Source organism: Chlorocebus sabaeus, chromosome 14 (genome assembly GCF_047675955.1).
Source record: "Chlorocebus sabaeus isolate Y175 chromosome 14, mChlSab1.0.hap1, whole genome shotgun sequence".
Lineage (NCBI taxonomy): Eukaryota > Metazoa > Chordata > Mammalia > Primates > Cercopithecidae > Chlorocebus > Chlorocebus sabaeus.
Window position 1 is genome coordinate 60489313 of NC_132917.1, and position 142929 is coordinate 60632241.

At 43.1% G+C, this 142929-nt stretch overlaps 1 protein-coding gene, 1 non-coding gene and 3 pseudogenes across 5 annotated transcripts; 4 read left to right on the top strand and 1 right to left on the bottom strand.

Moving 5' to 3' along the window:
* The first annotated feature begins 21682 nt into the window (after positions 1-21682).
* Positions 21683-22479, top strand: LOC119627113 (large ribosomal subunit protein uL24-like; annotated as a pseudogene).
* Positions 22480-28763: 6284 nt separating this feature from the next.
* Positions 28764-29250, top strand: LOC103220209 (activated RNA polymerase II transcriptional coactivator p15 pseudogene; annotated as a pseudogene).
* A 6205-nt stretch (positions 29251-35455) lies between these two features.
* Positions 35456-35558, top strand: LOC119627390 (U6 spliceosomal RNA). The gene has a single exon (XR_005243589.1). It is a non-coding gene; the product is annotated as a U6 spliceosomal RNA (small nuclear RNA).
* Positions 35559-50928: 15370 nt separating this feature from the next.
* Positions 50929-72590, bottom strand: LOC103221003 (sodium/potassium-transporting ATPase subunit beta-3 pseudogene; annotated as a pseudogene).
* PAPOLG (poly(A) polymerase gamma) lies at positions 72557-115230 on the top strand. 4 transcript variants are annotated; one of them, XM_007970529.3, is made up of 22 exons: positions 72558-72818; positions 76429-76590; positions 78331-78397; positions 85378-85459; positions 85691-85800; positions 87284-87337; positions 88364-88475; positions 92093-92182; positions 96543-96681; positions 97631-97703; positions 98807-98927; positions 99619-99703; positions 100085-100138; positions 103877-103996; positions 104439-104548; positions 108314-108435; positions 108699-108859; positions 110194-110282; positions 110531-110751; positions 111270-111335; positions 111829-111885; positions 113839-115230. In XM_007970529.3, exons 1-22 carry the CDS (start codon positions 72802-72804, stop codon positions 113935-113937), a joined length of 2211 nt encoding a protein of 736 aa, XP_007968720.1. In that variant the 5' UTR covers positions 72558-72801; the 3' UTR covers positions 113938-115230. The 4 variants fall into 4 exon arrangements, 3 of the variants coding, with proteins under 3 accessions (XP_037862909.1, XP_037862910.1, XP_007968720.1); XR_012095295.1 differs by lacking the exons at positions 103877-103996; positions 104439-104548; positions 108314-108435; ... (4 more) ...; positions 111829-111885; positions 113839-115230 and adding exons at positions 100931-102199; positions 102467-102629 and having other exon boundaries at positions 72557-72818; XM_038006981.2 differs by lacking the exons at positions 104439-104548; positions 108314-108435; positions 108699-108859; ... (3 more) ...; positions 111829-111885; positions 113839-115230 and adding an exon at positions 104090-104413 and having other exon boundaries at positions 72557-72818.
* Positions 115231-142929: the final 27699 nt, after the last annotated feature.

A 142929-nucleotide genomic window follows, 5' to 3' on the forward strand; every position in this document is an offset into this window, starting at 1 on the left:
CTTCCATGATAGCCTTCCCATCCAACAATGCGTTTGCCTAGGTAATGTTTTCAGAGCTCTCCTGAGCCAGAGACTCAAGTCACTGCAAAGTGTCTTGGGTAGGTAAAAGGGACCACCAACAAGTGAAGACTTTGCCTAAAACTCCCCTTGAATGCATCTATCATTACATACCCTTATGCCTATTTTATTTTATTTTATTTTATTTTGTTTTTTGTGTTAGGGTCTCACTCTGTTACCCAAGTTGGAGTGCAGTGGCATGATCTCGGCTCACTGCAACCTCTGCCTCACGGGTTCAAGTGATTCTCCTGCCTCAGCTTCCCTAGTAGCTAGGATTACTGGTGTGCACCACCACATCCAGCTAATTTTTGTATTTTTAGTAGAGATGGGGTTTCACCATGTAGAGCAGGCTGGTCTAGAACTCCTGACTTCAAGTTATCTGCCTGCCTCGGCCTCCCAAAGTGCTGGGATTGCAGGCATGAGCCATGGTGCCTGGTCCTTTATGCCTTTTTTAACCTTACAGATTAAAAAACCACAAGTATGACTGGGCTTGGTGGCTCACTTCTATAATGTCAGCACTTTGCGAAGGGCGCAGATTGCCTGAGTCCAGGAGTTCCAGACCAGCCTGGGCAACATGGCGAAACCCCGCATCTAAAAAAAAATACAAAAATTACCCGCCTGTAGTTCCAGCTGCTCGGGAGGCTGAGGTGGGAGGATCACTTGAGCCTGGGAAGTCAAGGCTGCAGTGAGCTGTGATCATGCCGCTGTACTCCAACATGGCTGACAGAGTGAGACCCTGTCTCTAAATAAATAAATAAATAAAATGAAAATGAAAAACCACAAGTGGCTGGGCCCGGTGGCTCAAGCCTGTAATCCCAGCACTTTGGGAGGCCGAGACGGGTGGATCACGAGGTCAGGAGATCGAGACCATCCTGGCTAACATGGTGAAACCCCATCTCTACTGAAAAATACAAAAATCTAGCCAGGCGAGGTGGCGGGCGCCTGTAGTCCCAGCTACTCGGGAGGCTGAGGCAGGAGAATGGCGTGAACCCGGGAGGCGGAGCTTGCAGTGAGCTGAGATCCGGCCACTGCACTCCAACCTGGGCGAGAGAGCAAGACTCCGTCTCAAAAAAAAAAAAAAAAGAAAAGAAAAGAAAAACCACAAGTAATATGACAGTTTGATGCTTTCACAGATTACTCCCATAGAGAAGTATCAGCTAAGGTCCAGAAGATTTAACCAAGCACAGGCTCCCCAGCTATCAATGCTTTTGAGAAGTGTTTTGATACCTTTTGATAATGTTTGGAGCAAACATTAACTTATGATAGATCACAATCTCGAGGAGCAGGAAATGAGGCTATTATTTTAGCCCCTTTTCTGTTTAACCTATACTTTAATAGATGGATATGACTTTTAGGTTACCTGAATGCATGTCTATATGTCACACTAGATAAAGAGGGGATGATAATGCGGCTTCTGTATCAAAACTAGGATGACCCCAAAGAGCAATTGGTCTAAATGTCTACGACCAGAAGAAAATGTATTCCCTTTAATGAAGTGAGATGATAGTTGAGATAAATTAAGGCACGGCTTTTAAAACATGTTAGCAGCATATGATGACTTTTAAAAGAAAAAACCCATTCCTTAAAGACCTAGCATGAAATATACATAAAGTGACTTGACACTTGCCAAAAACATAGCTTGCAACTATGCCCAAAATACGTACATATTTAAGTAAGGACCAACAGGCAACATTCAAAAACAAAAAGAGTAACCACTATGCTCAGGCAACATGATTATGAGTGGCATATTTTCTCCTTTTAATATTTTCTCTAATATTTTTACATCTTACTGTTAACCATTTGTTTCCAATTTATTGCAAAAGAACAAAGTAAAAGAAGAATTCTTTCCTGTTCTTAACACAGGTGTAAGAAGCCTTCCATTCTTCAGTAGGAGACAGTCACCATTTTCATCGAGACTGGCAGAGTAAGCAGTTCTAAAGTGAAGTGTAGAATTTTTTAAAATTATAGTCCCCTGATCAAAACTGGGGGAAATTAATTTTTTAAAGCATGAGAAAAGAACACTTTCCTAGAGGATACACAAGCACTGGTCAGTCTTTTCCTAACACTGAGGATGCCCAAAATCTGCTACTCTGACCAGCACTTTCATTATTAAGAAGCTGAGAGGTGAGGCTACTCTTTGACTTAGAGAATATTTTATTGGCAGAAGCTCCGAAGAGATCCTTTCTTTAAATATTCACTGTGTTCAGCGTACCCTATTACCTCAGGGATTTACTGAGAAATCCAAGAAAGTCTGTTTTGCATCCTTAGGCAAAGGTTAGCTATTTCAGGGGGTTGGTGTATGTGATCTGTTTTCTTATGGAAACCATAATTCTGTCCCTGAAAACCCCTTTTTTCTACAAGGTCTTTTAAACTTCCTGAGTATCTTTGAGATTCTTAAGCTCATCAGTGAGTATCAAAAAGTGCCACCTGCGTCCAAACCCACAATTTCTCACCTTCATTAAAATATCTGCCTTCATTGCTATATTAGATCCCAGAGAATCTTTATCTACTTGGATATCACTTAAAAATCCAAGAAGATGTAGGGACATTTGAAGCTTCCCTGAGAAGTCAAGTTAGAAATTCAGGGCTCTCGGCCGGGCGCGGTGGCTCAAGCCTGTAATCCCAGCACTTTGGGAGACCGAGATGGGTGGATCACGAGGTCAGGAGATCGAGACCATCCTGGCTAACACGGTGAAACCCCATCTCTACTAAAAATACAAAAAAATTAGCCGGGCGTGGTGGCAGGCGCCTGTAGTCCCAGCTACTCGGGAGGCTGAGGCAGGAGAATGGCGTGAACCCAGGAGGCGGAGCTTGCAGTGAGCCGAGATAGTGCCACTGCACTCCAGCCTGGGCGACAGAGCAAGACTCCGCCTCAAAAAAAAAAAAAAAGAAAAAAGAAATTCAGGGCTCTCTCCTTTCTTTCTTTATTTACTTACTTACTTACTTTTATTTTTATTTTTATTTTTATTTATTTATTTGTTTATTTTGAGACAAAGTCTTGCTCTGTTGCCCAGGCTGGAGTTCAGTGGCATGATCTCTGCTCACTGCAACCTCTGCCTCCCAGATTCAAGCGATTCTCCTGCCTCAGCCTCCTGAGTAGCTGGGATTACAGGTGTGCACCACTACACCCAGCTAATTTTTGTATTTTTGGTAGAGATAGGGTTTCATCATGTTGGCCAGGCTGGTGAAATCTGCCTGCGTCAGCCTCCCAAAGTGCTAGGATTACAGGCATGAGCCACTGCACCAGGCCTGAATGTCTCTAGCAAATGTAACACCACAATAAACATCAACTGTGTGGCCAGGCTATGCACGCACTTACTTTTGAATAGAGCTTTCCCAGGAGGGAGCTGTTTTGTTCTCATTGAATAGAACAGAGTTCTTCCAGGAAGAAGACAGAGTTTAGAGAACGAAAGCTGAAAAATGTTAAAAAATTTCTACTAAATCAAATAATCTTCAACTAGGAAACAATAAAATATACAAAAGTCATATGCAGATACCTCAGTTATAAAGTGAACCATCAATATTTTGCCAGCTATACCTAATGACGTATTTTGATTATCAGTTACTTTCCATTCAAACTGTAAATCTTTTTCTAAGAATGAAAGAACTAAAAACATGAGAGAATCTGGCCATCTCTAACAGTAACAGATTATGATACTTAACTCCAAACTTGTGTTAGATAACTTTGATCTACACTGGACACCTGGGATGTAGAATGTATTTCATATTTTGTTATTAATGATCATCCAGAGATAGTCTAGAAATCGTTTTCTAGTATCTATGCCTTGTTTTTCAGACTAATACAATCCAAGATTGTTCTAAAGATGCTTAATTGCAGTAAACCAGAGATTTATACAAAATTTTCCTCATTCAATCCAAATATGTATATGATATTTCTACTGTAAACTGGGATAAAAGCAGGTTTAACCACTTTAGTTTGAACTTTACTCTTTGCTTTTCACTAAAATGATAGAGCTGTATAGTAAAATTGTACTACTTCTCATCAGTATTATCATTTGTTACTAGTGAGAAGTTCTTGAATATCAAATGTGTTTTAGAAGAAGAGGGGCCAGTATTTTAAAGATAACTTTTCAAAGGGACATTGAATCTAACTCAAATTGAAATTTCTAAACTTATTCTTTACCTTACTTTCCCCACCCAGCAATATCCCCTAGAGATCAAACCCATTCATAAAAAGAAAAATGCAAATTACAATCACACTGCAATGCTGAAATATATATTTTTATCTATAAAATGTACAAAGATAAACAGATTTGGTCATATACTGTGTTACAAGTATGGGAAACCAGGCACTGTTATATTTTACTTAACAGGAGACGAAATTGATATAACCTCTATAAAGAACAATTAGACAATAGATAAGTATTTTAAATGCAGAAACCATTTGGCTGAGAAATTGAACTTCCAGGAACTTAATATACAGATATGCTTGCACACATGCAAAATGACGTATGCACAAAGCTATTCATTGAAGCACTGTTTGAAATAGCAAAGGATTGGAACAACCCAAGCACAATGGAATACTGTGCCACCACTAAAAAAAAAAAAAGCATAAATCTATATATAAAAATTTGGGCCGGGCGTGGTGGCTCACGTCTGTAATCCCAACACTTTGGGAGGCCAAGGCAGGTGGATCACCTGAGGTCAGGAGTTCAAGACCAGCCTGACCGATGTGGCAAAACCCTGTCTCTACTAAAAATACAAAATTAGCCAGGCGCGGTGGTGCGTGCCTGTAATCCCAGCAACTCCAGAGGCTGAGGAAGGAGAACTGCTGGAACCCAGGAGGCACAAGTTGCAGTAAGCTGAGATTGCTCCATTGCACTCCAGCCGTTGCAGCAAGAGCAAAACTCGGTCTCAAAAAACAAAAGAAAAGAAAAAGAAAAAAGAATTTGGTAGGACCTCTAAGCAAGGTGCAAAAGAATGTATACAGTATGGTAGCGTTTGTGTAAGAGACAAAAATGGTATGTATGTAGTGCCTCTGTAATGCATCAACTTGACTAGCCTGAACTACATTTCCCAGAATTCCTTTCCCAATTTGTTTCCAGTTACAGTGGGCCTCAGGAGACACTTCTGCATGAGGTTTCAGAAGCAGAAGTGAAACAAAGCCATTTTAATTTTTTGCAGAAAAGGTGGAAGCAGGCACTTTTGTAGTTCACACACAATGTTGTGTATCTGTTGGCTCATCTCATGGGCGTGGAGAGCATCAGCTGGCTTTCAACCACTTCACCTTCCCCTGGATTCTTCTTCAGCAAGCGTCTCCAACTCCGGGCTCAGATGTGTGCTTTGTTTTTTTGTTTTGTTTTGTTTTGTTTTGTTTTTTGTTTTTGAGATGCAGTCTCGCTCTGTCACCCAGGCTGGAGTGCAGTGGCACAATCTCGGCTCACTACAACCTCCACCTCCCAGGTTCAAGCAATTCTCCTGCCTCAGCCTCCCGAGTAGCTGGGATTACCAGTGCCCACCACCATGCCCGGCTAATTTTTGTATTTTTAGTAGAGATGGGGTTTCACCATGTTGGCCAGGCTGGTCTTGAACTCCTGACCTCAAGTGATCCGCCCGCCTCAGCCTCCCAAAGTGATGGGATTACAGGAGTGAGCCACTGCCCCTGGGCCAGATAGAGGTTTTATATGAGGGATTGGCTCACTTGAGTATGGAGCAGTCCCTTGATCCGCAGTCTGCAAGCTGGAGGGCCCGGGAAAGTTGGTGGTGTAGTTTCAGTCCAAGCTCCAAAGCCTGAGAAGCAGGGGCCAATAGTGTAAGCCCCAGTCTGAGTTTTATAAATATACAGATAGAGATAGATTGATGATTGGTAGGTAGGTAGGTAGATAGATAGATAGATAGATAGATAGATAGATAGATAGATAGATCTTATTGGTTCTGTTTTTCTGAAGAACCCTAACTAATACTTAGGGTTTCTCTGTCTATAATCAGCCTAGGCAAATATAAAAGAGAACAAAGCTCATACACTGGTTCTCATGTGTCCTTTGTCCTTTGCTCTTTCTACCACTCTCTGTCAAAGTACCTCATTTGTTGGGACACTTAAGATGTATAGCACTAAAAGGCATTGGGATGCCCTAAGAGAACGAGTCCCTCTTAAGGCCTTTATGTAATCAGCATACATAACCAGCTGTGTAATCAGCATCAAGTAGACCCTATCAAAGGTAGCTCATCTCTCAATGGTTTGTTCAGTCCAACTGAGATCAAGCATCCTGCATATAATCAGAGTTCCTTGAGGGTTCGGGACTTTGGAAATAATACAATCACTTTCAAGAACCAACATAAGACTTGTGGTAAAGATGATCATCATTAATAACTGTATAACACTTTACAATTTTCAAAGTACTTATATATACATTGTCTCATTTCTGATTTATATATTAACAGAAAATATTAATTGCTGTATATCCTCATTGTGCAAAATTTTCAACATACTCTAGTCACTCCTGAGGGACCATCATTAATCCCATTCTACAAATGAAGATATTGAGGTTTAAAGACATTGAGACTTACTCAATATATTCAAGTAAGTATCACGATTAAGACTCGAGCCTAGCTGGGCATAGTGGCTCACACCTGTAATCCCAGCATTTTGGGAGGCCAAGGCGGGTGGATCACTTGAAATCAGGAGTTCGAGACCAGCCTGACCAACATGGTGAAACCCCATCTCTACTAAAAATACAAAAAAAAAAAAAAAATTAGCTATGCTTGGTGGCACATGCCTGTAATCCCAGCTACTTGGGAGGCTGAGACAGGAGAATCACTTGAACCCGGGAGATGGAGGTTGCAGTGAGCCAAAATCACGCCATTGTACTCTAGCCTGGGCAACAAAAGGCAAACCCTGTCTCAAAAAAAAAAAAAAAAAAAAGACGAGCCCCGACCCGCCTGAGTCCATGCTCTTCACTAGTTCACAGTACTCTTTCTCACTATAGTCCTGTGAAGGTGGTAGGGTTGATTTTTTTTATCACACTCATTTCACAAAAAGTAAGGCCCCAGAAAGAATATGACTTGCCAAGGCCATGTAGCTATGACAAAGTAGAAATCAATAAGAATGTCTGACTTTATATCTCACACTGGTTTACTTAACCCCAGCTGCTTGTTATAAGTATATATAAATGCATTCTAGTTTGATATGTATTACTTGCAGAGGATTGATAAATTTTTCCATGAGTAGCTGGAAGCAAAATCTATAAGCTGTTTTGATCTTCAATAGCTCGTGTGTGTGTGTGTGTGTGTGTGTGTGTGTGTGTGTGTGTCAAGTTCTCACTATGTTGTCCAGGCTGATTTCAAACTCCTGAGCTCAAGGGATCCTCCCGCCTCAGCCTCCCAAAGTGCTAAGGTTATAGGTGTGAGCCACCATGTCCAGCCTTTTTGTTTTTTGTTTTTTGTTTTTTTACTGAAACCATAACACCTGCATTTTAAAACACAACCGGATGGCAACAGTGTAAATATTTTCAGAATATAAGAAAAACCCAAATATAACAATGATACCAAGTACTGATCTAGGAAGATACATTTATTTATATAACATTTGACAGAGCAGGGGAGTCCCACCCTTAGCTGAGCTATTAAATAATTCTTCCTGTTTGAGAAAATAAGAACATTTACTTATTCCACGTACCTTACCTCCCATTTCTTACTTTGGGAAACATGGCCCACTGCAGTTTCTGCAGCATTGTTTTCCAGGTAGGCTAAAAGTTACTTCGTGCTGACTGTATTCCTAGAATATCTAGAATAATACTTCCCTTGTACCTTTAGCACTAGATGAAGCTTTTTATGTAATTTAGAGGGTAATATGCCCAGTTAGTCTCTGCTTACTTTGTGACATTTTTTACTGGCACCAAATACTCAAATGCAGATCCACCTTTCCAGCCCAGCAAGAAACCTCCTAATATGCAAAGCAGCACATTGGCGGGATTTGGAGAATTTCATTCAATTCAAATCAAGGACTTATACTGGACCTTTGAAATCATTTCACTTGCTGAAGGACAAGCCCTTTCTAGCTCATAATTGTGCAGTGGAGGCTTCCAAATAGGAGCTTCATATTAACAAAAAAAGTATAAGCAGGTTTTAAAACCTATCAACAAACCCTCTCTTGATTAAAGCTGACTTTATACAAACCAGATTTTTATACAATATTTATGTGTGCCTAGAGAGTAGTAGGCATTATAAGCACAATGAATAAAATAAAATATATTTGTCCTTATACACTTTTGTGCTTAGGTCTCTCCCTGGGAAGTGAATGAAATGGTTAAGGCGGTGTATTAATGTTTTTAGGCTACTTAAGGCATAACTACTTGAAGAGGTTAGTACCTTAGTGGGCTCTCTAAACTTATAACTTACTCCTAAGGAGCGACTAACTGGGCATATTGTTTTTTTTTTTTTTTTTCTTTTGTACTGGACATATGTAGTTTATTTCCTAGGTATCTTGATGAGCCTTCAGGTTGGCAGAGAAGTTCTCAGACTCCTCTTGCAATATCCCTGAGTCTAATTATCATGTAGTTCCCTGCTCCCACTGATGTCCCTTAGACTAAGCTCTCATAGCAGCATCTTCTCTCCTTCTTACCTCTCGATCTTATCATCTTTGTCAAGGATTGCTTTCTTTTCAGCGCCCCTCTTTGTGCTACTTCTGCATTCGTGTTAGCTTCTAAAATACATTTCAAGCTTCTGAATTTTAGGCAGTAAGTCTCAGATTTGTTCACAGTCAGAACACTAGAAAACATTGCTATTAAGGAAGTAAATTAGGGAATCAAAATGGCAAGCCAGGAATTCAAGAGTAAGGAGCAATCTCTAAACAATGAAATGGGAGTAGAGTCCTACGTCAATAACTGAGGCAAGACCTGTCAGTTTGCTTTTTAAAACATTTTTTAAATATTTGATATGAATATTAAAGCACATAGAACAACATTCTGAACACCTGAGTGCCTACCCCTTCCCACAATTTTTCTAAAACTAATGAAAGCATCAATTTCAAGATTCAAGAACCACTACAGACTGTGCACAATGGTTCACGCCTATAACCCCAACACATAAGGCCAAGGAGGAAGAGTCACTTGAGCCCAGGGGTTCAACATCAGCCTGGGCAACATGGCAAGACTCATCATTACAAAATTTAAAAATTAAATAAATAATAAAACTGAACCCCTAGATGGGCCAAATAAAATAAATATTAATGGCCAGGTACAGTGGCTCAAACCTGTAATCCCAGCACTTTGGGAGGCCGAGGTGGACAGATCACCTGAGGTTGGGAGTTTGAGACCAGTCTGACCAACATGGAGAAACCCCGTCTCTACTATAAATACAAAATTAGCCGGGCATGGTGGTGCACACCTGTAATCCCAGCTACTTGGGAGGCTGAGGCAGGAGAATTGCTGGAACCCAGGAGACGGAGGTTGTGGTGAGCTGAGATCGCACCATTGCACTTCAGCCTGGGCAACAAGAGCGAAACTCTGTCTCAAAAAAACTAAATAAGTAAATAAGTAAATAAATAAATAAAAAATATTAAAACAGACATATTGGAACAGAATTTCTTAAAACTAAACAAAAAGGGGCCGGGCGCGGTGGCTCACGCCTGTAATCCCAGCACTTTGGGAGGCCGAGACGGGTGGATCACAAGGTCAGGAGATCGAGACCATACTGGCTAACACGGTGAAACCCCGTCTCTACTAAAAAAATACAAAAATTAGCCGGGCGCGGTGGCGGGCGCCTGTAGTCCCAGCTAACCGGAGGCTGAGGCAGGAGAATGGCTTGAACCTGGGAGGCGGAGCTTGCAGTGAGTGGAGATCGGGCCACTGCACTCCAGCCTGGGCGACAGAGCGAGAATCCATCTCAAACAACAACAACAAAAAAAAACACTAAACAAAAAGGATAATTTCTAACCCAAAGCACCCAGAGAGAAAAGAAATATTACTGTGGATCTCATAACAATAATACTCGCAGTTGACTTCTCAACAAAAACAATGAAAGACAGATGATGATAGAAAGATATATATATATATACACACACACACACACACACACGTATATATAGGCCGGGCGTGGTGGCTCACACCTATAATCCCAGCACTTTGGGAGGTCGAGGCGGGTGGATCACCTGATGCTGAGCCGAGATCCCGCCATTGCACTCCAGCCTGGGCAACAAGAGCGAAACTCTGTCTCAAAAAATAAATAAATAAAAAGGGGCCGGGCGCGGTGGCTCAAGCCTGTAATCCCAGCACTTTGGGAGGCCGAGGTGGGTGGATCACGAGGTCAGGAGATCGAGACCATCCTGGCTAACACGGTGAAACCCCATCTCTACTAAAAATACAAAAAAATTAGCCAGGCGTGGTGGCGGGCGCCTGTAGTCCCAGCTACTCGGGAGGCTGAGGCAGGAGAATGGCGTGAACCCAGGAGGCGGAGCTTGCAGTGAGCCGAGATAGTGCCACTGCACTCCAGCCTGGGCGACAGAGCAAGACTCCGCCTCAAAAAATAAATAAATAAATAAATAAAAAGGAAGGCATATATATGTGTGTGTGTGTGTGTGTATGTGTGTATATATATATAAAAACATGAGTAAATCTATCTATATGCTGTTTCTCCTTGTGCAATTTATAATAATGCAGTATAACATGTAGCTAAAATAACGAGGCTTTTTTTTTTTTTTTTTTTTGAGACAGACTCTTGCTCTGTGGCCCAGGCTGGACTGCAGTGGCCCCATCTCAGCTGTCTGCAACCTCCACCTCCCAGGTTCAAGCAATTCTCCTGCCTCAGCCTCCCGAGTAGCTGGGACTACAGGTGCCCACCACCACACCAGGCTAATTTTTGTATTTTCAGTAGAGACGGGGTTTCATCATTTCGGCCTGGCTGAGCTTAAACTCCTGACCTCAAGTGATCCACCCACCTCGGCCTCCCAAATTGCTGGGATTACAAGCGTGAGCCACCATGCCTAGCCAATAATGGGGCTTTTTAAAGCAAGAATTAGGAGAAAAAATGATTTTCTTTTAGTAAATATGTGCCTTTTACATGTGTTAAACTGTAGCACTTGGCTTTGGGGGATTTTTTTTTTAAACTAACCCTTTCCCACATTCAGGGAATATTTTTAAAAAATATACACAGCCTGGGCAACATAGTGAGACCCCATCTCTACAAAAAGTAAATTTTTTTTTTTTGAGGCAGGGTCTCGATTTGTCGCCCAGGCTGGAGTGCAGTGGCATGATCTCAGCTCACTGCAACCTCCACCTCCCAGGTTCAAGCAGTTCTGCCTCAGCCTGCCGAGTAGCTGGGACTACAGGTGTGCACCACCACACCTGGCTAATTTTTTGTATTTTTAGTTGAGATGGGGTTTCACCATGTTAGCCAGAGTGGTCTCAATCTCCTGACCTCATGATCCGCCCGCCTCAGCCTCCCAAAGTGCTGGGATTACAGGAGTGAGCCACCATGCCCAGCCAAAAAGTAAATTTTAATAACAATTAGCTGGGCACACTGGTGTGCACTTGGAGTCTGAAATACTCAAGAGGCTGATGTGGGAGGATCACTTTGTCCTTTCCACCTCTAAAAGCAAACAAAAATAAATAAATGTTGTAGAAAATTCAAAAATAATTCCATATATGTTATGAGCAAATTCAGTGTATTTAATAAAAAAAGTACTGTTGAGCAATTGAGGCAGTTTCAGTGGATGATTCTTATTCTATACATTGTAATGTAGTTTGGCACTACCAAATTTTTCAGATTACACTAAATAGCACTTGCAAGTAAAAATTCTTAATACTATATATGTGTGTGTGTGTGTGTGTATATATATATATATATATATATATATTTTTTTTTTTTTTTGAGACAGTCTCGCTCTATTGCCCAGGCTAGAGTGCAGTGGAGCAATCTCGGCTCACTGCAATATCCGCCTCCTGAATTCAAGTGATTCTCCTGCCTCAGCCTCCTGAGGAGCCAGGATTACAGGCACACGCCACCATGCCCGGCTAATTTTTATATTTTTACTAGAGATGGGGTTCCTCCATATTGGCCAAGCTAGTCTTGAACTCCTGACCTCAAGTGATCTGCCTGCCTCAGCCTCCCAAGGTGCTGGGATTACAGGTGTGAGCCACCACAGGCAGCCTTAATACTATATTTTTAAGCAGTTTTTGGCTCACAGCAAAATTGAGAGAAAGGTCTAGATTACAAGCATGAGCCACCATGCCTGGCCCAGGTTATGCTTTTCTTGAGTATTATTACCTTCCTTTAGTTTAAACCTTCCTATGTCATTCTGTTATAGATGTACCTATTGTAAGAAGCATAATCAAATCTGGTAGCCACTTGTCTTTCGATGTATGACTTTCATTTACTTATATTTGTTGTTTCAGTGATCTATATAGATTTATTTCTACCACCATGGTTGTTTTTTTTACTATTTGCAATTCTTTTTGTCAGTTTTTTCTCTTTTCTTCCTTGGACTTCTTTTCTTCTGTTGGACTGATAAATTTTTACAATGCCACTTCACTTTCAAAATCTGTCCATTATATTTCTATGTTTAGGCTCTTAAATATTTAGCATATATTCTTTGTTTTCTTTCTTTCTTTTTTTTTTTTTTTTTTGGAAGCAGAGTTTCACTCTATTGCCTGGGCTGGAGTGCAGTGCAATCTCCACCTCCAGGGGCTCAAGCAATCAGCCTACCTCAGCCTCCCAAGTACCAGGGATCACAGGCACTCACCACCATGCCCGGCTAATTTTTGTATCTTTTTATAGAGATGGAATTCTTCCATTTTGCCCAGGTTGGTCTTGAACTCCTGGGCTCAAGGGACCCTCCTGCCTTGGCCTCCCACAGTGCTGGGATTATAGGTGTGAGCCACGTCACCTGGCCAAATATTTAGCATATATTCTTCACCATAAGTTTTCAATAACATCTAAAATTACTTTCCATTTGCATCCTCTTCCTGATTATAAAAAGCACATAAAGTCGGGGCACAGTGGTTCACACCTGTAATCCTAGCACTTTAGGAGGCTGAGGCAGATGAGTCACCTGAGGTCAGGAGTTCAAGACCACCCGGACCAACATGGTGAAACCCCACCTCTACTAAAAATACAAAATTTGCCGAGCATGCTGGCAGGTGCTTGTAGTCTCAGCTAGACGGAAGGCTGAGGCAGGAGAATCACTTGAACCCGGGAGGCACAAGTTACAGTGAGCCAAAATCACACCACTACACCCCAGCCTGGGTGACAAGAGTGAAACTCTGTCTCAAAAAAAAAAAAAAAAAAAAGTTGGCAAAATGTTAATTATTACTAAAGCGGGGTAATGACTACAGTATTTTAAAGGACTTAGAATAAACTATCCATTGAACACACACACAATCTTTTGTTTTGTTTTGTTTTTGAGACGGAGTCTCCTTCTGTTGCCCAAGCTGGAGTGCAGTGGCGTGATCTTGACTCACTGCAACCTCCACCTCCCGAGTTCAAGCGATTCTTCTGCCTCAGCCTCCTGAGTAGCTGGGACTACAGGCACATGGCACCATGCCCGGCTAATTTTTATATTTTTGGTAGAGACGAGGTTTCACCATGTTGTTCAGGCTGGTCTCGAACTCCTGACCATGTGATCCACCTGCTCTGGCCTCCCAAAGTGCTGGGATTACAGGTGTGAGCCACCGCACCTGGCCCTTTTTTGTTATCTTTTGAGAGACTGGGTCTCTCTGTCGACCAGGCTGGAGCACACCAACACAATCATAGCTCACTGTAACCTGGCACTCCTGGCCTCAAGCAATCCTCCCCACTCAGCCTCCTAGAGTATTAGGATTACAGGCATGAGTCACCACAATCAGCCACAATCTTTTTATGGAGGGGAGTTATTGTTTTTATTGTTTTATAAAAACATACAAAAATGTGTTTTATGGGGGACTGTTCAGCCACATAAATACATATCCTGATATAGTTCATCTGCACCTGTGCCTAGTCTTTCGGTCAGTCGGTTACTTACGTTTGTATGCCATGCTTTCCCTCTGGGTGCACTTTTCTTCTTGAGGAGATTCTTAACCATCTCTTCAATGAGAGCCTGTGACAAGTTTTACTTTTATTTTTGAGTGACAGTTGAATGGGGCAGACAATTCTAGGTTGATGGTTGTTTTTTTTTCTCAGCAAACACTGTCATAATTTTACATCTTTGTCTTCTGGCGTCTATCATTGTTGATGAGAAGCCAGCCGTCAATGTAGTTGTCATTCCTTTGTAGATAATTGGTCTTCTTCCTCCTTCTGGTCAGTTCTAAGATTTTTCTTTTTCTTTTTTCTGAGACGGAGTTTCACTCTTGTTGCCCAGGCTAGAGTGCAATGGAGTGATCTCGGCTCACTGCAACCTCCACCTCCTGGGTTCAAGAGATTCTCCTGCCTCAGCCTCCCAAGTAGCTGGGATTACAGGCAAGTGCCACTACACCTGGCTAATTTTTTTTGTATTTTTAATAGAGATGGGGTTTTGCCATGTTAGCCAGGCTGGTCTCAAACTCCTGACCTCAGGTGATCTGCCTGCCTTGGCTTCCCAAAGTGCTGGGATTATAGGCGTGAGCCACCACTCCTGGCTAACTTTTCTATTTATTTCTGATGTAGTGTCACAATGTGGCCAGTGTGTGGACTTATTTTCATATATTCTGCTTGGTATTTGGGATGCACTTTCATTTCAGGATGCATATTATTTAATTCTAGATTTTTTTCAATCCTAGAATTTTAAAATATTTAAATTTCCTCAGTTCTCCTTTCCAATCTACTAATATTCTAATCCTTTCTGATCCAGCATTTGTCTCAGTTATTGACTTCTCTTTCAAGAACTGTATTTTTATTTCCATTTGTTTTTCTTATATGGATAGTGTCCTTGAATTTTTCCTTTTGAGAATGTGACATTGAAGTAGAGAAAGTAGAAGCCATGGGAACTGGCAGGTCTGGAGTATTCCTGGCAGAGAGGATACCTTTAGGACTGTCTGCTCCTTTACCAGCATTTACTTTCAACGTGACCTATAAGCACAGCTTGATTCGCCAGCACGTTGACCAAAGCTAGAGGCTTCTGGTGCCCTATGCACGCACTTATCACCTAGGTTCAGAGTTGTGAGTAATGTGATCCACAGACCCTCTGAGTAGCTGACTGGGTCTTGGTCTCATTAAATGAGCATATACTAACCGACAGAATCTCTACCTCTATTAGGCCAATTCCGCCATATTGTATCCCAGAGATAAACACAGCGTGAGCTGACTGAGCAAGACTGCATGGTTTTAGCTGGAATGAACAACAAAAGGCAAATTTTTATATTTACTTATTATTGTTCCTTTTTTTATTAACCTATAAATGTCCACGTGTTCCAGCACCATTTGTTTTGTTGTTGTTCTTGTTGTTTTGTTTTGTTTTGTTTTGTTTTGTTTTTAACAGATAGGTTCCATGATGTTGCCCAGGCTAGTCTGGAACTCTTGGCCTCAAATGACCCTCCACCTCAGCCCACCAAGTAGCTGGGACTATAGGGGCACACCACCACACCTGGCTTAAATTTTATTTTTAGTGTCAAATATGCACTTTACGGAAACCAATAAAATAATTCTATACGTATAAACAAAACAGTTAAATATCATCACTTAGCATGATCTTGATTATACATAAAAGTGCAAACTTGGGAATTAAAATCACATGCCAGTGCTCACAAAGGTATTATATGGATGATTTGGAAGCTCCAAACTGTACTAATGTTGATTTTTTGGGGTTTGTTTTGTTTTGTTTTGAGGCAGGGTCTTGCTCTATCACCCAGGTTGGAGTGCAGTGGCATTATCATAGCTCAACTGCAGCCTTGAACTCTTGGGCTCAAACCATCCTCTCACCTCAGCCACCCGAGTAGCTGGGACTACAAGTGCACGCCACCACAACCTGCTAAATAGTTTCTTTTTTTAGAATATTTAATTCGCAACCAAAAAAATTTTAATCTTGGCTAGAATTTGAAGATACCCAGTTGTAGAATTATTGCTCCCACTCCCTGTAGATGACTGAATAGCTGGCTGAGTCTTGGCCTCGTTAAGTGCATGTATACTGGCAGACAGAATCTTTACCTCCAGTTGGGTGGCAGTGGCAGTAGGCAATTCTAATGTTCTTTTCCTCATGCCACGTCACGTTCAATACCAGAGTCAATCCCACTGATGCCTCTTCTCTCCCTCTTCCCTTCCTCCTTCTCAACAGTTAACATTCTTACAATTGCCCATTTTGTGCCATAGGACAGTACTATACTTTCTGACTGAGAAATTAACATATCCACATATCTTGCATTGTCTGATAAAGTGAGCTTTACTATCAGTCTGTCAGACCACTCAGGTGCTGACACACAGCACAGGTAGGTAAGGCGATCCTCTTGGCACGACCACACAGTTTGCCTACACATAGCACAATGGGCCCACTGGCTGTATGCGTGCCATCCACCAACCTTGAAGTCATGCTGAATGTTTTTCTTTTATAAACTTAATAGTGTTGGCTCTGTCTAGCATTCATCATCCTCATTTCTCACAGTGCTTCTAAATTAAGAAACATTTAGATAAAAAGAGGCTGACTAATCTACATTGAGCTTTAAATTTTTAACCACTTCTGAAATTCCCTGACAAAGTAAAACAATGTTAAGTTTTTCACATTGCAGAAAAACTCTCATACTTTGGGGCTTGGCTAATTCTAGTAAGTCTCTTTTTGGACGAAGTAGTTCAAGCACAGAAGCTGTCGTCATGAAAACAGAAAACTCTCTCCAGTTCCTCCTTAGAAAGAGGTCAGTGCCTTGATGATGTTCTCTTCAAGAGAACAACGTCCTGTATTTTCCAACAAAGAACCTGCTGCTTCCAATTCAATAACCTGTCTAAATTCACTACCAAATGCTGGTACAGAAAGAATGTTTAGTACAAAAGAAATCTATGGTCTTAGAAACCAACAGATCAAATCAGTTAATATGAAATCAAATTCAAGTTTTTAAAAAATATTTCTTCCATTTAGAAGCAAAGTATGTCTACAGATAATTTCAACAAAATTAATTTTTAAGTGAATACAGGCTGGGCGCGGTGGCTCATGCCTGTAATCCCAGCACTTCGGCAAGCCGAGGCAGGTGGATCATTTGAGGCCGGGAGTTCAAGACCAGCCACTGCCAACATGGCAAAACCCCATCACTACTAAAAACACAAAAATAAGCCAGGTGTGGTGGTGTGCGCCGGTAGTCCCAGCTACTCGGGAGACCGAGGCAGGAGAATCAATCAGTTAAGCCTGGGAGGCAGAGGTTTCAGTGAGCAGAGATCGTGCCATTGCACTACAACCTGGGCGACAGAGTAAGACTCCGTCTCAAATAAATAAATAAACACAGTCTGTTAAGATGGGATGAAAGTTATCATAACTGAACTTCCCATGGCTTTTGACGTTTCCTATGGCCTTCAAAAACTGGTGTGATCTGGCCCTTGGGGTGTCTTCCAGCCACAACCCAGGCCTTATGCGATTTGCTAATTTCGTTTTCCAGGTATGTCAGCCTTCCCTCAGGTCCTAGATGAGCTGTTCCTACCACAGGTCCTTTGCATTTATTGTTTTCCCTGCCTGGAATATTCTTCTGCCTCTTCTCATTTAAAGGTCACCTCTTTTAAGAAACCTTCCCCGAGCGCCCTATGCAAGTAGGTCAGCCTCCTTAGTCCCTGTCACCACACTCTACCTATTTACTGCCATAACATTAATCAGAGCCTTACTTTCTTATTGACTGGTTATTTATTATCTGTTCCCCACACAAGAATGCAAACACCATGAAGACAGGAATCTGATTTGTTTTGCTCTCCTAGACTTTATGTGCCTGGTGCAGAAGTCTACCAGCCAACGACATCTTCCTGATACAGCTGCCTCCGATTTAGAAAAAAGTCATTAATATGATTTAAACAGTAAAGCCAAGACACTTCAATGGATTTCATGCAGAATTATCCACATAACAGAATTTAGGATATTCCCTAAAAGCCACAAACCCTAGCTAGTCTTAAGGTTTGAAATTTTGAATTCAGTTCTGAAATATCTGTATTATGGTTAATTCTGCACAATGGCCACTAGAGGGGGCCATGGCCAAATACTATACTCTGAAATTTAAGCTTTTTCAGAGAGAATTTTTTGAAGTTCTGCAGCCCAACCTTACTTCCAGCTTCCCTGACAGATGTCCATCCCACTTCTTTAAAAACAAGCAATATATGATGAAGTCACTACCTCGTGGGGCAGACTATTCTTCAGCAGGGCAGCACCATTACTTAGAAAGTCCTCTTTGTCCTTGACCTATCTGTAACTGCCTTGTTCAAAACCATTAAGACGCCAACACCAGGCCAGGAGCAATGGCTCATGCCTGTAGTCCCAGCACTTTGGGAGGCCAAGGTGGGTGGATCACTGGAGGCCAGGAGTTGGAGCCCAGCCTGGCCAACATGGCAAAACCCCATCTCTACTAAAAATACAAAAAAAAATTAGCCAGGTGTGTTGGCCCGAGCCTATGGCCGCAGCTACTTGGGAGGCTGAGGCACAAGAATCGCTTCAGCCTGGGAGATGAAGGTTGCAGTGAGCCAAGATCTCGTCACTGCACTCCAGCCTGTGGGACAGAGGGAGACTGTCTCAAAAATAAAAATAAAAGAAATCAACACTTAGAAGCAGATCTTAAAATGAGGGGGGAAAAGCCAGGCACGGTGGCTCACACCTGTAATCTCAACACTTTGGAAGACTGAGGCGGGCAGATCACTTGAGGCCAGGAGTTCGAGACCAGCCTGGCCAACGTGGTGAAACCCCGTCTCTAATAAAATACACAAATTCCCAGGCGCCTATAATTCCAGCTACACAGGAGGTTGAGGCAGGAGAATCGCTTGAACCTGGGAGGCGGTGGTTGTAGTGAGCCAAGATTGCACCACTGCACTCCAACCTGGGGGATAGAATGAGACTTCGTATCAAAAAAAGGAAAAGAAAAGAAGAGAAAAAAGAAAATAAACCAACGCTGCTTTGGGCTCTGGGCTGAGCCATATTGTCTGGAATATCATTTGGAGTCTTCGCCAGTCTATGCTAGCACGTCTCCCACCCTTCCCATCCTCAGCCACTGCTCCACATGGAAGGTCCCTGTGTTTTCTCTCCATTGACCCACTGGCCCACTGCTCGCACAGTAAGCCTACCCCCAACATTGTCAGCACCCCTCCCACAGGAAAATGCTTCATTTCTTGCTATGACTGAAAGCTGGCTGTCCTGAAGAAGGTCTGGCTCCCCTGCCTTTGTCTCTGGGAAAGGTGGCAGGTTCTCCCAAGGCCCCAATATCCTAAGCAGGATTGGCATTTGCCCAGCTGCCAGCACTGCTCTCAAGGCATCACTTCTGCTGGGAGATTTGTGTCATTCTGCTGCTCCACCGCCCCTTGTTTATCTACTGGTCAAGCCAGCATAGAAGACTTTGAGTTCTCATGTCGATCCAGTACTACCCTGTTCTGTGCGGATAACTTGTCCATTCCCCTCACTCCTTCATTGAGCCCACACCTGGGATCTCACATTGGCCTTCACATGGGCCCTAGTAATTGTGTCACCAGTTTACTCAGTCCCCACTCCCCATACTATCTCCTGCCTCTCACTAAGCTTCCACTACATTTGCTCCTCACAGCTCAGCCTTCCACTTATTTTCCTATCCAACCTACACTCCCACTACTATTTTTCTGTCCTCCTTAATATCCTTATCCACTTATCTTTCTTCCCCATTACCCTGTGTCAAAACCCCAACTGTATAAATCCAACCGTTGTTGGATTGTTCCTTTTTGTTGCTCCTACAGTAAACACTGCTAGTGAAGATAACAATAGCAAATATTTATTGATAGTTACTTCATGAAAGAGCACTGTTATTATCAGTAGATGATGAATGAGAAAAACAAGGTCGTGAGGGAATTAGTAAATCGCCCTAGGTTACACAGGGAGTAAGCCACACAATCTGCCTTAATCAAATGTATTTAAAACATGTAAAGGCATGGTGGCCCACACCTGTAATTCCAGAACTTTGGGAGGCCAAAGTGGGCAGATCACTTGAGGCCAGGAGTTCGAGACCAGCCTGGCCAACATGGCAAAACCCCATCACTACTGAAAATTCAAAAATTAGCCGGACATGGTAGCATGCACCTGTAATCCCAGCTACTCGGAAGGCTGAGGCAGGAGAGTCACTTGAACCCAGGAGGTGAAGGCTGCAGTGAGCCTGGGCAACAGAGCAAGACTCCGTCTCAAAAAAAAAAAAAAAAGACATAAATGATGAGAACACACTTAGCAAGCTCAATCTAGTGGACAATATAGAATACCATCTCCAATAAGTAGACAAGCACACACGCATTTACAAAGATTGACAATGAACTAGGTAAGTAGTACTCAAAATTTCTGGTCTCTGAACCCCTTAACAAATATTATATTTATAAGTTGTATTTACACACTTAAAATTACTGAGGACTCAATGAGCTGTGTTTATTCGGGTTATATTTACCAAGATTTATTATATCAGAAATTAAAATTGAAAGATGTTTTATCTATGAACATATTAACTAAATTTAAAAATAACAATAGGCCAGATGGCTCATGTCTATAATCCCAACACTTTGGGAGGATCATTTGAAGCCAGAAGTTCAACACCAGCCTGGGAACGTAGCAAGATGCTGTCTCTACAAAAAATATAAAATAAAATAACAATAATTAAAAACCCATTACATGTTCTCATAAATAACATTTTTGTGGGAAAAAAAAAAATGCCCTTTTAAAAAAAGGGGGGGAGGGGGAGAAAATGGCATTGTTTCACATTTTGGCAAATCTTTTTAACATCTGGCTGAATAAAAAAGAGCTGGATTCCGTCTGTTGGGATGTGTTGTTTTGGTTGAAGTCCATAAAGAACACCCAGTCTCACATATGAGAGAAAGAAAAGTAGCCCCTGATGCCCAACCAGGCCTTGGTTCTTCCAGGAGCTGGCCTGGCACATAGCTGGCCTTCATAGTCTCCTGCTGAACATAATGTCACAGAACATCCACATCAGACAAGGCCACCCTGTGACTGTGATGAACCGAAACAAAAACAGAACCAGGAACTTGTCTGAAATGACCAAACATCCTCCTTTTCCAGTCAATCTGAGTCACTGCTGACAGCTACAGCGTGGCTCCACTGAGCCCTTCTCTTCTCCTTTCCTGCAGCTGCTGTGGTGGAGTACCACAGACCTGATGGATTCAAACAGAATATAGCCTCTCTCAGTCCTGAAGTCTAGAAGTCCGAAGTGAAGGGATAGATGGGGCTGTGCTCCCTCTGAAGGCTCCAGGGAGAATCCTTCCCTGCAGCTTCCAGCTTCCGGTGGCTCCAGGCATTCCTTGGTTGGACAACTTCAATCTCTGCCTCCACCTTCCCATGGTCTTTCTCTGTACCTGTCTCAAATCTCGATTTTCTCTTCCTCTAGGTAATCTAGATAATCCAGAATGATCTCATCTTGAGAACCTTAATCACATCTACAAAGATCCTTTTCCAAATAAGCTCACATTTACAGGTTCTGGGGGTTGGGATGTAGACATACTTTTTGGGGGGCCACCATTCAACCCACTATACCTTCCCATAAATAAGATTTTTTAAACCTTTGCAGCCATCACCAAAGGTGGAGCGTCCAAAATGAAGTTCAATCCCTTTGTGACTTCTGATCAAAGCAAGAATTGCAAAAGGCATTTCAATGCACCTTCCCACACTCGCAGAAAGATTATGTCTTCCCCTCTTTCCAAAGAGCTGAGACAAAAGTACAATGTTCGATCCAAGACCATCCAAAAGGATGATGAAGTTCAGGTTGTGCGAGGACACTATAAGGGTCAGCAAATTGGCCAAATAATCCAGGTTTACAGGAAGAAATATGTCATCTACATTGAATGGGTGCAGTGGGAAAAGGCTAACAGCACAGGTGTCCCTGTGGGCATTCACCCAGCAAAGTGGTTATCACTAGGCTGAAACTGGACGAAGACCACAAAAAGATCCTTGAATGGAAAGCCAAATCTCACCAAGTAGGAAAGGAAAATGGCAAATACAAGAAAGAAACAATAGAAGATGCAGGAATAAAATAATCTTATTAAGCTTTTATTAAAACTTGAAGTGCAGCCAGGCACGGTGGCTGACATTTGTAATCTCAGCACTTTGAGAAGCTGAGGCGGTGGGATCACAAGGTCAGGAGTTCCAGACCAGCCTGGCCAACATGGTGAAACCCTGTCTCTAATAAAAATACAAAAAAAAGGCCGGGCGCGGTGGCTCAAGCCTGTAATCCCAGCACTTTGGGGGGCTGAGACGGGTGGATCATGAGGTCAGGAAATCGAGACCATCCTGGCTAACATGGTGAAACCCCATCTCTACTAAAAAATACAAAAAACTAGCTGGGCAAGGTGGCGGGCGCCTGTAGTCCCAGCTACTTGGGAGGCTGAGGCAGGAGAATGGCCTAAACCCGGGAGGCGGAGCTTGCAGTGAGCTGAGATCCAGCCACTGCACTCCAGCCTGGGCGACAGAGCGAGACTCCATCTCAAAAAAAAAAAAAATACAAAAAAAAAAAGTTAGCCAGACGTGGTGGTGCACGCCTGTAATCCCAGCTACTCAGGAGGCTGAGGCAGGAGAATTGCTTGAACCCGGGAGGCAGAGGTTGCAGTGAGCTGAGATCACGCCACTGCTCTCCAGCCTGGGCAGCAGAGCAAGACTCTGTCTCAGAAAAAAAAAAAAGAAAAAACTTGAAGTGAAAAAAAGATTACGATACCCAATTATAGAATTATCCCCATTTCCTAACAATCCAATTCAAAGCAAAATCCCATTTTCTTAAACTGTCCCCAAAATCACCTAACACAAGCCCAAATCTACAATTATTTTCTAAAACTATCTTACTAAGGTGCCCAACAGTTCCCTATTATGTATGTTCTCCCTCACTGCAATAATTTACAAATCCGTCGTTTCCAATTACAGCTGTGTTCCCCGTGGTCTTTGTCTGGAAGGCATTAGGCATTGACACATGGAAGGGAGGAAAGAGTGGTCAGGCGCAGTGGCTCACACCTGTAATCCCAGCACTCTGGGAGGCTGGGTGTGGTGGTGCATGCCTGGCACAGTTAGAAAAGGAAGGAGTGGGCCAGGAGCAGTGGTTCACGTCTATAATCCCAGTCCTTTGGAGGCTGAGGTGGGTGGATCACCTGAGATCAGGAGTTCGAGAGCATGGCCAACATGAAACCCTGCCTCTATTAAAAATACAAAAATTAGCCGGGGGTGGAGGTGCACGCCTGTAATCCCAGCTACTTGAGAGGCTGAGGCAGAAGAATTGCTTGAACCTGGGAGGTGGAGGTTGCAGTGAGCTGAGATCGCATCATTGTACTGCAGCCTGGGCAACAAGAGTGAAACTTCGTCTTAAAAAAAACAAACAACAACAACAACAAAAAGGTTATTATGGACGTTTTTCTCTGATACTATGCCAAAATTCAACAAGTTATGATTTTTCTTTTTTTTGTTGTTGTTGTTTTGAGATGGGGTCTCGCTCTGTTGCCCAGGCTATAGTACAGTGTTGCAACCTCGGCTCACTGCAACCTCCACCTCCTGGGTTTAAGTGATTCTCCTGCCTCAGCCTCCCAAGTAGCTGGGAATACAGGCATGCACCACCATGCCCAGCTAATTTTTCTATTTTTAGTGGAGACAGGGTTTCACCATGTTAGCCAGGATGGTCTCTATCTCCTGACCTTGTGATCCACCCGCCTCAGCCTCCCAAAGTGCTGGGATTACAGGCACGAGCCACCGTGCCCAGCCAACAAAGGATGATTTCTTAAAGGTTACTTGCAATGTGGAATCTGAAACCACATCAGTAAATATTCCATACTCTATTACATTAAAATTCATCAGTCTAGGCCAGGCACAGTGGCTCACGCCTATAATCCCAGCACTCTGGGAGGCCAAGGCAGGTGGATCACTTGAGGTCAGGAGTTTGAGACCAGCCTGGCCAACATGATGAAACCCCATCTCTACTAAAAATACAAAAAACAAGCAAACAAGCAAACAAAAAATCAGTCTATTTTGCACTTTGGATCATTTGTCCAGGCATAATTTTGAACATCATTCATTGGTCACTTGGGAAATATTGGTTCATTGAATTATGTAGACCTTTAGAATGTTCACACATTTCATTATACATTTTTTAACCACACTTTTTAATATCCCCACCAATCTCATCAGAAAAGTCATTATGCTTTAAAAGACGTCAAATTTACAGAAATGAACATAAGATTGTTTTGTTTTTGTTTTTGTTTTTTTTGAGACGGAATCTCCAGCCTGGGCAACAAGAGTGAAACTCCATCTTCAAAAAAAAAGGTTGGGGGGGGCAATTCTAGGTGACATAGCCATTCTAAATGTGTACACAGCAACCAACAGAACTGCAAAATACGTGAAGAAAAACTGATAGAGAGAATATTAGACAGAAAATAAGGAAGGGTAGAGAGGAATGCAACACTATCATTAACCAACAGGAGCTGTCGACATGTATAGAACACTCCACCCAACAACAGCAGAATACACATTCTATTTAGGTGTCCATAGAACATATATCAAGACACACCATAAATGTGCCGTAAAACAAACCTCAACAAATTTAAAAGAATTGAAATCATACAGTGTGTTTTCAACCACAATGGAATCAATCAAAAAGTATATCAATAAAAGTATATCAATAATACACTTTTCTTCTTTTTTGTTTTTGGGATGGAATCTCGCTCTGTTGCCCAGGCTAGAGTGCAGTGGCGCCATCTCGGCTCACTGCAAGCTCCACTTCCTGGGCTCAAGCAATTTTCCTGCCTCAGTCTCCCAAATAGCTGAGATTACAGGCACCCGCCACCATGTGTGGCTAATTTTTGTATTTTTAGTAGACAGGGTTTCCCCATGTTGGCCAGGCTGGTCTCAAACTCCTGACTTCAAGTGATCTGCCTGCCTTGGCCTCTCAAAGTGTTGGAATTACAGGCATGAGCCACCACGCCTGGCCCTACATAATCTCTTCTATAAAATAGAAGAAAACGTTTCCTAATTCATTTTATGGAGTTAGTGTTATCCTGATACAAAAACTAGACAAAGGTAATATGAAAAAGAAAACTACAGACCATTATCTCTCATGAACTTTGATGTGAAAATTCTCAACAAAACATTAACAAACCTATTCCAGCAATGTATAAAAAAAGTATATACACTATCATCAAGTGGGATTTATTTCAGGTAAGCAAGGCTGGTTCAACATTTTGGACACAGTATAATCCACCATATCAATAAGCTAAAGAAGAAACATTATATGATCAAATTAATTGATGCAGAAAAATCATTAGACAAAATTAAACATTCATTATAAAAATAGGAATAAAGGAAGATTTTCCCAACTTTATAATGAGCATCTGCAGACCTATAGTCGCATTATTCTTCATGGTGAAAGAATGAATGCTTTCCCCCTAAGAGCAAGAACAAAGCAAGATGTCCTTTCTCACTACTCTTATTCAGCACAGTGCTAGAGGTTTTCAATTAATGGTGGTCTTATGTTGATGTATCTTGGATGTGATTGGATGGCCATAGTTAAGATAGAACACTTGGAAATTGTCCAATACAGAGGAACTGCACGTGGTGCATTTAGGGAACCCATGGAGGGAGAACCTTCCACAGAGCCCACATCTCCCGCCATTTGTCTGTTTTAAGGGAATTTGCCTGGAATGCAGGGTGCACCTGTAGCACCTGGAAACCCACAGGCTCCAAGAGCCCCAGGCTGATGTTCAGACTAATGGAAGCAGAGCTGAAATGACTTCCTGCCCCATGGGGTTATTGCAGCCATGATTGTGGCCATATATGGATATACTCATATCCAGCCCCTTAAAGGTAAGTGTTATTACTTTCCAGATTTACTATTTCCTTAATGATATAATATGTAATCTATTTCAAAGATGAAACATTCTAGATACCTCAAATCATTTTAAAAATCAGATTAGATTTAAATAAATTTCAAAAATTAACAAATAGGCCAGGTACAGTGGCTCCCAGCTGTAATCCCAGCACTTCGGAAGGCCAAGGTGGTCAGATCACTTGAGGTCATCTCGTAGCTCCCATAATTCCCACGTTGTGGGAGGGACCCAGTGGGACATAATTGAACCATGGGGGTGGGTCTTTCCAGTGCTGTTCTTCTGATAGTGAATAACTCTCATGAGATCTGATGGTTTCAAAAATGGGAGTTTCCCTGCACAAACTCTCTCTTTGCCTGCTGCCATCCATGTAAGATGTGGACTTGCTCCTCCTTGCCTTCCACCATGATTGTGAGGCCTCACCAGACATACAGAACTGTAAGGCCATTAAACCTCTTTCTTTTGTAAATTTCCCAGTCTCAGGTATGCCTTTATCAGTGGCATGAAAACAGACAAATACAATAAATTGGTACCAGGAATGGGGCATTGCTGAAAAGATATCCCAAAATTGGCTAGGCATGGTGGCTCACACCTGTAATCCCAGCACTTTGGGAAGCCAAGGCAGGCAGATCACCTGAGGTCGGGAGTTCAAGACCAGCCTGACCAACATGGAGAAACACCATCTCTACTACAAATACAAACTTAGCCAGGCATGGTGGCATATGCCTGTAATTCCAGCTACTTGGGAGGCTGAGACAAGAGAGTCACTTGAACCCAAGAGGCAGAGGTTGTGGTGAGCCGAGATCATGCCATTGCACTCCAGCCTGGGCAACAAGAGCCAAACTTCATCTCAAAAAAAAAAAAAAGATACCCCAAAATGTGGAAGCAACTTTGGAACTAGGTAACAGGCAGGGGTTGGAACAGTTTGGAGGGCTCAGAAGAAGACAGGAAAATGTTGGAAAGTTTGGAACTTCCTAGAGATTTGTTGACTGGCTTTGGCAAAAATGCTGATAGTGATATGAACAATAAGGTCCAGGCTGAGGTGGTCTCAGATGAAGATGAGGATGGGAACTGGAGCAAAGGTGACTCTAGTTATGTTTTAGCAGAGACTGGCAGCATTTTCCCCTGCCCTAGAGATTTGTGAAACTTTGAACTTGAGAGAGATGATTTAGGGTATCTGGAAAAATAAATTTCTAAGCAGCAAAGCATTCAAGTGATGACTTGGGCGCTCTTAAAAGCATTCAGTTTTAAAAGGGAAGTAGCATAAAAGTTTGGAAAATTTGCAGTCTGACAATGAGATAAAAAAGAAAGAACATTTTCTGAGGAGAAATTCAAGCTGGCTGCAGAAATTTGCCTAAGTAACGAGGAGCCAAATGTTAATCACCAAGACAATGGGGAAAATGTCTCCAGGGCATATCAGAGGTCTTCACCACAGGCCCTCCTATCACAGGCCCAGAGGCCTGGGAGAAAATGGTTTCGTGGGCTGGGCCCAGGGTCCCTGTGCTGTGCGCAGCCTAGGGACTTGGTGTCCTGCGTCCCAGCCACTCCAGCCATGACTAAAAGGGGCCAAGGTACAGCTCAGGCTGTTGCTTCCGACAGTGGAAGCCCCAAGCCTTGGCAGATTCCATGTGATGTTGAGCCTATGGGTGCACAGAAGTCAAGAATTAAGGTTTGGGAAACTTCACGTTGAGGTGTGTGTGTGTGTGTGTGTGTGTGTGTGTGTGTGTGTGTGTGTGTATTTTTTTTTTTTTTTGAGATGGAGTTTCCCTCTTGTTGCCCAGGCTGGATGGAGTGCAATAACTTGATTTCGGCTCACCGCAACCTCTGCCTCCCAGGTTCAAGTGATTCTCCTGCCTCAGCCTCCCGAGTAGCTGGGATTACAGGCGTGTGCCACCATGCCCGGCTAATTTTATATTTTTAGTAGAGACGGGGTTTCTCCATGTTGGTCAGGCTAGTCTCAAACTCCCGACCTCAGGTAATCCACCCGCCTTGGCCTCCCAAAGTGCTAGGATTACAGGTGTGAGCCATCACGCCTGGCCTTTTTTTTTTTTTTTTTTTTTTTTTTAAACCTTTGCCTAGATGTCAGAGGATGTATAAGAACGCCTGGGTGCTTAGGCAGAAGTTTGCTGCAGGGGCAGGGCCCTCATGGAGAACCTCTGCTGGGGTAGTGCAGAAGGGAAATGTGGGGTCAGAGCCCCCACACACAGTCCCTACTGGGGGCACCACCTAGTGGAGCTGTGAGAAGAGGGCCACCATCCTTCAGACCCCAGAATGGTAGATCCACTAACGGCTTGCACCGTGCACCTGGAAAAGCCGCAGACAATGCCAGCCCGTGAAAGCAGCCAGGGGAGGGGCTATACCTGCAAAGCCACAGGGGCGGAGCTGTCCAAGGCCATGGGAGCCCACCTCTTGCATCAGTGTGACCTGGATAGGAGACATGGAGTCAAAGGAGATCATTTTGGAATTTTAAGATTTGCCTGCTAAGGCCGGGCGCGGTGGCTCAAGCCTGTAATCCCAGCACTTTGGGAGGCCGAGACGGGCGGATCACGAGGTCAGGAGATCGAGACCATCCTGGCTAACACGGTGAAACCCCGTCTCTACTAAAAAATACAAAAAAAACTAGCCGGGCGTGGTGGCGGCGCCTGTAGTCCCAGCTACTCGGGAGGCTGAGGTAGGAGAATGGCGTAAACCCGGGAGGCGGAGCTTGCGGTGAGCTGAGATCCGGCCACTGCACTCCAGCCTGGGCGACAGAGCCAGACTCCGTCTCAAAAAAAAAAAAAAAAAAAAAAAAAAAAAAAAAAAAAAAAAAAAAGATTTGCCTGCCAGTCGCGAGCGAACGAGCAAGAGGGTGTTCGACTGCTAGAGCCCAGCGAAGCGATGCCTAAATCAAAAGAACTTGTTTCTTCAAGCTCTTCTGGCAATGATTCTGACAGTGAGGTTGACAAAAAGTTAAAGAGGAAAAAGCAAGTTGCTCCAGAAAAACCTGTAAAAAAGCAAAAGACAAGTGAAACTTCGAGAGCTCTGTCATCTTTTAAACAGAGTAGCAGCAACAGAGATGATAACATGTTTCAGATTGGGAAAATGAGGTACCTTAGCGTTCGAGATTTTAAAGGCAAAGTGCTAATTGATATTAGAGAATACTGGATGGATCCTGAAGGTGAAATGAAACCAGGAAGAAAAGGTATTTCTTTAAATCCAGAACAATGGAGCCAGCTGAAGGAACAGATTTCTGACATTGATGATGCAGTAAGAAAACTGTAAAATTCGAGCCGTATAAATAAAACCTGTACTGTTCTTTAAAAAAAAAAAAAAGATTTGCCTGCCCTGCTGGATTTCAGTCTTGCATGGGCCTGTAGCCCCTCTGTTTTGGCTAATTTATTCCATTCAGAATGGCTATATTTACCCAATTCATGTACCCCCGTTGTATCTAGGAAGTAACTAACTTGCTTTTGATTTTACAGCCTCATAGGTGGAAGGGACTTGCCTTGTGTCAGATGAGATTTTGTACTGTGGACTTTTGAGTTAATGCTGAAATAAGACTTTAGGGATGGCTGGGTGCAGTGGCTCAAGTCTGTAATCCCAGCACTTTGAGAGGCTGAGGTGGTGGATCACGAGGTCAGGAGATCGAGATCATCCTGGCTAACATGGTGGAACCCCGTCTCTGCTAAAAATACAAAAAATTAACCAGGCGTGGTGGCGGGTGTCTATAGTCCCAGCTACTCGGGAGGCTGAGGCAGGAGAATGGCGTGAACCCAGGAGGTGGAGCTTGCAGTGAGCAGAGACCATGCCACTGCACTCCAGCCTGGGAGACAGAGGGAGACTCTGTCTCAAAAAAAAAAAAAAAAAAGAAAGACTTTAGGGGACTGTTGGGAAGGCATGATTGGTTTTGAAATGTGAAGGCATGAGATTTGAGAGGGCCCAGGGGCAGAAAGATATGGTTTGGCTCTCTCTCACACCCATAGCTCCCATAATTCCCACGTGTTGTGGCAGGGATCTGGTGGGAGATAATTGAATCATGGGGGCGGGTCTTTCTTGTGCTGTTCTCGTGATACTGAATAAGTCTCACGAGATCTGATGGTTTTAAAAATAGGAGTTTCCCTGCACAAGCTCTCTGTTTCTCTTTGCCTGCTGCCATCCAAGTAAGATGTGACTTGCTCCTCCTTGCCTTCTGCCACGATTGTGAGGCCTCTCCAGTCATGTGGAACTATAAGTCCATTAAACCTCTTTCTTTTGTAAATTGTCCAGTTTCAGGTATGTCTTTATCAGCAGCGTGAAAACGGACTAATACAGATCAAGGGTTCAAGATCATTCTGGCCAATGTGGTGAAACCCTGTCTCTCCTAAAAAATACAAAATTCAGCCAGGCATGGTGGTGCGTGCCTGTAATCCCAGCTACTCAGGAGGTTGAGGCATGAGAATCACTTGAGCCTAAGAGGCAGAGGTTGCAATGAGACAAGATTGTATCACTGCACTCCAACCTGGGTGACAGAGCAAGGCTCTACTCAAAATGATAATAATAATAATAAATAATTAACAAATAGTCCCCTTGCCTCTCACAAATTAGACAGTACTGCCCAGAATGCCCTGCTGAAGAATTGTAACAGATAACCCTGTTCCTCCTTAACCTCTCTGTGCTTCATTTGCTCACCTGTAAAATAGTGATCATAGTAGTACCTATCTTGTGGTGATGCAGAGGATTAAAGAAACTAATTAGGGGGGCCAGGCACAGTGGCTCATGCCTGTAATCCCAGCACTTTGAGAGGCTGAGGTGGGCAGATTGCTTAAAGTCAGGAGTTCGAGACCAGCTTGGCCAACATGGTGAAACCCTGTCTCTACTTAAAAAAAAAAAAGACAAAAATTTGCCAGGCACCAGGCATTGTGGCAGGTGCCTGTAATCCCAGCTAGTCAGTTGGCTGAGGCAGGAGAATCGCTTGCACCCAGGAGGCGGATGTTATAGTGAGCTGAGAGCACACCACTGCACTCCAGTCTGGGTGACAAAGCAAGACTCTGTCTCAAAAAAAAAAAAAAAAAAAAAAGCCAATTAAGGTGGAAGCACTTAGAACAGTGTTTGCACATAGTAGGCCTTCAGAAGTGCCCTAGCCTGTGACTTGCAGTTATTAGGGAGATCAGCCTTTCAGCAGGGCATGAAAGAGAAGGCTTTCTACCAATCCCACCCAGAAACCAGAAACAATTTGCCAATAGAGTGTTTGCTCCTCACTATCAAAGACTGATGAAAGGGGGTGTATTAGTCTGTTCTCGTGCTGCTAATAAAGACATACCTGAGACTGGGTAATGTATAAAGGAAAGAGGCTTAATTGACTAGCAGTTAAGGCTGGGTGCAGAGGCTCATGCCTGTAATCCCAACACTTTGGGAGGCCAAGGCAGGTGGATCACCTGAGGTCAGGAGTTCAAGACCAGCGTGAATAATACAGTCAAACCCTGTCTCTACTAAAAACACAAAAATTAGCCAGGCATGGTAGTGGGCACATGTAGTCCTAGATACTCAGGAAGCTGGGACAGGAAAATTGATTGAACCTGGGAGGCGGAGGTTGCAGTAAGCAGAGATGGCACCACTACACTCCAGCCTGGGTGACAGAGCAAGACTCCATCTCAAAAATAATAATAATAGGCCGGCTGCTGTGGCTCACACCTGTAATCCCAGTACTTTGGGAGCCCGAGGTGGGCGATCACAAGGTCAGGAGTTCGAGACCAGCCTGGCCAACATGGTGAAACCCTGTCTCTACTAAAAAATACAAAAATTAGCCAGGTGTGGTGGCGCATGCCTGTAAACCCAGCTACTCAGGAGGCTGAGGCAGGAGAATTACTTGAACCGGGGAGGGGGAGTTGCAGTGAGCCGAGATGGCGCCACTGCACTCCAGCCTGGGTGACAGAGCAAGACTCTGTTTCAAAAAGAAAGAAATAATAATAATTGACTCACAGTTCAGCATGGCTGGCAAGGCCTCAGGAAACTTACAATTATGGTGGAAGGGGAAGCAAATATGTCTTTCTTCACATGGCGGCAGGAGAGAAAACAAATGCCCAGCAAAGGGAGAAGCCCCTTATGAAAACACCAGATTTTGTGAGAACTAACTCACTATGGCAAGAACAGGATGGGAGAAACTACCCCCATGATTCAATTACCTCCCAATGGGTCCCTCCCACGACTCACGGAGATTGTGGGAACTACAATTCAAAATGAGATGTGGGTGGAGACACAGCCAAACCGTATCAAGGGGTATCGGAAAGAAAGTGAGCCGGAGATCACCCACTGGCCTGCAACTGCATCCATCCATGTATCATTTGCTCTGATTTCCATCACCTGCCTGGCCCCCTGAGGCATTTGAGTTTGTGACATATGGTATTTTGCTAATCATCTTCATTATGGAATTCACCACCACTTCAGCCAGACAGTAATGGTTTAATGGCTGAGAGAGAGCAATCCTGTCAGACGTAAAGGAATAAAGAAAAGACTTTAGCATTTTCCATCACTGTATGATAAGTCACTTATTTAAAGGTTTCATATGTGAAACCTCAAGGCTAAGTGGACAGGGGGCTGGGAGTGGATTTTAGGGGTTTTCATAGATACTTTTGTTAGAGTAGACAGCGAGTCAGACATGAGCAGGGTAAGAGAGCCCCCCACACAGACACACACACACACCAGGAATGTCAGGCAACCATCAGGTGATGGTCAGGTGGTTGTTAAACAGTCTCTCTAAAATTATTCACAACCAGTACCAGGGAAAGGCAGTCTTCCAATAGATAAAAACACCTGAAACTGGTGATCAGCAGCTTCCCAATAAGATCTTAGGAGTTGGGTAAGTGGGCTCAAGCACAAGCATTAAGAGGCAAAATGATGGAGTTTAACATACGTGGCCACCCTCTAGGGACATTTGACTGGTAAGGGAAGGACACCTCAAGTAAGCATGGGCACGACTCCAGAAAACACACCGTGTGTGCTCACCTCCCAAGTGCTAGCAGGCCTCTGCACATAAGCACAGCCCACCCCAAGGGAAGAATCAGGGGAGAAAGGATACAAGCCCCCAGAAGTCTGCCAGCATATAAAACCCCAAGTCAACAGGTCAAACCACACACTTGCCTTTCAAGTTGTCTGCCCTCTTCCAAGTGTACTTTTCTTCCTTTCCTTCCTGCTCTAAAGCTTTTTAATAAACTTTCACTCCTGTTCTAAAACTTTTTAATAAACTTTCACTCCTGCTCTAAAACTTGTCTGTCTCTCCTTCTGCCTCTTACCCTTCAGTTACATTCTTTCTCCTAAGGAGCAAGAACTGAGGTTGCTGCAGACCTGTATGGATTTGCCACTGGTAACATATTTTAGTGCTGTGTGACTTGGACGCTTTCCACCGCTAACATACTTCCTTTACCAGTCTACCATTCCTAGAGGAAGGTCATATAGAAGGTCATATACCAGTTAAACTCCACCACTTTGTCTCTCTTATGTATTTATTTTTATGTATTTATTATTTATTTATTTATTTATTTTTTGAGACAATATCTTGCTTTGTTGCCCAGGTTGGAGTACAGTGGCACAATCTTGGCTCACTGCAACCTCCACCTCCTGGGTTCAAGCAATTCTCCTGCCTCAGCGTCCTGAGTAGCTGGGATTACACTACAGTAGATGCGCCACCACACCCAGCTAATGTTTTTTTGTATTTTTAGTAGAGACGGGGTTTCACCATATTGGCCAGGCTGGTCTTGAACCCCTTACCTTACCTTGTGATCCGCCCACCTCAGCCTCCGAAAGTGCTGGGATTACAGGCTTGAGCCACCGTGTCCGGCCCATTTTGTCTCTTAATAAGCATGCTTGAGCCCACTTGCCCAACTCCTGAGATCTGACTGGGGAGCTGCTGATCACCAGTTTCAGGTGCTTTTATCTATTGAGAGACTGCCTTTCCCTGGCTCTGGCTGTGACCAATTATTATGTTAGAGATACCATTTAATAACCACCTGACCATCACCTGATGGCTGCCTGACATTCCTAGTGGTGGTTTGAGGAGGGGGACTCTCCTACCCTGCTCACGTCTGACTCGATACCTACTGTGACGCTTAGGGTTATCTGTTGTGCTGGTGTCTTTGGTGTGCCCACTTGATGTTCTCTCCACCTTACCCACCATGCCCTGTGCCCGGGACTACATCAGCAACAGGCTGACTTGCTCTCTGCCTTCGAGTTGGGTTCAGTTCAAGGTGGGGGCCGCTGGTGGGAGATGGAAGAACAAGAGAACAAGGTCAGGGTGCTTGTTTCCTATCAGGGTCACTTCAAACATCTATACTCAGTCAGGTGACCTTGCCCACACAGCTTTCCCTGACTCTGCATTCCTGTAACCAGTTCCTCTCATGGCCTCTGCAGGTGTAGGAATGGAAACAGAACCTGCTATGACAAGTCTTGAGTGTTGCCCAATCCATTGTGGAGGTAAACCTCACAGCGATAGCTTTGTAGAGTCCCCTTTTAAACTCTCCTTAAATATCTTCATTTAGCAATGCCATCTATTTCCTAGCACTCTGCCTGATGAATGTATATGTGCTTTTCTCATAACTCCCTTTTGAACCAGCACCTGGGTAAAGTACAACTCTCTGTACCAAGAGCCAAGGTCAATAAGAATAGTAGTTTCAAACATCAGTCTGAAAACTCTCAAGTGTGCAAAAAATACAACTTTTTCTACTTTTCTTTTCCTTTTTTTTTTTTTTTTTTTTTTTTTTGAGACGGAGTCTCGCTCTGTTGCCCAGGCTGGAATGCAGAGGCACAATCTTGGCATCTTGGCTCACTGCAACCTCTACCTCCCAGGTTCAAACAATTATCCTGCCTTAGCCTCCCGAGAAGCTGGGAGCTTGACCCACCGCACCTGGGCCAACTGTTTCTACTTTTTTATACTCCGACTTAATTTCTCTTTCAGCCCCAATCCTCCAGGGTGATAGAAACATAAGTTAAATCAGCACAGGTTGCCCCCTAACAATTAAAATACAATTAATAGCCAGGCGCGGTGGCTCATGCCTGTAATCCCAGCACTTTGGGAGGCCGAGGCAGGCAGATCACCTGAGGTCAGGAATTCAAGACCAGCCTGACCCACATGGAGAAACCCTGTCTCTACCAAAAATAAGCTGGGCATGGTGACACATGCCTGTAATCCCAGCTACTTGGGAGACTGAGGCAGGAGAATCACTTGAACCCGGGAGGCAGAGGTTGCGGTGAGCCGAGATCGTGCAGTTGCACTCCAGCCTGGGCAACAAGAGTGAAACTCTGTCTCAAAATAAATAAATTAATTAATTAATTTAATTTAATACAATTAATAGGCATAAGAATAGAATGACACACTGGGAACTTAGGAACCAAGAGGAGGGACACCTAACCTAACCTCAGGGGAGAAAAAAAAGACATGTCAGGGAACTTCCCAGAGAGTGTGATGTGTTTGAGATGAGACAAAACAATGAATCAAGTTAGCCAGACTTGAAAGGAAATGGCATGCTAGCGCAGGGCACAGCCTGAGCAAAGTCATAGAGGCAAGAAATAGCACAACGTGTAGGAGACTTAAAATTGGAACAATACAGAGAAAATTAGCATGGCCCCTACACTAAGATGACATGTAAATTCGTGAAGCATTCCAAAGCAAACAAATAATAAAAATATTTTTTAAAAAATAAATTCAGGCCAGGTGCGGTGACTCACACCTGTAATCCCAACACTTAGGGAGGCTGAGATGGGCGGATCACTTGAGGCCAGGAGTTCGACAGCAGCCTGGCCAACATGGTGAAAGCCCACCTCTACTAAAAAGTACAAAAATTAGCCAGGCATGATGGCACATACCTGTAATCCCAGCTACTCGGGAGAATGAGGCAGGGAGAATTGCTTGAACCCAGGAGGCAGAGGCTGCAGTGAGCCAAGATCGTGCCACTGAACTCCAGTCTGGGCGACAGAACGAGACATTTCTCAAAAAATAAAAATAAATAATAAACAAATAAATAAATAAATACATTCAGGCTTGGCATGGTGGCTCACGCCTGTAATCCCAGCACTTTGGGAGGCCGAAGTGGGAGGATTACTTGAGGTCAGGAGTTCGAGACCAGCCTGGCCAACATGGCGACACTCCATCTCCACTAAAAATACAAAAATTAGCCAGGTGTGGTGGTGCGCACCTATAATCCCAGCTCCTCAGGAGGCTGAGACACAAGAATCACTTGAACTCAGGAGGCAGAGGTTGCAGTGAGCCGAGACCACACCACTGAACTCCAGCCTAGGCAACAGAGTGAGACTCCAAGTCAAAAAAAAAAAAAAAAAAAAAAAAAAAATCAATGTTGTGGGAGTATAATGTTCAAGGCAGGGAGAGGTGAGAGGCAAGGACTCTGTTTATAACAGGGGAAGGACTTTGAACTCTGTGTTATAGGTCAGTGGTCTACAAGGAGGGGTACACACAACCCATGTACAGAAGAAAGTTCACTGGAATACAGGAAGAAAATGTTACAGCTTCTATCTTGTGCTTTAACTTAAAAAAATTTTATGTATGTTTTGTAAGGTGTTTGTCCCCTCTAAAACTTGTGTTAGGATTTAATCCCTGCCGGAGATGGCAGCTCAGGCCTGTTATCCCAGCATTTTGGGAAGCCAAGGCAGGAGGACTGCTCGAGCCTAGGAGTTTAAGAATAGCCTGGGCAACATAGTGAGACCCCATCTTAGAAAAAATAACAAAAAGAAAAAGAAGAAATTTAATCCCCAGTGTGGCAATATTAAGAGATGGGCCTTTAAAAGGCGATGACTTACTGGGCTTGATGGCTCACGCCTGTAATCCTAGCACTTTGGGAGGCCGAGGTGGGTTGATCACCTGAGGTCAGGAGTTCAAGACCAGCCTGGTCAACACGGCAAAACCTCGTCTCTACTAAAAATACAAAAATTAGCTGGGCATGGTGGTGCACGCCTGTAATCCAAGCTACTTGGGAGGCTGAGGTAGGAGGATCACTTGAGCCTGGGAGGTGAAGGTTGCAGTGAACCGAGATTGTGCCACTGCACTCCAGCCTGGGTGACAGAGTGAGATCCTGTCTCAAAAAAAAAAAAAAAAAAAAAATCACTTTCTTTATAAATTACCCACCTTCAGGTATTCTGTTATAAGCAACATAAAACAGACTAAGATAATATATTAATAATACCCTACTGCAGATACATAATATATTACTGCATTAGGGTATTACTACAGTATATTATTTTATATTACATAATAAACAAATACATTAGGCATATACTAAAATGAGTTAAGCCAGAATCAGCCAATTGACTTTGGTTTTGACCAAGAACTTGCTATAAACATCATTTCTGATGTCCCTGAACCTGGGTAATTCTATGAAAGAGTAGCTTACTATCTTTTTTTTTTTTTCCTTTTTTTGAGACAGATTCTCACTCTGTCGCCCGGGGTAGAGTGCAGTGGCACGACCTCGGCTCACTGCAGCCTCCGTCTCCCCGGTTCAGCCAATTCTCCTGCCTCAACCTCCCGAGCAGCTGGGATTACAGGCGTGAGCCACCACACAGGCTAATTTTTTGTATTTTTAGTGGAGAAGGGGTTTCTCCATGTTGGCCAGGCTGGTCTCGAACTCGTGACCTCAAGTGATCCACCTGCCTCGGCCTCCCAAAAGTGCTGGGATTACAGGCGTGAACCACCTCAACCCAGCCGTGGCTTACTATCTAATCATGTAACAAGAACAATTATATAAAGTAGGCGTGTGATTTGGTCTCATTATTAGTATTAGAATATTTGTTTTCCAAAATGGTGAATATTCTTCAATGTAATTTGGAGTAAATGTTCTTTCTGTGTTTTTTATTTGTTCATTTGAGATGGAGTCTTGCTCCATAGCCCAGGCTGGAATGCAGCAGTATGATCTCAGCTCACTGCAAACTCCCATTCCAGGATTCAAGCAATTCTCCTGCCTCAGCCTCCCAAGTAGCTGCGACTACAGGCGCCCAACACCACTCCCAGCTGATATTTGTAGTTGTACTAGAGACGGGGTTGCACCACGTTGGCCAGGCTAGTCAGGAACTCCTGACCTCAAATGATCCGCTCACTTCAGCCTCCCAAAGTGCTGGGATTACAGGCTTGAGCCAAAGTACCAAGATGGCAAAAGAAAAAAATTAAAGACCAATATATTATAACAGATCACTTAGGCACAAAAAGCCTCAACAAAATGTTAGCAAATCTAATCAATGTATGAAAATGGTAATGGTTTGTTTATGGTATAAATAACCATAACCAAGTAGGATTTATTCTATATATGCAAGGCTGGTTCAGTATTTCAAAAAATAATCAGTATAATCCACCACATCAATAAGCTAAAGAAAAAATCACATAACCATATCAACTGAAAAAAAGATTTAGCAAAATGTTCCAGCTACCCCAGAGGCTAAGGCAGGAGGACTGCTTGAGCCTAGGAAATTGAAAGTTCAGTGAGCTATGATCACACCACTGCACTCCAGCCTGGGTGACAGAGTAAAAAGACCCTGTCTCAAAATAAAATAAGATAAAATAAAAAAGTCTCAGCACACCAGGAATGAAAGGAATTTCCCAACTTCAGAAAGAGCATTGTTCCATGGCTCACAGATCTATGTAAATCTGCCCCAAAGTCTGAGGAACCTGAGAGGCTGAAGAAAGAGGTGGATAAATCCAGCTTCTTAGACTCAGGGTTTTTTTTTTTTTTTTTTTTTTTTTTTTCCTGAGACGGAGTCTCGCTCTGTCACCCAGGCTGGAGTGCAGTGGCACGATCTCAGTTCACTGCAACTTCTGCCGCCCAGGTTCAAGCAATTCTCCTGCCTCAGCCTCCTGAGTAGCTGGGATCATAGGCATGCGCCACCACGCCTGGCTAATTTTCTTTTTTTCTTTTTTTTTTTTTTTTTGAGACGAAGTTCGCTCTTGTTGCCCAGGCTGAAGTGCAATGGGGTGATCTCGGCTCACCGCAACCTCCGCCTGCCGGGTTCAAGTGATTCTCCTGCCTCAGCCTTCTGAGTAGTTGGGATTACAGGCATGCACCACCACACCCAGCTAATTTTTTGTATTTTTAGTAGAGATGGGGTTTCTCCACATTGGTCAAGCTGGTCTCAAACTCCCGACCTCAGGTGATCCACCTGCCTCGGCCTCCCAAAGTGCTGGGATTACAGACGTGAACCACCGCACCTGGCAATTTTTGTATTTTTAGTAGAAACGGGGTTTCACCATTTTGGCCAGGCTGGTCTCAAATCCCTGACCTCAGGTGATCTGCCAGCCTCAGCCTCCCAAAGTGCTAAGATTACAGGGTGAGCCATCACGCCTGGCTGACTGAGGGCTTTTATATCATATGGGAGGGGTAGTTCAGAAGCGATGTGTATGACTTAAGGGCAGAATTTATGGTAAGTACCTGCTCTTACGAAAGGAACAGTATATAAACTGGAAATCATAGAGGCCTTTCCAGAACATGGATTAATCAAACGCCAACATAGTGGATTTGTTTCCAAAATGAATGTAGGCTTACAAAAAAAAACTTACAGCTAACATCATACTTTTAATGGTGAAAGACTGAATGTTTTCCCACTAAAATAGGATGTCCTCTCACGACTCTCATTCAACATAGTACTGAAAGTTTAATAAGAAAAAAAAGAAGAGAGAGAGAGAGAAAGAAAGAGAGAGAGAGAAAGAAAGAGAAAGAAAGAAAGAAAGAAAGAAAGAAAGAAAGAAAGAAAGAAAGAAAGAAAGAAAGAAAGAAAGAAAGAAAGAAAGAAAGAAAGAGAGAAAGAAAGAAAGAGAAAGAAAAGAGAAAAAGAGGAGGGAAGGAAGGAAGGAAGGAAGGAGATAAAACTGTCCCAATTTGCAGATGATATGATTGTCTATCTAGAAAATTCCAAGGAATCTGCCAAAGAAATTCCTAGAACCAATAAATGGGTACAGCAAGGTCACAGACACAAAGCCAACACAGAAAAATCAATTGCATTTCTATATGTTAATAATGAACATGTGGAAACTGAAATTAAAAGCACAATACTATGTACAATCACTCCAAAGAAAATTAAATACTTAGGTATAAACTTATAAAACATGTACAGTGCTGGGCTCAGTGGCTCACGCCTGTAATCTCAGCTCTTTTGGAGGCCAAGACGTGTGGATCACTTGAGATCATGAGTTCAAGACCAGTCTAGTAAAACTGGTAAAACTCCATCTCTACTAAAAATAAGCTGGGAGTGGTGGCACATGCCGTATTCCCAGCTACTTGGGTGGCTGAAGCAGAAGAATCACTTGAACCCAGGAAGCAGAGTAGCTGCAGTGAGCCAAGATCGTGCCACTGAACTCCAGCCTGGGCAACAGAGTGAGACTCTGTCCCAAAAAAGTATATACATAGATAAAATAAAACAGTACAGGATTTGTATCCTACAGATTACAAAATGCTGATGAAAGAAATTCTGAAAGACCTAAATAAATGGAGAGACATACCATGTTCATGGATTGGAAGACTCAAAATAACAAAGATGTTAATTCCCTCCAAAATTTATCTACAGGTTTTATGCAATTCCTATAAGAATCCTAAAAAGGTTTCTTGCAGACATAGAGAAGCTTGTTCTAACATTTATATGGAAAGGCACAGGTCCTAGAATAGCTCAAACAATCTTGAAAAAGAAGAAACAGAAAAGAATCACTCTACCAAATATTAAGTCTTACTATTTAGTTGCAGTAATCAAATGAGTGATATTGGTGAAGGAATAGAGAACCCAGAAATAGACCCACACAAATGTGGCAAATTGATTTTTGACAATGGTATGAAAGCAATTCAATGGAGGAAGGATAGCCTTTTTAACAAATGATGCTGGAGCATTGAACATGCATAGGCAAAAAAAAAAATGAACCTCAACCTAAACTTCATGCCTTCTACAAAATTTAACAAAAATAAATCATAGACTTAAATGTAAAATGTAAAACTATAAAACTTTTAGAAAAAAATAAGAGAAAGTCTTTGGAATCTCAGGCTAGACAAGGGATTCTTACACTTAGCATCAAAAGCATGATGGAAAAATTGACAACTTGGCCCTCATCAAAATTAAAATATTTATTGCTTCATAAAAGATGCTGTTAAGAGAATATAAGTAAAAGCTACAGACTGTAGGGGGAAATATTGGCAAAGGTTACATCAGACAAAGGACTAATATCTAAAATACTTAAAAAATAGCCCTCAAAACTCAACAGTAAAAATACAAACCAATTACATGGGCACAAGATATAAACAGACATTTCATCAAAGAGAATATTCAGAAGGCAAAAAGGCGCATGAATAGATGTCCAACACCACTGGCCATTAACCATATGCAAATTAAAACCACAGTGGAATACCACTACACATCTATTAGAGTGGCCAAAATAAAATATAGTGACATTGCCAAATGCTGGTAAGGATTTTGAGAAACTAGATCATTCATACACTGCTGGTGGGTATGTAAAATAATGCAACTACTCTGGAAAAAAGTCTGAAAAAAAATTTTTTTTAATTAGAGATGGAGGTCTCACTATCTTGACCAGGCTGGTCTTCAATTCCTGACCTCAAGCAATCCTCCCATCTTGGCCTCCCAAAATGCCAGGATTCGGCTAGGAGCAGTGGCTCACACCTGTAATCCCAGCACTTTGGGAGGCCAAGGCAGTTGGATCATGAGGTCAGGAGATCGAGACCAGCCTGGACAACATGTTGAAACCCCGTCTCTACTAAAAATACAATAAATTAGCTGGGTGTGGTGGCACGCACCTGTAGTCCCAGCTACTCAGGAGGCTGAGGCAGGAGAATTGCTTGAACCCAGGAGTCAGAGGTTGCAGTGAACTGAGATCACGCCACTCACACTCCAGCCTGCGTGACAGAGCAAGACTCTGTCTTAAAAAAAAAAAAAAAAAAAAAATGCCAGGATTACAGGCATGAGCCACTACACCAAACAAGTCGTTTTTTTTTTTTTTTCTTGAGATTAAGGCTCCCTCTATTGCCCAGGCTGGAGGGAAGTGGAGGGTTCTCGGCTCACTGCAACCTCCGCCTCCCTGGGTCAAGCGATTCTCCTGTCTCAGCCTCCCAAGTAGCTGGAATAACCTGCGTGTGCCACCATGCAATTTCTTGTCAGCCTATGACAAACAATTTTTTCTATAACAACATGCAATTACTATTTGACCCAGCAACTAACTGCCCTCCTGGATTTTTATTTTATTTTATTTTATTTTATTTTTTTTGGAGATGGAGTTTGGAGCGACTTCCTAGGCTCAAGTCCAGTGGCACGATCTCAGGTCACTGAGATCCAAAGTGCTGGGATTACAGGTGTGAACCACCACGCTGGCCCCTCCTGAAGTTTTATCCCAAAGAAAAGAAAACAAATGTTCTGGCGAGGTGGCTCATGCCTATAATCCTAGCACTTTGGGAGGCCGAGGCGGGAGGCGGCGGGATTGAACTCAGGAATTTAAGATCACCCTAGACAATATGGTGAAATCTTGTCTCTACAAAAAACAAAAACAATTAGCCCGGCATGGTGGTGTGTGCCTGGCTGAGGCAGGAAAGATTACTTGAGCCCAGGAGGTCGAGGCTGCAGTAAACTGTGATCATCCCACTGCACTCCAGCCTGGCAACCAGACCAAGACCCTGTCTCAAAAAAACAAAAGGACAGCACTTTGGGAGACTGAGGCAGCCAGATCACTTGAGGTCAGGAGTTTGAGACCAGCCTGGCCAACATGGTGAAACCCCGCCTCTACCAAAAATACAAAAATTAGCTGGGCATGGTGGTGGGCCCCTGTAATCCTAGCTACTCGAGAGGCTGAGACAAGAGGATGACTTGAGCCCAGGAGTTTGAGACCGGCCTGGGCATCATGGCAAAACCTCGTCTCTACAAAAAATACAAAAATCAGCTGGGGGTCATGGCCCGTGCCTGTAGTCTCGGCTATGTGGTAGCCTGAGGTGGGAGAATTGCTTTGAGCCCTGAAGGTTGAGTCTACAGTGAGCTATGATTGCACCACTGCACTCCGTCCTGGGCAATAAGAGTGAGACCCTGTCTCAAAAAATAAAATAAAATAAAGAAATGAAAAAGAAAAAATTAGGCCCGGCGCAGTGGCTCATGCCTGTAATCCAAGCACTTTGGGAGGCTGAGGTGGGTGGATTACTTGAGGCCAGGAGTTTGAGACCAGCCAGGCCAACATGGTGAAACCCTGTCTCTACTAGAAATATAAAAAATTATCTAGGCGTGGTAGTACACATCTGTAATCCCACCTACTTGGGAGGCTGAGATAAGACAATCACTTGTCCCAGGAGGTGGAGGCTGCAGTGAGCTGAGATCCTGCCACTGCACTCCAGCCTGGGTGACACAGCAAGACTCTGTCCCAAAAAAAAAAAATAAAGTTAAAGTTAATGGTTTGAGGAAAAACTATTCTTTTCACTACTCTTGCAACTTGTCTTATAAGCTTGAAATTATTTCCAAAAAAAGGAAAAAGAAAAAAGTAAGAGCAGAGCTTAAAAGTTTGAACTTGAGACAGGCAGTGTCAGAGGCATTTGAACCAGAGCGACTCCATCTTGAATTGTGTCTAGGTAAAATAAGGCTGAGTTGGCCAGGCATGGTGGCTCATGCCTGTAATCCCAGCACTATGCAAGGCCAAGGCAGGCAGCTGAGGCCAGGAGTTTGAGACAAGCCTGACCAAAATGGCAAAACTCCATCTCTGCTAAAAATACAAAAATCAGCCGGGCGTGGTGGTGGGCAGCTATAATCCCAACTACTCGGGAGGCTGAGGCAGGAGAATCCCTCGTACCCGGGAGGCAGAGGTTGCAGTGAGCTGAGATTGCACCATTGCACTCCAGCCTAGGTGACAGAGCAAGACTTCGTCTTGAAAAAAAATAAATAAATAAGGTTGAGACCTGCTGGACTGCATTCCCAGGCGGTTCACAGTCACAGGATGAGATAGGAGGTCAGCATAAGACACAGGTCACAAAGACCTTGCTGATAAAAGGATGCAGTAAAGAAGCCGGCCAAATCCCACCAAAGCCAAGATGGTGATGAAAGTGACCCCTGGTGGTCCTCACTGCTCATTATATTTAATTATAATTATAATGCATTAGCATGCTAAAAGACTCCCACCAGTGCCATGACAGTTTACAAATGCCTTGGCAACATCAGGAAGTTAGTCTATATGATCTAAAAGGGGAGGAACCCTCAGTTCCAGGAATTACCCACCCACTCCTTGAACACTCATGAATAATCCACCCCTTGTTTAGCATATGATCAAGAAATAACCATAAAAATAGTCAACAAGCAGGCCTCAGGGCTCCTCTAACTATGGAGTAGCCATTCTTTTGTTTATTTACTTCTCTAATAAACTTGCTTCCATTTTGCACTGTGGACTCACCCCAGTTCTTTCTTGCCCAAGAATCAAGAACCTTCTCTTGAAATCTGGGGTCTAGATTGGGACCCCTTTCTGGTAACAGGAGGAGTCAAGAATGACTTCCAGGGTCATGTGCAATGGGTCACACCTATAATCCCAATACTTTGGGAGGTCCAGGTGGGAGGATTGCTTGAGCCCAGGAGTTCAAGACCAACCTAGGCAACATGGTGTGGTGACGTGCACCTGTATTCCCAGCCATTTAGGAGACTGAGGTGGGAGAATCTCTTTAGCCTGGGAGGTCAAGGCCGCAGTGAGCTGAGATCGAGCCACTGCACTCCAGCCTGGGTGATAAGAGACAGACCCTGTTTTGAAGAAAAAGAATGACTCTCTTAAGTGACTAGGGATCTAGTCACCGAACGTGAGAATATAAAATTTCATATCTTAGAGCATATATTAAATATGATTTCTTTTTTTTTCTTTTTTCTTTTTTCTTTTTTTTTTTGAAGCAGAGTCTCAGTGTGTTGCCCAGGCTGGAAAAGCGATCTTGGCTCACTGCAAACTCCGCCTCCTAGGTTCAAGCGATTCTCCTGCCTCAGCCTCCAGAGTAGTTGCAACTAAAGGTGCACACCACCACGCCTGGCTAATTTTTGTACTTTTAGTAGAGACAGGGATTCACCATGTTGGCCAGGCTGGTCTCAAACTCCTGACCTCAAGTGATCTGCCCACCTTGGCCTCCCAAAGTGCTGGGATTACAGGTATGAGCCACCAGGCCCGGCATTAAATATGACTTCATAAATTTAATGTGAAAGAGATTGCATATTAATATTGCATAAATTTATTAAGGTTATCTTGACAATTTCCTTTATTCTTGGCTAAATTCTAAAAGTTGCCTATCTATAGTCAGATGGTTTGGTACAAGAACAAGAACCAGAAATACAGAGTCTCATTCCTGGCTCTAATTTCACAGAGAACCACAAAATGCTTGATTTCTTCAATGCTTGCTTTTTCATTTACAAAGTATGACTGATAATTATAATCTGCAAAGTACTTTCCTCAGGAGTCATGATTTGAGTGCAATTAACTGCTTCTAATTTTTCAAACATAAAATTCCATGGTTTTCACGTAGAAACACAGTGTCCAAACTAATTGTTTCCTAAAAGTGATTATTTTCTTAGAGTCATCAATTCATTTGTAGGTGACTTCATGAAATGGTGATTAAGTTGAAACTAATTCAGATAAATATAATATCATTTCACATTAGTCATCACAACAGCTCAACATTCTCATATTAGGAAGGCTGTACGTCGTGGAAGTGGGGAGAAATACAAACAACAAAAAGAAATGTCAATTCTTACATAAAACTCTGGTTTCGATAATTATTGGTACAGGCGGCTTATGCCTGTAATCCTAGCACTTTGGGAGGCCAAGGTGGGCGGATCGCCTGAGGTCAGGGCTTTGAGACCAGCCAGGTATGGTGGCGCATGCCTGTAATCCCAGCTACTCAGGAGGCTGAGGCAGGAGAACCGCTTGAACCCAGGAGGCAGAGGTTGCAGTGAGCCGAGATCACACCACTGCACTCTAGCCTGGGTGACAGATTGAGACTCCGTCTAAAAAAAAAAAAATTATTGGTATCCATTCCTTTGTAAGTTTTCTCAGAAAACAGCCAAGATAATTATATAATTATACGTAGTCTCACACCTCTACTATGCTCTGCAAAATAAAAAATAAAAAATAAAAAAATTATATATCGTCTCAGCATTAAACTAATGAATTCATGACAACGAATACCACTGGAAATAACAAGATTCTGCCTTGGGATGTTAGTGTCAGACTTTAACATTGAAGACAAGACTTGGAGCTATACTTTTATTTATTTATTAATTTATTTTATTTAGAGATGGAGTCTCACTCTGTTACCCAGGCTGGAGCGCAGTGGCGTCATCTTGGCTCACTGCAACCTCCATCCCCCAGGGTTCAAGCGATGCTCCTGCCTCAGCCACCCGAATAGCTGGGACTACAGTTGCACACCACCATGCCCAAGTAATTTTTGTATGTTTAGTAGAGATGGGGTTTCACTATGTTGGCCAGGTTAATCTCGAACTCCTGACCTCAGGTGATCCACCTACCTGGCCCAAAGTGCTGGGATTACAGGCATGAGCCACTGCACCCGGACAGAGACATATTTTAATCTAAATGGGACTGACTGGGAAATGGTGTCCAGGTAGACACTGTGTCCAAACAACTTGTTCTTATGTGCTCATTGGTAAGCCCCTTTCCCCACCTCTTCAGAATGTCTCTCAGATCTCAGATTGTTCTTTAGTAACTAGAAGCTGAGAGAGAAAAACAATTCATGTATTCATCACCTCTCCTCACAGAGAAACAATGACTTTTATAATATACTAATTTTTCAAATGTTATCCCCCTTCCTATTTTAATATGTCTTTAGTTTAAATAAGCAGACTCATAAAATGATAATAATCATAAAATCATTAAATATGCCTGTAGTCACAGAAATGAAAGAAGCTAATGCTTAGAACATACCTAGATTAAATTCTACAGTCACTGTGCTGAGGTGAGGAGCAATAGCTAATAAAATCTTTAGATTTTTTTGAGAAAAAATTTATTGGAGTGTAACATATATACAGAAAAGTATACAAATCCTAAATATAGAGATCAATAAATAATAAAAAGGTGACTACATCTACGGAAACAACAGTCAGGTCAAGAAATAGTAGAAATAGTAATCAGGCCAAAGCAGGATGATTACTTGAGCCCAGGATTTCAAGGCCAGCCTGGGCAACACAGGGAGACCCATATCTACAAAAGGTTTTTTTTTTTTTTAAATCAGGCATGGTGGTTTATGCCTGTAATCTCAACACTGGGAGGCTGAGGTGGGAGGATTGCTTGAGCTCAGGAGTTTGAGGCCACCCGGGGCAACAGAGTGAGACCCCATCCCTATAAAACATAAATTTAAAGGAATTAGCTGGTCATGGTGGCATGTGTCTGTAGTCTCAGCTACTCGGGAGGCTGCGGCAGGAGGCTCACTTGAACCAAGGAACTAGAGACTGCAGTAAGCTGTGTTCATGCCATTGCACTCCAGCCTGGGCAACGAAGCGAGACCTTGTTTCTAAATAAATAATACAAAATCATAAAGACAAAAAGTGAAACTGATTGCTAGGGGTTAGCGGGAAGGGGCAATGCTCATTATTATGTAATGGATGATAGAGTTCAGACTCTGTCTTTAAAAAAAAGAAGGAAAAAAAGAAAGAGTAGTCTATGAAAAATCTAATTCAAGGTACAAATAGATCAGAATAGTAGTTGAAGTTTGGAGTTATCATGTGGGAGGGGACATAGCTACTGGGGGATGAAATAGTCCATATCTGAATCTAGAATATTTAACATTATGAATGTTTTCCATATGTCAAAATGCTATAATGCTATACATTTAAGATTTGTACATTTTCTCTGGTTATAATTCAATTAAAAAGTAAAAAAAAAAAATTTTTTTTTTTTTTTGAGACGAAGTCTGGCTCTGTCCCCCAGGCTGGAGTGCAGTGGCGCGATCTGGGCTCACTGCAAGCTCTGTCTCCCGGGTTCACGCCATTCTCCTGCCTAGCTGGGACTACAGGTGCCCACCACAGCGCCTGGTTAATTTTTTGTATGTTTAGTAGAGACGGGATTTCACTGTGGTCTCGATCTCCTAACCTTGTGATCCGCCCGCCTTGGCCTCCCAAAGTGCTGGGACTACAGGCGTGAGCCACCGCGCCCGGCCGTAAAAATGTTTTAAGAATGAGTTTTGCCTGTTTTTGAACTATGTGTAAACGGACTCATACTGCCAGTGTTCTTTTGTGTCTTGCTCAACATTACATTTGAGAAATTCATCCGCGTGGTTGTATATAGTTGCAGTTCATTCATTTTTATTGCTCATAGTGTTCAGTTGTATAAATATGCCACGTTTTACTTATCTATTCTATTTTGGGGTTGTATCCAGTTTGGAGCTGATGTGAATAATATTCCTGTATATGTCTTTTGGTGCATCTGTCTTTTCTGCAGGACATATATTTAGTAGTAAAATTGCTGGGTCTTAGGGTATGTGCGTGTTCGATTGAGTATACTAACAGCTTTCCAGAGTGATCATACCAATTTATTTATTTATTTATTTTTACAGATGGGGTCTCCCTGTGTCACCCAGGCTGGAGTGCAGTGGCATGATCATCGCTTACTGCAACTTTAACCTCCTGGGTTCAAGCAGTCTGCGCACCTCAGCTGGAATCTCAGCTCACTGCAACTTTGGCCTCTGGGATTCAAATAATTCTTGTGCTTCAGCCTCCCAAGTAGCTGGGATTACAGGCATGCACCACTGCACCCAGCTAATTTTTGTATTTTTAGTACAGATGAGGTTTCACCATGTTGGTCAGGCTGGTCTTATACTTCTGACCTCAAGTGTCCGGCTGCCTTGGCCTCCCAATGTGCTGGGATTACAGGCATGGGCTACCCCACCTGGCCCTCTGTTTATACATTTGAGTAAACTGCAGACACAATGCCACTTTACCACTAAATAACTTTGCAAAAACAATGATATTCTCTTACATAATCACAATACAGTTATGAAAATCATGAAATTAACACTGATACAGTACTATAATTGGTGTACCTTATTTAAATTTCATCAGTTATCTCACTAATGTCCCCTGTAGCAAAATAATAAGTTTTTTAAAACCTTGGTCCAGAATTCAGTCCAGCATCACATATTACACTTAGTTGTCACGCGTAAAAAGAAAAACCAGGCTGGGTGCAGTGATGTGAGGTGGGAGGATTGCTCGAGGCCAGGAATTCAAGACCAGCCTGGACAACAGGTGGAGACCACATTTCTACAAAAAAGAAAAACCTTTTTTTTTCTTTTGGCCTTTAATCTCACCACCAAAATGTGTGGGGATTTTTATCCCACTAAGCCATGCTTCAGTGGATTCTCCATCGGGGTGTCCCATAATTCTGTTCAATTCTGATGCCACACATTGCATGCCTGTACCAAAATATCTCATGTACTCCAGAAATGCATACACCTACTATGTACTTACAAGAATGATAAGTAAATGAATGAATGAGTGAATGAAAACTCTGACACGATCCTTAGGCCACTGATACTTCTGACTGGCTAGAAATCAGGGTTCCTGCAACCTCTCCTTGGGTTTGACTAATTTGCTAGGACAGCTCACAGAACTCAGGCAAACACATTGCCAGTTTATTATAAAAGATATCATAGGCCGGGCGTGGTGGCTCAGGCCTGTAATCCTGTTACTGGTTGAGGGTGTCCAGGTTCTTGGCATCTTGAACAAAGAATTGGACAAAATGCACAAACAAATCAAGGACAGAATGAAGCAACAAAAGCAGAGATTTCTCGAAAACAAAAGTACACTCCAGAGGTTGAAAGTAGGCCTGAGCATAGGGGATCAAGAGCCCCGTTACAGAATTTTCTGGGGTTTAAATACCCTCCAGAGGTTTCCATTAGTTACTCGACGTACACCCTATGTAAATGAAGAGGATGAAGTAAAGTTACAAAATCATTTACTCACTGTACAGCCTAGGTAAATGAAAAGGATATTTCCTGTCATAGCTGAGATGTTTCCATTTGATTTAGTTTTCGGAAGTCCTTAGGTTCCCTGCCTCCAGGTCCTATTCTCCTGCCTAATCCTAGTACTTTGGGAGGCCAAGGCAGGCAGATTACTTGAGGCCAGGAGTTCGAGACCAGCCTGGCCAACATGGTGGCTACTAAAAATACAAAAGTTTTTTGTACGCCTGCCATGAAATGCGTGCGGTGGCTCACTCCTGTAATCCCAGCACTTTGGAAGGCTTGAACCAGGAAGGTAGAGGTTGCTGTGAGCCGAGATCGCACCATTGCACTCCAGCCTGGGCAACAAGAGTGAAACTCCATCTCAAAAAAAAAAAAAAAAAAGAGTCTTGCTGTCTTGCTCTGTTGCCTAGGCTGGAGTGCAGTGGCATGATCTTGGCTCACTGCAACCCCCACATCCCAGGTTCAAGTGATTCTCCCATCTCAGCCTCCCAAGTAGCTGGCCAACGTGGTGAAAGCTCATCTCTACTAAAAATACAAAAATTAGCTGGGCGTGGTGGCAAGCACCTGTAATCCCAGCTACTCATGAGGCTGAGGCAGGAGAATCGCTTGAACCTGCGAGGCAGAGGTTGCAGTGAGCTGAGATCGCGCCATTGCACTCCGGCCAGGACAACAGAGTGAGACTCAAAAAAAAAAAAGCAGGGTCTTGGCCGGTCACGGTGGCTCAGGCCTGTAATCCCAGCACTTTGGGAGGCCAAGGCAGGTGGATTACATGAGGTCAGGAGTTCAAGAACAGCCTAGCCATCATGGTAAAACCCCGTCTGTACTAAAAAATACAAAAATTAGGCGGGCCTGGTGGTATATGCCTGTAATCCCAGCTACTTGGGAGGCAGAGGTTGCAGGGAGCCATGATCATGCCTCTGCAAACCAGCCTGGGCGACAGAGTGAGATTGTCTCAAAAAAAAAAAATCATAAAAAGATACAGATGAACAACCAAATGAAGAGATGGATATGGCAAAGTAGAGAGGGAGGGTTATGGTGCTGCTGTGACCTATGGGTGTGCCACCCTCCCAGCACCTTCTGGTGTTCAGCAGAAAGGAAATTCATCAAATCTTAGTGTTTAAATTTTTAAAAAATATTTTTCAAATGCACTTTAATTTTCTTTTTTTCCTTCCTCACATACAGAACTTCTCCACATACCACATTTCTTGCAGCTATAAAGTCACTTGATGTTGGCCGGATACCATTTTATCTCTAAAACTCTGTTGACATCAAAATATGACAGTGTTATATCCATAAAATATTTACATAGCACAGCATATTAAGCTTTAGACACTTAACAATTAAACCACATAAAAAAAGGACAAGACCCCCATCCTACATGTTTGGAATCAGGTGTTCACCAGTCCCTATCTGGCGACTGTATACTGGTTCAAAGGGCAGCAGAGGCAACAGGCAGTTACTTCAGAGGACATTGAACACTACGATCTGGAAGCACGTTATGATGTAACCCAGAGTCATGTACCACACATCTTTCTCCAAGGTGGTCTCATAATTCTACAATGGAAGGTCCAGCTGATAACAAAATGAAGACAGACAACACAACATTTACTCTGTGGAGATATCCTACTTATACTATGCACTTGCTGTGATTTTGAACATAGCTCATCCCAAAAACTTGTCACCATCATCCTGACTTTTTAGGTTGGCTCATCCATCAATCTTGCCCTCAACTGTTACTTCTTTCCCAGTATTGTTAGGAGCAAAGCTGACCTGAACAGTAACCAATGGCTGTAGATATCCCACATGAAGTTTTTTTCCCATAATATGGGAAATATTTTAAGTCTATAATTCCATTATGAGGATAAAATGCTACATTTGGTATATTTTCGTTCTTTGAAACACACTTTATCCTTGGCACTCCTTCAGGCTTTAATCCAATTATTCTGTTCATTTTCACAAGAATACAAGGGTTTCCTTGAGAATAGCCAAAATCAGGATCATTCATACCACTGCATGCTTGAAGTAACGAAATAGGAAACTGACATGCAACATAAACTGGACCCTTCTGTTCGGAAAGTGCTCCATCAGGACAGACTGTGAGGTTCTTCTGTTCTTCTAAAGTATACGGTTTTAGAAACTTCTTAAGGTCTTCAATGTACCCTGCATACGAAGTTGGATCAGACCTACAGAATGTATATTCCAATGCAGTCACTGGTTTTGGAAAAACCGTAAGTCCTGGGCTAGGAATCTGGTCACGGTATTTTGGAACACGGTATTTGGTTGAGAGTCTGAAGCATAACCCACATCGTGAATGAGAAGAGTGCAGCCAGGAACCCATAAAAAACTAGGTAGAAGAGCAAGATCAAACCCCAGCTGTTGGCCGTGCGCCCCAGGAACTCTCCGGTGGTCAGGTTGCATATGAAGAGCTTCCACTGGGCGAGGCTCTGGTTGAGGGACTTCTCGTTCTTCGTCAAGTTGTGCGCGCGGACGGCGAGGGGAGCGGAGGCCGCGGGGTTGCAGGCGGCGAGGGCAGCGGGGATGGAGGCGGCGAAGGCAGCAGGAATGGAGGCGGCGAGGGCAGCGGGGGCGCGTCCGGGCTCCGGCGGCGCAGCCTGGCGACTGCAGAGGAGGGTGGGACGGCCGGGAACACCTCCTCGTTATTGGGAGTACTCGAGCCGACTACAGTGTTTACATTTTTAATAGAGCTAAATTTCTTGCACCCTCAGCCCTTCCAGATGTTGGTGGGTGGGGCTTAAGTTCCAACCCTCTAATCCTCTAATCACCTGGACTTTCTGGTGACCAGCACCATCCTGAAGCTATCTACGGGCCCGCCCTAAGCAGGTTCATTAGCATAAACTCAGGACTTATCAAAGGAATTAATTATGAATAACAAAAATCCTCCTAGCACTCAGGATATTTCTAGGATTTTAAGAGTTCTGGGGCAGAAACTAACCAAATACATTTTATACCACATCATGTCTCTTTAGTCTTCTTTACTCTAGAATAGTTTCTCAGTCTGTCTTTTTCTTTCTTTCATTTTTATTTACTTAAAAAGAATTTTTTTTTTTTTTTTTTTTTTTTGAGATGGAGTTTCACTGTTGTTGCCCAGTCTGGAGTGCAGTGGCGCAATCTCGGCTCACGACAACCTCCACCTCCAGGGTTCAAGCGGTTCTCCTGCCTCAGCCTCCCCAGTAGCTAGGATTACAGTTGTATACCACCACGCCTAGCTAATTTTGTATTTTTAGTAGAGACGGGGTTTCCCCATGTTGGTCAGGTCTTGAACCCCCAACCTCAGGTGATCCGCCAGCCTTGGCCTCCCAAACTGCTGAGATAACAGGTGTCAGCCACCATACCTGACCTTTAATGTTTTAATTCTTTTAAAATTCTTTTTATTCTAATAATTTTTCTGTAGATTATTCTGAATTTTCTTGACATGCAAGTATGTCAATTCCATATAATTGAGGAGACAGACAGAGAGACCCTCTCATATTGTTTTATATTGTTTTATACTCAGTACCTGTTTTAAGAAAAAAACAAGGAAGTAAAACCAAAGACAGGCAGCCCGGTGCCAGGCCCAAAACCAGGCCTGGGCCTGCCTGGCCTAAACCCAGTAGTTAAAAATCAACTAATAACTTAGAAACCGATGTTATTCATAGATTCCAGGCATTGTATAAAAGAACGTAGTGAAACTCCCGGCCCTGTTTTGCTTCTCTCTGACCACTGGTGCATGCGGCCCCTATCACGTACCCCCTGCTTGCTCAAATCAATCACGACGCTTTCATGTGAAATCTTTAGTGTTGTGAGCCCGTAAAAGGGACAGAAATTGTGCACTCGGGAAGCTTGGATTTTAAGGCAGTAGCTTGCCGATGCTCCCAGCTGGATAAAGCCCTTCCTTCTACAACTCGGTGTCTGAGAGGTTTTGTCTGCGGCTTGTCCTGCTACATAATGACAGTTTTTTCCTTCTGTTTTGAGCCTTATACGTTTTATTTTTTCTTGCCTTCTGTATTTGCTAGGACAATGTAGAGGTAGTGGATATCATTGTCTTGCTCCCAACTTCAAGAGGAAAAACTTTGATATTTTACTACTATTTTACTATTTAATATGATATTTGCTATAGTTTTTCATTGAGTCACTTATCAGATTAGGGAAGATCTTTTCTATCCATTGACATTAGAATTTTTTTTTTTTTTTTTGGAGAGAAAGTCTTGCTCCATCTCCCAGGCTGGAGTGCAGTGGCACAGCCTTGGCTCACTGCAACCTCTGCCTCCCAGGTTCAAGTGATTCTCCTTCCTCAGCCTCCTGAGTAACTAGGACTACAGACACGCACTGCCACACCCAGCTAATTTTGTGTTTTTAGTAGAGACAGGGTTTTGCCATTTTGGTCAGGCTGGTCTCAAACTCCTGACCTCAGGTGATCCACCTGCCTCGGCCTCCCAAAGTGCTGGGATTACAGGCATGAGCCACTGTGCCCGTGCGCCCGGCCTTTTCTTCTTTTTTGTTGTTTTGTTTTGTTTGAGATTGAGTATTGCTCTATTGCCCAGGCTGCAGTGCAGTGGAGCAATCTCAGCTCACTACAGCCTCCACCTCTCAGGTTCAAGGGATTCTCGTGCCTCAGTCACCTGAGTAGCTAGGATTACAGGCATGCGCTACCACACCTGGATACTTTTTCTATTTTTTGTAAAGATGGAGTTTCGCCATGTTGGCCAGGCTGGTCTCAAACTCCTGGCCTCAAGTGATCCACCCTCCTCAGCCTCCCAAAGTGCTGGGATTACAGGTGTGTGCCACCACATCTGGCTTGTTTTTGTATTTTTTAGTAGAGAGGGGGTTTTGCCATGGTCTCAAACTCCTTGCCTCAAGTGATTTGCTTGCCTGCCTCAGCCTCCCAAAATGCCAGGATGAGCCATGGCCTGAGCCACGGCAGTCAGCCTAGGTTCTTTCTTTTTCTTTTTTACTTTTTTTGAGATGGAGTCTGGCTCTGTTGCCCAGGCTGGAGTGCAGTGGCTCAGTCTCGGCTCACTGCAACCTCTGCCTCCTGGGTTCAAGCGATTCTCCTGCTTCAGCCTCCCAAGTAGCTGGAATTACAGGTGCCTGCCACTATACCTGGCTAATCTTTGAATTTTAGTAGAAATGGGGTTTCGCCATGAGGCTGGTCTCAAACTCCTGACCTCAGGCAATCCACCCCCCTTGGCCTCCTGAAGTGCTGGGATTATAGGCATGAGCCACTGCGTCCGGCCCCTAGGTTCTTATTTTTAAGAGTAAATTGCGGCCAGGGGTTCTTATTTTTAAGAGTAAATTGCGGCCGGGCATGGTGGCTCCCGCCTATAATCCCAGCACTTTGGGAGGCCGAGGAGGGTGGATCACCTGAGATAAGAAATTCGAGACCAGCCTGGGCAACGTGATGAAACCCAATCTCTACTAAAATACAAAAATTAGCCAGGCGTGGTGATGCACGCCTGTAATCCCAGCTACTGGGTAGGCTGAGGGAGGAGAATCACTTGAACCTGGGAGGCAGAGGTTGCAGTGAGCCTAGACTGAGCCACTGCACTCCAGCCTGGGCAAACAACAGTGAAACTCCATCTCAAAAGAAATAAATAAATAAACAAATAAAACTAAATTACAATTACCCCAAATGGTTTTTTTAATCCTAACTACAATTTGGCCCAGGTTATGGTCAATTTTGGTAAATGTGTCTAGTTCCCTTTCCCAAACACTATGACCATATAACAAATCGCCCATAAAATTAATTGTTTTGAACAACAATCATTTTTACCTCTCATGGTTTCTATGTGTCAAGAATTCTAGAGCAGCTCAAGGGCAGTTCTGCTCAAGTTCTCTCATGAGATTGCAGCCTGACTGGTTGGGGTTAGCTTATCTCAAAGGTTTCTTCATTTACATGCCTGGTGCTTATGCTAAGGAGACTCCAACAGCTAGGTACTGGAACACCTGGAGCTCCTCAGACATCCCTTTTAACCCTGTGTGGTGTCTCCTGCAAGGCAGCTTGAAGGTAGTTAGATTTACATAACAGCTCAGGGGTTCCCAAGGTAGGTGCCCTAATAGAGAGGCAGGGAGAAGCTGTTTTATGACCTAATCTTTGAAGTCACATGGCATCATTCCACCAGATTTTTTTGGTTGAAGTAGACACAAAAGGTTACTCAGGTCTAAGGGTAGGGAACATAGACCTATCTCTCAAAGGAGGAATATCCAGTCACATTGTAAGGAGAACATGTGGAATCAGATACGTACTGCCATGGCAGTCTTAGAAAATGCAGCTTGCCGTAGCAGCATCCCACAAGTCCCACAAGCAGCCTGATGGTCATCTTTGCCATCAGACCCAGCTCTAGCTTTTGTGTTAGGTCACATATGTCCCTTTTTTTCTCTGCCCCCAGCAGCATAGTGCCCACTTCATTGTCTTTCATGCACAGCCACACTCTGGAGTCCCACAGTCCTTGCGCTTAAAGGCAAGGTCTTTTCTTGTTTGTTTCTTATTTCTTTGGCTGGAGGGCAGTGGTGCAAACATGGCTCACTGCAGACTCAACCTCTTGGACTCAAGTGATCCTCCCACCTCAGCCCTGCCAAGTAGCTGGGAGCACAGGCACGTGCCACCACACCCAGCTGATTTTTGTATTTTTTGTAGAGATGGGGTTTCGCCATGTTGCCTGTTGCAGGTGAGTGGCAACTATCTAAGATTGCTATCATGCAGGCGGTAAAGGAATTTACCAAGACAGTTGTTGGTAAAGAAAGGCAGATTTATTACAGAAAGTATGAAAAAAGCCGGCGCGGTGGCTGTAATCCTGTAATCCCTGTAATCCCAGCACTTAGGGAGGCTGAGGTAGGCAGATCACGAGGTCAGGAGTTAGAGACCAGCCTGGCCAAGATGGTGAAACCCCATCTCTACTAAAAATACAAAATTTAGCCAGGTGTGGTGGCCCATGCCTGTAATCCCACCTACTCAGGAGGCTGAGACAGGAGAATCACTTGAGCATGGGAGGTTGAGGTTGCGGTGAGCCGAGATCCCTCCATCGCACTTCAGCCTGGGTGACAAGAGCCAGACTCCATCTCAAAAAAAAAAAAGAGAGAGAGAGAAAGTATGAAAATACATTGCAAGGATGCAAGGGGCAGGTCAGTGAGAGAGGGGCAGACTGCAAGGAGACAAAGGTTTGCTGGGGATTTTATAGGATGGTACTGTGTGCTGACAAGGGCTTACAGCAGTGCTGATAACACCAAGGTTGCAACAAGCTAATTAATCTGCAGGTGTCTTGTGATAAATTGGGTGCAGGAGAGCTACATATCCTGGACCATGAAGAAAGACAGACCCACAGGTTATGTGCTTTTGCTTTCTCTTAGTCTTGCCAGCCTGACTCCCTTTCCCTAGATAGGACTCCACATTGCCCAGGCTGGTCTCCAACTCCTGAGCTCAAGCAATCCTCCCCACTCAGCCTCCCAAACGCTGGTATTACAGGCAACAGCCCCTTACCCGGCTTTTTTTTTCTTTTTTTTTCTTTTTTAAGACATGGTCTCACTCTGTCACCCAGGCTGGAATGCAGTGGTGCAATCACTGCTTGCTGTAGCTTTGACCTCCCCCGGCTCAGGCTGTCCTCCTGCCTCAGCCTCCTGAGTAGCTGGGACTACAGGCACGTACCACCACATCTGGCTAATAGTTTATTTTCAGTAGAGACAAGGACTCACTATGTTGTCCAGGCTGGTCTCAAATTCCTGGCCTCAAGCGATCCTCCTGCCTCAGCCACCCGAAGTACTGAGATTATAAGCCTGAGCCACCGCACCTGGCCTAAAAGAGGTTCTTAAGCTTCTCTCAGATACTCTCCCTGGGATTTTGAAGGGTAAGGGAGAGCCCCTGTGGGCTTGAGAAATGAGTGTCACACATCACCCAGGCTAGATAGAGGTCCTGAGAAATGTCATTACACCCCTGGGACCCCTAAATGCATCTTCATGCCAAGGCATCAGGATGAAGTTCTTTCCTCAATGCCTTAAACATTTGTTCAGTGAGGGCCTCCTGTCCCCAGGACTGTTTTAGGAGCTGGCAGCACAATGATAAAGAAGCCACTGCTCCAGAAGGAACTCACAGTGGAGAGAGGCATGTATAAACTCATGGGAGTATCATCCAGAGGTCGCAGGGAACATTTAAAAACGTGAAAGCAAGAAGTATTATGATCGGGTTTGTAGCTCACTATGTGAAAGCAAAACTATTCGTGTCCTTTACTGCCAGGAACAAGGCATAGTCAGTTGCAATTTGTGTACAAAATCTCCATTACAATGTATTAGACCTGAAGGGGATTTATCTGATATGAGACCTCTTTGAGAATCATCCAGGCTAGGTTTGTTTCTGTGTATACCAGGAAGCATACACTGAAGAAAACCTGCAACAGAATGGAGTTCGTTTTCCTCAGTTAGGAAAACAGGATGAGGAGTTGGAGTAGCAAAAAACTCATCTTCTAATGAATTTACTTCAAATTCTTTTCTTTTTTTTTTTTTTTTTGAGACGGAGTTTCACTCTTGTTGCCCAGGCTGGAGTGCAATGGCGTGATCTCGGCTCACTGCAACCTCTGCCTCCTGGGTTCAAGTGATTCTCCTGCCTCAGCCTTCCGAGTAGCTGGGATTACAGGCATGTGCCACCACGCCTGGCTAATTTTTTGTATTTTTGGTAAAGATGGGGTTTCTCCATGTTGGCCAGGCTGGTCTCGAACTCCTGACATCAGGTGATCCACCAGCCTCAGCCTCCCAAAGTGCTGGGATTACAGGCGTGAGCCACCATGCCCGGCCTACTTCAAATTCTTAATTAACTTTCACCATTCCAACGGACAAGCTAATTTGATTCCCTAGCTTTGAGAAATGTCCATAGCAACATCCTTTGTTAAATGTTTAGAAAATGTCTGATTTCTTAAAAATGCAAGGAATAATCCAGTCCAGGTGGCACTTGCCTGTAATCCCACCTATCCTGGAGGCTGATAAAGGAGGATCATCTGGTGCAAGGCTCTTGTATCGGTTCAAACCCTGAAAGGGCACCAACAAACACAAGGTGGTGTGGAGCAACACGCTGTTTTATTGAGCGCCTGGATGCAGGCGGGCTGAGGCCTAATACGGCATCAGCACCAAAAGAGGATGGGGCAGGGGTTTTATAGTCCCCTGTAAACAGGAAGTGTCTCAGTCTGATGTAACTGCTACACAGTACCGGATAGCTTCTCTCTCCGTCTTCAGGGGATACGTGTCTTCCAGCCAGCTCTCTTCCTGCTTCTGCTATCTTGCTGACGCACACTGCTGGCGCAAGTGGCCTTGCGCCTTGGGACTGAGCCCGAAGAGGGAGGAGTTATTCATTCCCTTAAACTTTCATGCCCTGGAGAGAATCTTTCAATTTGAGGCCAGGAATTCGAGGCTGTAGTGAGCTATGATCATGCCTGTGAATAGCTACTGCACTCCCACCTGGGCAACATAGTAAGACCTTGTCTCCAAATAATATAAATCTAGGCCCTGCGCATGGCTCAAATCTGTAATCCCAGCACTTTGGGAGGCCAAAGTGTGTGGATCACTTGAGGTCAGGAGTTTGAGACCAGCCTGGTCAACATGGTGGAATCCTGTCTCTACTAAAAATACAAAAATTAGTTGGGTGTGGTGGTGCACACCTGTAATCCCAGCTACTCAGGAGGCTGAGGCAGGAGAATCACTTGAACCTGGGAGGTGGAGGTTGCAGTGAGTCGAGATCACACCACTGCCCTCCAGCCTGGGCAATAGAGCGATACTTTGTCTCAAAAGAAAAAACAGAAGTCCTACAACAGTGCTTAAGAATTTTCACAATAGGCCTTCCTGGAATCCAGAGCAACAGCAGTAATTCCTGGTAGGACTGTCTTTTCCTGCACCATAACCTACATTGGACATAGAAACTGTACACCTGATTGATTCAGGAAAGCAAAGTAATAAAACTGCCAGTGACAATGCAGCCAAGTGATTAGAAGAAGGCTGGTTGAAAATTTAAACACCCTTTTTACTCATTAATCTCCAACCGCTGAAGACAAACAAAAAGCAAAATTAACATGATTGTAAACTAAGCACTTGTGTCCTGTGGCTAGCGTTTTGGCCTGCTGAGAGAGAATGAGTTGATCAAAGCAAGTGAGTCGGCTAAGAACTGTGGGACCAGTGCTGCTTCGGGGAGCGCACAGCTAGGATCCATTAACCAGCATGTTTCAGAAACAGGTGAATACCGTAATTCATCTTGGCTTCAATTTGGAGGGAAGCAGAAAACCTACCTCCCCGTCCACTGAGTTTATACATTAATCCCCTGAGTTCTGGGGGAAAGTTTTAACATTGGAATAAAGACTTTTTCTGCCCTTCCTAATGTGTGGAGAACAAACGTTTGGGAAGGATGGCTGAGTTCCTTAACTTCAGCAGTTAAGATGCCTCCTAGGAAAGCTGTGGATCACTGCCTTGTTTGGTTTGACGCATCTAAGCTCACAGACCAAAGGCTCTTCCAATGAAGTTATCGGGTTTTTTAATGCAAGAAAACAGGGAGCCTCACCTTACAAACATAAATCATGAAAATCCAGAGACTTGGAATTGGGAAGTTTTTCTGAGGGCAAACTCATCTAATTAATGGATTCTTGAATTGCTTAAAGCATGTCCAGGACTTTATTGTTCTAGGTACGGGAAAATGAATAGATACCTGACTTTGCACCAAACTATTTTTAAGGAAAAAAAAAAAAGGCTACAAGTTATACAAATATCTGCACCAGCCATGGAAACTTCATATTAGAAACACAGGAAGCTGGGCGCGGTGGCTCACGCCTGTAATCCCAGCTCTCTGGGAGGCCAAGGCAGGCGGATCATGAGGTCAGGAGATCGAGACCATCCAGGCCAACATGGTGAAACCCTGTCTCTACTAAAAATACAAAAATTAGCTGGGCATGGTGATACGCGCCTGTAGTCCCAACTACTTGGGAGGCTGAGGCAGGAGAATTGCTTGAACCTGGAAAGCAGAGGTTGCAGTGAGCTGAGATAGCACCACTGCACTCCAGCCTGGGGACAGAGTGAGACCCGAGATAGCACCACTGCACTCCAGCCTGGGGACAGAGTGAGACTCCATCTCCAAAAAAAAAAAAAAAAAAAAAACCACAAAAAAAACCCCAGGAATTTATGCTAAAATTAAATGCTAAATGAACTGGGTAGCAAAATAAAAACCAAACCACGCAAGGCAATCTTTCCTCAGAGACAGCAAATTATAAGTGTAAACCAAAGACGCTACAAGGTGCCCTCTGACATCCATGTATACATATATGCACCAGCAGTCCAGGCAGCAATAGCACCCCAGCTAGACCTAGCTGTGTACCATGCCCTATTAGGAATGGAAGGATGCCCTTCCTAACGGTGAAGGCTCAGGGTCTAGGGGTGCCTCAGGCACCATGGCCTTAGGCGCATGGCCTTATCTTGCATTAGGACTACAGGTCCTAAGGCTTCTTGTATCTCTGCTGCTAAGGGACTTGCACTCAGCATACTCTGCTGTTCTAAGTAGGCATCCCACTTCACTAAAGTAGATGTCTGTGTTGTCCCAATCCAGAAGATCATTACCTATGAACACACCCATCCTGCTACCAGGTAAGTCATCTGCACAACAACTGTAACCCATCCTGCCATGTTCTTATGAGCCTGAAGGGCAGCATATGCAGTCACTAACTGCTTCTTTATTAATGAACGCCGGAGCTCAGCTCCCTTCGGCAGTTGGGACTAACAGCCCATTGGCGCTTCCAAGAGCTCCGTGCATTGCTATAGGCCCTATCCAAAACTATCTGTGCTTACATGTACATCTACATGAATGTGGTTACATGAAGGGGCACCCTTGGTTTACTACCCAGAAAAGCTGTCTCAGCCTCATTATCCCAATCTCAGGCAAGAAGGGTGCTACTGCTTCTAAACCTGCAAGAAAATCAGAGATTGGCATAATATCATTAATAAAATCATGACACATGGTGGGGCTGTACATATATCCATGTGGCAACACTGTAAAAGTCCATTGTTGCCCTCCCATGAAGGCAAATGTTCCAGAAACTGTTCCTGGCTCTCGGTGGACTGTCCCAGTTCCATTGTCAAATGGTCCATCAAGTCCGCGACAGACGGCACAGCTGCTAACCTGTGCAAAACATCCACTCCCAGAAAGTCTTCAGGTACGGAACAGACATACAGAGTGCATAAGCAGAGAGTCAAGTGGCTGATGCCAAGATATAGAGATACAGGTTTCACTTTCACTGACCACTCTTCATAGCCATCAATAAATGCAGCTCTGCCCAGAAACTTACCCAGGTTCAGGGACCAGTGGATTGCCAAGTCCACATGTGGCTCCAGTTGTCTGGTAACCCCTCAGTCAGGTATCTTGATCAGTCTCTTATCAAATAGAAAAGGCTTTACACTTCTGCCTGACTCCAGCAGGTACTCTCTAAATTGGAACGCTCAGGCAGGACCGGCTTGCACATCGGGGAGAAGCAATGTCCTTCTGAATGATTTGCTCTAAATCTGTATACGACTGCCGACATCACTTGCCTAACTCCCACAACTCAGCAGGGGCACAGGCACCACAGGAAATGTGCTTCCCCATGGTAGTGGGGTGTGTCTCTGGGCCCAGTCTTGGGGCCTAACAGCTGCTCATGCAGTATTTCCTGGCAGACCACTAGGTTAGCCTGCCACGGAGGTTCTTCCTCCTTCCTGTGCTGCATCCCACAGGGACTGGGCACACACTTCCTGCAGCACAGTCACAAATGCCCATCTGACTCTGCTGGTAAAGGCATGCTTCTTCGCAGTGCTGGGTGCTTCAGCACCTTCTCCACACTTGCAGGGGACCTGCAAACACATTCATGTACCTTACACTCCACTCCCCTGTCACAGGGGGCTAAAAGAAAAGTTTGTTGACAGTCCTTTTAGGAATTGCAACACTTGGGTGTCCTTTCCTCTTCTGACACCCTTAGTGGTGTCTGAGGTCTCAACGAGGCACAAATTCGCCATTTAAGTATAAAACCTTAAAGGGGAGAGTCCTTTTCTTAGCAATCCTACTTACATTAGAAATATGGCTTCAGTTGTCACTCTACTTTCCCCATTCAACTCTGCTCCTCCTTCACAATTTTATAAGAAATCTGCTATATTTCTGAAATTTCACTACTGCCAGCTTTATTCTTTTTTTATGGTATCTGGATCTGATGTCCTACCATTAAAATTTTGATTGGGAGGCCAGGTGCAGTGGCTCATGGCTATAATCCCAGCACTTTGGGAGGCTGAGGTGGGTGGATCACTTAAGCCCAGGAGTTAGAGACCAGCATGGACAACATAGGGTGACCCCATATCTACAAAAACTGAAGAAAAAAAAAAAATTAGCCTTGCATGGTTGCAGGCGTGTGGTTCCAGCTACCCTTGGAGGCTGAGGTGAGAGGATTACTTGAGCCGTGGAGGCAGAGGTTGCAGTGAGCCATAATCAAACCACTGCACTCCAGGGAGACCTTGTCTCAAAAATAAAAATTGGTTGGGGATCCACATCAATTTCTGACAACATCCAACTCAGCTCCTGTTTGTTCAAAATCAACCAAGTAAGACCAGACATGAATCCTCTTGGAGCCCATTCAACAACATGTCTTTTTCATTTCATTTGGGTTGTTCAAAGTGAGTGGGGATTCCCTTCATGGTTGCCACCCGTTGTGCAATAGGGCTTGGGATGAGTTTCACATGGTCATTCAGCTTGAGTTAAGGAACAGGCTTTAATGGAAAAACATACAAGCCAAGGGTCACCAAGAGATGACATCGTCACAGGGTCTCCCATCATCCCAGAGGGATGCTAAGGCTATGTGCTATATGTGTTCCAATGGAAGGACGTGTGTCCCCTGAGATGACACCCTCTTAAAATGTGTCAGAATGTGGACACAGAGACTATTTAGAGCCAGGGTGGCTGAGTTTAGGTGCCAGCTTTAGGAGTTGTCTGGGAAAGCCAGCAACCCAGCAAAAAGCCATCGTGGGAGAAGCTAAGTGCAGGCTCCCTCCTGTTTTTAGAAGGGGAGACCTTAGCCCCAACTGGCACAACATGCAGGCAACCCTAGCACTAGCTCCCAAGATTGTTTTTGGAGGATACTATTGTCAGGTAGGATCACCACACTTTTCTATTCATTCTTTAAAAAGGGCTCACAGCCCACCATATTGACCGGCTGATGACCAGTGCAAGCAATGCAAGCAGTGCATGCTACAATAATCTGCCAGAAAAAAAAGAAATTCTCCAAGTCAATGAAAGAGTCCAGAGATGAAAAGTTTCAATGGAGTAATTGTATAACATTCAGACACATCACAATATTTATTAAGTTAGTGAGGGAGAAGGCAAGGTTGACATAGTCTGTCAATTGGGGCAAAAGATGGAGAAATGATGAGATAAACGCAGATATAAGAAAATAATAGGCCGGGCGCGGTGGCTCAAGCCTGTAATCCCAGCACTTTGGGAGGCCGAGGTGGGTGGATCACGAGGTCAGGAGATCGAGACCATCCTGGCTAACACGGTGAAACCCCGTCTCTACTAAAAATACAAAAAAAAAAAACTAGCCGGGCGTGGTGGCGGGCGCCTGTAGTCCCAGCTACTCGGAGGCTGAGGCAGGAGAATGGCGTGAACCCAGGAGGTGGAGCTTGCAGTGAGCCGAGATCGGGCCACTGCACTCCAGCCTGGGCCACACAGCGAGACTCTGTCTCAAAAAAAAAAAAAAAGAAGAAAGAAAATAATAGTTGAAATGAATTCATTCAATGAATATTTATTGAGCACTTGTGCTAAGTTTTGAGGATGACCCAGCGTACAAGACTGAGATGGTCCCTGTCCTACAGTCAAGTAAATAACCCAGTAGTACATATTTACAAAAGTTAAAATAATATTTTATTTTATTGAGACGGAGTTTCACTCTTGTTGCCTGGACTGGAATGCAATGGCGCAATCTCAACTCACTGCAACCTCTACCTCCTGGGTTCAAGCAATTCTCCTGCCTCAGCCTCCCAAGTAGCTGGGATTACAGGCATATGCCACCATGCCCGGATAATTTTATATTTTTAGTAGAGATGAGGTTTTACCATGTTGATCAGGCTGGTCTCGAACTTCTGTCCTCAGGTGATTCCCCCACCTTGGCCTCCCAAAGTGCTGGGATTACAGGCATGAGCCACCACACCTGGCCAAGATAATCATTTTTAAAGATTTTTTCCCTATGAATTACTTATACTAACATTTTAACATTCTTCCAAGTTGCAATTCTGTTTATCTGAATGAAATTTAAAAAAAATAATAGAGCCAATGAATGGAATAGAAGCAATAATACTTTTTATAGCAGAACAACAAAAAAAGAATATATCTAATCTTTTAAAAAATACTCAGAAAAAAATAATGTTTAACTTGTTCTATATACATTTTTAGGAAAAAGGCCTAACTTGGAGGAATTTTTAAACTTCAAAAATAAGAATTTCACTGGGCACAGTGGCTAATGCCTGTAACCCCAGCATTTCAGGAGACTGAGGTTGGAGAATCACTTGAGGCCAGGAATTCGAAACCAGCCTGGGCAACATGGCAAGACTGATCCCTACTAAAAATGAAAAAAAAAATTAACCAGGCATGGTGGTGTGCACCTATAGTCTTAGCTACTCTGGAGGCTGAGGCAGGAGAATCTGAGGCAAGAGGATCGCTTGAGTCCAAGTGGTTAAGGCTGCAGTGGGCCATGATCATGCCACTGCACTCCAGCCTGGTCAGCAGAGCAAGATCCTGTCTCAAAAAAAGAAGAATCTTTACAATGTCTAAGATACAACAGCTAATAATAAAACATCTATCAAGCTCTGAAGAAAATGTTATCATGCAGTAGAAGGGTATTTTCAAATAAACCAGAAGAAAATGTATCCCTTTTCTGAATAAGCTGACATTCTAGAGCAGGGAATCATCAAAAGAAAAAATTCAAGCATAGGGAAGTTGTAGCTGGAAAAGACTGGCAGTAAGCACTGAAAACAGTTCATCTGTAGAGATGAGTGTTGATAATTAGTTACATATACATATACACAGTTATATCAATAGGACAATGGACAAAAGATATGAATAGGCAATCCACAGAGTAAGAAATAAAAATGGCTGATAAAATATGAAAGATATTCACCACTGGTAAAATATGAAAGATGCTCACCTTTCACCACTGATGAGGGATCTGCAAGTTAAAATCACAAAGAAATAGCACTTTCCAACCTACCAGATTGATTTTTTAAATTTCTAAAAAATACTGGCCAGGCTTGGTGGCTCATGCCTGTAATCCCAACACTTTGGGAGGCCGAGGCAGGAGAATCACCTGAGGTCAGGAGTTTGAGAACAGCCTGGCCAACATGGAGAAACCGAATCTCTACTAAAAATACAAAAATTAGCTGGACATGGTGGCTGGTGCCTGTAATCCCAGCTACTTGGGAGGTTGAAGTGGGAGAATCACTTGAACCTGGAAGGTGGAGGTTGCAGTGAGCCAGTATCATGCCACTACACTCCAGCCTGGGTGACAGAGCGAGACTCTACCTAAAAAAATAAAAATTTAAAAAAATAGAATAAATTTACAGAACCAGCAGCTTGGCAGAGGCATTTATTGGCCAAAGTTGGGACAATTTTAGCATCAAAAGAACAATGCCTGTAACAAATTGAAACACATTGACTATATAAAAATCCATGAGTCAGGCCAGGCATGATGATTCCCACCTGTAATCCCAGCACTTTGGGAGGCGGGTTGGGCAGATCACTTGAGGTCAGGAGTTTGAGACCAGCCTGGCCAACATGGCAAAAACCTATCTCTACTAAAAATACAAAACTTAGCCAGGCATGTTGACGCATGCCAGTAATCCCAGCTACTCAGGAGACTGAGGCGGGAGAGTAGCTTGAACCTGGGAGACGGAGGTTGCAGTGAGCCGATATTGCACCACTGTACTCCAGCCTGGGTAACAGCTAGACTCCATCTCAAATAAATAAATAAATATCCCTGCATCCATAGAATACTTAAAAAAAAAAAAAAAAGAGGAGGAGGAATAAAAGAAGTGAGCAAATAAACAAAAACTTTTCTACAGGTGGCCATTCCACCAAGTTCTTATCTGAAAGGGCAAAGAATTAGGTTATTTGCAGTAATCTATTGCAGAGTAACCTAATAGTCCCAGCTGATGAGCAAGAGCCCTTCTTTCTGAAAAAGGCTAGCTATCAATGTAGACAGAATTGAAAACAAACAAACAAAAAAAACAGAATTTGCAATCCCTAGGGAAATAATTTATTAAGCCACGAATTATCAATGGATGCTGAAACAATTAGGTGAAAGGCTGGGGAGCTGCATATTCATCTGGTGCTAAAGTTATCACCCTGCAGCTTCCTAACGAGTTCTAAGATGACTGTCACCACAAAGACCCAGTGATCAATCTTAATATCATTAATAATGGGATAAACAGAGCTTCACTATGTGCCTTCTGGTATGATGCAGTATTTAGCCTGAATCTCATCAAGCCTTTAAATCCAACTTCCATTAATAGAAAATACTGAGGTTATTGTTAAACAACACCACAAGGAAACAACCAGAAACATCTAGAAGTTGAAACATTCTAAGGAAATACTAGTCTACTCTCTACAAATCAATGTAACAGGAAAAATGAAAAGCTAGGGAGAAAGTCTGTTCTAGATCAAAATGTATTTCACGATGTTGATAATGGAGGAGACTATGCATATCTTGGGGGAGGCAGCACACGGGGAATCTTTGTATTTTTTTTTTTTTTCAATTTTGCTATGAACCTAAAACTGCTCTTAAAATATAAAGCCTTTTTTTTTTTTATTCTTTTGAGACAGAGTTTCACTCTGTTGCCCAGGCTGGAGTGCAGTGGTACAGTGATGCAATCTTGGCTCACTGCAACCTCCACTCAAGAATTGCTCAAGTTCAAGCAATTCTCCTGCCGAAGCCTCCCAAGTAGCTGGGATTACAGGCACCTGCCACCACGCCCAGCTAATTAAAAAATAAAGACTTTTAAGGAAAAAAAAAAGCCATTTCAGAGACCCAACAACTAAATGCAATCATACTTCTTGCTTGGATCACACTATAAACAAACTTGGTGCAAAAGATATTTGGGCAACAAAACTTGAGTGTGTTAATATTATTATGGTTGTACAGGAAAGTATTATCATTAGATATGTGTATCAAAATATTTAGGAGTAAAATTTTATGCATTTACTTAAAAAGATTTCAATGAAAAATGTGTGAAACATGACAAAATGCTAAAAAAATTCTACGTGATAGGTATATGGTGTTTATTATATTATTCTCTCTACTTTTTCTGTACATTTATTGTTCTTTTTTATAAGCATGAAAACATTTTTTTTTTAAATAGAGTTGGGGTTTCGTTGTTGCCCAGGCTGGTCTCAACTTCTGAGCTTAAGGGATCCTCCTGCCTCAGTCTCTAAAGTACTAGGATTGCAACCATAAGCCACCACACCTAGCCAAATTAAAAAGTTGTTTTTTGTTTTTTGTTTGTTTGTTTGTTTTCAAGATGGAGTTTCACTCTTGTTGCTCAGGCTAGAGTGCAATGGTGAGATCTCGGCTCACTGCAACCTCCACCTCCTGGGTTCAAGCAATTCTCCAGCCTCGGTTTCTATAGTAGCTGAGATTACAGTCACCCGCCACCACACCCAGCTAATTTTTTTGTATTTTTAGTAGAGACAGGGTTTCACCATGTTGGCCAGGCTGGTGTCGAACTCCTGACCTCAGGTGATAAACCCACCTGGGCCTCCCAAAGTGCTGGGATTACAGGTGTGAGCCATCGTGCCTGGCTAAAAGTTGTTTTTCTGGTCGGTTTTTTTTTTTTTTTGAGACAGAGTCTCCCTCTGTCACCCAGGCTGGAGTGTAGTGGCTCACTGCATCCTCCATATCCCAGGTTCAAGTGATTTTTGTGCCTCAGCCTCCCAAGGGGCTGGGATTACAGACGTGCACCACGACGATCAGCTAATTTTTATATTTTTAGTAGAGACGAGTTTTCACCCTGTTGGCCAGGATGGTCTGGAGCTCCTGGCCTCAAGTGATCCACGTGCCTCAGCCTCTCAAAATTCTGGGATTACAGGCCAGAGCCACCACACCCAGCCATAAAAAAAACCAAAAAACAAACAAACAAAAAACAAACAAAAAACCCCAGATATTTGGCCGGGCACAGTGTCTCATGCTTGTAATCCTAGCACTTTGGGAGGCCAAGGAGGGTGGATCACCTGAGGTCAGCAGTTTGAGACCAGCCTCGCCAACATGGCAAAACTCTGTCTCTACTAAAAATACAAAAAAGTAGCCCAGCATGGCAGTAGGCACCTGTAATCCCAGCTAGTTGGGAGGCTAAGGCAGGAGAATCACTTGAACTCAGGGACGGAGGTTGCAGTAACGCCATTGCACTCCAGCCTGGGCAACAAGAGCGAAACTCTGTCTCAAAATAAATAATAATATCCAGCATTTGTGAGTGTTTGAGAAAACAGACCATCACATACATATTGGAGTATATACTGGTATAAACTTCTAAGAGGACAATTTCGAATATATACATTTTATTTTACAATATACATATTGGCAGGGCAAGGTAGCTCGCGCCTGTAATCCCAGTACTTTAGGAGACCTAGGCAGACGCATCACTTGAGGTCAGGAGTTTGAGACCAACCTGGCCAACGTGGTGAAACTCCATCTCTACTAAAAATACAAAAATTAGCCAGGCATGGTAGTGTGCACCTGTAATCCCAGCCACTAGGGAGGCTGAGGCAGGAGAATGACTTGAACCCGGGAGGTGGACATTGCAGTGAGCCAAAATCACACCACTGCACTCCAGCTTGGGCAACAGAGGGAGAGTCTGTCTCAAAAATAAAATAAAGGCCAGCCATGGTGGCCCACGCCTGTAATCTCAGCACTTTGGGAGGCTGAGGCAGGCGGATCACCTGAGGTCAGGAGTTCAAGACTAGCCCCGCCAACATGGCGAAATGCTGTCTCTACTAAAAACACAAAAATTAGCTGGGTGTAGTGGCGCGCACCGGTAACCCCAGCTACTTGGGAGGCTGAGGCAGGAGAATGGCGTGAACCTGGGAGGCATAGCTTGCAGTGAGTCAAAATTGTGCCACTGCACTCCAGCCTGGGCCATAGAGCGAGACTCCAACTCAAAAAAAAAAAAAAGAAAAAAAAAGAAAAAGAAACAAAAAGAAAAATACAGTGTTATTTCTTGCATGTCTGAATTTTTGAGCTGAGATTCATATTGTCTATATATACTCTTCTCATTTCATTCTCTTGCAACCCTATTATTTTCACGTTACATATAAGGAAAAAAGGTTTTTTGTCTTTTGTTTGTTTGTTTGAGACAGAGTCTCCCGGGTTCAAGCGATTCTCCTGCCTCAGCCTCCCGAGTAGCTGGGATTACAGGCACGCACCACCAGGTCCGGCTAATTTTTATATTTTTAGTAGAGACGGGATTTCACCACGTTGGCCAGGGCTGCTGGTCTCAAACTGTCGACCTCAGGTGATGCACCCGCCACGGCCTCCCAAAGTGCTGGGATTACAGGCGTGAGCCACTGTACCCGGGCGAAAAAAAAAAAAAGATGTTTTTAAGTTGTTCTGAAGTGTTCTGAAGTTGTTCTGATTGTTCTGAAGTGACAAAACTAGAAAGTGCAAAACTAGAACTCAAATTTGGGTCTACCTTGCACTGAAGCCCATGCCAGCTACTACTCTATGCCATCTGGAATAGGTTTTGACTCCTCTCCACCACCTGCACTCAATCCCTCCTCTCAAATCTTGCCGATTTAGACCGAATCCCCTCTTCTAAAAAGGCACTATTGAGGGCCCCCACCACCATGTTTAAATGGCCCTCTTTAGGCCTCCCTTAATACTTTGACACCATCTGTATCACAGACTATACTGTATTTTAATGATCTATGTATAGGTTCTCCATTACATAGTAAACTCTTAAGGGCAGGAATTAAGTATCTGGAGATACTATTGAAGTGCTTGACACATAGTAGGTGGTTTCCTTCTACAACAGAAGAATATCACTTACATTTCTATATGACTATTTCCTCCCTAACCTGTGAATGAACTTTATAGGATCAAAGAATATATCTGGTTTTATGCACCATGAAATCATTGCAGCGTAACACACAGCTTGACATAGATCAGGATTTTTGTTTTTTTGAAACAGACTGTTGCTCTGTCGCCTAGGCTGCAGTGCAAATGGCATAATCTCGGCTCACTGCAACCTCCGCCTCTCAGGTTCAAGCAATTCTCCTGCCTCAGCCTCCTGAGTAGCTGGGATCACAGGCGCGCCATGCACCCAGCTAATTTTTCTATTTTTAGTAGAGATGGGGTCTCGCCATGGTGGCCAGGATGGTCTCGAGACTCCTGACCTCAAGTGATCCACCTGCCCCAGCCTCCCAAAGTGCTGGGATTACAGGCGTGAGCCACCGCGCCAGCCCACATCAGGTTTCTGTTGTTGCTTTTTAAGCAAAGATGGTTTTTTACCATGTTGGCCAGGCTGGTCTTGATAGAACTCATGGCCTCAAGTGATCCACCAGCCTTGGCCTCCCAAAGTGCTGGGATTACAGGCAAGAGCCACTGCACCTTGCTCAGGTTTTCAAAACTATTTTTTTGTAGTCTTTTTTTTTCTTGAGACAGGGTCTCCTTCTATCACTCTGGCTAGAGCGCAGTGGTGCTGTCCTGGTTCACTACAGCCTCCACCTCCCAGACTCAAGAGATCCTCCCATCCCAGCCTCCTGAGTAGCTGGGACTACAGGCACCGGCCACCACGCCCAGCTAATTTTTTTTTTAACTTTTTGTAGAGACAGAGTCTCACTATGTTGACCAGGCTGTTCTCGAACTCCTGGCCTCAAGCAATTCTCCCACCTTGGCCTCCCAAAGTGCTGGAATTACAGGTGTGAGGCACTGTGTCCTATCTCAATAAATATTTTTGAATGAATTAATCAGCAAGTAATCTTCTCTATTTACTGTGACTCTGAGTTATGTTCAAGGGCAAGCAGTTCTTGACTTCCTTTTCTTTGTAATGATTTAGTGCTTGAAATTACTTCTACCCATCAGGATTTTAAAATTGGTCATTATTTTCCCATTTTCATCCCCACACTCACATAGAACATGATCTCCGCTATTTAAAAGTGTAAGATTTTTGTTTCAGCCTGGGATTTATCCTACTGCAAACTGCTAGCTATAATTTTCAACCTTTCCCAGTTAAATGCCAGAATGTCACTAATCAAAGGTGGTACTTAGGGGTGAAGTGAACAGTTAAGCCTCCAATTTACAAGCTTGTTTTTCCCTGGGATACTTGTGTTAAAGTCGCACGTTCCTGGGTGTGACACTTTCGAGACAAAAATTTCAACTGGTGAGTTCATTACATATTACTATAATTAAATCAAAGATGTAGGATAATGGAAGCGTTGCAATAGTATTTGCTAGGCAAGGGTGTGATCTTTTTTAAAAATGTATAATATATGCTGCCATTCGAGAAGCAAGGAAAACATTTCCAAATTTCCTTCCAAGAAGTCTACCGGGATTGACAGTACCGCGGACAAAGGAGGGTACCAAATGCTCCTTCCAACCAGCGGTACACCGAAAGCCCTGAGCCTGTGGGCGGGGCCCCGGAGCCTCCCAGGACCCAAAGACAGAGGGGGCGTGGCTGAGGGTGGTCCAGACCTCCAGGGGCGGGGCCGCGGCCGGCGAGAGGCAGGCTGGGAAGCGGCGCCATATTGGCGTCGGCCGCGCTGTATTGTCATAAATAGAGCCGGTTTTGTGGTGTTTTCACTACTCGGTTGGATGCCTCAGCCATAGTAAGTGGGAAAGTGAGGGAGCAAGCGAGCTACAAGCGACCGGAGGAAAGTGAACAGGGGGAGAAGGGAACAGCAAGAACAGGACTCCAGAGCGATAAACACTCGCTGGAGAGGGAGACGCAGGAAGCGATGAAAGAGATGTCTGCGTAAGTGGTGGGGGGCGGCGGTTGGGGTGAGGCGGGTTGGGGTGAGCTGGGGTGGTCCGTCTGTGTCCTCGTTTCCGTTCCCTGTCCCTTGCGCCCTGCACGCAGCTCGCCGGGGGTGGTCTCCTTCCCGGCTCCCGGCCGGTCCGCAAGGGCACCTCCCCTAAACCCGGCGGCTTACCTGGCCACCCCTGCACGGACTTGGGGACTCTGGGAGTCCCTAGCTGTCCCGCCTCCGAGGACGCCCTCAGAAAAGGATGAGGAGGGAAAGAGGTGCCTGTGTCCGTAGGGAGAAATTGTCGGTCACTCGCCTGCCCCCAGCACTGTCTGAGCCCGTCTGCTCCTGTCTGCATTGGCGCAAATACCATCCCCCTGCCTCCCCCTCCTCCCTTCCCGACCGGCTGTCTCCAGGTCTTCAGGAGTGAAAGACCTATTGCAGCCCAGGGGTTTCTCTTTCATATGAGGCTAAAGTCTTTTCATCCCTGTCCCCACCCTCTCCCTCACCCCCTGCCTCCCCACCTACCCACAACATCTACCGGTCTGTACCTCTTGTTCACACTTTGATAAGTCAGAAACAGTTCCCAGACTTGGCAAGATTTTGTTGTAGCTTCTTCCATTTTGGCCTATTAGGAAACAATTTAAACATGCAGAAAAATGCAGAGAATAACATAAGCATCATTTGTGGAGCCACCACCCATTTCTCCCAAAACATAACTGTACACACACACACACACACACACACACACGGTGTGTATATACATATCTATGTATTTATTTTAAAGAAATCAAGCATTCCAGATACATCTGAAGGACTCTCCTACCTCCTTCTCTGGTCCCAATCATCTCTTGCTCCAGATGTCTCCACAGTCTTGAATTTGATGTTTATTGTTGCTGCGTGTTTTTTATTTTACATTTTTTTTTTCGCCCTCGAATCATGAGAGCTGCATGTTTTTTAATGCTATTACTGCATACACATGTGTTCATAATAACTGGTGTAGTTCTAGTTGTTTTTAAACTATATAGCTGGTATCACACTTGGAATTCTGTAACTTCTTTAGCACAACATAGTGTCTCTGAGCTTCGTTCACGTTAGTATTTTAGTTGTAATTAATTAATATTGTATTGTATTCTATTGTAGGAATGCATCCTAATTTAATTCTTTTCCTGTTAGTGACTATTTTAGGTTATTTCTAAGTTTTTAGTGTTACAGTGTGACAGCAAACATTCTTTTACAGTCTCTGTGCGTTTGTAACCAAAATTTCTCTAGGGTGTTTGCCTACAAGTGAAATTGATGGTTTAAAGGAAATGTGGGATTCTGTTGTTTACTTTTCCCTCCCCTCTAGATGGGGGAAGTTCAGAACTCTAGATTTGGAATTTTAGGGCCAGTAGGCTAGTTGGCTAAGTTTGTCAGCATACAGGTAAGAAAGTGAGGCCCGTCATCATAGTGTCAGAGCTGAAGTAGTTATGGAGGAGAGAATGGAGTAGTGGAAAGAGGTTTTGGAGGTCAGATTCTGGCTTGTCCTCTCTTAACTTTCAGATACTTATCTGTAAAATGGCACTTATTCAGTACCTCTTAGGATTATTGTGATTGAGTGATATTATATACATATGTAGATAATTACTCTGTCCTATTCATTTACCATGTATATTTACATATATATAACACAAACAATACCAAAACACTGCTCTAGCTTTCTCAGAGGTAAAAAGCCAAATCTTTAAAAATAAATTACAACTTGAAATAACTAATTGGAGTTTTGTTTGTTCTACAACAAAATAAATACAGAAGAGAAATTAGGCTGTATTTTGTTTTTTGGGGTTTTTTTTTTTTTTTTGAGTCATTTTGGAAGGTATACACGCTGTTTTATCTTCCATTGGTTCTTTCTCCCTCTCTACATAATGAGATCTTTTTTTTTTTTCTTTTTTTTGAGACGGAGTTTTGCTCTTGTTGCCCAGGCTGGAGTGCAGTGGTGCGATCTCAGTTCACTGCAACCTCCACCTCCTAGGTTCAAGCGAATCTCCTGCCTCAGCCTCCCGAGTAGCCGGGATTACAGACGTCCGACACCACGCCCGGCTAATTTTTTGTATTTTCAGTAGAGACGGGGTTTCACCATGTTGTCCAGGTTGGTCTTGAGCTTCTGACCTCAGGTAATCCACCCACCTCAGCCTCCCAGAGTACTGGGATTACAGGCATGAGCCACCACGCCTGGCCTCTAATGAGATCTTTATCTAAAGAGTGTGTCTTACTCTGTGCACTTAGTAGGGGTAAGACAGTGTTTTGATGAGTTAAAATCCAAAAACAATTAAACGATCTCTATAGTGTGTTATTTTTTACAGGGCTAATTTATTTAACTTGAAAGATTGATTATAATTTTGAGATTACATTCTTACTCTTGGTGTTAATGGCCCTTCATGGAAGCATGTTGAAGACAAATGGTAGCGTTGGTTGTTTAGTGTGTATGTTTTCACTTTCATAGCAAAATTAAAAGTTTTGCCCACCCCTGTTGGTCCCAGAATTTATTTTGAAGTTAATTAGTTTGTGTAAACTCAAAGTCTCAGAACTTCAATTGGCCAAGCGCAGTGGCTCACGCCTGTGATCCCAGCACTGTGGGAGGCTGAGACTGGTGGATCACCTGAGGTCAGGAGTTCGAGACCAGCCTGGCCAACATGGCGAAACTCCATCTCTACTAAAAATACAAAAATTAGCTGGATGTGGTGGCACATTCCTATAATCCCAGCTATTTGGGAGGCTGAGGCAGGAGAATTGCTTGAACCCAAGAGGCGGAGGTTGCAGTGAGCTGAGATCTCCCTAGTGCACTTCAGCCTGGGAGACAGAGAGACTCCATCTCAAAAAAAAAAAAAAAATCTCAGAACTTCTGTTGTACTTTATTCAAGACCGTAGTTTCCTGATGGCTAAGATCTTTAGAGGGTGGCTCATGTATCTTCCAAAAGATTGCCAGTAGTGTAAAGAATTTTATTTCAATGCGAAGATGGTATGGGTACCAGTCTAAAATGAAGAGAATAATTAACTAGAGTGGCAAAATACTAGGACTGTAAACTCTGATTCAAGCAGAGGATGTTAACCTAGGTTTCCCAAGGACAAATCTAATTGTGATTTCCTTTTTAAAAGCCAGATTATTTCACAAGGACCTTTTAATGGGATGTTTTCATTTCTTTCCTGGGGAAAAAAACCCATTGTTTTTACTAAAAGCTTTCTTTCAAGTGGTTGACTGCTTTTCAAAGATTCTAGAATCTGGATGGTACTTGACTTAAGTCTGCAGGGTAGTGGAGGTGGCCCTGGCGCAGATCCCAATCAAACTCTGGGTTTGAGCTGAGTGGTGTTGGTACAATTGTCTTGATGCCAACACATGCTGCGTTTGGCTTGAAAAGACATCCTAACCATGAAGGCTGCAGGCAGTATGAATAGCCCCTTCATAAACATAAACATAAAATACCCATTTTTCCTTTAAAAGAAAGTATCTGCCCCCACTGTTAGTACTAAGTAAATTTTTAAGGTAACTGAATTAACATGAGTAGATTGAGAGATTCAATGTATCAGTATGATATATACTGTAAATTTTTTCTGTTTCATTTTTCTTATTTTGTTGAACAGAAACACCGTGCTGGACAGCCAGTGTCAACAAAAGCATTATGGAATTACCTCTCCGATTAGTTTGGCGTGTCCTAAAGAAATTGATCATATTTACACACAGAAATTAATTGACGCCATGAAACCATTTGGAGTGTTTGAAGATGAGGAAGAATTGAACCACAGGTGTGTCATTGAAAACCATAAAATATTTGACAGTGTATTGTTTAATCATTAATTCTACGAACATATTGAATACCTACTATGTCTCTACATACAGGTGCAGAAATGACAAAAAGAAAAGTCTTGGCCCTCTTGGAGCTTACATTTTAGGTAGGGGTTAGAGGAAGAGATTTGTCATCAATAATATCAGTATTACACTCGTGAGTAATATTACACATGATAAGTGCTACTGAGAAAAAGCTGAGGGGGTAGAGGTTTCAGGGAAAGCCTCATTGAAAAAGTCACATTTAAGGGAATATTTAAAGATGAAAGAGGGAGTCATGTGTCTATCTGAGGGAAAAGTGTTCTAGGCAGAACTCTTGAAGTGGTGTATTTGAAGAGTACATAGCAAGATACCCTGGGTATCAGCAGTGAGGAAGCAGGAAGATATAGGCTTGCAGAAAGCAAGGTGGGAAGGAGCTTGGAGGGCAAGAGCTCTTAGGACCTTGTAAGGTGTTGTCAAGGTTTGGTTTATTCTGAGTGAAGTGAGAAGCTATTAGAGTTTTGAGAAGAAGATTGACATGACTGGACTTAAAAAAGTTTTAACAGTCACTCTGGCTGCTGTATTAAGAGTACTCTTAAGAGAAGTGCAAGGGCAGAGCAGAGCAACCAGTTATCTAGCAATTATAATAGCCCCAGGAGGAAATAATGGTGGCTAGAACCTGGAGGATGGTCATAGAGGTAATAAAAAGTAGAAATCTGGATATATTTTAAAGGTAGGGTTCTTAGAGTTTAATGACTGGAATGTGTGTGAGAGAGAGGTCAAGGATGATGGCCAAGATTTTTGGTCTCGGCACCTTGAAGGAGTAAGTTTGGACAGAAGTTCAGTTTTGCATGTTATCTTTGGGATGTCTTTTTTTTTTTTTTTTTTTTTTTTTTTTTTTTTTTTTTTGTAGACAGAGTCTTGCTATGTCACCCAGGCTGAAGTGCAGTGGCATGATCTTGGCTCACTGCAAGCTCCACCTCCCGGATTCACGCCATTCTGCTGCCTCAGCCTCCCCAGCAGCTGAGACTACAGGCGCATGCCGCCATGGCCAGCTAATTTTTTTTGTATTTTTAGTAGAGATGGGACTTCACCATGTTAGCCAGGATAGTCTCGATCTCCTGACCTCGTGATTTGCCCACCTCAGCCTCCCAAAGTGCTGGGATTAAAGGCATGAGCCACCGCACCTGGCCTTCTTTGGGATGTCTTAAACCCTGCTTTTCTCTTCTAAATGTGGATTCATTTATGCCATTGGTTATAAGTTTGTTTTAATAATACTAAACTTCTTTAATACTATTAGACAGAAATTAGCCAGTAATTAGTTTGCCCATTTTAATTAGTCAAAGACCTATTACTAGCAATTCTAGCTTCTATTACCACATTGAATTGAATTAATTCCATAGTAAAGCCAAGAAAGTTGACAGTTCACTAGGCCTTTAGAGCCTCATTGAAGGCAATTTTATGGTTTTTATTAGGCTTTTTGAATTTTGAACATAGCTCAGAAACTAAAATATTGTAATCAGATTTATCACCTCTTTGACACTTTAAGGATCTAAGAATGCCAAAGAGATGTCCCTGTGTCAATAGATGTGATAGCATTATTGCATGTATGTTTTGGTTTTACTCTAACATCAACACAAAGGGTATCGCCTATATGGGTTTTTAAAAATACTGTTTGTTCATATTAATCTGAAGCTTTTTTTTTTTTTTTTTTTTAATAGGCTAGTGGTTCTTGGTAAATTGAACAATTTAGTAAAAGAATGGATTTCTGATGTCAGTGAGAGTAAGGTAAGACTTTAAACTATGTGGAATTCTTGTTTTTATTATATCTTGGTCATTCATCCTGGCAATGAGATGCAGGTGTTGAGAAGTAGCTGAAATACATCAAAGCTTGGCTCTCTGGTATACATAGGAATGAACTGGTCTAGATGGTTGAATTTCTAAGTAGATGAGGATTTACCCAGAAGTAGCCAATATATAGCTGTGAGTCCACATAATTGTCTTGTTTGACTCATATGTAGTAGGCCAAATGTCAGATTTTACTTAAAAATCACATTTCAACTGTTTTTATAAAGTATTAGATCTGGCAATGCTGGGCCTGCCTTTGTGCACAGCAGGAAGAGGCTTGAAGGGGATTGGGCTCCTATCTTCCATTGCCTCATGGCCCCCGCCACTCCTTGTTTTCTTTGCAAGGTGATTAGTTGAGCAGTTACTATGTTTCTCATGTGGGATTCCCTTATTTGTCTACCTGCTTGGTTCCTAAGACATAGGAATTTGCAAACTAATTTATAACTACAGAACTCTTTTCCCCTCCTGTAGCTTAACTATTTTTCCCCTGAAATTGATTACATTTTCCTGCTTTGTGTAGTGCAGTCCTCCCTTGGTATCCTCTGGGGGATTGGTTCTGTGACCTCCAAAGATACTAAAATCTGTGGATGCTCAGGTTCCTTATATAAAATAATGTAGCACATATTTGCATGTTACCCTTTCATATCCTTTTGCATACTTTCAATCATTTCTAGATTACTTAAAATATCTAATACAATGTTAATGCTATGTAAATAGTTGTCACTGTAATTTTATTTTTATTAGCATGTTTAATTTTTTTTTTTTTTTTTTTTGAGATGGACTCTCACTCTTTCACCCAGGCTGGAGTACAGTGGCACAATCTTGGCTCACTGCAACCTACTCCTCCCAGGTTCAAGCGATTCTCTTGCCTCAGCCTCCTGAGTAGCTGGGACTACAGGGGTCTACCACCACTCTGGACTAATTTTTGTATTTTTAATAGAGACGTGGTTTCATCATGTTGACCAGGCTGGTCTCGAACTCCTGATCTCAGGTGATCCGCCTGCTTCAGCCTCCCACAGTGCTGGGATTACAGGCGTGAGCCACCGTGCTCAGCCTAAATTTTATTTATTATTATTTTTTTTTTTTGAGACAGAGTCTTGCTCTGTCGCCCAGGCTGTAGTGCAGTGGCACGATCTCACCTCAGCCTCCCCAAGTGCCGGCATTACAGGCGTGAGCCACCATGCCCGGCCATAAATTTTATTTTATTTTTTTTTATAGATAGAATCTCCCTCTGTCACCCAGGCTGCAGTACAGTGGCACAGTTATATAGCTCACTGCAGTCTCAAACTCCTGGGCTCAAGTGATCCTCCCACCTCAGCCTCCTGAATAGCTGTAACTGTAGGAATGCACAATTGTGCTTGGCTTATTTTCTTTTCTTTTTTTTTTTTTTTGAGGCAGAGTCTTGCTCTGTCGCCCAGGCGGGAGTGCAGTGGCACTATCTCGGCTCACTGCAAGCTCCGCCTCCTGGGTTCACGCCATTCTCCTGCCTCAGCCTCCCGAGTAGCTGGGACTACAGGCGCCTGCCACCACACCCGGCTAATTTTTTTTTGTATTTTTAGTAGAGATGGGGTTTCACCGTGTTAGCCAGGATGGTCTCGATCTCCTGACCTCGTGATCCACCCATCTCGGCCTCCCAAAGTGCTGGGATTACAGGCTTGAGCCACCGCACCCGGCCTATTTTCTTCATTATTTTTTGTAGAGACAAGAGTCTCACTATATTACCCAGGCTGGTCTCAAACTCCTGGTTTCCAGCAGTCCTCTGACCTCAGCCTTCCAAAGTGCTAGAATTACAGGCATGAGCCACTGCACCTTGCCTAAAATTTGCTTTATTTTTTATGGCTTTTTCCCCCCCAATATTTTTTTATCCGTGCACGATTGGTTGAATCTGCAGATATGGAAGGCCAACTATATTTTGAATATAATTGTTTTTGTTTTTGTTTTGAGACATAATCTTGCTCTGTCGCCCTGGCTGGAATACAGTGGTGAGATCTCAGCTCACAGCAATCTCTACCTCCCAGGTTCAAGCGATTCTCCTGTCTTAGCCTCCCAAGTAGCTGGGATACTTCCCACCATACCCAGCTAATTTTTGTAGTTTTAGTAGAGACGGGGTTTCACTGTAATGGTCAGGCTGTCTCGAACTCCTGACCTCAGGTGATCTATCCGTCTCAGCCTCCCAAAGTGCTGGGATTACAGGTGTGAGCCAGCACACCTGGCCTTGGTTTTGTTTTTGTTTGAGACGTGGTCTGTCTCTGTTGCCCAGGCTGCAGTGCAGTGGCGTAATCTTGGCTCACTGCAGCCTCTGCCCCTGGGTTCAAACAGTTCTCTTGCCTCAGCCTCCTGAGTAGCTGGGATTACAGGTGCATGCCACCAGCTAATTTTTGTATTTTTAGTAGAGATGGGGTTTCACCATGTTGGCCAGGCTGGTCTCGAACTCCTGACCTCAAATGATCCATTCTCTTCGGCCTCCCAAAGTGATCCGCCTGCCTCAGCCTCCCACAGTGCTGGGATTACAGGCGTGAGCCACCGTGCCCAGCCTAAAAATTTTATTTATTATTATTATTTTTTTTGGAAGCAGAGTCTCGCTGTGTCACCCAGGCTGTAGTGCAGTGGCACGATCTCACCTCAGCTCTTGTCTTACAGGCATGAGCCACCATGCCCAGCCTCACAATTGAATTTTTATTGTTGTCTGAGAATCACCACTGTGAAGATTATTTTACTGGCTGTACCAGAATGAGGGAGAGAATGTTCAACTGGGTGATACCATTTGCCTCATCACTAGGTAGACAATACTGTTACATTTTAAGGTTTTTGATTTTCATAGTTTTCCCATCTTTGCCCTAACAGCAGTCAGTTGAAAGGTAACGTCTCACAGTTGTCAGTGTATCTACCTGTAAAGTCCCTTTCTGTCCCTTAATCTACACGGATTTAGAAATTAGGTAAACACCTGCAGAATTTTTTTTTTTTTTTTTTTTTGGAGATGGGAGTCTCACTCCGTCACCCAGGCTGGAATACAGTGGCACGATCTCAGCTCACTGCAACCTCCGCCTCCCAGGCTCCAGCAGTCCTCCCCCATAGTTGGGACCACAGGCATGCGCCACCACGCCTGAATAATTTTTGTATTTTTGTTAGAGACAGGGTTTTGCCATGTTGGCCAGGCTGATCTCAAACTCCTGAGTTCAAGCAATCCACCCGCCTTGGCCTGCCAAAGTGCTAGGATTATAGGCGTGAGCCACCACACCTGGTCTAGAATTCTTTCTTTTACAGCTTTAAACAGTGGGCTCAGAATAAAGTTGAGTCTCCTAAAGACTATAGTCATTGAGTTTAACGTGGTCTTTATGCTGTTTACTTTTGTTGCCAAAAGGCCGTCTGCCTCATTTCTGAATTCAACAGGGCTATCAATAGTTGAAGTTATTGGATGAGTCAAATTCTGAGCAGGTGAAATTCTAGTCACAAGTAATTAAAAAAAAATAAATAAGTTAACATCTTCCATTGAGCAGATGAGGTCATTTTTCTATGTGAATTATAATTGTCTCTTTCATGTGGGGGAATGCGGGAAGGATCTCTGTCTCCCAAGCTGTAGTGCAGTGGCATGCATAATCGTGGCTCACTACAGCCTCAAACTCCTGGGCTCAAGCAATCCTCCCACGCAAGCCCCCCAAGTAGCAGAGACTACAGGTACATATCCTGATGCCCAGCTACTTTTTTTTTTTTTTTTGTAGAGATGGGGTCTTGCCATGTCGCCCAGGTTGACCTCAAACTCTTGTACTCAAGTGATCCTCCTGCCTTGGCTTCCCAAAGTGTTGAGATTACAGGCGTGAGTCGCAACCATGCCCAACCTATAATTCTCTCTTTTTTTTTCAAATTAAAAAAAAAAAGTCATGAGGTCTCACTGTGTTGCCCAGGCTGATCTTGAACTCTTGAGCTCAAGTGAACCTTCCACCTCAGCCTCCCGCAGTGTTAGGATTGCAGGCAAGAGCCACCACTCACAGCCTATAATTCTTTTTATGTATATTTTACTTTGGAAAGTAACTGAAGGATTTGGGTTCAGTCAAAGATGATTTGAATCCATACACAATTGGGATATTTAAACTTTAAATAGTATAGAACCCCAGATCAAATAATTTTAGTTAGATACTATGGCCGTGGCAAACTGATTTAGCGTATCACTTTCTCATAAATCATCCAAGAATCAGACTTCTCAAAGTAGAAATGTGAACTAGAAGATTTTTTTAAGGTCCTGGCTTCTCTGTCCATTTCATTCATGTTAATTATGAATAAATTTATAGATTCCTGGGCATAGTGGTGCATGCCTGTAGTCCCAGCTACTCAGGAGCCTGAAGCAGGAAGATCTTGAGCCCAAGAGTTCAAGGCCAGCCTGGCAGCATAAGGAGACTCTGTCTCTTTAAAAAATCTGATTAATAAATTTACTGACTTCTTTTTAGCTATAAAATTATTTGTGATAATCTGAACGTTAATATTCATTACACAGAGGTGTTAAACATAATATCCTATTATATAGATACTTTTATTCAAGGTGAAGTTAATCAGCACATATTATTCTTCAGAACTTGTACTGGCGTGAGAAAATACAGAGAAGTAGTAGACAAAGTTCTTAACTTTGAGAAATTTAAATATTAAAGATTAAATATGAAATATGATTTTACATACCAAAAAAGTCAGTAAATATAGCAAAAAAGAATTTAAGAATTTTAAGGGCAGAGAGCACAGAGGAAAAAAAAGCTTGTTAGGGAGTAAGGATAACCAGGGAAGGCTTCATGGAAGAGGTGGAACTTGAAGTGAACTTCCAAAAGTGAATGATACTGATAGCCAGAAGCTGGACATTGTGGCTCATGCCTGTGATCTCAACACTTTGGGAGGCCGAGACAGGGGGATCGCTTAAAAACAGGAACTTGAGACCAGCCTGGGCAGCAAAGCAAGACCCCATCTTTACAAAAATTATTTAAAAATTATCCAGGCGCGGTGGTACATGCCTGTAGTCTCAGATACTCTGGAAGCCAAGGCAGGAGGAATATTTTGTGCTCAGTAGTTTGAGGCTGCGGTGAGCTAAGATCACACTGCTGTGCTTACTTCAGCCTGGGCAACACAGTGAGACCCCATCTCCATCTGTTTTTTTTTTTAAAAAAAAAAACCCAAAAAACAAAAGATGCCCAGAGAGGATGGGCAAGCACTTGAGGCAGGGACAATGGCAAATGCAGTGGAAAGGAGGCTGGATTCTGTAACCATGTTGGTTGGTTGGTTGGTTGGTTGGTTGGTTGGTAGTTGGAGCTTCAGAAAGGAAGATAAGAAGGCAAGAAGGATCCCTAGGAACATGTGGAGATTTTCAACAACAGGCCCAAGGATCCTTACCTCAGTAGTTAGAGAAAAAGGCATTGGCAACTTTTGAGTAGAACAGCTATATTTAATAGAGTAATTTAAGAACATCAGCCAGTGAATTTTATACAAGATAGTGAAAGAGAAAAGGAAGATTAATTAGAGGGTAGTTTAGGATGCCATTAAATAGCCTAGAATTAGGGGAGTATTCGTTGAATAGAAAGGAGGCCACAAATTTGAGGGATATAAGCTAAGAATTGATAAGCCAAGAAGAAGGAAAAGGTTTGGGCAGTGAGGATAATGAACAAAAATAGAGAACTCAGAAGCAATGTCTGTTAGCATTGGAATAATTTTTTTTTGCTTGCTTGAGGCTGGATATTGAAGTGGATCAGGATACTTGAGTGAATATCTGATGGGCTTTTGGAATTGGCTCTGAAGAGAGGTGAAAATTAGCTTTTTTTCTTTTCTTTTTTTTTTTTTTTGGAGGTAGGGTTTCACTCTTGCTGAGGCTCAACCTCCTGGGCTCAAGCAATCCTCCCATCACAACCTCCCAAGTAGCTGGACTAGAGGCACACACCACCATGCCCAGCTAATTTTTTATTTTTTGTAGAGATGGAGTCTCATTGTGTTGCCCAGGCTGGTCTTGAACTGGACACAAGTGGTCCTCTTGCCTCAGTCTCCCAAAGTGCTGGGATTGCAGACATGACCATGCCCAGCCAAAAGGTAGCATTTTAATTATGTTATAATCCAAGAAATGTTAATTAAGCTTGTTGGAATAGCTCTCATAAGGAGATCATGTCAGGAATGACCCCGTTCTTACAGAAAGGTTGTAGAGCTAGAATCAAGAAATTAAACATACCTGTCACAAAAACTAAAGGGGATATGGATTTGCCAAAAGTATTATGTTTTAGAGAGCTGAAAGCACATTAGTTTGGTGAGAGTTCCTTGGTGACTACCAAAAGAGTGATGAAGCAAAAGATAGGCAATTGGAGGGGACATGTATGGTCAAGTGATTAAAAAGAAAAGCTTTTCTTCAGATAGAGATGTATGCATGTGTAGTGGGGGTGATTTTGTTTTGTCTTCCCTCTGGTAATACCCTTACTACTTCAAATCACAGTCAGAGGATCTGTGAAGTACTTTTACAAGTCTAATCTTGACAAAGTTGACAAGTCTAATCATTTGCTCAATAAAGGCCAGTAGACATTATGGTGATTTTTTTTTTTTTTTTTTTTTTTTTTGAGGCGGAGTTTCGCTCTTGTTCCCCAGGCTGGAGTTCAATGGCACGATCTCGGCTCACTGCAACCTCCACCTCCCAGGTTCAAGTGATTCTCCTGCCTCAGCCTACCAAGTAGCTAGGATTACAGGCGCTCACCACCAGGCCCAGCTAACTTTTGTATTTCTAGTAGAGAAGGGGTTTTGCCATGTTGGCCAGGCTGGTCTCAAACTCCTGACCTCAGGTGATCCGCTGGCCTCAGCCTCCCAAAGTGCTGGGATCACAGGTGTGAGCCACCACGCGCAGCCAACATTGAGGTGACTTTTGTGCTAAATAATTTGAATAATTGAATATCTTCTGCTTAATTTTATTTTAGAACCTCCCACCTTCTGTTGTGGCTACTGTTGGTGGTAAAATTTTCACGTTTGGATCCTATAGGCTTGGAGTACACACCAAAGGTAACTGCTTTTCTGTGTTCTAGTGCTAAGAACATTCAATGACAAACTCTTGTTCATAATTAGAAAATACAGGAGAACAAAGTTCCCATTATTTCACTACTTACAGCTAATCATTGTTAATATTTTCTTGTACCTAGCTTCCATACTTTCTTCTGTGCATATGTTTGAGTGTACTTTAACAAAAAATATAACACATAATATATTCTTCTTAAGAACTACTTTAATTTACAGGAGCTGACATTGATGCACTTTGTGTAGCTCCAAGACACGTGGAGAGATCTGATTTTTTTCAGTCTTTTTTTGAAAAATTGAAACATCAAGATGGCATTAGAAACTTAAGAGTAAGTATCCTCTGGCATTTAATATTTTGAATTTAGATTAGTAACAAATATCTATAAAAGCTAGGGCTTAAGACTATTGAAATACCTCCTAAGTTACTATTAGGAGATATTTAATAAGAGTAACTTTAATAAGTGATGATTAAATGATGATTAAGAACATGGGCCTTAGAGTTATACAGACTTGGGTTGGCATCTAGAATCTACTACATAATAGCTCCTAGATCTTGGTCAGGTAACCTAATCCTCTGAGCCTGTTTCCCAATCTGTAAAATGGAGATGTGGTAATAACTTTTTTATAAGGTTTTTGAGTATTGATGAGATATTTATATAAACCATTTACTGTAATAGCCAATAATGATTGATACATATCAAATGATGAGTGCTATTATGTGTAAAGTTCAGTTAGTAACTCTTTATATGTGTATATCTAGCCATTCATTCAGCAAATAAAATTTCAGCACCAGTAATTTGTTAGATGCTGTCATTAGTCTTACAGATACAGTAGTAAACCTGACATTGTTTGTTGAAGAGGGGGTTATGTGAACTAAATAAACAAAACAGTGTTAATGCATTCTGAAGTACTAGAATAAGGTGAAGGTCAAAGAATCTGTGATATTTGGGGAATCTGGGAATGTTTCTAGACAAGGAAGTTAAGAATTTATTAGGTTGGGGAGTTAAGGAAGACTCAGAAAACCATTATTTCTACTAATCTTAACTGTATTAATTAAATTTTTAATATGTAAATCATGAGCTCTCATTATTTTAAAATTTCTAACCCTAGTAGCCTTTCTAAATAATCAGTTTTCAGTTTAGACTCAAGAAATTATAAGTACCCAGATGATAGCAGCTTTTTGTTTTTTTCTTTGTTTGCTTTTTAATTTTAAGTTCTGAGATACATGTGCAGAACGTGCAGGTTTGTTACATAGGTATACTTGTGCCATGGTGGTTTGCTGTACCCATCAACCTGTCATCTAGGTTTTAAGCCCTGCATGCATTAGGTATTTGTCCTAATGTTCTCCCTCCCCTTGTTCCCCACCCCCAGACAGGCCCCAATGTGTGACGTTCCTCTCCCTATGTCCATGTGTTCTCATTGTTCAACTCTCACTTATGAGTGAGAACATGCAGTGTTTGGTTTTCTGTTCCTATGTTTGCTGAGAATGATGGCTTCCAGTTTCATCCATGTCCCTACAAAGGACATGAACTCATTCTTTTTTATGGCTGCAGACGATAGCAGTTTTGCTTTCCAGTTCTGAGGAATATTTTTAGAGGGATAATAAATTAGATACCATTATAGGCATTTTGTGTTTCTTAAATAATACAGGTCACAAAGTAGAAATACCTGGAATGTAAGACCAAAAGCATTTTCACTTTGTCTGTTGAGTTAAAATACAAATTGGGAGCAAAGATATTCACATTATTGGTAGTTAGGAAGGTTAAAGAAGGGATTACACCTATATGTTATAATTGTTTTCCTTTTTTGTAGGCTGTAGAAGATGCCTTTGTACCTGTTATAAAATTTGAATTTGATGGTATTGAAGTAAGTTTAATATTTTTGTGACTTTACAATTGAACTGTTTAACTCGTAAGTTTGTTTTCTGAAAACAGGCTTTGTAACATACGTGCATATTTTTAAAAATCAAATCTTTTTTTTTTTTTTTTTTTTTTTAAATAAAAGATGGGGTCTAACTCTGTGGCCCAGGCTGGAGTATAGTGACACAATCATAACTCACTGCACCTTTGAGCACCTGAGTTCAAGTGATCCTTCTACCTCAGCCTCCTCAGTGGCTGGGATTCCAGGCACACACCACCACACCTGGCTAATTTTTTGTATTTTTAGTAGAAATGGGGTTTCACCATGTTAGCCAGGATGGTCTCAATCTCCTGACCTCGTGATCCACCCACCTCAGCCTCCCAAAATGGTGGGATTACAGGTGTGAGCCACTGCGCCCGGCCCATATTTTTAATTTCTAAGAATGCTATTTTATTCTTTAAATGTGCCTTTTTATTTATGTCTGTATTTATTTACAGCCTCCTGACCTTATTTCCTAGATACAACATTTTTACCTGCTTTCTTAGGTCTACTGGGTCTGTTACCACTTGTCCATCTGCTTTCCAGCTTTCATAGCTTTTGCTATTGTCACTTTCTGTTCTTTGTCCTAGTGAATTTTGCGTTTAAAATAAAAATAATACTAAACAAAAAAACTAAATTAAATTTTCCTGGTATTTTAGTGAGGTTTCAAGAGGGAGCGAATGTAAATGTGTGTTGGATCTTCTATCTTTATCTAGAAATTTGCTCATAAGGCTTTGTTTTTTTTTTTTTTTTTTTAATGCTTGGCATATATGCTAAAATTTAAATGCTTTCATTAATTTGAAAGTTTAATTACTTTAACAAAACTTTACAGTTATTTTCCCATGTGAGATTGCCTACATAGGCCTATTGAAGCTTTAGTAGAACTTCCCAAACTAATAATCAGAGGTTTTCACATTTTTATGGTGGGATGGGAGAGGATGGATTGAAAGGAGAAAATGTAATTTTTTTCTCTTTTTTCGCATCTTTCCAAAGATTGATCTAGTCTTTGCAAGACTGGCAATACAAACCATATCAGATAATTTAGATCTAAGAGACGACTCTCGCCTGAGAAGCCTTGATATAAGGTGTATTCGCAGCTTAAATGGTAAGCTTCTAAAAAGAAATCTCAGATACCTGCTTCAAAACAATTAGATAAATTTTTGCAGAATTGACTAATAATTCAATTTTGGAGATTGGACTCAGTTTAAAATGTAATTTTGTTTATACAGATAATGTGACCACATTTAAGAATCCTAAAAACCACAAATTTATTTGAAAGACTGTGTATATATATAGTAGTGGTTCTCAAACTTACTGGTCTCAAGACTTCTTTACACTCTTAAGATTTATGGAGGACCCCAAAAAGCTTTTGTTTATGTGGGTTATATCTTTCAATATTTACCATGTTAGAAATAAAAACTGAGAAATTTAAAAAATACTTAGTCATTTATAAATAATGAACCCATTTTAAATTAATATAAACTTGTGTGTGAAGAATGACTTTTTTTTTTTTTTTTACATTTTGCAAATCTCTTTAATATTTGGCCTGATAGGAGACAGCTAGATTCTTATTTGCGTCTACAGTCCATTGTAATATTTTGTTTTGGTTAACATATAAGAAGAAAATCTGGCTGGGCGTGGTGGCTCAGGCCTATAATACCAGCACTTTGGTAGGCCAAGATGAATGGACTACTTGAGCCCGGGAGTTCCAGACCAGCTGGGATAACATGTTGAAACCCCATCCCTATCAAAAATACAAAAAATTTAGTTGAATGTAGTGGCACTCGCCTGTAGTTCCAGCTACTCAGGAGGCTGAAGTGGGAGGATCACCTGAGCTCAGGAGTTGGAGGCTGCAGTGAGCCGTGATTACACCACTGCACTCTAGCCTAGGTGACAGAGCGAGACCCTGTCTAGAAAAAAAAAAAAAAGAGGCCGGGTGCGGTGGCTTATGCGTCTAATGCCAGCACTTTGGGAGGCCGAAGCAGGCGGATCACCTGAGGTTAGGAGTTTGAGACCAGCCTGGACAACATGGCAAACCCCGTTTCTATTAAAAATAAAAAATTAGCCAAGTGTGGTGTTGCTTGCCTGCAATCCCAGCTACTCGGGAGACGGAAGCAGGAATATCGCTTGAACCCAGAAGGCAGAGGTTACAGTGAGCTAAGATCATGCCACTACACTCCAGCCAGGGTGACAGAGCGAGTCTCCGTCTCAAAAAAGAAAGAAAAAAATCTGTCCTCTTAATTGGAAAAGGGGCCGGGCGCGGTGGCTCACGCCTGTAATCCCTGCACTTCGGGAGGCCGAGGCGGGCGGATCACGAGGTCAGGAGATCGAGACCATCCTGGCTAACACGGTGAAACCCCGTCTCTACTAAAATACAAAAAATTAGCCAGGCGCGGTGGCGGGCGCCTGTAGTCCCAGCTACTTGGGAGGCTAAGGCAGGAGAATGGCGCAGACCCGGGAGGCGGAGCTTGCAGTGAGCCGAGATGGCGCCACTGCACTCCAGCCTGGGCGACAGAGTGAAGACTCCGCCTCAAAAAAAAAAAAAAAAAAAAATTAATTGGAAAAGGGAGGAGTGTTTTCATAGCCTTTTCAGATAATTATAGATGTTCTTCGTAAACTTGACCAGTGACTTTTTTTTCTTTTTAACAGTTTTATTGAGGTATAATTACATACCGTTAAATTTATCCTTTTCAGGTGTGCACCTCACTGGTCTTTTTCTTTTCTTTCTTTTTTTTTTTGGAGACGGAGTCTCACACTGTGCCCAGGCTAAAGTGCGATGGCGCGATCTCAGCTCACTGCAACCTCCGCCTTCTGGGTTCAAGCGATTCTCCTGCCTCAGCCTCCTGAGTAGCTGAGATTACAGCCATGTGCCACCACGCCCGGCTGATTTTTTTGTATTTTTATTAGAGACGGGGTTTCTCCATGTAGGTCACACTGGCCTCCGACTCTTGATATCAGGTGATCTGCCCACCTTGGCCTCCCAAAGTGCTGGGATTACAGATGTGAACCACCTCACCTGGCCTTCACTGGTCTTTAGTACACTACAATCCAATGTTAGAATATTTTATCACTCTCAAAAGATGCTTTATACACATTTGCAGTCATTTCCCCTTCCAATCCCCAGTGCCAGGCAACCACTAATGTGCTTTCTTTCTTTGTAGATTTGCCTCTTAAAGACATTTCATATAAAAAGAATCCTATGTGGTCTTTTGCATAAGGGTTCTTTCATTTGGCATGTTTGTGAGGTTCATCCATATTCTGTTTTGTTGCTGAATAAAAATGATAGTTTCTTAAAGGTTAGAGTATGAAGTCTAAAATCATATCAGACTTTTTGTATTCTGTTACATAACAATCCACTGATCTGTCTTGTTCTTTGAGTGGTCCCTTTATTCATGCATGATTCTGTACTATCATGCCTTGGTCATTTGGAAAATATTGGGCCACAAAGTTACTTAGATCTTCCAAATGTTAATACACATTTCACTATAAAATGTGAAAAAAAAAAAAAACCAGCATTCATTAATATCACCACCAGTCTCAACAGAAAAGTATGGAAAGGTGTCAAGTTCATAGTAACAGATAAAAGTTGTCTAAAATTCAGGTTTGACTTGAAAGGATAAATTTTATTGTTGGCAACAAATTTTGTCATTTTACTTGAACGGAGGGGTTCCTTTTGTTCATTTTTAAAGAAATACCTCACTGAATAACTATAGTTCATTTGCCAATTACTTTTTCAGGTAAAACTGGTGTTCCTTGAAAAAAGCGGGTGGTTCAGCTTACAACTCACACAGTCTCACGTGTTCTTTTCCCACCTTTATTTTTAACTGCAAATGTTTGGTAGTGAAGATATTTTTTTCTGCTAGTACAGTTTGTTGCCCTATCTTGACTGACTGCAAAGGTACCTGCAGTTTTATCCACCGTTTCTTTTGCACCATCAGTGCAAATGTTAACACGGTGGAAAAAGCAAAGAAAGCCTTAGTAGTATTATAAAAAAAGTTTGACCTCACAGATTCCCAGGGGTACCCAGACCATACTTTGAGAACCAATATCTTTTTTTTTTTTTTTTTTTTTTGAGACGGAGTCTCACTCTGTTGCCAAGGCTGGAGTGCAGTGGCACGATCTCCGCTCACTACAGCCACTGCCTCCTGGGTTCAAGCGATTCTCCTGCCTCAGCCCTTTGAGTAGCTGGGATTATAGATGCCCACCACCACACCCAGCTAATTTTTGTATGTTTAGTAGACAGGGTTTCACCATTTTGGCCAGACTGGTGTCGAGCTCCTGACCTCAGGTGATCCACCCACCTCGGCCTCCCAAAGGGCTGGGATTGAGAACCACTGTTTTATAGTGTCTTTTGTTTAACCAAATCACTATTGGACTTTGGTGTTTTTCCAGATTGTAACAGTAAATTACAGTATTTGTGGAAAAGGTTTACATTGAAGTAATTACAGTGTTGTATTTGGGAGGTATTTGATTAACAGTCAGATATGGAAGAAAACTAAAAAATACTCAGACACATCACATTTTGGATTGCATTACCCATGTCTTTTTTAATTATCCTAAAACAAACTGATTTCTCCTAAGTGCTAAATTTCATATACATAAAATAAACCCTGATGTTTTATTATCTTTCATATTTTTAGTATTCGAGAGTCTGGAAGTTAGGAGGGCATTTGAATTAACTATTTGCTGCATATTGAAAAATGAATGCTTTGTCTTTTTCAGGATGTAGAGTTACTGATGAAATTTTGCATTTAGTGCCAAATAAAGAAACTTTTAGACTCACCCTAAGAGCTGTCAAATTATGGGCAAAACGTAAGTATCCCTAGTCTTCTATGTTTGCGTTATAAAATTCTAATTTTCTCTTGCCAGTGATAGAAGCACATATAGAAACTTTGAATCTAATGATATTGTTGGAGGTGGAGGGCCAGTAAACTCTGGAGTAGATATTTGTTTTTCGGGTACAATGGTTATGGTGTATTGAAAAGTAGTGTACCTCTTCCTAACTTGGGTAAAAACTAAAAGCCCCTGATTTTTCGTCTTAGGTTCAGTCAGGCAGTCAGAATAATTCAGAAGTTGAAGACTGACACCCTCCCTGTGGGTAGTACCATCTTATATATCTTTGTATTCCCACCCGCAGAGTCTGATTTTTACTGTAGTAGGTGTTCATTAAGTGAAGAGCCCACAGTGATAACTTTCACTTGTTTTTACCTTATAACCCTTTTCTAATAAAGCCTGGAACTGTTACTAGTTTTTATATATGTGTGTGTATATATATAGTTCATATATTTAGGTTCATAAAAATCCCTTTGCTTACCACTGAGCTAGCATAGCACTTTCTGTATTATTATTTAAGCACACCTCTGAGATATTGCAGGTTTGGTTCCAGACAACTGCAGTAAAGCAAATTACAATTTTTTTGTTTTGTTTCCCAGTGCATATAAAAGTTACATTTACACTATACTGTAGTCTTTTTTTTTTTTTTTTTTTTTTGAGACGGAGTCTCACTCTGTCGCCCAGGCTGAAGTGCAGTGGTGCAATCTCAGCTCACAGCAACCTCCACCTCCTGGGTTCAAGTGATTCTTCTGCCTCAGCCTCCCAAGTAGCTGGGACTACAGGCACGCACCACCATACCTCGGTAATTTTTTGTATTTTTAGTAGAGGCGGGATGTCACCATGTTTGTCAGGCTGGGCTCAAACTCCTGACCTTGTGATCCACTGGCCTCGGCCTCCCAAAGTGCTGGGATTACAGGCGTGAGCCATCAAGCCCGGCTCCAAAATGTGTTTCTTAAATGGTAAAACAAGAAGATAACTCCTTGATCCATGGGCTACAGAATAGATGCTGTATTAGCAGATATGAAAATAACTTTAATCTCCTAGTATATGTCCACTAGAGCTCTTGCGTGACCAGGTGCATTGTCAAAGAGCAGTCTTACTTAGAAAGGAATCTTTTTTTTTTCTGAGCAGTAGATCTCACCAATGGGCTTTAAAATACTCATTAAACCATGATGTAAACAGCTGTGCTGTCATCTAACAAGAGAATCACCTACCCTTTGAAGCTTTGAAACCAAGCGTCTCCTCTCTAGCTGTGAAAGTCCTAGATGGCATCTTCTTCCAGTATAAGGCTGTTTCATCTACATTGATAATTTGTTGTTTAGTGTAGCCACCTTCATCAATGATTTTAGCTAGATCTTCTGAATAACTTCCCGCAGCTTCTGCCTCAGCACTTGTTGCACTTTTATGTTGTAGAGATGGCTTCTTTCCTTAAACCTTATGAACCAGTCTTTACTAGCTTCAGACTTTTCTTGTGCACCTTTCTCACCTCTCTCAGCCTTCATACAATTGAAGAGAGGCTAGGACTTTGCTCTGGATTAGACTTTGGCCTAAGGAAACTTTGTGTCTTGTTTATCTTTCATCCAGACTATTAAAATTTTCTATTAGCAGCCGGGTGGAGTGGCTCACACCTGTAATCCCAGCACTTTGGGAGGCCAGAGCAAGCGGATCATGAGGTCAGGAGTTTGAGATCAGCCTGACCAACATAGTGAAACCCCATCTCTACTAAAAATACAAAATTTAGCTGGGTGTGGTGGCGTGCGCCTGTAATCCCAGCTACTCAGGAAGCTGAGGCAGGAGAATCACTTGAACCTGGGAGGTGGAGGTTGTGGTGAGCTGAGATCGCACCACTGTACTCCAGCCTGGGCGACAGCAAGACTCCGTCTCAACAACAAAAAAATTTTTTCTATCAGCAATAAGGCAGTTTTACTTTTTTGTCGTTCCTGTATTCACTGGAGAGTAGCACTTGTAATTTCTGTCAGTAACTTTTCCTTGGCATTCACAACTTGGTTAACTGATTGGCACAAGGAGCATAGCTTTCAGACTATCATAGCTTTCAAAATGTGTTTTTCACTGAGCTTAATCTTTTCTAACTTTTGATTTAAAGTGAGAGACAGGTGACTCTTACTTGAACACTTAGAGGCCGTTAAGGGTTCTTAATTGGCCTAATTTAAGTATTGTGTCTCAAGGAATAGGGAGACCTGAGGAGAGGGAGAGAGATGGGTAATGACCAGTTGGTGGAGCATTCAGAACATACACATTAACCAACTAAGTTCACCGTCATATATGGGCTCAGTCTGTGGTGCCCCAAAACGATTACAATAGTAACATCAACGATCACTAATCACAAGTCACCATAACAGATATAATAATAATGAAAAAGTTTGAAATATTGTGAGAATTACTAAAATGTGACACAGAGACATGAAGTGAGAGCCTATGCTGTTAGAAAAATGTTGCTTACAGATTTGCTCAACTCAGGGTTGCCGCAACCCTTCAATTTGTAAAAAACTCAGTATCTGTGAAGTGTAATAAAGCAAAACACAATAAAACGAGGTATGCCTTTATATTTGTTTTATTTCATTTTATTTTTTTAGACAGGGACTTGCTCTGTCTCGTAGGCCAGAATGCAGTGGTGTAATCATAGCTTACCACAGCCTCGACCTGCTGGGCCCAAGCAGTACTTCCACTCTAGCCTCCTGAGTAACTGGGACTACAGGCATATGCCACCATGCCCGGTGAATTTTTTTGTTTGTTTTTATTTTTGTTTTTGTTTTTGTTTTTTTTTTGAGACAGAGTCCTGCTCTGTTGCCCAGGCTGGAGTGCAGTGGCACGATCTTGGCTCACTGCAAGCTCCACCTCCCGGGTTCATGCCATTCTCCTGCCTCAGCCTCCCGAGTAGCTAGGACTACAGGCGCCCGCCACCATGCCCGGCTAATTTTTTGTATTTTTAGTAGAGACGGGTTTCACCGTGTTAGCCAGGATGGTCTCGATCTCCTGACCTCGTGATCCGCCCGCCTTGGCCTCCCAAAGTGCTGGGATTACAGGCGTGAGCCACCACACCTGGCTAATTTTTTTTTTTTTTAAGCAGAGACGAGGTGTTGCTATGTTACCTAGGCTAGTCTCAAGCTCCTGAGCTCAACCAGTCCTGCCTTGGCCTCCCAAAGTAATGGGATTACAGGTGTGAGCCACAGTGCCTGGCTGAGTATGACAGTTAAAAGTTTCTTTTTGGGGTGCTGAAAACATTCTAGAATTGATCATGTTGATGATTGCACAACTCTCAGTATACTAAAAACCATTGAATTGTGTACTTTAAATGGACGAATCTTATGGTATGTGAATTACATCTCAATAAAGCTGTTACAAGTTAAAAAATAGCAACACATGGCTTGTGGCTACCATATTGGACAGTGCAGGTCTAACAAGATATTAAGCAAGTAGAATTTGTGCTTGGGCTCAAGTGTCTTGTATAGTTAAAATTTACTCTGACAGGATAACATGAACAATTTGCCCTTCCTTAAAGATTAAATGCCATGTTTTGTCAATTAGATGCATATTTTTCATGTTTACCATGTGTGAAATCAGTATTTTGTAGGTGGTGTTCTTTTGCTCACTTGGCGGGACGTAATACAGATAGCTATATGAGAATCGGTCATGACAGCCATGGTGGTGCACCCCTGTAGTTATAGCTGCTCGAGAGGCTGAGGTGGAGGATCAGTTGAGCCCGGGAGTTTGAGGCTACAGTGAGTTATGATTGTGCCAGTTCAGTCTGGGTGACAGAGTGAGAGGCCATCTCTTAAGAAAAAAAAAATCACAGAAATGAGTAATATCAGTGGTGTATTCTACTTTATGGAGAGGTATCCAAATTCTGTGAAATACTGAAGTCTCCAGCTTTACACTTGATTTTAAAATACCCATGAGTGTGATTATTAATTAAATAGTCATTTTTCCCCATTGTCTCTTCAAATGTCTCCTTCCTTTCATTTTTCTCTCAATCATAAATACTGAAAAATGGGGAATTTCAATGTAATATCAGTGGAGCCCAGTTGAGCAGTTGGAACTGAGGCAAAGAACAGAGGTGTCTATATTAGAAGGGAAAGTAAGGAGGGTAAGATTAGCAACTTATGGTTTACTAATTAGACTATAGGCCTTATGTGAAGGTCTGCTTATCAGTTTGAATGTTTTGTTTATAGGGGAAAATTTCCAACCAACCGTCTTATGAATACAGTTACCTTGTTGAATGTCACGGATATTCATTCACCTTGTAAAGAGCAGAAAAAATAAAAAGAATGTCACAGATAGTAGGTCCTAATAGTAATTAGCAAATATGTTGATTTTCTAGGACGTGGTATTTATTCCAACATGCTAGGATTCCTTGGTGGTGTCTCCTGGGCAATGCTAGTTGCAAGAACTTGCCAATTGTATCCAAATGCAGCAGCATCTACTTTAGTTCATAAGTTCTTTTTAGTTTTTTCCAAGTGGTAAGTATTTATATGTGTTCTTTGACTGTTTACTAACCTCTACCTATATGTAAGTTTGTTTGGACATATAAGAACTATACATAGACTTTTTCTGTTGTTTTACATTCCTTTGTAAAGGTAAAAATATAAAACATCAAATTTGAGGCAATGATGGGACATCCAGTTGTCACCTTCTTCAGGAATTTGTAAATGTGGGCCCTTAACTAGGGAGAGCAGTTAAAATAAGTTTGGCTTTGCAAATTACTAGTTATGTAGAGGTTGTTTAAGCTTTCCTCATTTGTAAAACAGAGATGATAATCACATTGATTTATTAGTATTTTCAGTAAATGTTAGCCGTTGCTGTTACTGAATTATCAGAATTAAATCCATGAAAGCAAATGAGAAGGAAGTGAAAGATTCAGGTGCAAATTAGTTACAGTTAATGAAAAGTAATGTTTGCCCTTTCAGAGAACACTGCATTAAAATGAGCAGCCTTTCCTTTGTATATCTTCTTACCTTCTTCCTTAGCCCATTTCTTCTTCTTTTTTTTTTTTTTTAAATTGAGACAGGGTCTCACTCTGTTGCCCAGGCTAGAGTGCATGCATCTCAGCTCACTGCAGCCTCTGCCTCCTGGGCTCAAGTGATCCTCCCACTTCAGCCTCGTGAGAAGCTGGGACTATAGGCATGCGCCGGTAGGCATGGCTAATTTTTGGATTTTTAGTAGAGACAGGGTTTCTCCATGATGCCCAGGGTGGTCTCGAACTCCTGAGCTCAAGTGATCTGCCTGCCTCAGCTTCCCACAGTGCTGGGATTACAGGTGTGAGCCACCACGCTTGGCCTTTTTTTCCCCCTTAATACCAAATGCCCAGAACATTCGCTCTAGAAGGTTAGAACAATCTAGTAATTATAAGGTTTCATGTGGTACCTGAAGTGAGATCATGTGTGAGTTAATTTGCCTTATTCATGTCAGGGAATGGCCAAATCCTGTGCTGCTGAAGCAACCAGAAGAAAGCAATTTGAATTTGCCTGTCTGGGATCCTCGGGTATGTGATTTATTATGGAGTTTCTGTAAATCTTTTAAGGAAAAGGACATTTCTCTAAATTACAGTCTAGTTAAAGATAGTTCCTCTTGTCTCTGTTCTTATCTTCTGTATGACTATTGTCCTCTTGCTCCTTCTGCTGTGGTTTTTGTTTTGTTTTTTGTTTTTTGTGCAGATGATTTGGATCACTGATGCTGATCCAAATGTTATGTCATTAAAAATCACCCATGTAAGATGAGTGGGTGTCTCAAGGGCAGTGTCATAATCCATTGTGGAAAAACTGTCTCAAAAATAATTGGTTACTTGGCTGGGCGCAATGGTTCACGCCTGTAATCCCAGCATTTTGGGAGGCCCAGGTGGGTGGGTCACCTGAGATCAGGAGTTCGAGACCAGCCTGGCCAACGTGGTGAAACCCCCTCTCTACTGAAAATACAAAATATTAGCCGGGCATGGTGGTGCACACCTGTAGTCCCAGCTACTCTGGAGGCTGAGGCACGAGAATCGCCTGAACCCCAGAGGCAGAGGTTGCAGTGAGCCAAGATTGTGCCACTGCACTCCAGCCTGGGTTAGTTGAGACTTCGTTTCAGAAAAAAAAGTAATTGGTTACTAATAATAAAGTACTAAAGTATAATAAAAGATTTACTTTGAGATACAATTTAAAGCAGATTCATTGTTCCAAGATAGCATAATTCTCACATATCTTGCATTTTAATTTAGAGTGAGTGCTCATTCCTCTAGGTAACCAAGGGGAAGTCATCCATTGAGTGGGTGGTGAAGAAGGATTGAGAACCATGAAACCAGATAATGCTTTTGTAGTTATAATACTGTATTTCCTTGATTATAAGAGATCATTGTTTATAAGATGCACATCAATTTAACAGCTTTTCTGAGGAAAAATATACTTCTGCAGTATTTCCTTTGACTTTTGACTATCAGACATATCCAACTTCAAAAATAAATGTAGTTGGGGAGGGAAAATGTACTTCTTAAACTTGAGGAAATGTAGTATTAAATTTATATTTCATATTCTTCAGACTTTTGGGGAAATGAAGTGAGGACAACTGAAATAGGAGAATAGATCAGTTATTCTGCTTCTAATTTCACAGGTAAATCCATCAGATAGGTATCATCTCATGCCCATAATCACCCCTGCCTACCCACAACAGAATTCTACGTATAATGTGTCCACATCAACTCGAACAGTAATGGTAGAAGAATTTAAACAAGGTAAACACGTGGCCCTGTTGCCCTTTACATATTCCCACAAGTTTTTGGTTGACAGTTTTTATTCTCTGTTGCAGCTATGGATTGACAGTTAAGAGTTACACCTATTCTTTCTAAATTAGAAACTCTTTCAAGTATGGTTATTTTGTGTTTTAGTAATGAGTTTTCAAAAGTATATGATAATATTAAGGCCAAAAGTGGAGCCAGCCCAATCTAGTTGAACCTAATTTTTTGTGTTCTAAGAAACAACATAATATATGTTTATATTTTGTTACTCAAGAATTGGGTGGGCTGGGCGTGGTGGCTCATGCCTATAATCCCAGCACTTTGGGAGGCTGAGGCGAGCAGATCACCCGAGGTCAGGAGTTTTAAGACCAGCCTAGCCAACATGGTGAAACCCTGTCTCTACTAAAATTACGAAAATTAGCCGACGTGGTGGTGGGCACCTGTAATTCCAGCTACTCAGGAGGCTGAGGCAGGAGAATCGCTTGAACCTGGGAGGTAGAGGTTGCAGTGAGCCAAGATAGAGCCACCACACTCCAGCCTGGGTGACAGAGTGAGACTCTGTCTCAAAAAAAGAAAAAAAATAATAATAATTTGGTGTGGTGGAGTTTGAGATTTTGCAGTAGTAGAGTGATTTAAGAGCTGGTCCCTTTTCAAAATCCTTCTTTTTTTTTTTTTTTTTTTAATTTAGGTCTTGCAGTCACAGATGAAATTCTCCAAGGCAAATCAGATTGGTCCAAACTACTTGAGCCACCAAATTTCTTTCAAAAGTATAGGTATGTGAAATTTTGTATTTTGTATGTATGATTTTTTTTTTTTAAGAAGAATGTTAAACATAGTTAATATATGGTAGGTGACAGCTCTTTTATTTCTTAAGCAAGACAGAATAGATGAACAAAAATCCTGAGAGATAAGAGTGTTTCTTTATTCTAGTAGTATCTAATCCAGTATTAGTGACTTTTTAAAGTGAATTGTTTTTTACTTGTGGGACATAGAATTAATTTTGTGAAAATCAGAGCACATTTAATTTTCATAAACTGTGTGCCTTTATTAGCTCATTTGTTCAGTGAGAGGGAGGGAGAAAAGGGGATGATTAAAAAGCAGGCCGTAACAATTTTTCTGGCTTTTTTTTCTGATTGTTGCTGAAAATTCTTCAGACATTATATAGTATTGACTGCCAGCGCATCAACAGAAGAAAACCATCTAGAGTGGTAAGACTTCTATTTCAAGTTTTCTACCTACTGTGTGGTGATAGTAACTTATTTATATGGTGCTTTCCCATTTATAAAGTACTTTCTTGCTTGATTTTCAAAATTATTATATCTTTTTTTTTTCTGAGACAGAGTCTCGGTTGTCCAGGCTGGAGTGCAGTGTCATGATCTCAGTTTCGCCATGTTAGTCAGGCTGGTCTCGAGCTCCTGACCTCAGGTGATCTGCCCACCTCAGCCTCCCAAAGTGCTGGGATTATAGGCCTGAGCCACCTCTCCGGGCCTTTTTTTTCCTTTTTTTCTTTTTTTTTTTTTTGAGAAGGAGTCTCCCTCTGTCACCCAGACTGGAGTGTAGTGGCATAATCTCGGCTCACTGCAACCTCCGCCTCCTGGGTTCAAGTGATTCTCCTGCCTTAGCCTCCTGAGTAGCTGGGACTGCAGGTGCGCACTACCATGCCCTGTGCCTAATTTTGTATTTTTAGTGGAGACGGGGTTTCACCATGTTGGCCAGGCTGGTCTCGAACTCCTGACCTCAAGTGATCTGTAAAATTATTATATCTTACTGGTGATTGTTGTGCATAACCATGGAGCTTCAGTGTTTAAAATATGCCATCAAATTAATGTTTCAGAATCAGGAGGGACATGAGCAAAAGATACATGTATAGATTTTGCTTCTTGTTGCTTCTCGGAGTCAGATTTAAGCAAGATTTTGAGCTAGTTTGGATGATTCTGATAGCACCGTCTAAGTTTTTCTTTTCTCTTTCTTTTCTTTTCTTTTTTTTTTTTTTGAGACAGAGTCTCGCTGTGTCACTCAAGCTGGAATGCAGTGGCGTGATCTTGGCTCACTGCAGCCTCTACCTCCTGGGTTCAAGCAGTTCTCTGCCTCAGCCTCCAGAGTAGCTGGGATTACAAGCACCTACCACCACGCCCGGCTATTTTTAGTAGAGATGGGGTTTCACCATCTTGGCCAGGCTGGTCTTGAACTCCTGACCTCATGATCCACCCACCTCAGCCTCTTAAAGTGCTGGGATTACAGGCGTGAGCTACCACACCTGGCCTAAGTTTTTCATTTTTGCCATCATGTTTACCTCCAACAAAACTCAATAGAAAAGACATTTTGTATATCCTTTTAATTTAGGAGATAATGGCTTAAATCGTTCAGATTAAGCTTCTGTCAATAGGTAGGAGATATTTGTGGCCAAGAAGTAGTGTGTGCTTTCTAGTGCATCTAAATTTGTCCCTTCTGCCTCCCGTATATTCACATCCTTGGCTCTATCAGATGGAAGCTATTAGACCACCAGAGATGGTTGTACTTTCCTTGGGTCTGACTTCTGGAAAAGCAAAACAGCAATACTGTTTTATTTTTGCTTCAAGAGTTTAATCCTTATTTCATTGATAATTAAAGGGACTCTGAAAATAGTCCTGACACTGAAACAGTATTTTGTTTGTATAGATCAGGAGTCAGAAAATAGGGTCTAGGCCAAATTCAGTCTGCCACCTATGTTTATAAAGTTTTATTGGAACACAGCCATGTTTCTTCATTTACGTATTATCTATGGTTGCTTCTGTGCTTGACAGCAAAGTTGAATAGGTGTAACAAAGACTGTATGGCCCAGAAACCCTAAAATTTACTATTTAGCCCTCTACAGAAAATGTTTGCCAACCTGTCGTTTAGATGACACTGGAATAACATAGATTTTTGTAGATTCACTGTTAAAGCACACACAATTATAATGTATAAGCTTTTGCTGATGTTTTTAAAAAACTTAAAATGTTCTTGTAATTATTCTGATTCATAAGTCATTAATAAGTAAGCTGCCATTGATCACATTTCTTAAGTGAGATAGAAATGAAATTGCAGAAATCTGATGAAACTTACTGTATTTTGATAGTATCTGATACAAATTTAGTGAATTCTTTTTTTTTTTTTTTTTTCTTTGAGATGGAGTCTTGCTCTGTCGCCCAGACTGGAGTGCAGTGGCGCGATCTCAGCTCGCTGCAAGCTCCGCCTCCCGGGTTCATGCTATTCTCCTACCTCAGCCTCCCGAGTCGCTGAGACTACAGGTGGCCGCCACCTTGCCCGGCTAATTTTTTGTATTTCTGGTAGAGACGGGGTTTCACCGTGTTAGCCAGGATGGTCTCGATCTCCTGACCTCGTGATCCACCCGCCTCAGCCTCCCAAAGTTCTGGGATTACAGGCGTTGGCCACCGCACCCAGCCCATGAATTCTTTTTTAAATGCAAAATCTAGCTGATTGTTTCACATATTATGTGCCAATATTAGTTTCATTGTTTAAACTTAGCCTGAGGATTTATTTTTTTTTTTTTTTAGAGATGAGTCTCAGTGTCACCTAGTCTGGAGTATAGTGGTGTGATCATACTGCAGCCTCAAACTCCTGGGTTCAAGCAATGCCTCCTGCCTCAGCTCCCCAAGTAGCTGGGGCCTGCAGGCCCATGCCACCATGCCTGGCTGATTTTTTTTTTTTTTTTTTTCTTAATCTTATATGGATGGAGTCTCACTTTGTTGCCCCAGGTGATCTCAAACTTCTAGCTTCATATGATCCTCCTGCCTCAGCTTCCCAAAGTGCTGGGATTAACAAGCATGGGCCTAGCCTAGCCTTAGGTTTGAGACATAAGATTTGAAGGTAGAAAAAGATTCAGGACTAGATTAACCAGTAGTTTTTGTTCATGCCCTAAGCCATGACTGTTTTATAGTCTTAACTAAAGCAAGGTATTTTAGATTCAGGAATGCATTAAATAGATTAGTTCTTCTATTAAAAAAAAGAACACGCAGAATTATACTAACTTGTCATTTACTACAATGACATTTTAAATGGGGTTCCTAATATATTAGGCTGAAATTTTTAAATGAACTTGTAAAGATTCATAGCTAATATGCTGTTTGGTTTACTTGAGTATAGCTTTCATATTTAAAGTTGACATAAATTGTGTTTACAATGGCATTTAAAATGGGGTTCCTAATATATTGAGCTGAAATTTTTATTTTATTTATTTATTTATTTATTTAGAGATAGAACCTCACTCTGTCACCCAGGCTGGAGTGCAGTGGGGTGATCTTAGCTCACTGCAACCTCCACCTCCCAGCTTCAAGCAATTCTCTTGCCTCAGCCTCCGGAGTAGCTGGGAATGTAGGTGTGCGCCACCATACTCAGCTAATTTTTTTTTTTTTTTTTTGTATTTTTAGTAAAGACAAGGTTTTACCATGTTGGCCAGGCTGGTCTCGAACTCCTGACCTCAGGTGATCCACCTACCTCAGCCTTCCAAAGTGCTGGGATTACAAGCATGAGCCACTGCACCTGGCCTGATTTTTTTTTTTTTTTTTGAAATGGAGTCTTGCTCTGTTGCCCCAGCTGGAGTGCAGTGGCGTGATCTCAGCTCACTGCAACCTCCACCTCCCAGGTTCAAGTGATTCTCCTGCCTCAGCCTCCCAAGTGGCTGGGATTACAGGCACCCACCACCACGGCCCAGCTAATTTTTTTGTATTTTTAGTGGAGATGGGTTTTTGCCATGTTGGCCAAAACTGGTCTTAAACCCCTGACCTCAGGTGATCTGCCCACTCTTGCCTCCCAAAGTGCTGGGATTACAGATGTGAGCCACAGCACCCAGCCTGAAATTTTTTGATGAACATGTAAAGCTTCATAGTTAATATACTGTTTGGTTTACTTGAGTGTAACTTTCAAATTTAAAGTGGATGTAAGATAAATTGTGTTGTTTATTTTAGGGTTGGATTAGTAGAATCTAAAATCCGTGTACTTGTTGGAAACTTAGAACGGAATGAATTTATTACTCTTGCCCATGTGAATCCCCAGTCATTCCCGGGGAATAAGGAACATCATAAAGAGTAAGTTAATTGTTTTTTAATGCTATATTTCTTAAATAATGTTATTTGGCATATGCATCATTTCAGAGTAATTATGAGATTTTTGTTTAACAGGCATTGATGGGAGTATGACACATTATATATTTGAGTTTGAGTATCTAGGCATTAAAAATAAGTACGCAACTACTTTGGTAGCCCACAAACCCCAGCAAAACACCATCACAATATTTGGAGCATCTTTAAGAATATATTTAGTAAGTCATTTTCATAGCCACTTAATCCTTCTTAGAACAATAGGGGATAACTTACCAGTTCTGGATGTCACTTTTAAGAATCTGGCCAGACCACTGAAATCTGTATTTGTGAGATAGAGACATAGAGACCAAGTTTTAATTATGAAATAGCATCTGTAAAATTGTAAAATAATAATAATTAATGGAAATTCTTAAATTTTACTTTATAGCAACAATTACGTATCAATGTGGTTCCTTGGGATAATTTTTCGGAGAGTAGAAAATGCAGAAAGTGTCAACATAGACTTGACATATGATATACAGTCATTTACTGATACAGGTAAGACTTCATCATCATAGAGCTGTGATTCTCAAACTTGGCTGTTACTCAGTGTCATCTGCCTACGATCTGGCTGGCTATACTTATTAAAGTTCCACAATTGGTTAAGCGAACATGGCATATCCATACTGCTGTTAAAACAGGAAAGGAGCCGGGTGCGGTGGCTTACGCCTGTAATCCCAGCACTTTGGGAGGCGGAGGTGGGCAGATTACCTGAGGTCAGGAGTTCGAGACCAGCCTGGCTAATATGGTGAAACCCTGTCTCTACTAAAAATACAAAGTTAGTGGGGTGTGGTGGTGGATGCCAGCTGCTTGGGAGGCTGAGGCAGGAAAATTGCGTGAACCTGGGAGGAGGAGGTTGCAGTGAGCTGAGATCTCCCCACTGTACTCCAGCCTGGCCCACAGAGTGAGACTGTCTCAAAAAAAAAAAAAAAAAGCATTATGAAGCAATTTCCAAGGTATATTAAGTGGGGGGTAAAATTACAGAACACTGTGTACACTGTGCTATTTATATAAAAAGAAAAGATAAATACACATTTGCTTACAAATGCATAGAATATCTCTGGAAGGATACTTAGTTTAAAAAAAATGGCAAGACTGGTTGCTTCTAGGTCAGGGTGCAGGATAAGGAGACATCACTGAATACTCTTCAACGCTTTGAGTTTTGTAGCATGTGAATGTTATTTGTTTTATTTTATTTTATGAAATAAAATAAAAATCAACCCATAAAAATCAAGTCTTTATTTTTTGAGACAGAGTCTCACTCTGTCACCCAGGCCGGACTGCAGTGGTGCGATCTCAGCTTACTGCAACCTCCGCCTCTGGGGTTCAAGTGATTCTCATGCCCCAGCCTCCCAAGTAGCTGGACTTAATGGGCACGTGCTACCAGGCCTGGCTAGTTTTGTATTTTTAGTAGAGACAGAGTTTCACCATGTTGGCCAGGCTGGTCTCGAACACCTGACCTCAACTGATCCACCTGCCTCAGCCTCCCAAAAGTGCTGGGATTATAGGCGTGAGCCACCTCGCCTGGCTGAATGTTATCTGTTTTAAAACACAAAGAAAGGAAAGCTCTTTGTATGAACAACCAGGGTTTGTGATCACAATAATAAAGATGACTTGATTTTTGCCAGGCGCGGTGGCTCACAAGTGCCTGTAATCTTAATACTTTGGGAGACTGGGATTGGTGAATCTCTTGAACTCAAGAGTTCGAGACCAATCTGGGCAACATGGTGAAACCCCATCTCTACAAAAGATACAAAAAAAAGTTTGTCAGGTATTGTGCCTATGGTCCCAGCTATCTGGGAGGCTGAGGTGGGAGAATTGCTTGAACCCAGAAGGTCAAGGCTGCAGTGAGCTGAGATTGCGCCATTGCTCTCCAGCCTGGGTGACAAAGTGAGACCGTGTCTCAAAAAATAAAAACTTGATTTTTATGGGTTTTTTTGTTTGTTTGTTTTAAATAGAGGCTGGATTTCGCCATGTTGCCCAGGCTGGTCTCGAACTCCTAGGCTCAAGCAATTTACCCATCTTGGCCTCTTCAAGTGCTGGGATTACAGATGTCAGCCACTGCACTTGGCCAGACTTTTATGTTTTTGATATGATATAAATATCAGTAGGTACAGAATTGCTGAATATATTTCAGGATCAGTGAAAAGTATGTCTTTCACATCCAGCCCTCTCGTCACAACTCTGGAATATCTTAATGTATCTGTTATAAATTCGAGGTTATTTATCTTGAAGAATCTGGAATACATTCATACAATTTAAAGTATTGGTTTGGCTCATCTGGGTTTTCTGAATTCTTTTTAAAGAGCCCTCATATTTATCATGAAAATGCAGATTCCTGGCTGGGCGCAGGGGCTGACACCTGTAATCCCAGCACTTTGGGAGGCCAAGGCAGGCGGATCACCTGAGGTCAGGAGTTTGAGACCAGCCTGGCCAACATGGTGAAACCCCATCTGTACTAAATATACAAAAATAAGCCAGGTGGGTGGTGGGCGCCTGTAATCCCAGCTATTCCAGAGGCTGGGGCAGAAGAATCACTTGAACCTGGGAAGCAGAGGTTGCAGTCAGCTGAGATCTCACCATTGCACTCCAGCCTGGGCAACAAGAGCGAGACTCCGTCTCAGAAAAAAGAAAATGCAGATTCCTGTGTTTCACCTTAGAACCACTAAATCATACTCTGGGGAGGGAGCCAGAGAATCTACAACTTGAACAAGTGCTCTTGGTAACTGTTTTATAAGCAATCTGGAATAAAAACATTCGCCATAAATTTTTCCATTCTAATTTGAACTTAAATTTTTTAAAAAGAAGATTGGGACATAGTTTATTATAAATTTATAAGATATTATTTTTCAGATGAAGAAACTTGAGGCCCCAAGAGATTAAATAATTTACCACATCTCACAGTATTTGCTGTGTAAAACAAGCCTCCCATCCCTGTCTTCAGTGTCTCATTGAGTATATTTACAATTAAAACATACTAAGAAATTTGTGTGGTAGTTAATAAAACCTGTTTTCTCTTTGGGTATATTTACAATTAAAACATTTTAAGAAATTTGTGTGTTAATAAACCCATTTTCTTATAAAGTGTGAAAAGCACTAGAATGGGAATCTAGGGCTGTGTGGATTCTGATCCTGGCAAGGCTTTCAGGGCTGTTTAGCCTCCTTTTCTCAACTGTACAATAAGGATGTATTTGTAAGATGGTTCCTGAAGTCTGTCATTCTATGGTTGGTGTGGTAGCTGCAGTAGTAAATTCTCATGGAGGAGGAGGACAGCTTGAATTGCATCTTGGATATTTGGCCTAAGAATTAGCTTAGAAGGCCAGGTGCGGTGGCTCACACCTGTAATCCCAGCACTTTGGGAGGCCAAAGCGGGTGGATCACTTGAGGTCAGGAGTTTGAGACCAGCCTGGCCAACATAGTGAAACCCTGTCTCTACAAAAAATCCAAAAAGTAGCTGGGTGTGGTGGCATGCACCTCTAGTCCTAGCTACTGGGGAGGCTGAGGCAGGAGAATAACTTGAACCCAGGAGGCAGAGGATGCAGTGAGTTAAGATTGTGCCACTACACTCAAGCCTGGGTGACAGAGTGAGACTCTGTGTCAAAAAATAAAAAAAGAATTAGCTTAGACTTGGGCAAGTAATTATAAGGAGAGATTGCCTTTTGGGAAAATATCAGAAAATAAAATCTGGAAAATACCTTTTTTAAAATATACTTATTCTGTTAATAAGGTTTGATTATGAGAAAGTCTTAGAAGGTAGACATGAAAAAACTAATGGATTCACGGCTAGGTGCAGTGGCTTACGCCTGTAATCCCAGCACTTTTGGAGGCCGAGGTGGGCGGATCACCTGAAGTCGGGAGTTCTAGACCAGCCTGACCAACATGGAGAAACCCTATCTCTATGAAAAATCCAAAAAGTTAGCTGGGCGTGGTGGCGTATGCCTGTAATCCCAGCTACTCGGGAGGCTGAGGCAGGAGAATCGCTTGAACCCAGGAGGCAGAGGTTGTGGTGAGCCGAGATTGCACCATTGCACTCCAGCCCAGGCAACAAGAGCAAAACTCCATCTCAAAAAAAGAAAAACTAGTGGATTAATGAATAGGATTGTGATGTGATGGAAATGTATTAAAAATACTTGTTTTGTGAGAGGGTTGTGGGTGGGTGGCTGGTGGTGATAGCAGGGTAAAGGTATATGCATTTCAGAAAAATTAGGCAGAACTCTTGGTTCAGAAAGAAGTTTCCCATTTAACATATTAACATTATTACAGTATACAGACAGGCAAACAATATAAATATGCTAAAGGAGGGAATGAAAATTGAAGCAACTCATGTAAAGAAAAAACAACTTCACCACTACCTTCCTGCAGAAATTCTTCAAAAGAAGAAAAAGGTGAGTTTGAGTAGTTTGAGTTTGTAATCTTAACCCTCTAGTATGACTTTACTCAGACAAATGATCTAGGACCAAATTTGCATTCTTAACAGCTCCCAAACCTATTGAGAAAAATAAGGAAGATATAGGCAGTTCAATCGAGGACTAAAATCTCATTTTCATTAATCACAAGAGATAATTTGCTTAAGTGACCGTCAGAATTGAAACCAGTCTTTATATTCTCATTTGCATTTTGAAATCCTAAAATCATTCCCTTCTTTCAGCAAAGTCTCACTGATGTCAGTCGAATCTCGGGCGGACTTCAGTCCAAAAGATCATCTCTGGATAGCAGTTGTCTGGATAGCTCCAGAGACACTGATAATGGAACACCTTTTAATTCTCCAGCATCCAAGTCTGATAGCCCGTCTGTAGGAGAAACAGAAAGGTCTGTCTTTATTTCAAATGTGTCCTTTTGGTTTTGTGTTCAGTTTATTTGAGGGTAATCTAAACTTTTCTATACCCCTGCTACTGCCTTTTTAAATTGTTAGAATATTTTATTTTACAGGCTGCTGGTCAATTTCTTGTTTAAAAATAACTCGCGGTAATCCTGTGGGAGATGGTATAGGCTTATGAGTATGTGGGACTAGATAGCTACACAGAAACGTACACATTTTTTGCTTAAATTTTTTTCTTCTTACTGGCTCCTCTGCCTTTTTCCCCCCTTTTATTTCAATGAAATGTTAAAGTACAGGCCTGAGCCAACAGTTGTGACCAGGCATGCTGGCTCAGGCCTGTAATCCTAGCACTTTGAGAGGTTAAGGCAGGCGGATTGCTGGAGCCCAGGAGTTCCAAGATCAGCCAGGACACCATGGCGAAACCCTGTCTATACAAAAAAATACAAAAATTAATGGCCAGGCACAGTGGCTCACGCCTGTAATCCCAACACTTTGGGAGGCTGAGGCGGGCAGATCACTTAAGGTCAGGAGTTTGAGACCAGCCTGGCCAACATGGCAGAACCACATCTCTACTAAAAATACAAAAATTAGCAGGGTGTGGTGGCATGTGCCTGTAATCCTAGCTACTTGGGAGGCTGAGGCAGGAGAATCGCTTGAACCCAAGAGGTGGAGGTTGCAGTGAGCCGAGATCGTGCCATTGCACTCCAGCCTAGGCAACAAGAGCGAGACTCCGTCTCAAACAAAACAAAAACAAACAATTAGCTCGACGTGGTAGTACACACCTGTAGTCCCAGCTACTTGGGAGGCCAAGGTGGGAGAATTGCTTGAGCCTGGAAGGTTGAGGCTACATTGAGCCATGTGTTCATGCCACTGCACTCCAGCCTAGGCGACAGAACAATACCATGTCTAAAAAAAAAAAAAGACGGCAGTGGCAAATGTTGCAAAAAAGAGTGTTTTAAATAACTAATGGGGCCAGGCATGGTGGGTCACATCTATAATTTCAGCACTTTGGGAGGTTGAGGCAGGAGGATTGCTTGAGCCTCAGGAGTTCAAGACCAGCCTGGGCAACATAGTGAGATCCTGTCTCCACAAAAATGAAAATTTAAAAAATTAGCCAGACATGATGGCACTCACCTATATTGCTAGCTACCTGGGAGGCTGAGGTGGCAGAGTTACTTGAGTCCAGGAAGTTGAGGCTGCAGTGAGCTGTGATTGTGCCACTGCACTCCAACTTGGGCAGTAGAGTGAGAGGCCTTTCCTCAAAAAAGGAGAAAAAAAGTAATATTTAAATCATTTATTGATGATAATTTAACACTTTCATTAGGAATAGTGCTGAGCCTGCTGCTGTAATTGTGGAGAAGCCACTGAGTGTACCACCAGCCCAAGGACTTTCCATTCCGGTCATTGGTGCAAGTAGGTATCTAAACTTGTATATATTAATAATTCTGTTTACAAAAAATTAGCCAGGCATGGTGGCACACGCCTGTAGTCCTAGCTACTTGGGAGGCTAAGGTGGGAGGATCACCTGAGCCTAGTAAGTCGAGGCTGCAGTGAGCTGTGATCAAGCCACTGCAGTGCAGCCTGGGTGATGGGAATGAGAGATCCTGTCTCAAGAAGAAAAAAAAAATTACATAAATGTTTAATTATTTTTTCGTTTTCAGAAGTTGACTCTACAGTAAAAGCTGTATCACCCCCTGCTGTGTGTACCATTCCTACCGTAGTAGGACGAAATGTCATTCCTAGAATCACAACACCTCACAACCCTGCCCAGGGACAACCGCATCTGAATGGAATGTCAAATATAACTAAGACTGTTACACCCAAGAGAGCCCATTCCCCATCCATAGATGGGACTCCTAAGAGGTTGAAAGACATAGAAAAGGTAAAGTTACAACTTTCGTGGTGATTCAGTAGTTGATATTTTTTATAGTTAATACTGAAGAAACAATTTTCCATAGCTGTTGGTGTTCTGTTAGGAGTTGGCTGAAAAGAATATTTACCCAAATATTAAAGGAACAATATTAATTGCTCATCCTAAATTGAAATTACTAATGTGTCTGAAAATTTGAATGATTGGTCTGAGTTTCTCCTTGACTTACAGAAGTCATTACTGATAACAAAGTCTCATTTCTTGTGTGTTGATATGCCCTGCTTCCAGTAGGTGGTAGTAAAACTATATTTGTTAGAATCTGAATTGATTTAACCAAAAAGATGACCCAAACTGTAGAAATTAACGGTGGCAGTTGAATTCAATCTAATTTAAATTATCTTCTCTTACCAACCCATATTTATAGTAATTTTTATAATAGCGTAACTGATAATTAGTCTTCCAGTTTATATAGATTTGTATGGTTTTTTGTAGGTACATAATAGCAATTTATTTCAATGTTTATATTTTAGTTTATTCGACTTGAATCAACATTTAAGGACCCCCGTGCTGCTGAAGAAAGAAAAAGAAAATCAGTGGTAAATATATTAATAGTGTGCTTCAGAATATTTACTGTAAAGTGCCATGTATCGCCGGGCATGGTGGCTCACGCCTATAATCCCAGCACTTTGGGAGGCCGAGGCGGGTGGATCACGAGGTCAGGAGATCGAGACCATCCTGGCGAACATGGTGAAACCCCGTCTCTACTAAAAATACAAAAAATTAGCCGGGCGTGGTGGCGGGCGCCTGTAGTCCCAGCTACTCGGGAGGCTGAGGCAGGAGAATGGCATGAATCCGGGAGGCGTAGCTTGCAGTGAGCTGAAATCCGGCCCCTGCACTCCAGCCTGGGCGACAGAGCGAGACTCCGTCTCAAAAAAAAAAAAAGTGCCATGTATCAGGAAAAGTGCCATGTTAGAAAGTAGGTCAGATTAGATCTACTGTCAGATTTTAGTTAGGTTTTATTTTAATTAGAAATAAGTGTTTGCATATAGGAAAGTTAGTTTTCACTTGTGTTGATTCTTCTGTTTTTAGGATGCCATTGGAGGAGAATCTATGCCTATTCCAACTATTGATACATCACGCAAAAAGGTAACAAAATAGTCTTGTTCATAGGTACAGTACCTAGGTAAAAACTCATAGGTAATCTACAAGTACAAAAGGCTTATCAAGAGCCTAGCACTGGGAAAAAGTAAGATTTTGTCCCTGTCCTCAAGGACTAGCAGTATAGTTGGGGTTGGATATAGCAAAGTATATAGTTGTGAATGTAGGTACCTCAGAAGTCTAAAAAAGAGTCAGTAGTTTAAGACAACTTTATTATCTATTTAGATTATGTTCACCCTTTGTTTTTTATCTTTAAAGAAGCAGTTGGATGCTCAGCACATTAATTTCTTACCAAGCACCTGGAGGTATATCTCTGTTGTGTACTATTGCTTACTGTCAAAAGATAGGTTTGATAATTAGGAACCGTATGTGTTAATATTTTAGAGGAACCAAATGTAGTGGTATATATAGTAAGTACCTTTAAAACATGAGCTAAACGCCCCTGAATTGTAATTTAAATGTTTATTATTTGAAGAATTACTTTTATAGCTAACAATATGTAGTATTAAGTGTGGTATGCTAAAAAGCAAGTACTCAAAAACCAGCCTTGTGTAACTAGAGAAAGCCCTTCTCTGAGAGTTTATAGTGAACAGAATGGCTTATTTTCACCCCCCTCTTACCACCCCCACCCCCGCCATTAAATGGTAAAGTGCTTCTCATCATCAACTGTTACCCTGCCTGGTTCTCCAGGATATATTAACTATTCTAAAGCAAAATAGTATACTCACAGGCTATTATTTGTAGAATTTGAGCCTTTAACATAAGATTAAATTACAAAAAACATGAATATATAATTATGTGTGATGGTGGAAGAACAAATTTTGAGATGAATATTAAAGTACAAAAGAGTGAAATGACATATCTGGACTTTTCAATATATCAAGTCTAAAGGGAAAGTGGGTACACCAAACAATTGCAACAAAATTTTAATAATGTCTGAGACTTGGTTTTGGCATTTAAGTCCTTATTGCCCTGTTCTCTACTTCTTTGTATATCTGAAATTGTTCATAATTGTTTTAATGCATATGGATATGATACAGATACTGGCTTAGCCAAGGTAAAACAGGAGAATTAAGCAGTCATCTCTTGACAAGAAACTATCCTCATTAAACAAGTCTAGATTTTGCCTTCCTTTTTTGTTTTTTTTTTTGACATAGAGTCTCACTGTTGTCGCCCAGGTTGGAGTGCGGTGGCGCGATCTTTTTGTATTTGTAGTGGCTAATTTTTGTATTTGTAGTGGAGTGCTTTCGAACTCCTGACCTCAAGTGAGTCTCCCGCCTCGGCCTCCCACAGTGCTGGGATTACAGGCGTGAAACCACCATGGTCCTAGATTTTGCCTTCTTTATGTAATAATCTTTAGTGTCCTCAGAGTCCCTCAAACTGATGTCCCTGAATTTCATAACCGTCAAAGTTATCTAGCCTAAGTACAAAGTTTGGTTTTCCTGAGAACTTAAGTATCTCAGAGATTGAGTCTATTCTTCTCCATGAATGTATTACAGAAACAAATTGAGGAACATAACTCTCAGATATTAAATTTTTCTCCACTACACACACTCATTTTTCACTTGACACCCCAAGAGCTTCCTGTTTAGTCACCATGCACTTCCTTTTTTTTTTTTCTTTGCTTGACCTTAAGGACTGTATTCTTTATGGATTTCTTGATCCAGGCATGGCAGTTCCTCTTTTCCTGTACATATTCACACTCCTGCCACTTCTGCCCTTTCTCTTATCCCTCTGCTTTTCACCTCTGACTGTAAAAAGAAGTAGTAGTTCTGAAAGCAAGAGTTCCCTATGAACACTGGAAGGAAATATTCATTGCACACTTGCGTGTTTAGGAGCTAGAGGGATTGGGAGAAAAAGTTTGTGACTGACTTTCTAGCTGGGCCTTTATAATATATATGATGTGCTTTTCCTTTTTTGTTTCCTCTTTCTTTCTAACAGAGACTACCCAGTAAAGAACTACCAGATTCATCATCTCCAGTTCCAGCAAATAACATCCGTGTCATCAAAAATTCCATTCGACTGACCCTTAATCGGTAAAAGCATTGCCTCCTCACTTAAGTGAACAAGCAGTCATTTAGTGGCATAGATGCAGCCACTTGTTTTCAAATAGAAGTGGCTGTCATACGTGAAATAAGGTGAACGTTACAGCCTTCAGCCTAATAACCTTGAAGTGGTTTTTGAACTATCACACTTTGACCTGCAGATGCTGTAGCATTCTCTCACTGATTGCTACATACACTTCTCTGAGGATCACCTGCTGTCAAATTGCCATCTACAGTATTACAGCTTTGCATTTGGGGGTTTTACTGCCTTAACTTTCAATGCTTGTTATGGGAACCAGTTCTTAGCCACTTGGACACTGATAACAAGTCCTGAACTCCTTTTTTTTGTTTGTTTTTTTTTGTTTTTTTTTTTTTTGTCTTATGTTGTGATCATTGTATAGAGCTAAAAAAATTGAAAACAAACAAATTATTGTATTTTCCAAATGTTAATACATTTACTTTAGCATTGAAGCCACTTTGTGAAACCTGAGATAAATGAATGTGAGGTATCTTTTCTGCTTTCCTCATTTGTGTAGATGTACTGTCTGTTCTGTTGATTTAAATTATTTTTTTCCAGATTGGCACATGAAATATTTAAACTTTTTTGTGTGCCTTTCTATCCAAATGTTGCATAGTTACCAGGGAAGATTAGTCCAGTGATTACAGAAGAGTTGGGCACCATAAATTCTTTATATATTGCCTCCCATGGAGGCCTTTGAAATGCATCTTTATTAAAAATCAAAATGTAACCAGGATACTGAAAGTCAGTATATGAATGGTAAAATTGTTACATATGCCATTCTCGTTAGTTGACTGGTATTTTTTACTGAGGAGCAACTCATTCCAGCATCAACAATAAGATACCTTTAAGTATGGCAAACTTGTATTTTTGAGGTGTAAAATTAACTTGGCATGATAATTCCTGACCATTATGCCACAACTTCAAATAGTTTCTTCACGGACTAGGCATGCAGAAATAAGCAGTGGATTTTATTGAAACCTAAAGGCATTTTGAATGACATTGTTACCAACCATTAATTGGCTCAGGACCTTTGTAATTTTTATTTAACTATATGAGTTGTCTTTTTTTACGCTGCTTTTTTCAATGCATTTCTTAATATTTTTTAAGTTTCATGAATGCATGCTCAGTTTATTAAAATCCATAACCATGTAATTCTTGTAATATGTTGATTCAGTGTTTTGTAAATGAAGTCGTATGTATTTTCAGAGTATTTTTGTATGTACTGTAAGATACCATCTTTTCAAAGAGAAACGTTTAAAACCTTTATTGTCTCTCCTTAGTCTAATTTTTTAAATATGGATTATGCTTGAATTATTATATTTAAAATGAAAATGTGTAAGATTACACAGCCAGGAATGCTAGTACTACCACCACCTTCAGATTTCACTCAGCATTTAGTAGGTCCAGTAGGAAGAACCCAAAATGGTACATTGAGTAGTGTGGGGAAGATACTTCGTGTGTTATAGGACTCACGGGATGCCATCTAGCAAGTGGAGAAATAGCAGTCCATTTTCTCTTGCAAGCCCTTTACCATTGAGTTGAAATTCTTGAATTGCCAGAGAGCCGTATCCTCCAGGTCCCACTCCTGTTCCTTGCCCCTTAGGTCTCTGAAATGTAAATTCTAATGTTTACCTTGTACCATGGAAAACATGAAAAGAGTCTTAGAAGTAAAGAACAACAAGGAAAAAATGTTTGTTCTATTATTCCCTTTTTATATAGCAGCAAAAGATAAGAATAAAATCACATAACCAAGTTGTAGCTTCCTTGGCAAAGCTGTTGTCTTAGCTGACTCTTTCCCTTTATTCAGATGTGTTAGGATTTGTTCTACAAATACTTTATTTGAGCAAAAATGAATGATTATGAAAGAACTGAATAATTATCACCTGACTTCAACCTTTGAAAACTTTAGTAAGGAATTTGATTAAATTTTATATACTTGATGTGTATGCATTTCTGCTTAATATCTCTTGCTTTTAAATCAGCCTTCAGAGTATCTTTAGAAATTCCTTCTATATCCATGTGTACCCTATTATATAAATAGATTCTTTGGAGTGACTAGTAGAGTTTTTCTTTAATAAGGAAGCAGCAAGTCTAATCTTGTACTATAGGATTGGCATTTATTTTAGATTAAGGAGCCCCTTCAACATGTAAATGAGTCAACATTAGAGTCCTCAAAGATAGCATTCTTCAACCTGTTTGGTAACTGAGGAGTTGATAAAATGCTTCTGAGATGTTGGGGTTTGTCAGAAATAAAATGTTTTCTACACTGACCAGTAGGTAGAACTTTGAGTACATTTCGTTAACTTGGTGGGAAGCTTCCATTGTACTGGTTCCAAGTGAAAAAGGAGAAAGTATGATCTGGGATTTTGTGTTTGATCAGAGGCACTAAGTACATGTGTTTGTTTTGTTGTGTTTTGTTTGAGATGGAGTTTCACTCTTGTTGCCCAGGCTGGAGTACAGTGGCACGATCTCGGCTCACTGCAACCTCTGCCTCCCAGGTTCAAGCGATTCTCTTGCCTCAGCCTCCTGAGTAGCTGGGATCACAGGCGCCCACCACCGCGCCCAGCTAATTTTTGTATTTTTAGTAGAGACAGGGTTTCACCATGTTGGCCAGGCTGGTCTCGGAACTCCTAACCTCAGGTGATCCACCCACCTCGGCGTCCCAAAGTGCTGGGATTACAGGCGTGAGCCACCGCACCTGGCTGTGTTTGTTTTCAAGTGTGAAAAAATACCTAGAAGTATATTTTATAAAGCCAAATAATCTGTTCTTCAGTATATAGACAGACACATGTTCATTTTCACAAGGGCATTACATTTTAATTTGCTCATTTTTCAGTAGCTCTGGAGAACATGTATGAAAGGAAAACAGTTATCTTCTAGCTTAAACCTTAGGGACTTAACCAATTTAAGATAGAGGTACATGGCTTAAAACTTTGTAAAACTGGGACAGGAGAATGATTTTTTTTTTTTTTTTTTTTGGAGACAGTCTCACTCGCTGTCACCCAGGGTGGAGCACAGTGGCATGATCTCACCTCACTGCAACCTCTGCCTCCCGGGTTCAAGTGATTCTCTTGCCTCAGCCTCCCAGATAGCTGGAATTACAGTCCTGTGCCATCATGCCCGGCTAATTTTTGTATTTTCAGTAGAAATGGGATTTCACCATGTTGTCCAGGGTAGTGTTGAACTCCTGACCTCAAGTGATCTGGCTGCCTCGGCCTCCCAAAGTGCTGGGATTACAGGCATAAGCTACCACGCTTAGCCAGGAGAATGAATTTTTAAAGTCTGTATTAGTGTTTAAAATGAGTGCTTTGTTTTAAAGCAGCAATTTAGTAGCATTATTAAAATGCTTACTTCACTATAGTAGCCATTAGGTAAAGATGGGCAATATCAAAATGGCTAAACTTATTTTCCACTATATTCCACACCTTTGAAATAGGAATTCCTAACTTGAGAATCATGAACCCTTAGGGAATCCTTTGTAATTGTGTATAAGAAGTTCTAATTTACATGGATTTTTCTGGGGGGAAGTGTATAGTTTAGATCAGCTTCTCGAAGTGGTTCATTACCCCAAAAAAGTATGGGAGTTAGGGTTAGGAACCACCAGGATTGAATAATCCTGGAATATTACATAATTTCCTCCTTTTGATTTTGCTGTGATATATTTCTGAAAATGTGCTGTGGCTCCTAACTAGTAAAATGGGCTGGTGAGGGACTCTGGAATTCTGAATTTCTAAGTTTATAACTTAAGATGAAACTGTAAAGTCCTCGGTATTTAGAAAAATGCTTAATCTTAAATTTACAGATGACCTCATGATAACTTAGATTCGTTAACAGGGTCAAACTTTAGTTCAACAAATTTCAACCCAATATTATCAGAGTACAATAGCTCGGAATGATCATTAGAAATGGTAGACAATAGAATAAATCATTAAAGATCCCAAAATGTTGAGTTCTGTAGCATGAAACCTCTTTTGCTCCTCTGTGTTTGTAGTTCAGGCCAGAACAAACTAAACAGACCAATAAATATAAGAGCATTAGTTTTGGGGGGGGTGGAAACTTGTATAAATAAAATTGTACGTGTTGTCAAATAACTACCTATTAAATCATCCAAAGCTTAGAATTTAAATTGGTCAAAGTAGCAAATAGTGCAGATGATGGAAGAAAACCAGTCTCAATAATGGTGTTTTTGTTTTTGTTTTTGTTTTCCAATTGTACAAGGTCACATCATCCCCCAAATTCTCTATTTTTTCTTTTCTTTTTTCTTTTCTTTTTTTTTTTTTTTTTTTTGTTTGTGGAGACGGAGTCTCGCTCTGTCACCCAGGCTGGAAGGCTGGAATGCAGTGGTGCAATCTTGGCTCATTGCAACCTCCACCTCCCAGGTGCAAGCGATTCTCCTACCTCAGCCTCCCAAGTAGCTGGGTCTACAGGCACCCACCACCACGCTTGGCTAATTTTTGTATTTTTGTAGAAACGGGGTTTCAACACGTTGGCCAGGCTGGTCTCAAACTCCTGACCTCAAGTGATGCACCTGCCCTCGGCCTCCCAAAGTACTGGGATTACAGGTGTAAGCCACTGTTCCTCGCCCCTATTTTTTCTGAAATAATTTTTCGGATATACTTTAATATTTGAAATTAGTTGAACATAAGATGATCATCAAGCTTGCTATAATTTTTAAGCTATTGCTACATTTGAACGAAGACCCACGTATCTTAGAAAGTACTTAGGATATCTTTGAGATTAATGGTGCTACATCACTCCACAGTACTATGTAAAATGAATGCAGCTGCTGTTCCTTTCTAGCTAGCTGTTTGTATAGTTCATATTAATTTACGCTGCCTTTTATTTGGATTGTCTGATTTCTTAGTTGTACACATGAACCTCATTATTTGCCTGGAATAAGTAATCAAATAAACTTGCTTTGATAAATAGGTGATGATTGAGTGATGTTATTTGGGACTAACTCAAAAGTACCAGAAGTCTTTACTTTTCAGTGACAACCAATTTTGTCATTTACCACTCAGACTCTTTTTGGTAGATAATGGTATCTACTACACACTTAGTATGAATGCAAAGCTCAGACCTAATTTGCATCACACACAATTGCATCACACAATTTATTAAACGTTTATCAGCAAGCAGTGGCACAACAGTTTATACAATCTGCTCTGTAAGCTTAATGGAGTGTCCCAGCTTTCTCTCCCTTTTGGTGATCTGACCACCCTTTCATGAAAGGGCCACTTAAGGTGTCTGTGTCAAGCGCTAGGGACAAAATTCTGTCACCCTTCTGATCAAGATCAGGCAATCAGGCCTCTGTACTAATAATGGCTGGACACAGGATCAAGTTCTGGGTACTGTCCATACAAGTACAGGTTACAGGGCTGGTTACATTCTTAAACCGCTTGTAAGAATGGACAGTGACTGGTGCTGAATTCACAAATAAGAGCTTGTGTCTGCATCGTTAATATTACTAGCAAGCTGTTCATGTCACCAATGGAAACACATTTGACATTTATTAAGCTAATTGGCAAAGTCTGTGTTGATTGAGCTATGGATAACAAGGGCTTCTAACAGTCACTTGTGAAGTGTGGGCTTCTTGATTGGATTGCTAGCTGGCCACCTCTGGAGTGTAAATTTCTGATTGGGGCAACTCACTGCTTCTAGGACATAACATACTAATGCAATTACCATGCTGTGATAAAATGTGTTCTAAAGTCAATTAACATCATGACAGGTTCTTTGTGGATCCAAATGTGTTACAGTACTAAGGGCAAAAATAAAATGTATTGGGGCGGGGTGCAATGGCTCACACCTGTAATCCCAGTACGCTGGGAGGCTGAGGCAAGTGGATCATTTGAGGTCAGGAGTTCAAGACCAGCCTGGCCAACATGGTGAAACCCCCGTCTCTACTAAAAATACAAAAATTAGCCGGGTGGCAGTGGCATGCACCTGTAATCCCAGCTACTCAGGAGGCTGAGGCAGAATCGCTTGAGCCTGTGAGGCAGAGTTGCCGTGAGTCAAGATCGTGCCACTGCACTCCAGCCTGGGCAACAGAGTGAGACCCTATCTCAAAAATAAAAAATAATAAAATATATTGGGCCAGGCATGGTGGCTCACTCCTGTAATCCCAGCACTTTGGGAGGCTGAGGCGGTGGATGGCCTGAGGTCAGGAGTTCAAAATCAGCCTGGCCAACATGGTGAAATTCCGTCTCTACTAAAAATACAAACAATTAGCCGGGTAGTAGTGGTGTGCACCTGTAATCCCAGCTACTTGACAGTCTGAGACAGGAGAATCACTTGAACCCGGGAGGCAGAGGCTGCAAGATCTCACAACTGCACTCCAGTCTGGGGGAGACAGAGCGAGACTCCATCTCAAAAAATAAAATGTATTGCTTTTTAATCCCCTATCCTAAAAACCATCTTTCTAACCATATGATCCAGCCAAACTGTTTTTAATGGATAAGTGTTTAAAAAGACATACTTCAGGGCCTTCCTTGCCAATCAGGGCCTTCCTTGCCAATCTTTGATTATTGACATTTTTGACTTACTGCTGCATAGAGACTTCCACTATACCCTGGCCAGACTCTACCTTTTCAGTATGTTACTTGTATGTTTTAACGTTTAAATTCTTCCGACTTGTGTAATGCTCAGTTTACCTGTTTGTTTCCCCTGACATGATTGTAGGTTTGAGAATAGTGACCTCCAGCCAAGCACAGTGGCTCATGCCCGTAACCCCAACACTTTGGGAGGCCAAGGAGGGAGGATCACTTGAAGCCAGGAGCTGAAGACCAGCCTGGCCAACACAGTGTCTCTACGAATAAAATTAGCCCGGTGTGGTGGTGTCCCAGCTACTTAAGAGGCTGAGGTGGACAAACTACTGGAGCCCAGCAGGAGAAAAAGAAGAAAGAGAGAGAGAAAGAGACCTTTATCTAAAAATCTTTATGTAGTGAATACCCAGAAAATATTTAAGAGGAAAACATATGAGTCCTTGTTTGGTTTGAGGGGTGGGGTTGTTTTGTTTTTAAATTTAAATAGGATTATCTTAAAGAGTTGCCCAATGAAGGAACTAAGATGCAAGAAGGCAAACAAAACTTCCTGAGGCCATTAAGACACGTTTTCTGTGCCCGGCACAGTGGCTCACACCTGTAATCCCAGCACTGTGGGAGGCCGAGGCAGGCCTTGAGGTCAGAGTTCAAGACCAGCCTGGCCAACATGGTGAAGCAAAACCTCGTCTCTACTAAAAATACAAAAACTAGCCCAGCATGGTGGGGCATGCCTGTAATCCCAGCTACTCCAGAGGCTGAGGCAAGAGAATTGCTTGAACCCAGGAGGCAGAGGTTGCAGTGAACCAAGATCGTGCCACTACACTCCAGCCTGGGCAACAGAGCAAGACTCTGTCTCAAAAAAAAAAAAAAAACAGAGATATGTTTTCCAAATTTAGACTGTAACCCTTAATAAGAAATACATTTTACATTGCAAGCCAGGACATGTATCCATACATACATGAATATGTGTGTAAATAAATGTATATACACACATAAAACCACAAAACAGTTTTTTCCTTACTGTGTGTGATGAAGGTTATTTTATTTCATTTTTTTAAGTGCTGTGAGTTCGCTAAGGTGATTTTACAACCTGTCTTGAGTCATGACCTACAGTTTGAAATACACTGCATTAGAAGTTCCCAAAAGTTCGTCTCAAACTTAGTCATCTTTCTTTTTTCTGTCTGTTCTACAATTCAGACTGTTAAACACTTCTGTAAAGCTTGGTATTATGAAGGAAGTGGGAAAAGTAGATAAAGAATAGATAATCCTTTGTCCCAAGGGAAAATTGTTTTTGTTTTTGTTTTTGTTTTTTTGAGATGGAGTGTTACTCTGTTGCCCAGGCTGGAGTGCCGTGGCACGATCTCAGCTCACTGCAACCTTTGCCTCCTGGGTTCAAGCAATTCTCCTGCCTCAACCTCCCAAGTAGCTGGGACTACAGGCGCCCACCACTGCACCCGGCTGATTTTTGTATTTTTAGTAGAGGCAGGGTTTCACCATATTGGTCAGACTGGTCTCGAACTCCTGACTTCAGGCCATCCACCCACCTCAGCCTCCCAAAATGCTGGGATTACAGGCCTGAGCCACTGTGCTCAGCTCCCAAGGAAAAATTCTTACCTAAAGAACATCTTTGCACCAATCAACAATGAAGAAAAAAATGTAAAAGCCAAAATTAAGCCAAAAGTGGCCGGGCATGGTGGCTCACGCCTATAATCTCAGCACTTTGGAAAGACGAGGCAGGCGGATCACCTGAGGTCAGGAGTTCAAGACTAGCCTGGCCAACATGGTGAAACCCTGTTTCTACTAAAAATACAAAAAAATTAGCCGAGTGTGGTGGCAGGCGCCTGTAATCCCAGCTACTCGGGAGGCTAAGGCAGGAGAATTGCTTGAACCCGGGAGGCAGACGTGGCAGTGAGCCAAGATCATGCCACTACAATCCAGCCTGGGTGACAGAGCAAGACTCTGGCTCAGTAAATAAATAAATAAATAAAAGCCAAAAGCATGAATTTGGACACTTGGAAGGTATTCATCTCAATATTAGTTAACCTCAGGAGGCCAAGAGATGGCAAGATGCTCAGAGAGTGGACTGGGGTAAACTCAAGAATAACAAGGACATCTTACTAACAAAGATTTGCACAAATGAGATGCACAAACTACTCCTTTAGAAAATCTGATTGTGTACACCACTCTCTTATATAATATCCCAACATGGTCCAGACACTCAAGTATACTGGACTGCAGGGGTCCAATAGTAAACTTCCTCCTGGGAAGTTCTACACCATAATTATAAAAAGTACTTAATGTTTACTAAGCATTTACAATGTGCCTTTTAAAATATTATGGTACTTAATCTTAGCACTATGTTGAATAGCGCTATTATTCTTATTCTACAGATGAGGAAACTGAGGCTGAGAGGGATTACATGACCGGCTTCAAAATGCATAACTATTAAGTGGCAGACTCAAAGTCCAAGTGCTCAACCCCATCTTCTACTTATGAAAGAAGTTAGATGGAGATATGTGAATCAACTTCCCACCATCCTCTGTCGTTCCATGAGATCAGGAACTTTTGAGAGTAGCCTGGCCAGTGGCAATGATGGTCATTTGTGTCAGGCTGCAGGGGGCGCTGTACCTTCTGCAGGGAGCCCAGTTCTAGCCTGGCTCTGCTGCTTGCACCTGTGTAATTCTAACTGACACTGCTTTGTTTTCTCCCATCTGAAACACCCTTCAAACCTCACAGGGTAGCTATAACGTGAAAATATTCCAAAGGATCAGCAGGGGTTTTCAAATAGGGAGGACAGTTAATCTCCCAATATAATAGCTACGTAGCATTCCTTACCCATCAGGCCAGCTTGGAGCAGAAAGACAAAGGGATCCAGGAGGAATATCTCCAAGAAGAAAAAAAATGAAAGAAAAAAAATGAAAGCTTATCTGATATGCTTGAACATTGTGAGAAGGTATTAATGATTCTGTCAAAGAGCTTGAAAGTAACCAAGTAAATTTTTTTTTTTTTTTTTTTTTTTTTTTTTTTTTTTTTTTGAGACAAGGTCTCGCTCTGTCACCCAGGCTGGAGTGCAGTGGTGCGATCTCAGCTTACTGCAACCTCCACATCCTGGGCCCAAGGGATTCTCCTGCCTCAACCTCGCAAGCAGATGGGATTACAGGCACCCACCACTACACCAGGCTTTTTTTTTTTGAGACGGAGTCTCACTCTGTCGCCCAGGCTAGAGTGCAGTGGTGCGATCTCGGCTCACTGCAACCTCCACCTGCTGGGTTCAAGCAATTCTCCTGCCTCAGCCTCCTGAGTAACTGGGACTACAGTCACACGCCACCATGCCTGGCTAATTTTTCGTATTTTTAGTAGAGACGAGGTTTCACCATGCTGGTCAGGCTGGTCTAGAACTCCTGACTTCATGATCCACCCACCTCAGCCTCCCAAAGTGCTGGGATTACAGGTGTGAGCCACTGCGCCTGGCCCAAAAATAACCAAGTAAAATTTTTTAAAATGATACATATTCCAGAGAAATCCAAAAGCTAAATAAAAGGAAATGTAACTGCAGCATTCACTTGGTGTCACAGGATCCTTCAGGTGTCGCTTTTCCTAAAGGAAAACTCTGTGGCCGGTGGTGCCTTTGCCCAAGTCTTGCTTGGGCCCACTGGGCTCATTCTGCCCTCTCAGCCTGGCAGGCTGTGCTCAGCTTGCACTACTAGCCTGGATCCCACATCTGCCAAGGGCGAGCCAGGCATGAAGTGGCGAGGGGTATGTGGGCAAGTGAGCACAGGGGTCTGGCCATTGTGCACAACAAAGCATGCCAGCTGCTGTGGCAGGGCAGTCAGCTCCAGGCACCAGCTCCATGCAAGGCAAGCCTGTGACTGGATCAGATGCACCGCAAGTGGCTTCCACTGTGAGCACCTGTGTCTGGATGGGGGAAATGCAGTGGTGCCCAGAAGCTTGGAGACGCCACAAACTGCAGAGCCCCAAAGAGTGTGGTCATAGTCCTGGCTCAGGGAGCATCTAGGTCTGGGCTCCCCAAAGGGCCACAGCTTTCTCTCTTTCTTGTCACCCACAACATGGCAAGTGTGGGGCAGTGTGTTTAGCGCTGTGTGTTACAGCTCTTTTAGTCCAGCCATTCAGCAGGTCCCAAGTTCTTTTCCCCTGTCCAGGAAGAATGAGGTACATGGACAACTGGAGGGTGAGCAAGGCGGAGAGGAGCTTTATTGAGCAGCAGAACCGCTCTCAGGAGACCTGAAGCTGGTCCAAGCTCCTTTCTGCAGGCAGGTCACCCCCACAGGTGTCCAGCTCTCACTAGAGAGGAGACCTGAAGTGGGTAGCTCCTTTCCACAGGCAGGTCACCCTGATGGGTGTCCAGCTCTCAACAGAGAGGAGACCTGGAGTGGCTAGCTCCTTTCTGCAGACAGCTCATCCTGACGAACTAAGACCCGAAGTGGCAAGCTCCATTCCACAGCTGGTAGTCCAAACATCTGTGTGAGTCTGTCTGAGCCCAAGGTTTTCCATGGTTGGTCCATGGGTGGCCATGGGCGGCCCCAGAAAAAGCACCATAAGTTGCCACCCTGGGCCGCAGACTCCATCCAGAACTGGCACCCCAGCCCCCTTCCCTGGCCTGAAGCTGTGGCTTCACCTTTGCGCTTAGGAACCTGTCTACATCCTGCCTCTATCAATCATGTCATCCATGGTGCCCAGGCTATTCCTACCAAGGGGCACCTGCAGGCCCGCGTGGAGCCACCCTCAGCAACCCCTTGGCCCCCGTCCTGTGCTCCTTGGTGCCCAAAGTCCAGAGGGGCTTAGGCAGGAGGGGGCTGGTGTGTCAACTCCACTCCGAGCGCAAGCACACCTCGCCAGGTCGTGACAGCACCCAGGCTCAGCCACAACTTTGCTCTGCCCTGGAGTGGGGGCCAGGAGCAGGGAAAGGCCAAGCAGCGGGAGCAGGCACTTCCAAGCCTGTGGGAGAAGAGGGGCTTCCCAGGCCCATGAGAGCTAGGGATGCCTGGGTCCACGGTCGTGGCTGGGTGGCTGTAGCTGCGCCCAGGAGCATCAGGCTCCTGCCCTGCCAACTCAGAAGTGGGCAGGGCTCCCACCTGTTCCAGGCTCCTGCTGGCTTCGTGGAACACGCAGCCCTGGCCGAACCTTCCCTGCTGCAGCCAGCATCTTCACAGTGGCCGCTCCACATGGGCCGCTGCTGCCATCAATGGCTTGACTGTGAATGTTCACATAGTCTTTACAAGTAGAGAATAGAGAATATTGAACTAGCCAAAAATTGTAACTATATTCGGAAGAATGGGGGAGGGAGGTAGGACAGGGTATGAGAGTGAAATCCTCATCTTCAGTGGTAGTGAGTAGAAAATAGATATCTAAGACAAAAATCTAGAATAATATAAGCAAGTTATTTAGAAAATTTTAAGTAATCAGTAAGAGAAAAGTCTTAAAATGATGAAAATGTTTGCCTCTAGGGAGCAGATATCAAGAATGAGAAACAGGAAAGTAGGAGATGAAATTTGTTTGTTTGTTTTTGAGACGGAGTCTCGGTCTGTCGCCCAGGCTGGAGTGCACTGGCACAATCTCAGCTCACTATAACCTCTGTTTCCTAGGTTCAAGTGATTCTCCTGCCTCAGCCTCCTGAGTAGCTGGGATTACAGGCATGTGCCACCATGCCCAGCTAATTCTTGTATTTTTAATAGAGACGGAGTTTCGCCATGTTGGCCAGGCTGGTCTCAAACTCCTGACCTCAGGAGATCTGCCCGACTTGGCCTCCCAAAGTGCGAGGATTACAGGTGTGAGTCACCGTGCCTGGCTGAACTTTCTGAGTTTTAAACTGATATATCCACTATCTAACCAGTAGGGGGTAGGAGAATGTTGTAGACTTTGAAGCTGACAGACCTAGGTAGATACCTCAGCTACATCTCTTACCACTTGTGAGACCTTGGACACATTGCTTAACCTTTGGGTTCAAGGTTACTATTCTGTAAAGTGGGAATCTCAACACTTACTTCATATGACAAAAAATGAAGGGTTTAAGAGGCTCTGTAGTTCAATGGCCTAGCCTCAGTTGCCAGCTCTAGCACTTATTTATTGACTATGAGAAATGGTGGAAGTTAATGCCTCAGTCCCTCAGTTTTCTCTTCGGAAAAAATGGTGACGATAATAACAGAATCTACACCCAAAGAGTTGCTAAATGGATTAAAAGAGGCAATCCAAAAGTTCCTAGTATAAAGTGGAGTTCAAGAGATGCTTTTGCGGCATGATGAGTTACATGAAATAGCGTATGTCATACACTACGCACAGTGATCCCTTCTCCTAAAATACATCATAAGAATTGGGGAAGAAGGCCAGTGTCTGTCTCTCTAGCCAGACTGAGGAATAGATCTCCACCTCCTGTGCAATAGTGTGAAAATACATGGCCTTTGCCCTGTCACCAAGCCCTCCTCCAAGTATACCTCTCAAAACAGTTTTATTCGGAGAAATGTATAGAACTCATTGAATTCTTACAAAGTTTCCATGAAGGCCTGGCTCAGTGGCTCATGCCTCTAATCTCAACACTTTGGGAGGCCAAGGCGAGAGGATCACTTGAAGCCAGGAGTTCAAGACCAGCCTGGGCAACACAGTGAGACCCCCGTCTCTATAGAAGAAAACATCAGCCAGTCATGGTGGTGTGTGCCTAAAGTCCCAGCTACTTGGGAGGTTGAGGAAGGAGGTTTGCTTGAGCCCAAGAGTTGAAGGTTACAGTGAGCTATGATTGTGCCACCACATTCCAGCCTAGGCAGCTAGGTGAGATCCTGTCTCTGGCAAAAAAAGAAAAGAAAAAGTTTCACTGAGTACTTCAGTTCACTTAAAGATTATAATAGGGCCAGGCGTGGTGGCTCATACCTGTAATCCTAGCACTTTGAGAGGTCAAGGTAGGTGGATCACTTGAGCCCAGGAGTTCAAGGCCAACCTGTGCAATATAGGAAGACCCTGTCTTAACAAATAATTTAAAAATTAGCCGGGCATGGTGGCACATGCCTATGGTCCCAGCTTCTCAGGAGGCTGAGGCAGGAGATTCATCTGAGCCTGGGAGGTTGAGGCTGCAGTGAGCCGTGATCATACCACTGCATTCCAGCCTGGGCGACAGTGAGACCTTGTCTCAAAAAAACAACAACAAAATATTATAACATTAAACTGAGATGAAAAAGCTTATCAAGCTCATCTCTGCCAGCCCAGGATTCCCAGAATGCCTGGCAGAGTGCACCACCAATGTGTAATAGATGTTCTACAGCGTAAACAGTCATCCTAATTTCAGCTCTGACGAGATCTAGAAAATGGGCCACACGTGGAGAGATGGCCACAGGAATGATCTAAAGCCACACCCACACCCAGATGCAACTGTATCTCATTACTCCCACCTCTCCTGGGAGTGAGACAAAACTGTCTAACCCAGATCCCAAGTCACTTCCTGCCAGGGCTTCTCAGCAGTTCAAAGAACTTCTATGTGCAGGTTCTTTCCAAATAGATTGGTTTCTTGAAACTCACAAGAAGTCAAACACCAGAAAAGAGGGGATTTCTGAAAGCCACCCACTAGGATGGCAACTGGTACTTGGTAGTTTCAAATATTAAGAAAAGAAAAAAAAAATTGGCGTTGATTAGGCAGTATCTAATCTCCCTAAGCACAGGAAGTGAAGGCGATTGAGTCTGATTTGCAGGAGGCCCCGAGGTTGCACAAAGTAGTCACTCCTCTAGCATGGCCCACTCACTGCCTGCTAAGAAGCCTGCTTTGCCTGCCTCCAGCTGAGCACACCAGAGGGAAAGCACCATTAAATTCCCTGTGAGCTCTTCAACCGATTCGCTGCACCGAGGTCACCAGGTGAAGGGCGTGGGGAAGGAGAGAAGAAAAGATGCTATGGGCTTGACAAGGTTAAATTGATGGGGCCTGTGGGACATGGCTATTCATTCCGTGAACATTTACTGAGCCCCTAGCATCCAACTGGCATTGAGCTAGCCAGGCACCCAGAGCATAAACAAGATTTAAACCCCACACTGAAGGACCCCTCAGACTGGTGGAAAGTTAGCTGACAAATATCTAGGTTATGCTGCACTGTTGGGAGCACTGCAGAGGGACCCCTTAATTCTGCCTTGGTCAGGGATGGTGTTGGGGAAGAACAACCCCAGAGCTGAATGTTGTAGACCAACTAGGAGTTTTCCAGGTGAAAGTTGGGGGAGCTGGAAGGCGGGAAAGATTGTGGAAATTGGATGTTGTAGTAGGGCTGTGTGAAAGGAGCATTAGTTGCATTTGGGGAAAAGGTATGAGGCTGGAATGTAGGCAGAGTCCTGCTTCCCATGGACAGGAGAGGGAGAGGAAAAGACAGAGGCATGGAGTTGGTAAGGATAAGGAGGCTCCTGCTGTTGGCTAAGAGATGGGGAGAAGAAACTAAAGTAACATAAAAGAACATGTTGCAAACTTTGGAGGTAGAAAGGATGGGGTCGCTGACAAACTGTATTCAGGGAATAGTGGAGAAGGGTGTCCACCTTCCTTGGATTGGAAGGCTGACTGTATTGTCATTAATCAACTCTGAGATACTAGGGGAGGGCTGGGATAGAGGGGACCTGAATTTAGATTTGGGGGTGTTGAACTGGAGCTGCCTCGTGGCCATCCACGTGGAGATGTACGGTAGACCATGGGAAATATTGGTCTGGAGCCCAGGAGAGAGGCCTTGGCTGGATGTCCAGGCTTCACAGCGTGACAGAGTCATCTTTATGGATATTTAAGGGGGAACCTCGGTTCCTACCGCCCCAGACCTGCTGCAGGAGCTCTGGGCAGCTCTGGACTTTGCCCTGCCAAGCAGGAGGGGTGGCTTACCCGATTGGTCAGCTCGGGGAAGGAACTGAGCATGTGCGGCCACACCCCGTGGCTCCTCCCTTTTACGTTTTTCCCGCCTTGCGCAGTGGCTCCGCTGTGCCTGCTGGTGGCGCTGACTGTGAAGAGCCCCTGTTTGGAGCACACTTGAAGCCACTGTCTTCAATGAGCTCTATTGGTAATAAGGCAAATGTTTTAGACTCCGTCTGTGTCCTAAACTCGCAAGGGAGAAAGGAGAGTGTCATGTATTGAACCCCACTGCCAGGCCCCCAACAGTATTAATTTGTGTGGGTTGGTTTGTTTTTCGGAAAAGGGCCTCACTCTCTTGCCCAAACTGGGGTGTAGTGGTGTGATTCCGGCTCACTGCAGTGTTGACCTCCTGGACTCAAGCGATCCTTCTGCCTCAGCCTCCCAAGTAGCTGAGACTATGCCTAGTTTTTAAAAAAAATTTTTTTTGGAGAGTTGCAGTCTCCCTATGTTGCCCAGGCTGGTCTCAAACTCCTGGCCTCAGGTGATCCTCCCACCTCACCCTCCCTAAGTGTTGGGATTACAGGTGTGAGCCACCATGCCAGGCTAATTTGTGTTTTGTTTGTTGTTTTTCCCTCCTCTGCATTCCAAGCTGGTGGCCAGGCCTAGTTCCTTTCCTGAGATGTTTTTTCAGGGTAAAGAACAGATACTGGTTTTCTTTAGTGTTTGTGGTGTGGAGACTTTGACAGCTGCAAGAGGAGAGAGAAGAGAGTCACCCTGGGATTGGGAGAGAGGAAATAACAGGTTCCAACAGACTGGGGTCTGGGTGCTGCTCCATGTCAGGTCACTGGGGCAAGTCCTCAAGGGGGTGGTTGATCTGTGTTGTTAGGAAGGCTGAACTCCAGGCCCAGGAGCATTCACTTTGCCAAAGATTCGTTTGCTCTAAGCAGCAAGACTGTTAAACCTCAAGGGACAATGCAGTCTAACCAGGGAGCACCTCAGCAGTGACCAGCACGAGCCGAAGACCAGTGCCTTTGCCTAGCAAGACCTCCCAGGAGGAGCCGACTTTGGCACACCCCTGAGTAGAATGTGGGACATTCAGCAATTACTGAGATTAATTTCCTGTCACTTCAGTAGAAGGCGGCTCAATATCAGATTGAAGTTGATTTAAACAAAGTCAGGAAGTGTGTCATGGCCGGGTGCAGTGGCTCACGTCTGTAATCCCAGCAGTTTGGGAAGCCGAGATGAGTGGATCACCTAAGTTCAGGAGTTCAAGACCAGCCTGGCCAACATGGTGAAACCCTGTCTCTACTAAAAATACAAAAATTAGCTAAGCGTGGTGGTGGGCGCCTGTAATCCCAGCTACTCAGGAGGCTAAGACAGGAGAATCACTTGAACCTGGGAAGTGGAGGTTGCAGTGAGCCGAAATGGTGCCACTGCACTCCAGCCTGGGTGACGGAGCAAGACTGTGTCTCAAAAACAAACAAACAAACAAACAAACAAGCAAACAAAACACCTGTGTTACTTCTTTTACATGTGAGTTGGAAGACTAACATTCACAGCAGCAATAGTAATCAGAACATAGAGGTGCTGGGAGTATGGGAGGTGGGGATTCAGAGGGAGTGAAGCTGAAGAGTGTGGGCAAAGCCTGGACAATCTCAGATTTAGGGGTAAGTGAAGATAGAGGAGGCCAAAAATGTGAAGTCAGCAAGACAGGAGAAGCTGAAGAGGAGGGTTAATGGCATTCAGTGCTGCAGAGGACAACTAAGACTAGGATTAAAAGCAGGTAGGTATGTGATCTGGCATTTGGAGGTCACTGATGACCTTAGCAGAGCGGTGTTGTGGAGGTGGAAGTGAATGCAGAGAAGAAAGGTCACATTCTCAAGAAAGGTTGCAGGGGAAAGAAGGAGAGACTACTGGTCATAGATCAAGGTGGAGGGAAGGTTTATTTTTAACTTGGGAGATTTCTGGACATGGCTTAAGGTTGAGGGGAAGGAGGCAATGGAACAATGGCAGATACTCTATAGAGCCAGACCCAGAAGACAGGGACATTTGCACATATTGAGGAACTGGCCCTGGAGGCAAGTAGAAACATGGAAAGAAGAGGAGAAGTTGTGGTAGACAGCTACTAAGATGGCCCCCAACGATCTCTGCCTCCTGGTGTTCATGCTCTGGTGTAACCCCTCCCCTTAAGTGGGCGCTATACTTATTGACCCACTTCTAACACACAAAATATTATTCGCGTAGCTGGGTGTGGTGGTGTGCACCTTTAATCCCAGCATTTTGGGAGGCCGAGGCAGGCAGATCACTTTAGGTCAGGAGTTTGAGACCAGCCTAGCCAACATAGTGAAACCCTATCTTGGCCGGGCATGGTGGCTCATGCTTGTAATCCCAGCACTTTGGGAGGCCGAGGCAGGTGGATCACCTGAGGTCGGGAGTTCGAGACCAGCCTGACCAATATGGAGAAACCCTGTCTCTACTAAAAATACAAAATTAGCCGGGTGTGGTGGCGCATGCCTGTAATCCCAGCTATTCGGTGGGCTGAAGCAGGAGAATCACTTGAACCTGGGAGGCAGAGGTTGTGGTGAGCTAAGATCGTGCCATTGCACTCCAACCAGGGCAACAAAACGAAACTCTGTCTCAAAAAAGAAAAAAAAAAGAAAGAAAAAAGAAATTCTGTCTCTACTAAAAACACAAACATTAGCCAGGTTTGGTGGTGCATGCCTGTAGTCCCAGCTACTCGAGAGGCTGAGGCATGAGAATCCCTTGAACCTGGGAGGCAGAGGTTGCAGTGAGCTGAAATCATGCCACTGCACTCCAGCCTGGGCGACCTCAAAAAAAAAAAAAACAAAAAAACAAAAAAAAAAAACTGTGATGGGATGTCACTTCTGATATATTAGGTTATAAAAAGCATGTGGCTTTCATCTTAGGGCACTGTATTGAAAAACAAACTTTTTCCTCTGCTGTCATATCACAGTAATCAGCACAGAAGACTTCTGTGAGCCAATGTGTGGAGATTTCTCCCCACCAGCAAGCGAGCAGTCAGTTCTGCAGTGGACACCAGCTGAGTGTCTTCTAATTCAGTTTTGTTCTGACACTGACACTATCTACCTGGAGATAGCATCAGATACCGTAAGTTGAGGGCTCAGTCCCACAAGACTGCCCCCACTTCTGACACCAGTCACAAGTCTAGGCCTCCATCACTTCAGACTGACCAGTTGCCCACGATGCCCTCTTTAGGCATGATTCATTTGCTGGAGTGGCTCATGAAACTCTGGGAAACACTTATGTTTACTGATTTATTATTTTATTTATTTGTTTTTACATTTATTTATTTATTTTGAGACTTGCTCAGGCTGGAGTGCAGTGGCCCTATCTTGGCTCACTGCAACATCTGCCTCCGGGATTCAAGTGATTCTCCTGCCTCATCCACCCTAGTAGCTGGGATTACATGTGCCTGCCACCACACCCGGCTAATTTTTGTATTTCTAATAGAGACAGAGTTTCGCCGGGCTGATCTCAAATTCCTGGCCTCAAGTGATCTGCCTGCTTCAGACTCCCACAGTGCTGGGATTACAGGCATGAGCCACCGCCCCCGGCCTCTTTAATGAGTTCTTATTCACCTTCCTGGAAGCCTCCATGAGTTCAGCTGTTCGGAGGCTTCCCATACCCCATCTTCCTGGGCCTTGAGACTTCCTTGGATAGGCATGACTGAAGCCTGGACAACCATGCAGAAATGTGACTGGACAAAAAGGGTATAATCTAATACTAATAGGCTGAGTGGGGAAATTCAGCAAGGCCCATTGGTTCAGATTCTTCTTGGCCCTCTGTGCAGCGTTCCTTTCTCCTGGGTATGGGGCAGGACCCCTTCTGAAGTGGGGGTCTTATAGCCTACAATCAGACAAGGTAGGCCAGAGAACTTATTTATGACCAGTACCAAGGGAGAAAGGTGAGGCAAGATTTTACTTTTAGTTCCTGTGGCCTGCCTTGGGGAGAAAAAAAGATCAGGTGAAAGGGCCGCAGGAGAAGGTCAGAGACAGAGATTCTGCTTCCTGAGGCCTAAAGTGCCCCAACATTGTAACAAAACACTGTCTTTCACCTTTATCCTCTGAAGCTACTTTAGGAACCAAGGACAAAGGGACAAATACTTTAGCAAAAGATATGCTATTGTTTTAGTCACTTAGGACACAAGAAGGACGATAGGAGTTATCAGCCAGGAACTGTGGACAGAAACACACACACCACACACACACATATTATATATATGTTAATATATATCAATATATATTATATATGTATATGTATATTATATATGTATATATAATATGTATAATATATAATATGTTATATATATCACAATATCACAGGCATTCTGTCTTGTTCTCTCTTGGATTGCTCACCCTGGAGGAGGTCAGCTGTCATATTATTTTAAGGCAACCCTATGTAAAGCCACATGAACGACCTTAGGAGCCTTCAGCCCCAGTCAAGCCTTGAGGTGACTGCAGCTCCAGCCAATAGCTTGATTGTAATCTTATGAGAGACCCTGAAGGAGAGAGACCCAGCTAAACCAAAACCAGAGTCTACAGACTATAAGATAGTAAATGTTTATTGTTCTAAGACATTCAGTTTTGGAGTAATTTATTACACAGCAATAGACAGCTAATAAGTAAACAAGTGGCCAGGCACAGTGGCTCACGCCTGGCAGGTGGATTACTTGGGCACCAGAGTTCCAGACCAGCCTGGGCAACATGGTGAAACCGTGTCTGTACAAAACATAAATATAAAAGTTAGCCAGGCATGGTGATGTGCATCTGTAGTCCCAGCTACTGAGGTAGCTGAGGTGGGAGGATCAGTTGAGCCCAGGAGGAGGAAGCTGCCTCTAGGATGGAGACAGCTGGGGGAGCAACACCTTTTGGGATGGAATCTCTGTGATATGTGAAGTCCTGAGAGGCTTATGAGAGAGGCCATACGCATTTGGGAATTGTGTCCAGAATTCAACATGGGAGCCATCTGTGCAGGAGATAGAATCCAGAAGCCACCAGCGTATTCATGGAATTTAGTCTTGAGACTGAATCAGACCCTCAGGAGGAGCAGAGACACACAAGTCATGGCCAAGTGTCTGACCCTTTGAGGCTTAGTTGTCAAAGCTATAGGAGATCTACCTTGCATGGTTGTTGTGAGTGGTGGCATAAAGAAGCGCCTGATTTCAGTGAGCCATGTTCATGTACTGCACTCCAGCCTGGGTGACACAGCGAGACCCTGTCTCAAAGATAAAATAAAATAAAGTACACAAGTTTGCATGCAGGGAAGGCAAACATTTGAAGAAGCATGAGCCCGAAAGCCTTCTATTTTCTTTGCTGAGAACAAGTTAAGAAGAGGTACAAAGGTTTGGCATGGCCACCATGGAAAATGGAAAATTAAGCTGGGTGAGGATAAATAAAAGAATGGAACAGTACCCCTAAGGACCCAGTTGAGACTAGTGGCAACAAAGTCAAAGCTATTACCATATGCAGTTGAAGGATTGTTGTCCAACCACCTTGACATCCTGAAATAAAAGAAGAGAGATAAGCTATTGATTCAGGACTCAAAGTTTATAAGATGATGGGTCAAAAACCAAAGAGGCAAACAATTGAGGATGCTGGCAAGAGATGGGCCACAGCGATAGAAACACAGGACAGGAACAGAGGAGGTTAGCTCCTGGATGGCTGGGCAGAAAATGGCAGTCTCATTGAAACTAATGAGTTGATGTGCTGGGCTTAAGAGTGAGAGGAGTCAAAATATTTTAGGGGAGGACTTCTGGGTATCTAGACAACTCGGGGTGTACCCATGGGTGATGCTTGCTAACATGGAGTGGCCCCCTGTCAACTCCTCCAGTCTAGCTCAAGCCAGTCTGAGTCCCCTCTGCTCCATCACCACAAACACCCTGCTTTAGCCATAAAGGATTTCTCTGGTCTGTTCTCGTCACATCTGCCTATGCTGCCCTCCCTTCCACCCCCACCCCATTTGCCCTTCATCTTTCCCCAACACATTCCTTTTCAACTCTCAAGCTCAAGCTCGCGTTCTGCTTCCTTGGTGAGTCCCACAAATGTCCCCAGTCTGAATTAATGTCTCCCCACCCCCAGCCCAGTGTTGCACCTGCACAGTCTTGCAGTTGGCCGTACATTCTGAGGAAGGCGATGGGGTTTTCTGTTTTCTCCATTGGAAGGTGCATCCCTGGGGAGTGGAAAGCATGGGCCAAGATCCTTAGGTAGCTGATGTTCTAGCAGAGCAGCTTCTTCTCAATTGGTGCTCAGTGCTGAACTGGATCAAGTAGTTAAAAATAATAAGGCTGAGGATTAGCCTTCACTTCTAATGAGGGTACAGGAAAAAAAACGAAAGAAGACCGAAGACACTAAGGTCCAAAGGGAGCTGAGCCGACAATAGTGCCATTCTGAGACCAAAAAAAAAAAAAAAAAAATTCAGTGGGAGAGAGCTACCCACTGAGCACTGGGTCCATTCTGCATCTGCTGCCCACTCACAACAACCATGCAAGGGAGATCTCCTATAGCTTTGACGACTGAGCCTCAAAGGGTCAGACACTTGGCCGTGACTTGTGTGTCTCTGCTCCTCCTGAGGGTCTGATCCAATCTCAAGAATAAATTCCATGATATGCTGATGGCTCCTAGATTCCTGCAGAGTCTCCTGTGCAGACTGCTCCCGTGTTGAATTCTGGACACAATTCCCAACTGCCTCGGAGGTCTCTCTCACAGGCCTCTCAGACTTCACATATCATACAGAAACTCCCGATTCCAACCCCAAATGTGTTGTTCCCACTGCTGTCTCCAGCCTAGTAAATGATAGCTCCACTCTAGAACCAGCTAGAACCAAGAAACCTCAGCTCCTCTCTCTCACACACCCACAACCAGCCATCCTCGGGGCACTTGCTGCCAGCTCTGATATCAAAGTATGTCTACCTTCAACCACTTGCCCCCTGCTTCCAGCACCTGCTTGGAAGCCACCATCACCTCTTACCTGGATTCTTGCATTAAGCTCCTTGCTCCTCTCCCTGCATCTATGAGTGTCCCCTTTCAGCCAATTCTCAATACAGCAGCAGAGAGTCTTTTCTTTTTCTTCTTTTGTTATTTATTTTAATTTTTGAAACAGATGGGGTCTTCCAATAGTTGCCTGGGCTGGTCTCAAACTCCCGGGCTCAAACAATCCCCACCCTCGGCCTCCTGAAGTGCTGGGATTACAGTTGTGAGCCACCATGTTTCAGCTGGGATTCTTTTTTTTTTTTTTTTTTGAGATGGAGTCTCGCTCTGTTGCCAGGCTAGAGTGTAGGGGTGTGATATCGGCTCACTGCAACCTCCACCTCCAGGGTTCAAGCAATTCTCCTGCCTCAGCCTCTTGAGTAGCTGGGACTACAGGCACCTGCCACTGTGCCCAGCTAATTTTTGTGTTTTTAGTAGAGACGGGGTTTCACCATGTTGGCCAGGATAGTCTCGATCTCTCGACCTCGTGATCCGCCCGCTTTGGCCTCCCAAAGTGCTGGGATTACAGGCGTGAGCCAGCGCGCCCGGCCTGGGATTCTTTTTTAATGTAAATCTGATCATTTCACCCTACTGGTTAAAACCGACTGGTAGTGTCCCATCTCAGAGTCAAAGCACAAATCCTGACCATGGCCCACCAGGCCCTGCATGGTACAGTCTCATGTCAGTCACTACTCCGATTCTTTAAATAGCTTTATTGGCCGGGCGCAATGGCTCACACCTGTAATCCCAGCACTTTAGGAGGCCAAGGCAGGCAGATCACTTGAAGTCAGGAGTTCAAAAGCAGCCTGGCCAACATGGTGAAACCCCGTCTCTACTAAAAATACAAAAAAAAAAAAAAAAAAAAAAAAAATTAGCCGGGCACGGTGGCAGGTGCCTATAATCCCAGCTACTCAGGAGGCTGAGGCAGGAGAGTCTTTTAAATCTGGGAGGCAAAGGTTGCAGTGAGCTGAGATCACACCATCGCACTCCAGCCTGGGCGACAGAGCGAGACTCCATAAAAACAAAACAAAACAAAAAACCCACACACAATAAATAGCTTTATTAAGATACAATTCACATACCACACAGTTCACTCATTTAAAGCATACATTGAAAAAACCCTTGTATGATTTTCCGTATAATCACAGAGCTGTGCAGCTGTTGTCATCTCAGTGCCTTTCAGGTTATTTTCATTATTTCAAGAAGAAACTTGCACCCCAAAGTCACCTCTCCCCATTGTGCCCACTCCTGTAGCCCTAAGCAACTTGCTTTCTGTGCCTGTAGATTTGCCCGTTCTGGATGTTTCATATAATCCTCTCTGATTTTACCTCCTACTTCTGAAACCCTGTTTTCTACCCATTCTCCCTTCCTCCTTGTGTGCCTTGTACACCCCCATCACACCTTCTTCTCAGGGCCTTTGCACAGTTTCCCCCAACCCCAAATCCAGCTTCCCTGATCTCTCCATGGCCACACCTCTCAGGGAAGCCTTTCCTGAGTTCCCTCCTCCCCCTCCCTCCGCCGCCCCCACACGCCCCACTTAATTTTTTAAGTGTAATAAGTATATATTATCACATGGCACTAATCACCATGTATTCTATGTTTCTCTTTTAATCATCTATGTATCTCCTGTCGCTCATGGAACTTCAGCCCCAGAGGCAGGGCTTTTATCTTTTTTACTCCCTGATGTACCCTCAGTGCCTTAAACACACCTGAAATATAGAGATACTCCATAAATATTGTCAAATGAATGGCAGGAATGGGATGTAAACACAAGTCTGTCGGACTTCAAAACTGGTGTCCATAACTATTATACTTAAAGATCATAGAGAATGTGAAGGATTTAAACTCATGGCAGCGACTGGGCGCGGTGGCTCACGCCTGTAATCCCAGCACTTTGGGAGGCTGAGATGGACGGGTCACCTGAGGTCAGGAGTTCGAGACCAGCCTGGCCAACATGGTGAAACCCATCTTGACTAAAAATGCAAAAAATTAGCCAGGTGTGGTGGTGCATATCTGTAACCCCAGCTACTCAGGAGGCTGAGGCAGGAGAATCACTTGAATGTGGAGGCGGAGGTGGCAGTGAGCCGAGATCACACCACTGCACTCCAGCTGGGCAACAGAGTGAGACTGTCAAAAAAACAAACAAACAAACAAAAACACACACACGTGGTAAAAGGAAGAAAGGTCTAAAGCCTATGCCCAGTGTGGTGGATGCTGGGCTGCAGTAGAGGCGTTCGTAATGCCAGCTCCCAGGAGTGTTGGCAGCTGGAGCTTGCAGCTGTATCTTTTTCAGGGTTTGATCTGGGCTGAGGAGAAACTGCCTCAATCAAGGCCATTATCACTTTCTAGGGCAGCCTGCATTCCATGGTCAATGCAAGGGTAGCAACCTGCCCCACGCTCCATTTTCAAAGGGCTGTCCTAGCTCCAGAGCTCCTTGTGGCATTGGCAGGAGCCATTGTTTCCACAGCATTAAAGTTCAGCTTTTTCCTCTATTTATCTGTCTTCCTCCTCTCCCCACACAGGTGTTGATCTTGACAGGATTCCCCAGTAAACTTTCTGTGCACAAATTGCTGTCGTGGAGACTGTTTCCTGGAGAATGCAACCCGTGATGCTCAGAATTATTCATTTGATGGCTTCCTAAGGAGGTTGAAGGATCTATGGGTAGGTGGACACAGAACAAATAAGCTGGGCCACTGAAAGCCACACCAACAAGCAGAGGAATCAATCCTACCTGTGTTTTCATGACCCTAGCTCATCATATCGCTCTTAACAAACTAACATGGGAAGGAAGAGAATGTAGTATGCAGGGTCCACAGTCACTGCTATGGCTCGGAAATATCCCTCTTGTGAAGACGGCTCCATTTCTTGGCCAAGCTCCATTTCAGACCCTGAGCTTGGGCTCCCCGTTTGTACTGTGACCTCACCCTGTGGAGTCCAACATACAGTGACTCATGAGTCATCAGGGGCTCGATCAACATTTCCTCTTGGCTACACATCCCATCCCCACCCCAAAGACAGTGATCATCCCTTTTGGGAGTCTGGCTGCTGAGGGGAAAGGAGAAGGGGAAAGTGAGTCAGTCAAGAAATGACAACCCCAAGGGGGCAGCAGTATCCCTGCCTGAAGTCTAGAGAAGAACAGGCAAAAGTATTATTAAAATTATTGTTTCCTGTCAGCTTTCTCAGTTGAACAAGAAATGGGAAAGTGGTACCCTCCCTAGTGTGGGAGCAACTTGAGGGCCGGCATCACTTGTCTTTTGTAATAATAAAAGCCAGTCCTTGGTGGGGTGTGGTGGCTCACATCTGTAATTCCAACACTTTGGGAGGCCAAGGTGGGAGAATCACTTGAGGCCAGGAATTCAAGACCAGGCTGGGCAACGTAGCAAGACCCCATCTCCACAAAATATATATTTAAAATTAGCCAGGGATAGCAGCACGCCTGTAGTCCTAGCTAGTTGAGAAGCTGAGAAGGGAGGATCGCTTGAGCCCAGAAGTTCAAGGCTGCAGTGAGCTATGATCGTGCCACTGCACTCCAGCCTGGGCAACAGAATGAGACCCTGTCTCGAAAAAAAAAAAAAAAAAAAAAGCCAGTGCCCATGTAGCGAGACTGTGTCCCAAGATCTGTTCTGAGTACTTAACGTATATTCACTAATTGAATCCTCATAACACCACAGTGAAGAAGAGACCATTATTCCCAGCCCTGTTCTGCAGATGAGGAGACTGAAGCACAGAAAGCTAAAGAATGGATGGGTCTGAAACCTGCTCGGGCCACATAGTTATGCGTGGGTTCCACCACCGTCCTACACTGCCAGTGTGTGTCATCCAGGGCTGAAGGCAGGGCCTGGCCTGGTGGGGTGCACTGCCCCTGTGGCCCTTCTCCCAGCTGGCCACATACCCCTCAGATGCAGTGAACGGCCCACTGGACACCTGGCTTACAGAGAACATGGGTGAAGGAGAGCTGCAAGCCTTCTCTCAGAGCCTCCCTTCTTCCTGCCTGGTGTCTGTGGGCTGAGTGTGTCTCCCTCTGGCTTGATTCATGGTTTTTGCTCTCTCTTTGGCGCATTCATTCTTTCCAGATTTTTTACTTTCCATTCGCTCACAAGGGAAGACCTTCTGAGGGCGGAAACATCACGCATGAGTTAAAGGAGAACAATGGGTGAGAGGTGCCGAGTAAGCCTTGAGTGTGGCGGCTGTGTTGTGGTTCCTGAGCTTCCTCCACACCAGATCTGATCATCAGTGACGCCCAGCAGGGCCTACGGAGACATTCATCACTTCCTCCCTCAACGAAAGGTGTGAACCCAAGAAAGTTTTCCTCTTCCAGGCCAGGTGGTCCCTGGGCTGACTGGAGCAGGATCTCTCTAGACTCTGGTTACTTACCTGTCCTTTCAGGGCGCTAGTGTGTCCTTGTGCCTACAAGCCCCTGCCCTACCCGACATGCACACAGGAATTTAGTGATTTGGGAGTTTTAGTTTTTGTTTTATTTATTTTTGAGACAGGGTGTTGTTCTGTCGCCCAGGCTGGAGTGCAGTGGCATGACCGAAGTGGTAGAGCTCCCTGATCCCCCTCGCAGGCCGCACGACAGGGGTGTGGCTCACCTGTTGGGTCGCCACCGTTGCTCAAAGCCCTTAAGGGAGGGGGAGCACGCAGATGGACAGGTGCAGGGGCCCAAGTGGGTGTGTGTTACAATGTGCCCCTTTAGCCTTGCCGTCCATGGATGGCTCAAGTGTTAACCAGCTCCATGGACCCTCTGCCTTTCTGCAAGGGCAGAAGGCCAATGTGACAGCTTTCTGTATCCTAAGCTCTTGTCCAGCATCCCAGGAAAACTGGATCACACAGGGACTCGAGGGATACATGTGAGAATTTTGAGTGCTGGAGGTGGCTCTCAGCGGGATGGATGGGGAGACGGAAGCAGGGGATGGAGTGGGAAGACAATCTTCCCCTGGAGCCTGGCCGTCCAGCAGCTGAACTCCTCTCCCCCAAGCAACAGCCCAACTCCTCTCGGCGTTCAGATGTTTCTCCTCTTCTCTCTTTCTCTGCCGTGCCCTCCATGCCACCCTCCATCTGCTTGTCTTCTCGTCTTTTCACCCGCTTGTCTGCTCCTGGAGCCTGGGGTTTGGTGTTTGTATGGGGACAGGATGGTACAGGATAGGGGCATGGCAGACCAAAAGGCAACTTTCTGGGCACAAAAACAGGAATGCTGTCCTTGTTTAGGGCCATGGGTCTTTAGGCTTAGGGGTGAGGTCTTTGCCGGGGAACCACCCTCTTCTACCCAGTACTTCCCTGTCTCCTGTCCATATCACAATCCCGGCTCTCTGCAGCCTCAACCTCCCAGGCTCAAGCGATCCTCCCACCTCAGCTTCCCTGTAGCTGGGGCTACAGGTATGTACCACCACCCCTGACTAATTTTTGTATTTTTTGCAGAGATGGGGTTTCACCATGTTGCCCAGGCTGGTCTTGAACTCCTAGGCTCAAGCTATCCACCTGCCTTGGCCTCCCAAAGTGCTGGGATGACAGGCGGCAGCTACTACACCTGGCCTAGTTATTTGGTTTTCGTTGGGCATCTCTGCATTGTGAGGCTTATTATTCCCAAGTTGACTCCTTGACCAAAGAGTGAGATCACCCTTGCAGGTTCTGGTTTGGAGATATGAGAAAGTCTAGACTTAGCTAGACTGATGTTTCTCAAGCTTTTTTCATTTTCACCCCCGCCCCCAGGAGCCTTGGAAGACATTTTTTTCTATTGCTCCTCTCCCCATGACATTACTGTATGTCAGCATATCTAAAGGCTACAAATCATTGTAATGTCTAAGATCTTTTTTCACATACACATCCCTCTCAGTAAACAATTTTCAGCCCCTTGGGGGCAATATCACCTTTTTTTTCTTGGGGTTTTTGAGATGGAGTCTCGCTCTTCTCCCAGGCTGGAGTGCAGTGGCACAATCTTGGCTCACTGCAACTCCACCTCCCAGGTTCAAGTGATGCTCCTGCTTCAGCCTCCCAAGTAGCTGAGATTATAGGCACACACCACCACATCTGGCTAATTTTCTATTTTTAGTAGAGACGGGGTTTTACCATGTTGTCCAGACTGGTCTCAAACTCCTGACCTCCTGATCCTCCCACCTCGGCCTACCAAAGTGCTGAGATTACAGGCGTGAGCCACCGCGCCCAGCTTCAATATCACCTTTTGGAAGTCCATGAGCTAGGCTCAGCCACTAAGTGCCCCACCCAGGCCCTCTCTTCCTTGGGGTGGGAGCTGTTAATACTCCTGCCCAACATGCATCACTTGTTCATGGTTATATATAAGCCCTCTCCTACCTCTGTCAAACCTTAAGCCTGATGCAGTTTCGCTCCTAGGTAGTTGCCCAAGAAAACCTCAAGTGCCTAAGACAGCCAAAAGACTATTACAAGAATGCTCGCAGCAGCTTTATTCATAATAACCACAAACTGGAAACAATTGAAATGAACTTCAACAAGACAATATATAAGTAAATGGGGATATATTCATACAATGCAATTTTACCAGCAATAAAAAGGAACTACCTACTGCTACACGTACAACATGGACAAATTGCAAAAACATAGTATAAGTAAAAGGAAACAGATGCAAAAG

What these genes read in the sequence shown, in the direction of transcription:
- PAPOLG (XM_007970529.3), top strand. An exon ending in CTGATGTCAGTGAGAGTAAG is followed by an intron (nt 78,398 to 85,377) that starts GTAAGACTTTAA and finishes ATTTTATTTTAG; the next exon opens with AACCTCCCACCTTCTGTTGT. An exon ending in GTGTATTCGCAGCTTAAATG is followed by an intron (nt 88,476 to 92,092) that starts GTAAGCTTCTAA and finishes TGTCTTTTTCAG; the next exon opens with GATGTAGAGTTACTGATGAA.